Source organism: Oryza sativa, chromosome 4 (assembly GCF_034140825.1).
Source record: "Oryza sativa Japonica Group chromosome 4, ASM3414082v1".
Classification (NCBI taxonomy): Eukaryota; Viridiplantae; Streptophyta; class Magnoliopsida; order Poales; family Poaceae; genus Oryza; species Oryza sativa.
Window position 1 is genome coordinate 15,912,501 of NC_089038.1, and position 130,000 is coordinate 16,042,500.

Consider the following 130,000-nt stretch of genomic DNA (forward strand, 5'->3'; position numbering starts at 1 on the left):
CGGTCGGTGCCCAAAGCAACGGATAGAAAATTACCTTTACTTAGCTTAGATAACTAAAACATGTAGAAAGTCCTCTCTAGCCTAGCTAGCTACCAATAGTTGTAGTCCTTGGATATAGTCTTAGCCTTAGGTAGATTAAACACGTTCCCTAAGTTTGATATCCTTTTGGGGTTACCCGAAGGTGAAGTGCTACAGCAGTATTTCATGCACTTGCAGATTTATCTCTGGTCGTAAGAAATACCAACAACCACCCACCATATGAAGAACACACTACCAGCCAATCAGAAGAGATCACAATGATTGGAGGCCCCACGTGTCAATCAAAACCGACTACAAATGAGTCAATCCATGGTGCAACATGTAGAGGGCCCTCCAGTCAGTATCCCAGCCGAAGGAGTGGCCGATAGGTGGGACTAGAGAGTTGACCAAACCTCTTTTGGCCCCCTCATCTTGGCCCTTCAGATGGCAACTTCTCATTCAATGCCAATAATGGTTAGGGGTGTTAACCAACCGACTTCACAATTGTCATAGGATGGTTATAAAAGAAGCTCGGTTCCCAGGAATGATGCTTCAGTAACACAATGGTTAATTCTTAAGCAGAATTTAACTCTTGCTGAGGCTACCTCATACATCCAAGCAGCATTTCCTACTTTTGAACCTTGAGGACAAGGTTCTTGCGAGGGAAGGGTATTGTCAGGAGCTGTGAACTGAAATGGAGTTCAGACTTAGGACTGAAGTTATAGATGGGAAGCAGAGGAAGCTTCAGCTGGGATAACGATTTGATGGGTACACTTATGAGGATCAGACGACTATCAACGATGGAGAGAAAAGCGAAGGAGATCAGGCGGAGGTCACTACACCAGGACAACTGTAGTGATTACCTGTTGTTATTTTCAGCTGAAATCATGCAGCTCATTGTTTCCATTATTTCTTCTTACTTTTACCTGTACAGCTGGATGTAATCGCCTGAATTGTAAGCTACATATTAAGGCCTTTGGCCCTAGGGAATGAATCAAGATCAAAACTACATTTCATTTTTTTTGGAGATTATGGTTACCACATATTCACTCGGCTGGGCTATCCAACTGGTTACAGGGGATAGATAATGTATATAGAATACGTACAAGACTAGGACTTGGGTATTATGTTTTCTTGTGTATCAAGAAATGACTTGTAATCCTAGTTTGTTAAGTTTGTGGATTAGATATAGGAAACTTAAACCGTAAGTGAATAAGTTTCTATCTTATAAGACTGCTCCTTCACCTATATAAGGAGGGCAGGACGCCCCTTAGGGGGTATTCACAACCCGATCGTCAGATCAATACCTCTCATTGAGAGGGTATAAATATGTCTAAATCATTGTCTCCGCATCCATCCACTTTTAGGTCTTGTGCGCTACCCCTTTTCATATTGCCGAATTCCAGTTTCTACAGTTGACGTGTCAGGTAGAGGCTGTGTTGAGTTTCCCATCGACAAGTGCGATGGAACTAATCTCAGGAGTCGTCGGCACCGTCTTCGCTCCAAGATCCAATTCAGCTGATGATGAGATCCGCCGGCTACTGCTGATGACGGCATCAAGATAGCCATCGCCTATAGGGGCAGATACACACATGCGGTGGTGGTTAATTTTTTTGAATCGCCCCAGCCAAGCTGATCGACGCACACGGCGTGTCACCGGCCATCACTCACGATCCAAGCCACGCCGCACTATTCGGGTTGGCAGTTCCAATTTAATTTTTATTAGATTGATTATTAATTTCTGACCGCTATTTGATTTCCTGGCATTTTGTTGTTGTTTTCCACATGCCGATTGAGATAACGAGACGTCCATCATCGACATCCACTACTCGTGTCTAGCCGTTGCTGAGAGCTCTTCTCTCTCTCCCTCCCATGCAGATGGTCGAACTGTTTTTATGCATAAAGTTTATATACCTAATGTTTCTATTTATTAAGTTTTCATATATAAAGTTTATATATATAACTTTATATATAGAGAGTTTTCATGTATAAAATTTTTAGGCAACGGCGAAGCCAGAATTTTAACACGAGGGGGCCAGCTTAACAAGTGATTATGATCATAAAAAATAGTGTAACAAATATACGTAAATTTTTAACTCTTTCCACAAGTAATAAATCATATTATTGTAAAAAACAACACATGATAATATAAAAGATGGATAGGTAGCATTACTTCATGCATTTATTTATTTTAGAGTAAATTTCACTTTGGGCCTGATTTTTTGGCCAAAGTTTCACCATGAACCAGGTCTAACTCTACCTTTTCAGTTAGCACCAAGTATGATTACCTTCTTATACAGTTTGGACCGGGTATCAATACTTTTGGGCCACCACGTTGGCTTGAGCTGGTGAACTCAGTTCAGGGCAGAGAGTTATCGAGGGAGACTAGCGCGCGGGAAAGGAAGAAGATAGTGTCGTGGAGGTGGAGGTGGAGGTGGAGGTGGACTTGCTCAACGCCTCGGCCTCCACCCTTGCCACCGGCGGCTCGTGGCCGCGTCTCCGGAGCGGCATGGCGTGGCGGCGGCGTGCTCTTTTCCGGCTCCGAATTGGCATGGCGGCGCGCTCTTCAGCTCCGGTGTAGTGCTGGCGGAATGAATCAATGTTTGTTTCTGAATGAGTGTGCAAGTAAGATGGAGCTGTCCATTTTGCCACTAAAAACAAGCAAAGAGGTTCCAAGTTCCATATGTACATGTACCTGATGGTGAGGCACAATGAATTATCGGTACAACATGGCACTTGTGATAATTTCCCTTCCCAGTGCCTTCTCTTTAGTGGTACTTATCTACAGTACACAGAGCTAATAAATCCTACTAGTCTAACTTGCTGAGGCTTTTGGCCTCCATTCTGCCGTGAGCTGAAGGAGCGGTGCGTGCACCCCGTTGCCGGCACCGCGGTCGAGCAGGAGAAGAGCATGCATGCCGCCGCCCTGCCGCGCCGGAGCCGAAGAAGAGCACGCGCGGCCGTTGCGCCATGCCTCGCCAGAGCCAGAGACGTGCACATGGCCGCCGCGTCATGCCACGCCGCAGCCGCATCATGCCGCTCCGCAGGCGCAGGAGTCACCACCAGTGGTGAGGGTGGAGACCGAGGCGTTGAGCAAGTCCGCCTCCACGGCACTATCTTCCTCTCCCATGTACTAGTTTCCATCGATAATTTCTCTTCCCTGAACTGAGTTCACTAGGCTCAGATCAAGTGGCCCGAAGTCTTAAAACCCGGTCCAAATTGCAAAAGAAGGTAATCATAATACCTGGTGTTAACTGAAAAGGTCGAGTTAGACATAGTTCATGGTGAAACTTTGGTCAATAAAACAGGTCCAAAGTGAAATTTACTCTAAATTTTAATTTAGCCATATGAGGACTAAGCAGAATGATTATAAGCAGAGATAATATCATCCAAGCTAAAAGTCTATCTGATAAATAATAAAAATAAACCTAGATCTTGTCAAAAGAAGCAACAAACTCCCTATCTTGCAAATATTAGTTAATATTATAGAAATTTAAAAATTGAAATGGATTGGTAAATTACACTACGGGAATTGAGGTTTAATTTATGATTGAACACTACACCATAATAAATTATACAGCTTAAATATTAGTCACCTAAGGACTTAAACTTGATTATTACTGATATGTAGCACGGAAAATGCTACGCATACGATTTTTATCTTCCAATTTTTGTACGATCAAACGTAACGGCGCGGACGGCAGGGGAACCTAACGCGAGCGCGCGGCGCACGCACACGCGGCAGGATCGCTTATGGGCCCGAAAGCCCAATTAACCTTTTGCAGCATCTGACATGAGATTATATCTATACTTTGAGATTATATTAGAATAATCTACCAGGTAGTATTTAATCTAACTAAATTTACTGTCTAATCTAAAGGGAATAGAAGATATTTTGGGCCTTCTACCTCATGACTAAAAGAGTGGAATGTTTGAAACAAGTTCTGCTTCATCACCATGTGACATCAATTAATGTGCTGAGCAGCACTATACTTTGGCTTTAAGTTTGTCTCTAGGAACTCTCTCTGTATCTAAACATATGCAAACCTTGTTTGACATTGGTTCATATATATATGAACTTTTTCTGCATCCAATTCTAATTTTGGCCATTAGAATCTACTTTCAACTATGGTTGATGCTATCCCTGTCCAAGGTGCAAGGAACATATATGTATGAGTAATTTGCTTCACCTGCCACATAATAAAGGAGCGCTAAGTACAATTACCATATAAGATATAATTAGGACGAAAATTGCTTAATATATAATTAGATAGAAAGAAGATTGCTTTGGTTGGCTATGCAAGCATGCCAACGAGAGAGCAGACCAGCGCATTAGAGCTTGGGCTTTGGATATGGACTCAACAGGGGAGGGATCCGTTTCATCGCTAAAAAACGTTAGGAGTAAGGAGAGAAACGTTTCATCGTATAAACGTCATACAAAAACAATCGTACGTATAACAGTGCTGTATGTAGCACACTAGCACTAGTAGTGTACAGGTGAAGGGAGATTCATTAATTAGTATTCATTCTGTCGTTGGGGGAGGCCAGGCCTCCTCCCTCCCCCCTTGGCTTCGCCCCTGTTTTCAGCCAACATAAATGCAAATAATCACATGGGCTTTTTCCCTAGTTTACACATGGGCCACAAGGTAGGAGGAAAGGGGAAGCAAGTGGGCTGGATTGGATTTAGTTTCTTAGCTTTGTGGTCCTCTCGTTGACCACGCTCTAGACTAAGCTAACTACTAATTTGACCCTCTTCTGTCAACTTTACTCATTTGATCTTTTTTTCAAAATTGAAGACACAGTCTGACCCTATTACGTTAAGGGTACGTAAATGTGTTAACTGGAGTATAAAATGTCCCTTCTGCCCTTACTCATTTTACCAAGCTTTTAGTTAGTTTGGCATAGTTACGTATGGTGAAATATTGAGAAAGAACAATGATAAATTTGTGCACTTATTTTAGGTTTCACCGATTTGTGACAAGTTTGACTTAAATTTATCATATTTTCGTGAAATTTGACCTAGGTTTGTTAGATTTTTTTTTGTCAAATTTGATTTCAGTTTGCAAAATGGACTTCAATTTGATAGATGTTTGACAAGGCTAACATATATGTGATGAAAATATGAATGAAAGTTTAACAAAATTTTTGGGCAGTATCCACCCAAAATACACCCACATTGAAGTTTAACCTATATTGAAGTTCCTCATTTGATATAAATTCCTACCAGAGCCAAAAATATTCCATGTTGATTAAACCATATATGTTTTGGTTACTTGCAATTCTATTGAACTTTGTCAAATTCTTGTGAACTGTGTAGATACTTCTCATGCTCTATGATCAAGATCATACACCCACATATATGCACATGCTAAACTCCTACACTGGGAGCTAGCAATTATCCATTCCATTTCCATACTACCACTAAAAATGAATTCTCCATGATTTTATGTGCTTTCTTCTCCTAAAAAGAAAATCATTTTTGAAAAAAAAAAAGGAAAGAGGGAAAGGCATGGTTATGAAAATAATAAAGTTATGCTCTCTCAAGTATGAGCATGATATTGGAAAAAAAAGAAAAAAAAGATAATAATGTAGCCATGCCCTCTCCTTATTAATAAAAAGAAGGATTTTTGGGAGAAGAAAGTAAGCACAAAGGAGAAGCGTTTTCTTTATTTTTCTTCACATTTCATTTCCACCATATATCACACACACACTTTGCACGATCTTGATCTTAAGTATGTTTAGTCATCTATTTTAGTCTAAGTTTTTGACTTAGTAATAAACGTGAATGCAAGTATGCCATGTTTGATCCCTACTGAGCTCCACATATCAAACCTTAGAGTAGGAATCTAAAAGGGCAAAAAGGTGAGGAATTCATATTGATACACTTGGAGAGACTGAGTGAATCATTTGAGGAACTTGGATTTCTTTTGTAAAATCATTTGAAAACTTCTGGAATAAAAGTTGAATAAAAATTGGGTGATTAGTGCTCTAATTGTTGTTCTATCTTTCAACCGCTCAAGGCAAGGAAAGGCAGTGTCTTGTGGGAATTAGGGGTAAGGGTAAGCCACCATGCCAAATATTATTTAATTTGAGAGAGAGTACATATACCTTGCACCTGTACATTTGAGATATACAGCATAGTAGCAATTCCTGATCAACAACCAAGTCTTTGTTTCCGTTCGTCCTTTACTTGGGACGAGCAAAGGTTCAAGCTTGGGGGGTTTTTGTTGATGGACGTTAGCGATCAGTTTCGACCGTCAATACTACCAAATTAGAGGAGAAATAGTTATGCTTGTAATGCATATTTGTGTTAGAATAATAATATTCCACTGGTAATAGGTTTACTGACCTTTTGCAGAGAATAACCACAGAGTGGAGGAGAATCGACATCAAATCAGACGATCAATCAATCGGACAATGTCGAGGATCAGACTTATGTATGAATGGGCCAAAAACTCAAAAATGACATAACCAATTGGGCCAAAATTCACAAGTCTACGGAGAGAAGCAATGGAGGAGACCGCCAGCCGAGGATGGGCTGGTTTGGCCCAGGCCATGGTTCGGCCGAACCCCCATCAGCGCCTTCCATCCTGTGGTTTTGCGTGGACATCCAGGATGCATCCTCAATGACAGTTGCAGGGCAGTTAGGAAATTTCCAACTGCCACAACCGTCATTAGCAGCTATAAAAGGAGCTCCTCTCATTCCATTTTCCACACACTTCAAGCAAGAGCTTTCTCATATTCTCTCAAGTTTAGTTTAGTAGTATCAAGCTAGTGGAGTAGGAATATAATAGAAATCGGAGTCCAGAAGTCTTCGGAAGAGTTTGGGTATGGCTCTAGCAGCTCTCCTTTCTTCTTTTGTAAGACTTGTATTTTATTTAGAATATTCTTCTTTATACAATTATGGTATTGAAATACTTTCCGAGTATATGAATGCCAACTTTACTTTATGTTTAAATTATACTGATTATACTGCTAGCTTATCTGGGAGATGCATAGGTACGGGTATAATGTTTGCTATTGCAATTACTCTATGTCATGACGATGATATTAGAGTAGTATCTGGTAGTTTAGTCCTGGTGTCTAGATTACTAGGTATCATTATTTGGGGTTATATGCTACGGATGAGAGGTGGGTCGTTGATGGTGACAGCTCAGTATGGGTATTCCTTCACGCATATATATAGTCCTAAGTTAATTTCTTAGGGAGGGTACTCCTCCGTATTTAGCCCCGGTTGTATGGTCATGACGGGCTGTCGTAAGGAACTCGACAGTCAGGGGTGGCTTCTTGAAGTACCATGAGGGCATCAGAAAGAGGGTATTAGCTAGTTAATTATATAACTAGGATGAATGTATAATATGTATACTAGAAGTATAGGAATAGATTCTTTTCTATTTTCTTTCCACTTAGCTTAGATAGTTTAATATGAGAATGAGTAGTTCTATGCTTGTGTGTCATCCTACCCTTTGGATTATATTAATCCCTACTTAGACTATGATTATTACAAGCAACATATAAATTATTAGCACGGTTCTCTCTACTATAATCTTCCTACGGGATTAAACAAATACGATACTCTTGCAATACTCTCGAGTGAAATGCTACAATGGTATATCCGTGCGCTTACGGATAAACTCTGTAACCATAATATACCAGGAGTATTTCTGCGCCATTGCTGGGAATTATATTTCTAGTAATGTCGTTAAGAAATACCAACAGTGGCAAGTTCACACCACCGTACAGCCAGCCGGCACTAGCCGTAGCATATATAGCAGGTTTGTCTCCTCCCTATAATCAGTACCAGTAGATAGGCAAGATCTGCTATTCTCCTAAGGAGAGGAGCCAGGATGGTCGATGGTCCTGTGAAAGCATATACCCCAATTTGCTGATGAAACCTTTTCTTTCAGGTGTTGTGCAAAGAGAAGAAGCGTGTTCGAGGTTGCTCTCGCTGCCACTCAGATGATTTGCCATTTATATGCATCTCAGATATGTTGTCTCTACTTTTCCCCTTTATAAGACAATGACAATATTTTTGGTACATGTTGATATAGAAAACTCAATTTGTTGTATATTTTACTTCCTAAGGTTGTGTTTTCACCATCGTTGACATTTTCATGGTATTTTTTCCCTTAATCATAATGCTAACCTGTGTACTCCTGACCTCAAGGTGAGCACGAAAATCCCCTTTTGTTGTATACACTATATACCAGTTTGTATGCAGATTTCAGACTTTCAGTCTAGGATTTGTATATCATTTTGAAAAGATAAGCATAATCGATCACTTGATAATTATTTTGCTTTTATTACTGATTTTTTATTCACCTAGCTCTAGCTCTACCTCTAACAACCTAACTGTTTCTATAACTCTGTATATTGCTAAACATTTAGTGTAAGCCCAGCTTTCCATATGCATCGATTTGGGAAAAAAAAAAAGTAAACCTTGTGCTCACTTAGGATCTACAAAGATTTATATGTTGATATTATTTTCAGCTAAAAATTATCTCTAGCTAGCCTTGGCTTATTGATTGCTTTTGAAACATATTACCTCCAATACTTAAATATCTAAGCTGTTATGTGTGACCACTGCTTTATGACGAATGCTACAATTAATATGTATGTGGTCTTCCTTGCCCATATACTGTTATGTCATTAAAGGTGATTGTTCTTGCTCTTATGCTGCAGTTTTTGTTTGCATGTCTAAACTCTAAAGGATGGTTATAGACTTCAGATTATTGTTCTACGAAGTAGGCAAATACTTATTGTTAGCTCAAGCCCAGTTTATCTACAATGGTGATCACTGGGTCCCTTTTTTGAATGAGAGTGTAGGTCAGTACCCTTTTTACATCCAAGGTTACAAATCTGAAATACAGTTGCATATTCTAGAACAGGATTAGATGAGATTGTTGCCTTACAGCCCTGGTGGTCTGTATTTGAATAGCCAAGTGGTTTATGTCTTTGCCGGATCAAATATATGATTTATATTCTTTTTTTCCTTTCCCGCTAGAATGCAAATTAGAAATGACATGCTTCTTTGTTACCTTCTCCTATAATCATGTTCAGCTGATTTGCTGCCCTCCTCCCTTTTCCCCTTCTACTTCGAAACTCATGCTCTCATCGACTAGCAATGAAGACAAACAATTGGCCTATGCTTAAGGGGTAATCATATATTATCATCACCATGCTGGTTTTTTTAGCTGAAAAATCTGTAACAAGCTCCATAGCTCATTGAATCATATTATGATAACTACAATAGTCCAGCAGTGTGTCTGTAAGTCAATACATAATCCCAAGGTATGCTGCATCTAGCTAGAAATCGATGTATTTAGTTTGAATATGGTCAGAGCTTTAACGGACTAACGGACTAATATAGGTGTACTTCTTTACTAAATCAATTCAAGCTCTAAAATAATTTTACATATTTTCTTCTGCTATCATATTGTTTTCTATATATGATCCTAATCTTAAAAATGGTGCTACTGATTCTATAGCATGGTTTTCTTTCAATGACAGGATAAGAGACATCGAAGTCACCCCAACAGATCAATGCCATTCATTTTTACCGTTAGATCAATGACTTCATTACCCCACAGGTACTTTTATTCTTATAAATTGGTATGCTCAGTTTATCAGTAAGTATTAAACGTGGTCACATATATTATTCCTTTTCTTTTGAAAAAAAAACATTCAATATAAATTTGTCTTCTACACATGATTCGCCATAATTAAGCACATTTGTATTCTTTTGCATCAATGATGCTTCTCCACATGATGTATTAGTTCTAAACTTATTATCGAAATTTCATGCCGCTAACGAAAAGTTGAAAAGCATGAACATGGAGTATATTGATCAACTTATTTTGCTGTTGAGATAATGTGATGGGTTCTGAGCTAAATCATAAACCAGGTAACAAGATAAAGTTAATAGACTATTGATCATCGATATTAACTCATTTTCTTAGTTTATTTTAATTTTCTCAAGACATGATCTGAATATGTTGCAATGAAGATGGTCATACTTTTCTCAGCTATGCCTTATGAATGGCATACATACAGGGCTAAAATTGTCATCCGGCATGGTCTCTGATTCATGTTTACCAAGATTTTTGGGAATTTGGATATAGTTTACCTCTTTAGGAATGCATATAGTAGAGTCATATGTTTCAATAATTAGTGATTAGTCAAATGCATACTTTTCTCAACTATTATAATCATCAAAGTTGTCTGAGGACCCATAAATGTTCTTTTTTTCTACCTTATATTGGTTATATTATGCACTTCTACTACATCCAGTTTTACTTCTTGGTTCCCCTTCTTCGTATAGATGATACCAATAGATGTATTTTATTTAGTTTCCTTGTGTTCTGGGACTGACATCATTCTTTGTTGGTAATTAGGTACCCAAAAGCAGCACAAATAATGGATAGTAAAGATTGCAGAACAAATTAAGGATCGGATGTACAGACAGTTTTACCAAGTGTTTAGAGAACTAGCGTTAACATGCCATCAGATTCCATATATGTGGAGATATGCATGTATGAAAGTTCATCTAATAGATGGTTTGTTGTTGGCGTGCCCATTAAGTGCAATCTGTGGGGTTATGCCCGTATAGAGATCTACTAGCTAATAGATGTTTTCTAATTATTACAAGGCCTCATTGTACATTAACTTGATCTTTTAGCGCATTATGTTATTACAATTTGAACAAAATTTGGTTTGCTCAGTACCGAAATATGTGTGATTATAGATATTCGTGACAAAAAATACTAGCTGGCTATCAAATATAGTTAGTCTCTTATGCACGCGCGCAGCATAGCTCGTGATTATTGCTAGTTAGATTTAATTATTGCTAGTTAGCTTTTAAATCGCTATGTACAAGTTTATAAAAGTTTTACATATAAATTATCATTATCTAAAAAAATATAAATTATTTTTTTCCTTAATATGCTGTACGGCATATTATCAGAGTATATTCAAAAGATGGGGGCCTGATATCATTCCTAGAACCTCCCAAAAGCACATTCAGCCATAGTATTTTCTCACCAGTCACCACATCATTACATTACATTACACTACACACTCGGGTACATTGTGTAGCGTACAATGTTTCCTTTTCAGTTCTCTCGAGTGGTCAGAGAACACCATCTAAACACCCCTACCCTTTTTCCCTCTTTGGTGAAAAGAATTTAAATCAAATGAATTTCCACTAGAGTCCGTGTCATACACCGGAGTTAGAATATTAGATAGCTGTACACCATTGTTACCAGCAACACAGCCAAATGCTTCTGCCAATGAAACCTCCATCCTGAGGAGATGTTGTGAGCGTCAACAGTGTATGTTGCCCCTGTCTGTTCATCCTTAATTTTAATGCTAGAGGAACCTGCAAAGAGCGGACAAGCCAATTATGACACACAAGTTAGGTACTTCATCCATCCCAGAATATGTTTGTAGCTAAAAGTTGCATATTCCATCCCATGACTAAGATGTTCAGAACTTGGAGCACGCAATGCGTGCAACATGCAAAGCTCTTTTACTGAACAACGCTTAGTATAACATGGTTCCAGCGTCCCATTTTCCTTATGAAGTGAAACTCAATCCAACTTTGGTGCCATATATTTTCGGATTGTCAAGACATTAGCAAGAACAATAGACTAAACATGTAAAGTACTATGGAATGAACTCATAACAATCAAATTTGAATGTGTTAAACTTACAGTTGTACTCAGTCCAGCCAATGACTTGATTTTCCAGGTCATAGACAACTAACTTATTTGAAAGGACCAGATCTGGAAAAAAAACAGGTAATAGCACGAACATCATATATATAACAGTTCTAAAAAAACATCAGATATATAACATTGAGTAAAGGATTTGCATGTGCTGAGCAAGACAAACCTCCCAAAAGCACCATACCCTTCCCATCCTTTGATTGTAATCCACCATTTTGGAATCCAACACAATATAAGTTATCCTGCTTAAATACAAAAAAAAAAATCACAAATCTAAGTGTCATGAACATATATCTGTGAACCTGCATATTATGATGTTATATACAGAACATAACAACTACTACAAGACTGAATGCAACGGTATAGTATCATTTCAAACTATAGTACTCCATTAAATTCAAATTAACTATCATGATCGTTGATTGGAACAATTAGACTTTGAACCTCATCATGTTAGTGCATATTTCGACTTAAGTGATTCATATTGTCTCGATATGGCGACTGATCTATCCCAATCACTTAGTTTAAATATACATCGACATAATGATTATATGCTGTTGACATCCACAGCCGATCGAGTAGATTTAGCTTTATTTTATTTATTCAAGGCAGCCGATCGATCCCAATATGACATCATCAATATAAACTTCAACCAACGAGCCGATCAGATCGTGGAATATATAATTCATGGCTCTTGGATATGTAGCTCCAGCACTCTTCAAGCCGAAGGTCATCACAACTGTTGGTATTTCTTAACGACATTACTGGAAATATAATTCCCAGCAATGGCACAGAAATACTTTTGGTATATTATGGTTACAGAGTTCATCCGCAAGCGCACGGATATACTATTGTATCATTTCACCCGAGAGTATTCCAAGGGTATCGTATTTATTTTATCCCGTGGGAAGATCATGTAGAGAGAACTTGACTAATAATTTATATATTACTTGTGATAATCATATTCTAAGCAGGGGTTAAGATAATCCAAGGGTAAAGTGACACACAAGCATTAACTTCTCATTCTCATGATATATCATCTAAGCTAAGTGGAAAGAAAAGAGAAAGAAAATCTATTCCTATACTTCTAGTATACATAGTATAATACCTATACTAATCGGGCACTTTTTTCGAGCTCTCACGTTAACCAGAAAGATCTAGCCATTGATCAAATAGATCGTATTGTTGCAACAGTTGATCATTGAAGCCAATGAGCGTGTAATTTTATGGGCCACTTAAAAGCCCGTCTACTATGTGCCATGGTATCCCATCGTTTGTTGTAACTGATCTGTTCACCAGTCATGGGGACGGAACGTAGATGGAGAACATGATCGAGTAGATTGATCTGATGGAGAACACGAGCAGATCGATCTATCTTTGCCTCCGCGATGGAAGACGCTCCAGTTAATTAATCATCATCGCCATGGATTTTATCACAACTATAACGTGATTCTCGCCAGCAGCCCTTCAATCAATCTTTCTACAATTCTATTTGAACGTACGACAGGTAAACAGTGTCATGTTTATTTTATTGACCTAATTAGCCTTCCTTTATATATTCATCTTTTGTCTTAGAACAAGGTCCTCAACAAATCTACCTTCGCCGCTATTTGCGTCTATCAGAAGTGCATGTGCATGCATGTAAACGGTGCTTCTGCAGAACCTAAGGACATGGCCATGCAACCATAAAAAAGCAGATTATGGATCGGAGCGCACTGACAGGGTGATCATGCATAGAAGGTTTCTTAAAGAAAGAGATGATCACGGAAGGGTACGTGGACAGATCAAGTTTGTAAAATTAAATCAGAAGTTGACGTTAATCTCCATCAGCTTATCAGTTTAATTAATTAGCAAGCTAATCAGGTTCGCGGCTCTTCTTCGTTTGTTAATTAAAACAGGCTTCTCCCTATTTCATGCATGCATTAGTATAAGTTAGCTCATTAATTACTTCTTTCTCTTTTGTAACTACACATGGATTATATATATATCCATCACCCATTGACTATAGTGCGTCCTGTATGTTTGATGGTAAATAAAAATGGTACGTCAATTTCTATAATAGAACATGCAAGTAACAATTATTTATTCGATAAATGTTAAAATAGGTTTTATCTCTTATTTGAAGAGATATATACTTCCATATATATCATTTGAGACCTACCTCTCTTTAGGATATTGTTACCGATACTAATCTAACAAGTGGGAGTAGTACCGAAAATTCACAAGTTATTTATTCTCAAGAGATATCTACCCTCTTGACTGTCAATCAGATGTATACACATATTGCTCTATACTTTCAAAGCACTAGAGAAGTCTTGATGTCATCGATATGATGGTACACTTTTGTACTAATTGATTCAACGGATTTATTTTCAACCTCACTTAGCGAAGATGTATATATACTTCTTCAAGGATGTGAGTAAGCTAAGTTATAAACAACATTTGATAACTTTAACGATTCAAAAAAAAAATTGATATATACTTAATATCTCGGATTAGAAGAAAAAAACTTGGTAATTATTATGTCGAGGTTTACATGTACACAACTAGGTTGAAATATATATTTTTATTGTTTGACGAACATGCATACTATGCTCCAAGCAGTGATAAATAGTGTAGGAATTGAATTAATTCGTTTTTCATTAATCATAGTTCCATTAGAAAGATTATCAAAGATGCAGTCATAGTAAATCCATTTTAAGAAAAAGAACATTTAACTATCACTACACTGGTCAAAGTCACCTGTGACGGGCCCAAACCCTCACCTTTGACGGTTTTGGGCTTGGTCAGTGATCAGTGGTCACTGGTAAGTCCAGTCACCTTTGACGGGTGGCCGGCCGTCAGTGGTGACATCCACCTCTGACGGGCAAGTTAATAGAAGGCCATCAGAGGTGTTGTTCTAAGCTAGACTAGGGCTTATTAGGACCCGTCACAGGTGTCTCATCTCTGACGAGCCCCTAAATAAAGGCCCGTCAGAGGTGATGATCTCCGGTATATAGTAGCCGTCACAGGGTGACCCACCTGTGACAGGCCCGAAAGTAAAGGCCCGTCACAGGTGGGTCACCTGTGACGGTCCGACGTTTGCGAGTCCGTCAGAGGTGAGGTTACCTGTGACGGATGTTTCTTCCGAACCGTCACTGATGAGTTAATTCCAGAAAAAAAATAAATGCTAAATATTGGCTAGCCTCAGGAATTGCTAGCCATGCCCTCTGAAAAACAGAAACATCACAGGTGCCAGTCACCCCCCCCTCCATATCACATATTCCCCAACTGCCCAACATCACAGATGCATCACATATCACAGATCCATCACAAAGCAACAATTTACAACATCACATATGCAACAATTTAATTTATTATAGCACACAATTCATACCCCATGAAAGTCCTCAAATGATTACCAAAATTTCTTGTATTCTGTTCGTTGTGAACCTCCACAACCTGTCAATAAGGGAAAAAAAAGGAGAAAACAGATGAATAGTACAACGTAAATTGTAGTTGATCAAATGTGATGACAATTTAGTAAAGTACCATAAATATTGCACATATGAAAGTAAATTACATTGCACTCTATAAAAACATAATTTTTTACATCGCCAAAAATTATAAAAACATCTTTTTTACATCACAATAAATTATCTAGCCAAGTTCATGAGTCTATTTGGCATGAAAACGTCCTTTCTTGTTCATTATTTCTGCAAGAATAAAGGCGCACACTTCGCCTCTGATAGCGGGGGGGTTGATGGGTGAGATCTTGAAGCCAGCTCTACCTTTCTGTTTAATAAATAAGAGGTTAATTAGCACGTTTTGAATAGCAATGTAGATATTGAAATGAGCTTATTCGCCATTAGCAACAACCTCAGGGTCGAAATCTTTCACCTCTCTTAGAAGTGTTGACATGTTGTGGCACACGTGGAAACCACATTGGTCTCCGATCTGTTGTGCGCATGCAAACTTGGTGTCATGATAAAGTTCGTTCTTGCCCTCCTTGTGCCTACCACCCTTTTCCACATATGGGCCCCAAGCCATATTTAAGGCCTTGGTGATTTCACTGAAATCATAATCTTTGGACTTATTGGAGTTAAGGTAGGTAACCCTACTCCACTTAGGTATGATGACTAGGAGAATCCAATGTCGCCTGCGCAGTGGTTATGTAGCGTTAGTACTAAGAACCTTAACTTCAAAAACAATATACACGAAGGGTATTGTCCTCTTACTCTTGGTTGTGTGCGCACATGATGTACTCCTTGTCTTGATGGGCCCATAAACACCGGTTGACATAGTCAACCACCTCAGTGAAGCTCTGTCGTAAATTAACCTCATTCACCATGGATGGATCAAGGAACCTAACCTGATTACCATGGCGACGACTCTCGATCCAACACAACCTTAAAATATTTACGTATTAGAACTAATTTAATTAGGAGATATAGTCCAGTCATATCACAAGTATAGAAGGTATGCACTTACAAGGAGTAGCATTTTAGAAGACCAGTGTCCAACTTCCGGATCCTGAAAAGGTCGAAGAGGTCATCAAAGCCTATAGTTATATAGGCAGGCGACGATAGGAACGGCTGGTGGTCGTGATGTCCAACTATGGATGACTCCCTCATTTTCCGCTTGGCATTGCTTAGCTCCATGTATTGCTTATGTAGATCTCGGCAAGCAATACCCATCACAGCTAACACATTGTCCTCCACCAATGGCATGCCTAGCTCAAATTGGGCTGGCGCCCTCACGACCTTCCCCGATTTGCTCACCGGCATCGACGTCGCAGCCTTGCCCCTTTTTGGCTCCGGCGCCAACTCCCCGACCTTCCCCTTGCCGCGTTGACGCTTCTGGCCCTTGACAAGTGGTGGGGAGCTATCGGCCTTTCTTGTGGTCTTTATTGGAGCCAAGCTTTGAGCTATATCTGCCAAGTCCATATCAGCTCCACCGGGAGAATGAGGTACTGACAATGCCGGTCCACGGGGAGCCTCAATTGATAGCTTAGACTTGGGAGGTGTAAGCTCCGTCGGTCGACTTGGACGAGGAGTCATCTTCACAACTATGTCTTCTTTGGGCCATTGTATGAACGTCTTGCACGCATCGCCCAAAGTCATGATTTCATCATTTGGGGGCACGGGCAGCGGATAGCCTGACCAGGTGTCCTTTACTGTATCGATGGACACCTTGGCATACCTAGCTAGCAGGTCTGCGCCGTGGACCTTGTCTATAACCGAGGGCTTGAAAGCCATGCCCTCAGCGACTTCAGGAGCGAAAGTTGGGTGGACTCTCGCTAGTAGGACACACTGTGCTGCGCCCTGCATTAGGTGAAAGTTTGAATTTAATATTGGAATGTGTAAATGTCTTTTATTAGATATGGATCGGATAACAACAATTACCTCGATGTGGTCCACTGCAGCTAGTGGTGCGATCGGGAGACCAGGGGCCGGCACCTCTGTGGATGCACAACTACTCCTATGCTGTGACGGACTCGCGTCGTATTGTACACGAGGAGTTGGTTGCACAGCAGGTGTTGTGACTCGGGGTATATTCATGTCGGCGAGGACCTTGTTAACCCTTTCTTCCACCCTTGCATTCATGCTAGCTTCTAGTTCTTGAATGACCTCAACCTTAAGTTCGGCCTTCAAACGAGCGTCCCTCTCTTCCTTGGAGACTTTCCGTTTCCTGTATTGGGAGCTGTACTGAGGGAGTCCATGCTTCCAGGGCACATCGCTACCAATTCCCCGAGTTCGGCCAGGATGTTCTTTGGTTCCGAGCGCCTTTGTGAGGATGTCATCTTCGCGCCTCTTCGGCACGGACTCAACCTCGCTTTGTGAAGCTTGTTCAGCAACCAAGCCCAACTAGAAAAGAAGATAGTCGTTTATACGAACTTGTACTTTATACGAACGGAAATTAGTTAGGTTAAGTAGTGAACTCACTAGTTCCTGATAGACGACGGCATCACTTTTGTTCTCAAATGTGACAGAGCCGTCCGGGTTGACCTTACCCCTTGCCCGCGCCCAGTTGCGAGCTCTTTGTTCAGGGATGTCTGAAAACGGGGCAGGGACATTCACTGCTGCAGCGGCTGCATCTTCTTGGGCCCATATTGCCTCCTTGCCGATGTACCCTGCGGTGCCCAGCCGATGCGGGTGCTCATTCCGCTGTTGCAGTACGCGATGTGCCTCGCTTGATTCCCTAAACTCTTGGGTGGTCTTGAGAGAGCAGAATTCCTCCCACACCGCTTCGGTTATTTGAGGGTATTCATCGAACGGCGTATGATTGCCGGGCGGGTTGACAAACTCGGTGAAGAGCTTCGACTTCCAATTCTTCCAAGCTTTGCCCATCTTTTGGAATGCCTTCCGCTTGAGCCTATCCTTTGCTTTGGCTGGAAATGTGAACCATTTCTCCATTGCCATCCAAGCTCGCTCTTTCTCGGCTTCTGTGACCTTCCCGATATTTTTATGGAGGATCCCGAAGTTCTCACGTGCCGCTAGCCCGCAGCAGTTAGACCATCTTCCAATGACAGTCCTGGGCGCCGTGGGCCTACCACTAGCGTCAACCTCTCTTATAACTTGCACTGTGGTCGGCCATTGTCGCGTCCCAAAACGACTCTAAAATACATCCTCAAAATTATGCCGAGAATAATTAAAATTCATGTGAAAGCCTCCAACAATTAAAATGTGCAAATTTAAAAGTCAAATAAGGCTTGGAGAATTTTTGTATATTTCCTAAAAGCCTAAAATGCGTAAATAAATTTTAGTGGAATTTTCAGAGCACAAATAATAATGGAGAAGAAATAAACAAAGTTAAAAAGGTTTTATAAAAAAGAAAAACCCTAAAAGAAGTCTTTTCCCCCCCCTTTTCCCTTCTTGGGCCGGCTCGGCCCAACTCCCTCCCTCTCTCTTCTCTCCCCCGCGGCCCATCGGCCCCCTCCCCGCGCGCGCGCCGCTGACGGGCGGGCCCGCCCGCCACCCTCGCTGACGGGTGGGGCCCACCCGTCATCCCCTTCCTCGCGCCGCAGCCGCCGCCGCGCCCGTGCCCTAGCGCCGCCGCCGCCGCGGATTCCGCCGCATCCCGCCGTCCCCGCGCGCCATAAAGAGGGGGGAATCACTCCCCGTGATTCCCTCTCTCTTTTCCCCCTCTTTCCCCTCTCTCTCTCCCTCGGATTCGTCCGAAATCGCGCCCGCAATCTTCGCCGGCGTCATCAATGGCGGCCGAGATCTCCGCGGCCGGTTTCCTTCCTCCCCGGCCGCCCTCTCTCCCTCCCGGCGCTATAAAATCGATCCCCGAGCTCCGCTCCTCCGTTTCCGCCACTCGCCGCTCGCTCTCCCCGTCGGATTCGCGCTCGCGCCGTCGTCCTCTCTCTCCGCCGTCGCCGCCGAGCTCCGGTTCGCCGCCGTCGTCGCCCCGGACCTCCTCCCGTCTCGGCGTCACCTCCTTCGGCTTCGCCGCGTCCCCGTCAACCTCGTCCGCTCCTCCGTTTCGCCCGCCGACCGTCGGAGCGCCGCCGTCCTCGTCGACCCGAGCCGCGCCGCCGTCTTCCTCCGCTCCGGCCGTCGTTTCCGCCGCCTTCGTCGTCCCGGGGTGAGCCGTGGACCGCTCCGCTCGCTTCCCCGTTCCCTCCTCTCTCTCGGGTGCCGCTCCGCCGCGCCGTTGGTCGCCGGCGGTGACCATCGGGGCGCGGGTGCGCCGCCTCCCGTCGGCCGTGCCGGCGAGGCCGCCTTCGGGCGCGCCCCGCGGCTGCCAGGTGGGCCCGGCCGTCAGCCGCCCGCGCCCGCGGGTGCGGCTGACGCGTGGGACCCACGGCGCCGGCCGGCGTCAGCCGCGTGCGCCCGGTCCACCGTGGACCGTGGGGCTGACGCGTGGGCCCCACTCCCGTGGACCCGGTCCGCGCGCCCCCTCTCCCGGCTGATGCAATAAATGGATTTTTAATTAAAATTTAAATGAAGAAATTCGCAAATATCCATTTAAAGAGCATATAAACTTCAAATGGCCATAACTTGGCCATTTGAACTCGGAATTGGACCGTTCAAGTCTCTAATTTTTCCTTAAGAAGTCGAGAACCCACTTTTGTGCTTTATTTTTGCTGTTATATGGAGTTATTTAGAGTAAAAGCCTTTTCTTTTCCGTTGGTCGTGTAGACGCTGCAGCTTCGGAGGATCCGCTCTTCGTGGAAGTTGAAGCCGACGTTTGGGAAAGCGAGCAAGGCAAGTCACATCATCCTTGAGCATATTGAATCCCAGTTTATAACATTATTTTAATTTTAACTTAATGCATTATCGCTTTATTTAAATTCCCGCGTTACCACTGTTTTATTTAGCCATGCCTATTTACCTTTGTTATGACCATATTATTATTGTTATTGTTATTATTACCTTGTCCACCCTAGATTAAACAAAACCTCAACTAGTGGACACCCTACTCATGGCACCACTAGTTTAATTTTAGGTAGATGCTTCGCAAGTTAATTAGGTAACATTAGGTGGTTTTACAACTTTAGACTTTGGGAAATATTCATATCACCTGGATACTCTGGAATGGTCTGGTTATTGTGGAATTGGCTTCACACCGCTCCTTCTATTCAAAATCCCCAAAATGGTTTTAGGCTGGGCTCGGGGTGCATGGTTTTGATAGTAGCACCTCGGCCATATAAGGACCGGTCTTCGGGCCTCTGTTGCAAAGCACTACCGTACTTCCACATGTCTAGTGGGTAAGGCTTAGTTTGTGGCTCAGTCTGGTTATAAACAAAAGTACACGGATGGAGGTGGATGAAGTCGGGGGTCGATGGACATTCTCCAGGGCAAATGAAGGCTACACGAGCTGCGGCCCGGTAGTCGAGATGTCATGGCACAGGGCCGGTGTCCTGCTGCTAGGGGCTCAGTCCTGCCTGCCTGTCCCGGGGGTTCCGGCCGTAGGTGGGATTGGGTCGGTACTCTTGTCTATGGCTAGGATGGGTTGGAAACTATGTCACGTCTTCCGTCTGTATACCGTGGTGGTATGTGGCACGTGGGTGCACGTGAGGAAGATGTGTCTTGTGGGTAAAGATGTACACCTCTGATCAGAGTATAATCTATTCGAATAGCCGCGCCCTCGGTTATGGGCAAGCCGAGCAATGTACCCAAGTTAGTGTTTCAATTCTTAAAACCTGCTTATCAACTAAAATGTGGAATGGTTGGCCTGGGTTGGCTTGGGACGAGCTGGGACCCAGGGTCGGGTTGCCAGTTCGGTCCGAATCATCATAGGCCTTGGGTTAAGGCAGGTTCGTGTGGGTTCACGGCCTTGATTAATAACATTGTATAGTTATAGAATCGCGTTTACAAAATAGCTTTGAGCAACTAAATGTCTTTAAATGCTGTTTACTGCAACCCTAACCCTCTACAGTATGATTCCCTTGTACTCCCTTGCATTTATTCTGCACTTGCGGGTGTGTCTTGTTGAGTACGGTGGTTGTACTCAGTCTTGCTCAATTTTTCCCAACCCCAGAAGAGGAGTTCCTTGAAGATGAAGGCTTTGGTGTCTAGCTCGTGCCTGCCGTCAAGCGCCTGTGGTTGTCACCCTAGTCTTCCGCTGTTTCTCGTTTGTCTTTGTGTGCCGGGCCTTCGCTGCCCATGTAATAAGTTAACTATTTACGCTTCCGCTTGTTAAACTCTGAATTGTATCAACTTTTGGTGTACCTTGCCTCCTGGGACAAGGATTAATGCACGCACGTCAGGAACGCCCGTTGGGTTATTTCCGGTCGTGACAAGTTGGTATCAGAGCCCCCTTGACCCTAGGACGAGCCTTAGATCCCAAGCCTTAGCAGTATTTTCGAAATAAAAATCTCTTGTATTTGTGAAAATCCTCTAGTCTCTCTCTGTCTTGCTGCTTCATTTATCGCCCAAAATCTGATCTCTAAAATGTTGTTTTTCTTTTTGTTTTGTTTGTAGATGGCCGGCAGCGTCACCCGTCGTGGTTTGGACATGACTGGCTTCGTCTTGGAGCTGCGAGGCATGTGCGTGGTCTTGGGGTATCCACATGGAGTGGATTACCAGGCCAGGCCACTCCCGGAGCAGGAGGGTGAGGATGCAGAGCCCCACGCTGGTTGGGAGGTCACTGCAGTGATCCTCTCCGGCTCTCCCGAGCGGACCTCGCTGGCAGTCACCGCGGGTGGAGATTCCTTCCCCGCCGCTTGTCAGAACGCCGCTCTCCTCGCCATCGGCACTCTTCACCAGCACTACCCGGACGAGTTGCAGCACTCGCCCTACCGCTACCACCCTCGTCGCGGAGGAGCCCGCGACTACGCCACCTTCCGGGATGCTAGCTCGGAGGATGACGCTACCATCGTGCACCTGGCGCGCATGGTGGAGGCGTACGACGCGGCTCGTATCGATTTCCATCAGATGGTGCGCCGCGGGATGGTCGAGAACAACATGAAGATCCTGGAGCTGCGTCAGGAGAACCTGCAGCTCAAGAAGGACCTAGATGCGGTGGAGGCGCAGCTGCATCAGCTCAAGATCGCTCAGGGAGAGGACTGCCGTCCCAAGCGTCTGCCGCAGCCAGAAGATCACCGCCCGCAAGAGCACCTCCAGGCCCGAGCTTGTTCGTCAGTCCCTGGCGTGGACCTGCTTCGTCGAGACCCCTCGTGCCGAGCCTGCGCCCGTGGTTCCCCAGGAGGGGGAAACCTCCGGCGTTGGTAGCACGGAGGATGCGCTGTTGCTCACCTTCCGCCCTGGCCCGTCGCAGCGGTAGACGAGCAGTTAGTAGGCTTGCGTGTGTGTTCTTTCTCGTTTGTCTTCTTGTTGGAGTCGTGTGGGGCATGGTTATGCCGGTTGTGGTATAACTGTGTCGGAGCCTGTCTTTATTTTATTTGCCTAAGCAACTTGAACTTTAATGAACTCATTTAATATCAGTAATAAATTCAAGAATTATAGTAGTCGTGGGTGGTTAGTTTTAATTGTTAGCTCTCTCTGTTTGCTGGTTCTGTGTGGGGTTTTCAGATGGTGACGACCAGGAGAAATGTTAACACCGGTGATGGCAATCAACCTGAAGGCAGCAACCCCAACCACCAGGGCAACCCACCTCCACCTCCTCCTCCGCCTCCACCACCACCACCAGATACCAATGCCATTCTCACCCAAATCCTCGCTCAGCAGGCCAACATGATGACTGCTTTCCTCCACCACCTCCAAAATCCGCCACAACAGAATGCTCCACCACCACCTCCACAACACTCTAAACTCGCCGAATTCCTCCGCATCCGCCCACCTACCTTCTCGAGCTCCAACAACCCCGTGGATGCGTTGGATTGGTTGCATGCCGTGGGGAAAAAGCTAGACACGGTGCAGTGCAGCGATGAGGAGAAAGTCATCTTCGCCGCCCACCAGCTGCAGGGGCCCGCATCTCTATGGTGGGACCACTTCCAGGCTACGCAGCCAGAGGGGCAACCTATCACCTGGGCTCGCTTCACCGCCGCTTTCCGGAGAACCCATGTGCCCGCCGGAGTCGTGGCCCTCAAGAAGAGGGAGTTCCGGGAGTTGAAGCAAGGCAACCGCTCCGTGATGGAGTATTTGCACGAGTTCAACAACCTGGCCCGTTACGCTCCGGAGGATGTGCGGGAAGATGAGGAGAAGCAAGAGAAGTTCTTGGCGGGAATGGACCCTGAGCTGTCCGTCCGTCTAGTCTCCGGGGACTATCCGGATTTCCAACGTCTGGTGGACAAGAGCATCCGCTTGGAAGCCAAGCACAAGGAACTGGAGTCGCACAAGCGCCGCTTGGCGAATTTCCGCAATCAACAGGGTGCTAACCAGCGGGTTCGCTACACCAATCCCTACCCAGGGGGATCCTCTTCGCAGCAGCAGCAGCAACAACCTCGCTCCGCGCCTCGACCTCAATTCGTGGTGCGCGTCCCACAGCCGCAGCAGCAGCAGAATCAACAAGGGACTCGTGTGCCCCGTCCTCCTACGCCAGCCGTGCAGCCTGGTCAAGGCCGCAGGGACGCTCAAGGTCAGCAGCGTCTGTGCTTCAACTGCTTCGAGCCCGGGCATTTTGCGGATAAATGCCCAAAGCCGAGGCGTCAGCAAGGCCAAGCGCCTCCTCGCTCCAACAACGGTGGGAAGGATGTCACTCGGGGTCGTGTGAACCATGTGACGGCCGAGGACGTGCTGACAACTCCAGACGTCATCGTTGGTACGTTCCTCATCCATTCCGTCCCTGCTACCACTTTGTTCGACTCTGGAGCTTCCCACTCGTTTATATCTGTGCCATTCGTGGGGAGAAATCAGTTGGGGGTAGAAAGGCTTAGAAACCCTCTGCTAATCACCACCCCTGGAGGGGTTATGACAGCAAAGTATTATAGCCCTGCCGTCCCTATAGAAATTCAGGGGATTCCTTTTCCCTCGGATCTGATTCTGCTAGACACCAAGAACTTGGATGTGATCCTTGGGATGAATTGGTTGGCTCAATTCCAAGGAGTAGTGGATTGCGCGAGACGCACTGTCACCCTGTACCGAGGGCCGGAACAACCGGTTGTCTTCTTTGCACCCCCAACCTCTGTTAGAAGTTCAGAACTGCATCAGATAGGACTGTCAGAAATCCCCATAGTCGGAGAGTTCGGAGACGTGTTTCCGGAAGAACTACCTGGTATGCCGCCCAAGCGAGAGATTGAGTTCCGGATAGATCTTGCTCCAGGAACCACTCCTCTGTACAAGCGACCCTACCGCATGGCAGCAAATGAACTGGCCGAAGTAAAGAAATAGTTGGAAGAGTTGAAAGAAAAAGGGTATATACGTCCGAGTACTTCCCCATGGGGTGCTCCTGTGATTTTTGTGGAGAAGAAAGACAAGACGAAGAGGATGTGCGTTGACTACAGAGCTCTCAATGAAGTCACCATCAAGAACAAATATCCTCTTCCCCGGATCGATGATCTGTTCGATCAACTTAAAGGTGCCACTGTATTCTCCAAGATCGATCTTCGTTCCGGATATCACCAATTACGTATTCGGGAAGAAGATATTCCGAAGACCGCATTCACCACGCGATACGGGCTGTATGAATTCACGGTGATGTCATTCGGTCTAACCAATGCACCTGCCTTCTTCATGAACTTAATGAACAAAGTGTTCATGGAATACTTGGACAAGTTTGTTGTGGTTTTCATTGATGACATTCTGATATACTCACAATCTGAGGAAGACCATCAGCACCATCTCCGTCTGGTGTTGGGAAAGTTGCGGGAACATCAATTGTATGCCAAGCTTAGCAAGTGTGAGTTCTGGTTGTCCGAAGTCAAATTCTTAGGGCATGTGATATCTGCTGAAGGAGTTGCTGTGGACCCCGAAACAGTGACCGCCGTCACCGATTGGAAGCAACCCAAGACAGTCACTCAAATTCGCAGTTTCTTAGGTTTGGCAGGATACTACCGGAGATTCATCGAGAATTTCTCCAAAATCGCTCGGCCCATGACACAATTGTTGAAGAAAGAAGAGAAATTTGTGTGGAGCCCGCAATGCGAGAAGGCATTCCAAACTCTCAAAGAAAAGCTGGTTTCCTCGCCAGTGTTAATCTTGCCGGATACTCGCAAGGATTTCATGGTGTACTGTGATGCTTCGCGCCAAGGATTGGGGTGCGTGCTCATGCAGGATGGTCATGTGGTGGCCTATGCCTCACGCCAGCTACGGCCCCATGAAGGCAACTACCCTACCCATGATTTGGAGTTAGCAGCGGTGGTTCATGCTCTAAAAATCTGGCGGCACTATCTCATTGGGAATCGCTGTGAAATATATACTGATCATAAGAGTTTGAAATACATCTTCACCCAGTCAGATCTGAATCTTCGGCAAAGGAGATGGTTAGAACTCATCAAGGATTATGATGTGGGAATTCACTATCATCCTGGTAAGGCCAACGTGGTTGCCGACGCTCTAAGCCGGAAAAGCCATTGCAACACTCTTAACGCCCGAGGCATTCCACCCGAACTTAATCAACAGATGGAAGCCCTGAACCTAAGCATAGTGGGTCGTGGATTCTTAGCTGCGTTGGAAGCCAAGCCCACCTTGCTCGATCAAATCCGCGAGGCTCAGAAGAATGATCCGGACATGCATGGACTCCTCAAGAATATGAAACAGGGTAAAGCTGCTGGTTTCACAGAAGATGAACACGGAACCTTATGGAACGGAAATCGGGTATGCGTCCCAGATAACAGAGAACTTAAACAGCTGATACTCTAGGAAGCTCACGAAAGTCCCTATTCCATTCACCCGGGCAGTACGAAGATGTACTTAGACTTGAAGGAGAAATACTGGTGGGTTAGCATGAAGCGGGAAATTGCAGAGTTTGTGGCCCTATGTGATGTGTGCCAGCGTGTCAAGGCAGAGCACCAACGACCGGCCGGACTTCTCCAACCTCTCCAAGTACCAGAATGGAAATGGGATGAAATTGGGATGGATTTCATCACCGGACTTCCAAAAACCCAAGGTGGATATGATTCTATATGGGTAGTTGTGGATCGATTAACCAAGGTAGCTCGATTTATTCCTGTGAAGACCACCTATGGAGGGAACAAACTAGCCGAGCTCTACTTCGCTAGGATCGTGAGTCTCCATGGCGTTCCCAAGAAAATCGTGTCTGACAGGGGAAGCCAATTCACCTCTCATTTCTGGAAGAAACTCCAAGAAGAGTTGGGAACCCGGCTGAATTTCAGCACCGCGTATCACCCGCAGACAGATGGACAGACCGAGCGTCTAAATCAGATCCTCGAAGATATGCTTCGCGCATGTGTCCTAGATTTCGGGAAGACTTGGGATAAGAGTCTCCCCTATGCCGAGTTCTCCTACAATAACAGCTATCAAGCCAGCATACAAATGGCACCCTATGAAGCGTTGTACGGGCGCAAATGCCGGACACCGCTATTGTGGGACCAAGTTGGGGAAAGTCAAGTGTTCGGGACTGATATCCTGAGAGAAGCTGAAGCTAAAGTCAGAATCATTCGGGATAATCTAAAGGTGGCACAGTCCCGGCAGAAAAGTTATGCGGATAACCGTCGCCGTGACCTGGAATTCGCAGTGGGTGATTTTGTATATCTTCGGGTCACGCCATTGCGAGGTGTACATAGGTTTCAGACAAAGGGGAAGCTCGCACCTCGGTATGTGGGTCCTTTCCGCATCATTGCTCGGCGTGGAGAAGTCGCTTACCAGCTGGAGCTGCCCGCCTCCTTGGGCAACGTGCATGATGTGTTTCATGTGTCTCAACTCAAGAAATGTCTTCGAGTGCCATCCGAGCAGGCCGACTCAGAGCAAATTGAAGTTCGCGAAGATTTGACCTACGTGGAGAGGCCAATGAAAATCCTGGACACCATGGAGCGCAGGACCAGGAACCGGGTAATCCGTTTTTGCTAGGTCCAGTGGAGCAACCACTCCGAAGAAGAAGCTACCTGGGAGCGTGAAGACGAGCTGAAGGCAGCCCATCCCGATCTCTTCGCCAGTCCTTCCGAATCTCGGGGTCGAGATTCCGTTTAAGGGAGGTAGGTTTGTCGCGTCCCAAAACGACTCTAAAATACATCCTCAAAATTATGCCGAGAATAATTAAAATTCATGTGAAAGCCTCCAACAATTAAAATGTGCAAATTTAAAAGTCAAATAAGGCTTGGAGAATTTTTGTATATTTCCTAAAAGCCTAAAATGCGTAAATAAATTTTAGTGGAATTTTCAGAGCACAAATAATAATGGAGAAGAAATAAACAAAGTTAAAAAGGTTTTATAAAAAAAGAAAAACCCTAAAAGAAGTCTTTTCCCCCCCCTTTTCCCTTCTTGGGCCGGCTCGGCCCAACTCCCTCCCTCTCTCTTCTCTCCCCGCGGCCTATCGGCCCCCTCCCCGCGCGCGCGCCGCTGACGGGCGGGCCCGCCCGCCACCCTCGCTGACGGGTGGGGCCCACCCGTCATCCCCTTCCTCGCGCCGCAGCCGCCGCCGCGCCCGTGCCCTAGCGCCGCCGCCGCCGCGGATTCCGCCGCATCCCGCCGTCCCCGCGCGCCATAAAGAGGGGGAAATCGCTCCCCGTGATTCCCTCTCTCTTTTCCCCCTCTTTCCCCTCTCTCTCTCCCTCGGATTCGTCCGAAATCGCGCCCGCAATCTTCGCCGGCGTCATCAATGGCGGCCGAGATCTCCGCGGCCGGTTTCCTTCCTCCCCGGCCGCCCTCTCTCCCTCCCGGCGCTATAAAATCGATCACCGAGCTCCGCTCCTCCGTTTCCGCCACTCGCCGCTCGCTCTCCCCGTCGGATTCGCGCTCGCGCCGTCGCCCTCTCTCTCCGCCGTCGCCGCCGAGCTCCGGTTCGCCGCCGTCGTCGCCCCGGACCTCCTCCCGTCTCGGCGTCACCTCCTTCGGCTTCGCCGCGTCCCCGTCAACCTCGTCCGCTCCTCCGTTTCGCCCTCCGACCGTCGGAGCGCCGCCGTCCTCGTCGACCCGAGCCGCGCCGCCGTCTTCCTCCGCTCCGGCCGTCGTTTCCGCCGCCTTCGTCGTCCCGGGGTGAGCCGTGGACTGCTCCGCTCGCTTCCCCCTTCCCTCCTCTCTCTCGGGTGCCGCTCCGCCGCGCCGTTGGTCGCCGGCGGTGACCATCGGGGCGCGGGTGCGCCGCCTCCCGTCGGCCGTGCCGGCGAGGCCGCCTTCGGGCGCGCCCCGCGGCTGCCAGGTGGGCCCGGCCGTCAGCCGCCCGCGCCCGCGGGTGCGGCTGACGCGTGGGACCCACGGCGCCGGCCGGCGTCAGCCGCGTGCGCCCGGTCCACCGTGGACCATGGGGCTGACGCGTGGGCCCCACTCCCGTGGACCCGGTCCGCGCGCCTCCTCTCCCGGCTGACGCAATAAATGGATTTTTAATTAAAATTTAAATGAAGAAATTCGCAAATATCCATTTAAAGAGCATATAAACTTCAAATGGCCATAACTTGGCCATTTGAACTCGGAATTGGACCATTCAAGTCTCTAATTTTTCCTTAAGAAGTCGAGAACCCACTTTTGTGCTTTATTTTTGCTGTTATATGGAGTTATTTAGAGTAAAAGCCTTTTCTTTTCCGTTGGTCGTGTAGACGCTGCAGCTTCGGAGGATCCGCTCTTCGTGGAAGTTGAAGCCGACGTTTGGGAAAGCGAGCAAGGCAAGTCACATCATCCTTGAGCATATTGAATCCCAGTTTATAACATTATTTTAATTTTAACTTAATGCATTATCGCTTTATTTAAATTCCCGCGTTACCACTGTTTTATTTAGCCATGCCTATTTACCTTTGTTATGACCATATTATTATTGTTATTGTTATTATTACCTTGTCCACCCTAGATTAAACAAAACCTCAACTAGTGGACACCCTACTCATGGCACCAATAGTTTAATTTTAGGTAGATGCTTCGCAAGTTAATTAGGTAACATTAGGTGGTTTTACAACTTTAGACTTTGGGAAATATTCATATCACCTGGATACTCTGGAATGGTCTGGTTATTGTGGAATTGGCTTCACACCGCTCCTTCTATTCAAAATCCCCAAAATGGTTTTAGGCTGGGCTCGGGGTGCATGGTTTTGATAGTAGCACCTCGGCCATATAAGGACCGGTCTTCGGGCCTCTGTTGCAAAGCACTACCGTACTTCCACATGTCTAGTGGGTAAGGCTTAGTTTGTGGCTCAGTCTGGTTATAAACAAAAGTACACGGATGGAGGTGGATGAAGTCGGGGGTCGATGGACATTCTCCAGGGCAAATGAAGGCTACACGAGCTGCGGCCCGGTAGTCGAGATGTCATGGCACAGGGCCGGTGTCCTGCTGCTAGGGGCTCAGTCCTGCCTGCCTGTCCCGGGGGTTCCGGCCGTAGGTGGGATTGGGTCGGTACTCTTGTCTATGGCTAGGATGGGTTGGAAACTATGTCACGTCTTCCGTCTGTATACCGTGGTGGTATGTGGCACGTGGGTGCACGTGAGGAAGATGTGTCTTGTGGGTAAAGATGTACACCTCTGATCAGAGTATAATCTATTCGAATAGCCGCGCCCTCGGTTATGGGCAAGCCGAGCAATGTACCCAAGTTAGTGTTTCAATTCTTAAAACCTGCTTATCAACTAAAATGTGGAATGGTTGGCCTGGGTTGGCTTGGGACGAGCTGGGACCCAGGGTCGGGTTGCCAGTTCGGTCCGAATCATCATAGGCCTTGGATTAAGGCAGGTTCGTGTGGGTTCACGGCCTTGATTAATAACATTGTATAGTTCTAGAATCGCGTTTACAAAATAGCTTTGAGCAACTAAATGTCTTTAAATGCTGTTTACTGCAACCCTAACCCTCTACAGTATGATTCCCTTGTACTCCCTTGCATTTATTCTGCACTTGCGGGTGTGTCTTGTTGAGTACGGTGGTTGTACTCAGTCTTGCTCAATTTTTCCCAACCCCAGAAGAGGAGTTCCTTGAAGATGAAGGCTTTGGTGTCTAGCTCGTGCCTGCCGTCAAGCGCCTGTGGTCGTCGCCCTAGTCTTCCGCTGTTTCTCGTTTGTCTTTGTGTGCCGGGCCTTCGCTGCCCATGTAATAAGTTAACTATTTACGCTTCCGCTTGTTAAACTCTGAATTGTATCAACTTTTGGTGTACCTTGCCTCCTGGGACAAGGATTAATGCACGCACGTCAGGAACGCCCGTTGGGTTATTTCCGGTCGTGACAGCCATATATTTTGTGACCAGGGATTTCTACTAGACCTACTTGCACTTGTCCCGCCCGACATCGACGTATGTTGTTCCTGCGGCAATTCTGCAGCACAAACAGAAGGCAATATTTGCTAAGGGGTGCTAGCTAAAATTTATGTGGTCATGTGGTGAAAATTTATCCTATAAATTACCATGAATTTCGGGTTGTTGGACCGCCGTTGTCGCGGGATGACCTTCGGCAACTGCCTCTGTGGCCGGGTTTGCTTCTTCCTGGATCCTCGCAGGTGTTGGGGAGGGCGGGTTTGCGCCGGGCGTTGACATGGTTTAACTTTCGCGAAAAAGATTATAAATTTCGTACCATTAGACTAAATAGCATTAGATCCAATGTAATACGGGGTATACTATGAAAGATATGGCCTCAGTTTTGCTGAGAAATATGCATCAATTACAATCATTTGCATGAAGGGATAAAAAGAGGAAATCATAACATCAAAAGAGCAAGTGCAGAAAATCTGTTCTTATGCATAAAAAAAGAACAAGTGTAGAGGTATATAACCACTGAATCAATCATGCAAATTTAAAAAACAGCAACAGCAAGGGTACAGAATTTGCATGATTGACATAAAACAGCAGCAGGAGGAGTATATATGCCACAGGGGTAGCAACAACAGGGGCAAATTAACTAAAACAACATGTCTAGATATACTCCTCTTATCAATCCAGAAGAAAAGAGCAAGTGCAGAAAATCTGTTCTTATGCATAAAAAAAGAGCAAGTGCACAAAATCTGTTCTTATGCATAAAAAAAGAACAAGTGTAGAGGTATATAACCACTCAATCAATCATGCAAATTTAAAAAACAGCAGCAGCAAGGGTACAGAATTTGCATGATTGACATAAAACAGCAGCAGGAGGAGTATATATGCCACAGGGGTAGCAACAGCAGGGGCAAATTAACTAAAACAACATGTCTAGATATACTCCTCTTATCAATCCAGAAGAAAAGAGCAAGTGCAGAAAATCTGTTCTTATGCATAAAAAAAGAGCAAGTGCACAAAATCTGTTCTTATGCATAAAAAAAGAACAAGTGTAGAGGTATATAACCACTCAATCAATCATGCAAATTTAAAAAACAGCAGCAGCAAGGGTACAGAATTTGCATGATTGACATAAAACAGCAGCAGGAGGAGTATATATGCCACAGGGGTAGCAACAGCAGGGGCAAATTAACTAAAACAACATGTCTAGATATACTCCTCTTATCAATCCAGAAGAAAAGAGCAAGTGCAGAAAATCTGTTCTTATGCATAAAAAAAGAGCAAGTGCACAAAATCTGTTCTTATGCATAAAAAAAGAACAAGTGTAGAGGTATATAACCACTCTACACTGGCCATTTAATAAGGAACAAGTGAACAAGTGTAGGGGCAAAAAAATGAACAAGTGTAGATAATCTGTTCTTATTGAGCAATTCATCACTGGCCATTTAATAAGGAACACATTGGGCAGCAGCAGCAAGGGTATATAAATCATCAAAGAATGACAGAAAACAAAATGCATGGAGAACTTTGGTGTCTAGGTCGGTTCCGTCCATGGACTACACTGACCTATCCTTTTTCAGCTAAATGTAAACATGATCCACAAAATTCAATAGGTCTAGCAACATATATAGCAGTACACACTCCATGAATGGTTATATGTCCAAATGGCACTTAAATCCACATTCAAGTTGTACTTAACTAACAGTTGCAACCATAGGCAGCAGCATGGGCAAACATAGACAGCAAGGGCAAACATAGACAGCAACAGTTGCACTTAAATCCACATTCAAGATTCACTGCACCAAAATCAAGTATATAAAATCTAGCCCCTACATTCATCCAAAACATCCACAGACAACAAATCACATTTAATTCATCTATACAGCAGCACCAATAATCGAAACAACAAATCACATTTCATTCATCTAAACAATGCAATTCATCCATCGAAAAAAAGGAGGAATGGGGCAGGGTGGCGGCATACTTGGAGAAGCGGCGTACTTGGAGACGGCGGCGCAGGCCGTAGTCGTCCTGGATCCTGGTGGCGGCGGCGGAGAGGCAGTGGCGAAGAGGTCGAGGCGGTCGGCGGTGGTTGGGGATCCCGGCGTCGGGGAGGTCGGGGTCGGGGAGGTCGGGGAAGTCGATGGACGGATGGCGGAGAGGACGACCGGCGGCGAGGGCAGCGGTGGAGGCGGCGGCGGAGAGGGCGGAGATGGCGGCAGAGAGGGCAGCGGAGATGGCGGCGGAGAGGGAGGAGGAGAGGTTGAGGCGGCGACGGTGGAGATGGTGGTGGAGAGGACGGCGGAGATGGCGGCAGAGAGGGCAGCGGAGATGGCGGCGGAGAGGGCGGAGGAGAGGTTGAGGCGGCGACGGTGGAGATGGCGGTGGAGAGGACGGCGGCGGTCGAGAGAGTGAGTGAGGAGGCGGCGGTGGAGAGGGAGGCGGTGAGGGCGGCGGAGAGGGCGGAGATGGCGGCAGAGAGGGCGGCGGCGAGGAGGGCGGTGGAGAGGGCGGTGGCAAGGAGGGTGGTGGAGAGGTCGAGGCGGCGGCGAGGAGGGCGGTGGAGAGGTCGAGGCGGCGGCGAGGAGGGTGGATGATCTGGATCGAGAGAGAGAGAGGCGAGGCGGCGGTCGAGAGAGTGAGTGAGTGAGAGTGGGTGCCGGATCTGGATCGATCTAGAAGATGTCCAACCCTAGGTCAACCCTAGTCAAACTCACCTGTGACGGGCGCCAACTATGTGGCCGTCACAGGTGGCCTCACCTGTGACGGGCGCCAACCGTGGAGCCATCACAGGTAAGGCCACCTGTGACGGGCCCAACACTCTGGGCCGTCACAGGTGAGGTCACCTGTGACGGCCCTACTGATAGAGCCCGTCACAGGTGAGTTTGCTTAGAGAAATTTTATTTTATTTTATTTCACTTAGTTCTTTTATTTTCCTTAACATATTTTCACATACACTACATATTTTTTTATACTTAATTATTTTATTTCACTAACAGTAGTAATTGCACTTCATTATTATACTACTTTAATTATTTTATTTCCAATGCTTATACTTGCTTAATTATTTTATTTCACTTCTAGTGGGTGCTTCACTTATTTATTTTATTTGACTATTTCATAAGCAATATACTATTGATCATTGCGAACATATTAGAGTCATACAGATAATAGACATGTAGACATAAACTACGTACATAAATTACAAAAATAATCCTTCCTCATGGTTGACACGTGCATATTGAACTTCATCTTCTTCTTCCTCCTCTTCTAGAGGTATTTCTTGACCTATGCCGTGGACGTGCTGGTTGTAATCATCCTCGTCTGCAATGTTGTCCAATCCAACAATTCTCCTTTTCCCTTCACGAACAACATGTAGTTTCTTGTTACACGGGTCAACTATGTAGAACACTTGAACAACTTGTTTGGCGAGAACGAACGGTTCATCCCTGTACGCGTTGTTAGCCAAGTTGACAGTGGTGAAACCTTCATTGTCAACTTTTACATTGCGAAGATCGACCCATCGACAACGAAACAACGGGACTTTGAACTTCAAGTAATCTAGCTCCAATATTTGCTCAACTTTACCATAGTATTGATCACGACGACCACCGTCACTAGCAGCCTCGATGCGTAACCCACTGTTCTGCACTGTGCATTTGCTGTCTTGCTTTACCGTGTGAAAGGTGTATCCATTTATGTCATATCCTTGCCAAGTGGTGGTACTCCATTCAGGACCCTGTGACAACCACTGAAGTGTTTCACTAGACAAGTTCTGCAACCTGGCAATTCGGTTCTTCAGCCACTCGTTGAAAGAAGACATGTGCTTATTCCTGACCCAACTCTCTGATCGGCCTGGGTTCTCCTGTCTGATAACTGCAAGGTGTTCGTCAACGTACGGCACCACCTCAGTCATATGCTGTAGTACCGTGAAATGAGCTTTATCGTACACCTTCCGATCCAACCTAATAGTCTTTCTTCCAACAGTACCAACACCGTCAAGCCTCCCTTCGTGATGAGATCGTGGTAATCCAATTGAAGATGTTTCTGACATGTAGTCCACACAAAATTCGATGGCCTCTTCGGTGGTGTAACTCTCGATGATACTCCCCTCGGGGTGTGAACGGTTCCGTACATAACCCTTAAGGATCCCCAGGTACCTTTCGCAAGGATACATCTGCGTCATGAATGCTGGACCACAGCACTTTGTTTGCCTCACAAGGTGCACCGGAAGATGTTCCATTATGTCAAAGAAAGTTGGAGGAAAGTACATCTCAAGATGACATAGGGTTCTCACAAGTTCTGCCTGTAGTTCATCTAGTCCCTCGGGATCAATGATCTTCTGGCCGATTGCATGGAAGAAGGAACACAACCGCTGGATCGTGTGTCGCACCTTAGGAGGCAAAATATTCCTTATTGCAACGGGCAACAGCTGTGTGATAAGAACGTGGCAATCATGCGACTTCATTCCAACCAACTTAAGATCTTGCAGTGAAACGAGCCTACTGATTCTTGATGAGTAACCAGATGGAACCTTTATACCACTCAAACATGTTAGCAAATCAATCTTCTCTTCTTTCGAGAGAGTGTAGCAGGCTGGAGGAAGGTAAACCCTGCCAGATTCCGTGGTTATGGGATGTAGCTCCGACCGAACACCCATATCTTCCAGATCTCGTCGGGCGTTGAGACCATCCTTTGTAGTACCTGGGTTAAGCAGTAATCCCATTAAACTCTCGCATACATTCTTCTCGACATGCATCAAATCTATGCAGTGGCGAACTTCAAGATCCTTCCAGTATGGTAGTCTCCAAAATATTGACTTCTTTTTCCACATGCTCCTCTCTTTTGTCTTTTGTTTTTCTACATGCTCCTCTGTTTTTTCCTTCGATGTGCTCTTCTCTTTTCGCTTTCCAACTTTCCTCTTTTTTCCAAACTCGTTGGTTATTCCCATCACTAAGTTGTGCACCTCTGTCCCTGTTAGCTCTGTCAGGGGTCCGGGTGTACCTCTGTGTCCATTGAAATTCTTTCTCATATTCCTATACGGGTGATACCTTGGGAGAAATCTCCTGTGACCCATGTAGACCGTCTTGTGTGAATGCTTCAACCATTTGCTTCTTGTTTCCTCCATACACTCCGAACACGCCCATTTCCCTTTCACAGTTTGGCCAGAAAGGTTGCCAAGGGCCGGATTATCGTTGATGGTACAAAACAGCATCGCATGGAGGTTGTTGTGCATTTGCGTCCCATGTTCGTGTGCCCTCATTCCATAGCCTTTCGAAGTCATCGATTATCGGTTCAAGGAACACATCGATATCGTTGCCAGGTTGTCTCGGTCCTTGAATGAGCATGGCAAGCATAATGTACTTTCTTTTGAAACACAACCAGGGAGGAAGGTTATAGTTAACAAGCAGAACTGGCCATGTACTGTGACGACTGCTCAAATCACCAAAAGGATTAATGCCGTCCGTACACATTGCGAAACGCATGTTTCTTGGGTCATTTGAGAATTCCTGGTAAATCCTATCATTGTCCTCCACTGTACTGAATCTGCTGGGTGCCTCAGCATAGTATCGACTTTCCGTTCTTCGGCATGCCAGCACACAAGCTTAGCTTGTTCCTTGTTCGCAAACATTCTCTTCATGCGCTCCGCAATTGGGAGATACCACACCACCTTTGCTGGGCCTCCCCTCTTTGACTTACTTCCTTCACCTTCACTCTTTGCTCGTTTGTATCTTGATGCCCCACAGATAGGGCAGACATCCAAGTCAGCGTATTCCTTGTAATACAAAATGCAGTCGTTCGGACATGCATGAATTCTTCTGACCTCCGGGCCCAACGGACATAATACTTGCTTCGCTTCATATGTCGTCTGAGGTAAATTGTTCCCCTCTGGCAACAGATCCTTTAACAGCTCAAGGAGTTCTGTAAAATTCTTGTCCGACCAGCCATTACTAGCCTTAAGCTTCATGAGTTCCAACACGCATGACAACTTGCTGTGCTTCGACTTGCATCCATCATACAACGGCATCTGGCAATCTTCCACCAACTTACTAAACTTCTCATAATCTCTGTCGTTGTCCTCTGCGTCTTCAATGTCATGCAACATTGTAGATAGACATTGAGTGTCCAAATCTATGGTCTCTCCACCTAAAGGAGAAGGTACGAACATGCCTTCTCGAGTTGCGGCGGTGTTCTCTACATCCTGATCCAACACTTCTTCAGCTGCGACATCAGGCGCCTCTTGCTCTCCATGCTTTGTCCAGCAGGTATATTTCTTCATGAATCCATTCATTATCAAATGAGCATGCACTTCATCCTTGTCTTCGATCATCTGTTCATTCTTACAGTCCCTACATGGGCACAACATGTGCATGCTCATCCTACTTTTTCTGTCATTATCCGCAAATGTGACAAATTCAGTGACCCCTTCTCTATACTCGGTAGACGAACGATGCGCATAGTACATCCATCTACGATCCATCTGAAATCAACAACATACGAAGAAAAATAAATGATGATCGATATGTTGAGAATGAATGGAGAATAATGTGTTTTTTACCTTGAATTTTAGCAAAAAATCGCCCCCCTTGCCCTCCCAACTGATTTGTGAACAGTACAATGGTCGGGATGGAAAGCAGTTGGCAGTTTGGGGGTATTTATAGACCCAACACACCTCAAACGGGTTAGATAAAAAAAGCCCGTGAAAGGTATTGCTCATACCTTTGACGGGCTTCTGTTCAACGGCCCGTCACTGGTATCCCCTCACCTGCGACGGGCCAGAAATGAAAGCCGTCACAGGTGGCGGCCCATCACCTCTGACGGCTTCTAATGTATCGGCCCGTCACAGGTGAGGGGATACCAGTGACAGGTTGGAAGCAAAACTCGTCACTGGTATACCTCTGACGGGTTTTCCTTTCGGCCCGTCACAGGTGAGGGGATACCTGTGACGGTCCGCGGCCGGATGGCTCACCGGTGACGTTATCCCGTCTGACCCGTCAGAGGTAATGGTCACTAGTGACCAAATCGTTTGCCCGTCATAGGTATCCCGTCAGAGGTGTGAGGATCTGGCGTAGTGTATCATATTCAACTCATGTATAATTATTGCTACCGCTTCACATTGTTTAAATGTACTCTTGATATCTATTCGCTCTATTGTGTCATTCAATTATCTCTCGCTCCAATCGATTTCATTCACTTTACTCCACATGGAATACAACTTGATATTTAATAACTATGAATATAGGAATCATTAAATCATGAAAAAGCTTAACTCCAAACCAAGTTTATTTCTGTACTTATTAATTCAAAATTGCTAAATTATTTTATACCAAATGCTTACAAGAGACAGCAAAAACAGTTTAAATCTATATTTCTAATCACTGGTGGAGAAACCAATCTTTGGTCGGTCGGCCGAAATCCACAATAGTCCCGATTCCACTAAAAACCGGGACTAAAGATGATCTTTAGTCCTGGTTGGTGGCTACAGTGGGCATATTTGATCTTTAGTCCCGGTTGGCACCAACCGGGACTAAAGATGATCTTTAGTCTCGGTTCTAAACCTGTTAGTCCTTGTCAGGCCCCCAACTTTACTCCCGGTTGGTGTTATAAACCTGGACTAAAGATCTAGAAGATTTTTAATCCCAGTTGGTATTACCAACCGGGACTAAAATTCAACGCTTAATATATAATCCTTCTTCCCTATCCTCTCCTCCACAACCGCCTCACACTTATCCTCTCAGATCGATCTCCCTCTTCTCCCTCTCAGATCGATCTCCCTCTCCTCCTCCCCCTCCGCCTCCTCCCCTTCCTCCTCCCCCTCCGCCTCCTCCCCTTCCTCCTCCCATCCCCGGCCCTCTCCTCCCCGTCCTCCCTTCCCATCGCTCAGATCGATCTCCCTCTCCTCCTCACCTCCTCCCTCTCAGATCGATCTCTCTCCTCCTCCCCCTCCACCTCCTCCCCTTCCCATCCCATCCCCGGCCCTATCCTCCCCCTCCTCCCTTCCCACGTGGGAGGTGGCCGGCTGGGCCGCGCACGGGCCCAGTGGCGAGCGGCGGCAGGCAGCAGCCGCTGCCGGCATCTTTTTTTTTTTTACAATTTGTGATTCACTAAGATGTATAATTTTGTGATTTGTTGCATGATCTGAGATGTATAATCTATGATGTATTTGGTTTGTGTGTAATTTTTTTAAGATTTGTGATGTATTTGATTTGTGTGTATAAGTAACTTAAGATTTGTGATGTGAATGTTTTGGGATGTTACTTTGATTTGAGGTGAACGTCATATAATCTCTCTCATTATAATCTAGCTCCTCAACATCGCGCAACATTGCTTACAAAACATCTTGATCGACATCAACCATTTCACTGCTCAACGGAGAAGTTACGAACAAGTCAGCTTCATCTTTTTCCTGGTTTTGTGCACCACTACTCGCTGTATCTATAGTATTCTTGCTCTCCATGCTTCATGCAACATGTGTACCCCTTCATGAATTCTCAACGTATCATATGAGAGTGTATATCTAGTTAGCTATCAAACTCCTTCCCATTTATGCAATTTGTACATGGACAAGTCATGCAATCGTTCCTTCTTTTCCTCTCCTCCTCTGCGACGTTTATAAAATTTGAAACACCACTTCTATACTCCTTGATATGTCGATCGGTTTCGTACATCTAACTTCGATCCATGGCTGCAAAAGTGCATATATATTAGATATAAAATTTTTTTACGATATGCATTACAAAATTTGTAGGGATGGTTTATTTTTTCAGTACCTAATAGACATTTTCTAAATTTGTAAGGATGATTTAGAAAAAAAAAAGAGTCAAAATTCGTCAGCCCACCATAAATGTGAACAGTACACGAAGTAGTTATGACATATATAGTGCATAATATCGTTAACGGTCAATAAATTAGAGACATGGAATGAATTATGCCCTGAAGAGGTCCATCGAGGACAGCGGAAACCAAATACTAAGTCCCAAGACCTCAGTTCCGGCCACCGCTGAATCGAAGCTTTGGGATGTGTTTGGTGAACCCGTTCTTGGTGATTTTGGATGCGAAATAAGGGCATGTGCTGAGCAGGCGACCGTGCAGCACGCCAGTACAGGCTAGAAAGACTGAGAGATGATTTTTTTTTAAGAGAAGGCTATATGCCCTTTCACATTACATCAAGATGATACAATTATATTCAGAACACTTTCGATTCGTGCATACCGAAGATGCACACAGTCTAAGAGAGATATAGGGAGATGAAATTATAGAGACCTTTGATGCTTTGCGGATGGTGTAAGGGAGAGGTAGGAGACATTAGGCGTCGATGGATTCCATGGGAACCGGCTCCTCTGACTAAATGCTCCAACGTCATAGACGAACAATAACCTGAGTCACGCACTACAGTGCAAAACTGTTCCTCCGACATAGTATTGTAGCACTTAATCTCGTATACATAGTATACATACATTCTAGTTATCTGATACACTAGCTAATATCCTCTATCCGATGCCCTCCTGGTACTTCGAGAAGCCACCCCTGATTGCCGAGTTCCTTACGACAGCCCGTCATGACAATACAACCGGGGCTAAATACGGAGGAATACCCTCCCCAGAAAATTAACTTGGGATCATATACAGGCACGGAGGAATACCCGTACTGAGCTGTCACCATCAGCGGCCCACCTCTCATCCGCAGCATATAACCCTAAATAATGATATCCCGTAATCTAGACACCACGTCTAAACTACCAGATACTACTCTAATATCATCGTCATGACATAGAGTAATTGCATAAGCAAAAATTATACCCGCACCAAAGCATCTCCCAGATAAGTTAGCCGTATATCCAGTATAACATGAACATAATGTAAAGTAGGCATTCATATACTCGAAAAGTATTTCAATACCACAAATGTCTACAGAAGAGTATTCTAAAAAAAGTACAAAGCTTACAAAAGAGGAAAGGAAAGCTACTAGAGCGATACCCGAACTCTTCCGAAGGCTTCCGGACTCCTGATTTCTACTCTATTCCTATTCCACCAGCTAGATACTACTAAACTAAACTTGAGAGAAATGAGAGAGCTCTTGCTTGATGTGTCTGAGTGAAGTGAGAAGAGGAGCTCCTTTTATAGCTGAGTTATGACGGTTGTGACGGTTGGAATGGTCGGTAATACCCTCCAACCTTCATTGGGGCTTCATCTCAACCGTCCAGCCAAAACATGGATCCAACGAAGGCGAGGGAGGTTCGGCCGAACCATGGGTCGGCCCAACCAACCCAGCTTTCAGCTGGCGGCCTCCTCCATTGCTCCTTTATGTAGACTTGTGATTTTTGGCTCAAATCATCGTGTCAATTCTGAGTTCTTGGCCCATTCATACATATGTCTAATTCTCGACATTGTCCGATTGATTTATCGTCTGTGTTGATGTCGATTCTCGTCGACTTTAGTGTTATTCTCTGCAAAAGGTTAATTAGTATACCTAACACTAGTGGAATATTATTGTTCTAACATATTTATGCATTGCAAGCATCACTAGTTCTCCACTATTTTGGTCAAACTAGTATCAGGATCATAGCAACTCTTATTTACTATGTCATATATCGCAACAACCTAGACTTAGATTGGCAAGTGCAGCCCATTTACCTCAAGTTCTCAGATAATTGTTGGCTACTTATATTTAACCTTTGAGAGAGCACTTACCATGAACCCATATATAAGAGATATAAAACAGAGCAACTATTCATCATTTCAACGAAGAGAACTAGCTTGTCTTACCTAGCATGACCCAAACCTATCCTATCTTTTTGGTATTTTCTATTTTGCAAATTTTTATATTGTTTTCAAGTTTTATAAGATGCAATTTGAAAGCAAATATGCAATTGGAAAGGGAAATATCCAATGTGATACAAGTTATCTCAGTGGGGGGAGAGACATCTCTCCCCCCAAGCTTGGCTTTCGCTCAGGGTCCTTGATAAGAATTGAACCCCTGAAAGCGGAAGTACGCTTGAAGGTCATCGTGCTGTTGCTGCATCATGTTGTTGAAGTTGGCGAATTGAGCATCAGCAGTCTGTTGCCATTCTTGCATTTGAGCCATGTATTCTGTGAGGTCGTACTAGATCTCCCTCGTCTGCATGTCAAGGGTGTTGGTATTTCTTATGACCACAGATAAATCCGCAAGCGCACGGAATACCGCTGTAGCACTTCACCTTCGGGTGACCCGTAAAGGATATCGAACTTAGGGAACGTGTGTAATCTACCTAAGGCTAAGACTATCCAAGGACAACAACTGATGATAGGTAGGCTAGGTTAGACAGGACTTTCTATGTGTTTTAATTATCTACGCTAAGCAAATGTAATTTCCTATCTGTTGCTTCGGGCACCGACCCCTGCAGGTCTAACAGCGTGGTTCCGGCTATAGCTCTATGATGTATCCAAACATGGAGGATTAATGGGACGGGATTCAGGCCTATCACCACCTGCTACCTACCTTTGACAAATCCGTGGGATACACAACAAACAAAGGTAATATCTAACCTAGACACCACGCCTAAGTTATTAATTACTGTTGGTATTTCTTACGAACACAGATAAATCCGCAAGCGCGCGCGCACGGAATACCGCTGTAGCACTTCACCTTCGGGTGACTCCTAAAGGATATCGAAGTCAGGGAACGTGTGTAATCTACCTAAGGCTAAGATTATCCAAGGACAACAACAGATGATAGGTAGGCTAGGCTAGAGAAGACTTTCTATGTGTTTTAATTATCTACGCTAAGTAAAGATAATTTCCTATGTATTGCTTCGGGCACCGACCCCTGCTGGTCTGCCAACGTGGTTCCGGCTATAGCTCTATGATGTATCCGAACGTGGAGGATACTTGGACGGGATTCAGGGCTGTCACCACCTGCCGTCCATCTCTGACAAATCCGTGGGATACACAACAAACAAATGTAATCTTTAACCTAGACACCACGTCTAAGTTATTAATTACTACTCTAATACTTGTACAAGAACTTCCTTCTTTATCTAGAGTCCTATTACTAGAGCACTTAGTACGAATACTAAACAATGAACCCGCAAAGATGGAAATCTATATCGCTTAGACAAAGTAATTAAATAACAAAAAAAAAGGAACACGAATGCTTACTTTATAGAAGAAGTTCTCCGAACCAGGAGCAGAGTGTACCGACAGCTCCGGTACTCCTCCAGAATTACCCATATGAAGCTACACTTATCGAGGTAGAAGTCGGATGAGCGCCAAACTTCCGGGCACTCCTCCAGAGCTTCCCCTCACTCTCTACCTTATTCTAATGTACAAAAGATACAATAGAGCCTCTTGTAATTTAGCTCAAAGTTGTGTGTTGTGAAGTGTGAAGGAGAGCTCTATTTATAGCCTCCATATGACGGTTACATGTATGGGAAATGACCAAAATGCCCTCAACCATCATTGGGAAGGAATCAGCAGCGTACACGTGGAAGGCCAGGATTAAAGGAGCTTGTGGTGGTTCGGCCGAACCACCTGGTTTGGCCGAACCCTGGGCCCCACATCCTGGCCTCTGCTTTGGCTGGGACAATGACTGGTGGGCCCTGATGGCGGTTATGGCAGTTATGACCCGTTCCCGGGCGGTTTCACCTGATTTGTGGGCCCTCCAATCTGTGTGCTCGCGTCTGATTGGTCGGAGGTGTGTTTCCTCGCATGTCGGGTGTGTTTTCTCATTAAAATACGTGCATACACATATTTCACCAACACTAGTGGAATTGATTAGTAATAATCCCTACCACTAAGTTGGATACCATGTTTTGTTTCATTATATGTAGGTATTGACGGTCAAATATTATGATTTAATGACCGTCAACAACACCCCTACACTTAACATTTGCTCATCCCGAGTGAAGGCTATGGACTCTACAACAGGGTTACGACTTCCTTACTAATAATCATGCAAACAAATTATTCAAAGCCATACCTGTACCAGTTGTCGCGTCCCAAATCGACCCTAAAATACATCCTCTAAATTATACCTAGAATAATTAAAATGCTTGTGAAAGCCTTCAAAAATTAAAATGTGCAAAGTTAAAAGTCAAATAGGGCTTGGAGGATTTTTGTATATTTCCTAAAAGCCTAAAATGTGTAAATTAATTTTAGTGGAATTTTCAAAGCACAAATAATAATTATTAAGAAATAAACAAAGTTAAAAAGGTTTTATAAAAAGAAAACCCTAAAATCCCTACTTCTCTCTAATGGGCCGAATTCGGCCCATCTCCCGCCCCCTCTCTCCTCTCCCCCCGGCCCACTCGGCCCTCCCCGCGCACGCGCCGCTGACGGGCGGGCCCGCCCGCCACCCTCGCTGACGGGTGGGGCCCACCTGTCATCTCCTTCCTCTCGCCGCCCCGCCCGCGCCAAGCGCCGCCGCCGCCGCCGATTCCGCCGCATCCCGCCGTCCCCGCGTGCATTAAAGTGGGGGGGATTATTCCCCGGGATCCCCTCCCTCTTTCCCCCCATTTTTCCCTCTTTCTCTCGCGTTCAAACGGGCGGATTTGCCCCCGCAAATCTCGCCGGCACCATTGATGGCGGCCGGACCTCCCGCACCTATTCCTTCCCCGCTGGCCGCCCTCTCCCCCTTCCAACCCTATATAAACCCTCCCCGCGCTTCTCCCGTCCGTTTCCGCCTCTCGCCGCCCTTCCTCCCCGCCGGATTCGAGCTCGCGCCGTCGCTCTCTCTCTCCGCCGTCGCCGCCGAGCTCCGGTCTGCCACCGTCGTCGCCTCAGACCACCTCCCACCTCGGCGCCGCCTCCTTCGGCTTCGCCGCATCCTCGCCGACCTCGTCCACCCCTCTGTTTCGCTCGCGACCGCCGGAGCGCCGCCGACCCCGTCGACCCGAGCCGCGCCACCGCCTTCCTCCGCTCCGGCCGCCTCCTCCGTCGCCGCCGTTGCCTCGGGGTGAGCCGTGGACCGCCGCTTCATTTCCCCCTTTCCCTCCCCTCTCTCGGCCACCGCTCCGCCGTGCCTATGGCCACTGCCTGCGACCATAGGGGCGCGGACGCGCCGCCTCCCGCAGGCCGTGCCGACGTGGCCGCCTCCGGGCGCGCCTAGCGGCTGCCGCGTGGGGCCCGGCCGTCAGCCGCCCGCGCCCTCGGGTGCGGCTGACGCGTGGGGCCCACGGCGCCGGTCGGTGTGAGCCGGGTGCACCCGGTCCACCGTGGACCGTGAGACTGCTGCGTGGGTCCCACTCCCGTGGACCCGGTCCGCGCGCCCTCTCTCCCGGCTGACGCAATAATTCCATTTTAAATTAAAAATTTAAATGAAGAAATTCGTAAATATTCATTTAAAGAGCATATAAACTTCAAATGGCCATAACTTGGCCATTTGAACTCGGAATTGGACTGTTCAAGTCTCTAATTTTTCCTTAAGAAGTCAAGAACCCATTTTTGTGCTTTGTTCATGCTTGTTATATGGAGTTTATTAGAGTAAAAGCCCTTTTCTTTTCCGTTGGTCGTGTAGACGCTGCAGCTTCGGAAGATCCGCTCTTCGTGGAGGTTGAAGCCAACGTTTAGGAAAGCGAGCAAGGCAAGTCACATCATTCTTTGAACATATTGGATCCCACTTTGTGAAATTACTTTGATTTAAATTATTGCATTATCGCTTTACTTAAATTCCCGCGTTATCACTGTTTTATTTAGCCATGCCTATTTACCTTTGTTATGACCTTATTATTGTTGTTATTGTTATTATTACCTTGTTCACCCTAGAAAAAACAAAACCCCAACTAGTGGGCACTCTATTCATGGTTCCACTAGTATGAAGTTAGGTAGATGCTTCGCTGATTAATTAGGCAACATTAGGTGGTTTTATAACTCTAGACTTTGGGAATATTCATATCACTTGTACCTTATGGAATGGTTGATTTATTGTGGAACTGGATGCACACCTCCCCCTCTATTCAAAACTCTCAAAATGGTTTTAGGCTGGGCTTGGGGTGCATGGTTTTGATAGTAGCACCTCGGCCACATAAGGACCGGTCTTCGGGCCTCGGTTGCAAAGAACTACCGTACTTCCACATGTCTAGTGGGTAAGGCTTAGTTTGTGGCTCAGTCTGGTTATAAACAAAAGTACACGGATGGAGATGGACGAAGTCGGGGGTCGATGGACATCTCTAGGACAAATGAAGGCTACACGAGCTGCGGCCCGGTAGTCGAGATGTCGTGGCACAGGGCCGGTGTCCTGCTGTTAGGGGCTCAGTCCTGCCTACCTGTCCCGGAGGTTCCGGCCGTAGGTGGGGTTGGGTTGGTACTCTTGTCTATGACTAGGATGGGTTGGAAACTATGTCATGTCTTCCGTCCATATGCCGTGGTGGTATGTGGCACGTGGTTGCACCTGAGGAAGACGTGTCCTGTGGGTAAAGATGTACACCTCTGATCAGAGTAAAACCTATTCGAATAGCCGCGCCCTCGGTTATGGGCAAGCCTAGCAATGTACCCAAGTTAGTGTTTTAAAGTCTTAAAACCTGCTTAACAACTAAAATGTGGAATGGTTGGCCTGGGTTGGCTTGAGACGAGCTGGGACCCAGGGTCGGGTTGCCAGTTCGGTCTGAATCATCGTAGGCCTTGGGTTAAGGCAGGTTCGTGTGGGTTCACGGCCTTGTTTAATAATATTAAATAGTCCTAGGATCGTGTTTTAAACTTAGCTTTGAGCAATTAAGAGTCTTTTAAATGCTGTTTATTGCAAAACCTAACCCCTATACTATAACTCCATTGTACTCCTTTGCATTTATGCTGCACTTGTGGGTGTGTCTTGTTGAGTACGGTGATTGTACTCAGTCTTGCTCAATTTTTCCCAAACCCAGAAGAGGAGCCCCTAGATGATGAATGCTTTGGTGTCTAGCTCGTGCCTGCCGTCAAGCGCCTGTGGTCATCGCCTTAGTCTTCCGCTGTTTTTCGTTGTCTTTGAGTGTGCTGGGCCGTCGCTGCCCATGTAATAATTAACTATTTACGCTTCCGCTTGTTAAACTCTGAATTGTATCAACTTTTGGTGTACCTTGCCTCCTGGGACAAGGAATAATACACGCACGTAAGGAACGCCCGTTGGGTTATTTCCGGTCGTGACACCTGTGGTCTTTGTAGTGTCTACCATGTGATCCTGAGCAATTGAGAAATTGAACAATCTTGACTTAAGTCAGCCTAACTTTTCATGAAGAACAACGTGGGGTTTTTTCCAGTAACACAAAATTACAACTTTGCTTTACTCCACCAATGATTCTCTCAATCACTCAAAGTGTATGATTCCTCACAAAGGCATATGATTGTGCCTTTTCTTTTCCTACCACCTAATAAGGCATATGTGGAGCTCAGGGTATGAAAAAGAGTAGAGCATTACTTGCACCACATATATTGCAAAGTCAAATAATGGATCCGCGGAAATAGAAGACATACTTTCTGGTTAAGAATGTGCATGTGTATGTGTATGGTGAATTTGTGAAAGGAAAATAAGAATAACTCCTTTTGTATACCTCCTCTCCATTTATTTATTTTTTTGAAAATTTCGGAGAGTACATGGCTATCTTTTTTTCCCTTTTTTTCTTTTTTTTCTCATCATCATGCTCCATACTTGTATGAGCACTTTTTTTTTATTTCTTTTTGCTTAGCCATGCATCTCTCACTCTTTTTTTTTAAAGAACTTTGGAAGAAGAGGCATAAATTTCATGGAGTATTTATTTTGTGGAATGTGGATGAAATGAATGATAAATGAGGAATGCTAACTTCCTGTGTAGAAGTCAAGCATTGGTGGGTGTATGTGGAGTGTATGTGATCTTGACCATAAAGTATGAAAAGCATATCACTAGGGTCACAAAACTTGACAACGCTCAATGTATTGACAAGCAGCGTATCTAGCAAGCTAATCATGAACGATCAACCTATGGCTCTAGTGGGAATAAAAATATCAATGAGGTATTTAACATCATTGTATATTTTTTCTTTTTATAAAATTCCCAAGTGTGCAACATGAAGAGCAGGATTTCTATCATCAGACTATATCTCATTCATCAATTACCTAGATAACATGGGGTCCCTATTGGATATGTCACCTCAAGCAACAAGTAATGAGTTAAGAATAAGAGGCATGCATGTTATTTTCAAGGAGACCATGAACTCTTATTGTACAATCCCTAGCTTGAGTTTAATTATCTTTGATATTTTAGAATTGATAATCAAATTAAACACAAGATAGAATGGATGTCCAAAGGAAAAATCGTGCAAACCTGCGCTCTTTATAAAACAGAGGACGATTCATGGTAGAGGTGGTTCAGCCGAACTGGAGGTTTGGCTGACCCCTCATTGATTCTGACTGCATCAATTTTCCTTGTATAGTTCATCATGGCTCATCACTTCTGGGGTGATCTTGCTTTGGTTACTGTTAACAACCAAATTTGCTAATCTGAGTATCGGATATGAAGATTAGATCGAAGCGGAATCCAAGACAAATATCGTTGTGGAAACGGAGCAAGAATCGGCTAAGTCCGAATCGGCTGCGACCTTAATCGACAAAGTTCGAGTCGGACTAGGTTAGCCGATCAAGCCAATTCCGACAATATGATTTGTCGCGACCGAGAAAATTGCCTTTTCCCGAAAGCTAGTGTATTAATCCCCGTCCCAGGAAAAGCCGGGGTACACCAAACAAACATGATACAAAAGGCACATCTTTATTATATCGATAATATTTACATTATTACAAAGGCACTTCAGGCCTGACAAACAAAAATAAACAGCAGCGGACTAGCGGGCCTACGGCTCCATCTTCATAGGCGCTCAACTGGGGTATAAGCCAGGACTCCACCTAAGACTTCTTCTCTAAAGCTTCTCTTACTGAAGGGGGGGAAAGATAGAGCAAGAATGAGTACAACCACTGTACTCAGCAAATCACACCGGGAGATGCATGATTAATGCAAGGGGGTACAAGGAGCTAATAATAGGGGTTAAATTTTGCAGTAAATAGGATTTAAAAGTCACTTAGTTACCCAAAGCCATTTTAAAAAGACGATCCTAGAGCTACACAGTATTATAAATCAAGGCCGTGAACCCGCACGAACCTGCCTTAACCCAAGGCCTACGATGATTCAGACCGAACTGGCAACCCGACCCTGGGTCCCAGCTCGTCCCAAGCCAACCCAGGCCAACCATTCCACATTTTAGTTGTTAAACAGGTTTTAAGAATTTAAAACACTAACTTGGGTACATTGCTAGGCTTGCCCATAACCGAGGGCGCGTCTATTCGAATAGGTTTTACTCTGATCAGAGGTGTACATCTTTACCCACAAGACACGTCTTCCTCACGTGCAACCACGTGCCGCATACCACCACGGCATATGGACGGAAGACATGACATAGTTTCCAACCCATCCTAGCCATAGACAAGAGTACTGACCCAACCCCACCTACGGCCGGAACCTCCGGGACAGGTAGGTAGGACTGAGCCCCTAGCAGCAGGACACCAGCCCTGTGCCATGACATCTCAACTACCAGGCCGCAGCTCGTGTAGCCTTGATTTGTCCTAGAGATGTCCATCGACCCCCGACTTCGTCCATCTCCATCCGTGTACTTTTGTTTATAACCAGACTGAGCCACAAACTAAGCCTTACCCACTAGACATGTGGAAGTATGGTAGTGCTTTGTTACAGAGGCCCGAAGACCGGTCCTTATGTGGCCGAGGTGCTACTAACAAAACCATGCACCCCGAGCCCAGACTAAAACCATTTTGGGGGTTTTGAATAGAGGGGGAGGTGTGCATCCAATTCCACAATAATCCAACCATTCCATAATGTCCAAGTGAGATGAATATTCCCAAAGTCTAGAGTTATAAAACCACATAATGTTGCCTAATTAATCAGCGAAGCATTTACCTAAATTCATACTAGTGGAACCATGAATAGAGTACCCACTAATTGGGGTTTTATTTATTCTAGGGTGAACAAGGTAATAATAACAATAGCAATAATAATGTCATAACAAAGGTAAATAAGCATGGCTAAATAAAACAGTGATAACGCGGGAATTTAAATAAAGCGATAATGCATTAATTTAAATCAAAATAATTTTATAAACTGGGATTCAATATGCTCAAGGATGATGTGACTTGCCTTGCTCAGAGAGAACGGCCTTCCGAACCTTCGGCAACGACTGCAAACCACGCTTCAGGAACCTCCGGAACGACAGAAGCTATGCGAAGCACACAAGCAAAGCTACAAGCCTATAAAGAAGCAATAACAATACATAAAAAGAAAGCACACGGTTCTTTAGGTTATAACAAACATTAAGAGAGTTGAACGGGTCAATTCGGAGCTCGTATGACCAAGACATGGTCATCCGAAGTTTAATGCTGTTACATGGAGATTTGCGGATTATTATAATTATGTTTTGCAACTATAAAACATGTGTAAGCGCTAACGTGGAAAAGATAGGAAGGCTGCGCTTGTGGACATGCAGACCCCACATGTCAACCTAAAGGACCGCGGTAGACCGAGTACACAGAGACGGTCCACGGGTCGATGGAAGCGGACCCCGTGTGTCAACCGAGGCGAGTGGCCAACAAGCAGACTCCACTAGACACCACACGGGCTGCACACGTGGAAACCACGTGGCTATCGTGCGGGCACACTAACACGGTCACCACACGCACCCACGAACGATTACCGACACCGGTACACGGGTACCGGGGTCGACAACCGCAAACGGGCACGGGGCAACACCGAAAGGACGAGGACGGGGCAGCGAGAGGAGGGACCCTTACCACCACGCGACGAGGCGAGGGAACGACAACGACGAACGGGCGCGGCGGAGGCGGCCGGGAACGACGGAGACGAACGGCGAGGGGACGACTTCGGCGGCAATCCTTGGACGAAGGCGAGATGCGGCCGGCGCAACGCTTGACGATGCGGAGCCGAGGACGAAGACGACGACGGGGCTGCAGCGGCTCGCTTGACGAACGCGGACGACGGACGAGAATGGCTCGACGGAGGGACGAACGCCACGACGACCGGGAACGACGAGAGGACGACGATGACGACGACCGGGGCCGGCGAGGAGGCGACGAGGGCAGCCGGCAGCAGCTGCACGGAGATGAGGACGGCGTGGAACACGCCGCTGCGATGACGATGACGGTGGCGGCGCAGCGAGACGACGAGCCGGGCGACCGACGGGACGTCGACGACGAGAACGAACGGAGACGACGATGATGGACCGCGGAGGGGTTTGGATGGAGGGGAAGTGATGCCGAGGACGACCTTGCCGCTGCGATGCCGGAAGGGAAGACGACGACGTCGACCGGTGCACTAGCGAGGAACAGTAGCCGGCCGGGTGAGGGGATGTACTGGATGCCGGCGAGGACTCCGTTCCGGCGAGATTTGGGCAAGGAGAAGGTGAGGACAGGGGAGTGGACAACGTCACAGTGCCGAGGTAGGTGGTGGCGACGTCGGCCGGCGCACGGGAGACGCGGCAGAGGCTGCCGGAGGTGGAACAGTGGTGTTGCCGCCACTGTAGCCGGCGGGGGCGTGTCTCCGGTGATTTCCCCACGAATCAGAGGCGGCGCCGGGGAAGAGGATGCACCTACGAGGCCGAGAGAGAAGACGGTGCGGCCGGACGGCACTCAGGCGAGGAGGGAGAGGCGGCTGGATGCCGGCCGGCGCCGGAGAGAGAGAAGGAGAAGGCGGGGAGAGGTGGTGTGGCCACGGGAAGACGCGGGAGGAGGCTAAAACGATAGAACGCAAAGAGTTGGTTCCATTTTATAGGGGAGGAGAGGGAGCCGGCCACGGGAGGAGCGGGGAACGGCGGCGGAGTTTGTGGCCGGCGGCCATGGAAGGTGGCCGGGGTTGGCGCGTCCGTTCCCGGCGATTGGGGGCACGAATCAAGGGGGAATTAAGGGGGAAAGAGAGAGGAGGGAAAGGGGATTAATTCCCCCTAATCAATTTTGGAATCCAATGCTTAAATTGCGCGGATTCGAAGGAGGAACGAACTAGGGTTTTCACGGGAGGGAGAAGAGGCCGAGCGGGAGGAGGAAGACGCGCCTGGCAGGCGGGTCCCACGTGGGGCGCGCGTCGTCAGTGCGCGCACGTGCGCGGCACGGGAGGGGAGCAGCTCGGCCAGGGGGCGCCACGGCTTGGGCCGGGTGGCTGGGCCGAGAGGGAAGGAGGGAGAAGAGGGGCGGCCCGAGGGAGAGAGGGGAGGAAAAAAGAGAGGGAGGAGAGAGGGACTTCGGCCGCGGGCCGAGAGGGAGAGTGGAGAAACCTTGGGCCAGACTTGGCCCAAAGGGAAGGAGAGAGTTATTTTTAGATTTTCTTTTTAGTAAACTTTGATAATCGTTTTTGTTGCTTAATAAATATTTCCGGTGCTTTGAAAATTCAAGTAAAATTTGAGGGCTCCTTTTAGACCAAGGAGAATTTAACAAAAATTCTCCGGGCCACATTCGAATTTTTCTTGTACGTATTTTAGTGTTTGCCAATTTCTTTTCGAATTTTAATTAATTCTATTATTCCTTTTAGAAAATAATTTTTATTTTGGGATGAATTTATCAGGACGTGACATGATTCGATACACATTGTTGGATTAAGTTAATGTGCTTTATATGGATTGCCACACACGGATTGAGTCATGGAAAGACAATTGTATCGATTAGTTAGGATATTTGATGTAATTTCCTTAGAGATAAGTTTAGGCAAAAGTCTGCCGCAAAGACTTATGGTATATTATAGTTTGTTAGAGATAAGAGTCGTGTCCGACATGGACATATTTTGTAATATCAGGTATAAATAGACCCCGAGCCCCATGTAATAAACACACAATCAATACAATCTCGGCTAATCGCCACCCTTTTACTTTCGTTTTGTTTCGACGAGTTCTTGCCTTCGGATTAAGTTGCATCAGTTTCGATCTTCAACTAGAGGTAAAACTTGTTATGGCAGCTTGTGTTCTCAAGATTAGTGCTTCTATCATTATGATACTCTAATCTTGTTTATGTAAGTTGTCGAGTTATCATATATTTTATATAATCTTTGACAATATTATTATTTAACCTTCAACCGGCTAACATCTATTGTTAGAAGATAGCCAATTAAGTTAAATATCAACGTTGGCTTAGATTATATAGGGTATCTACCATCCTATGAAACAATCAATGGCTTGATTATATAGATATTGTCTTTCTTTTCATACTTATGGCTGCATCAGTTGTTTGATCTTATAAGTCGTGATTAGAACTCCAATCTCTTGCATGTTTTTGGTTGCCGATTAGGGTTTCATCGGAGTTTCAGCCGATCTTACCTGATTTAGCCTTATATTTTATGTGCTTAATTGATATGATAGATCTGCCCTTTATGTTGAGATCTTACTGTTTTTAGGTATATTAAGCTTATTGTTTGATATATTTTGCTTGCTTTAATATCTTAATATAGAGTGGTATCGGAGTATTAGCCAATACGTGCTAGATCTACCTTATCGGCTATGCTATAGACGTCTATAATCTTCTTGGTAATATATATTTTGATCTAAGTGATTTCTATTGTCTCGGCAAAGCGTCTGATCTATCCCAATCACTTGATTTAAATATATACCGACACCAAGATTGTATACTGTTAATATCTACAGCCGATCGAGTAGATTTAGTTCTTTATTATTTATTCATGATTACCGATCGATGCATATATGACATCGGCTCAAAGATAAATGATATGTCATCGGCTATTAGCCGATCGGCTATCGTTTATGGATTTAACCACGGTTTCCTTGTCTTTATTTCTTGTTGATTGCAGGATCAAATCAACTGGCACGCTCATAGATCTAAAAGCAAGTTTTCCTGGACCTGCACTGGAGTTAAGCAGATCTCCCAGGCCTCGTGTTTTTCGCATCAACACGCTTTTGGCACGCCTAGTGGGTCTTGATTCGAAGTCAGAGATGGCACCAGAAAAAAAATCCTCACCGTCGACAGGTAAGTCCACAGATCTTCAAAACAAGCCTCCATATCCAACTGGGGTTGATGTTCATGAAGGAAACATTATTCCAATTAGTCTGGACAAATTGTCGGCTGAACATAGGCAGGAGCTTGAACAAATGATGAGCAGTGTGAAGGACAACTTCATGAATTCATTCGATGAAACCCGTCAAGGAACAGTTGTCCAGAAATACAAACTGAAAGTAGTTGCTACCGATGAAGCCAGTTCAAGCACAACCCAAGAAGATAAAGGCATTGCTGGTGAATCAGGTGACAAAGGTGGTGGTTTTCAGGAGGGAATGGTCGAAGATCTTGGTCCGAATGGCAATGGATTACAACCGCAGTTCAACAATTTCCAGGACCGGATCGACTACGTGGTGCAACATGCTTTGATCAACCAATCAGGAGTCTTGGTGAATACCTTAACTAACATGGTAAAATCAGGGGTTGATGGCAAAATAGCTGAGCATCAAGTTACAGGGCCAGTATATTTGCCAGGTGGTGTTTTTCCAAATTACAGACCTTTGGTTACAGGCAACCAACAGGGTTCTTCTAGCGCACCACCAACACAGTCGATGGCACCAGCTGCGGCTTCTGCTCCAGCTGCACAGGTTGCACCATCATTGGCACCGGGACAAATAACCAATCCTAGGCTGTTGACCAGAGAACAGCCACAGCATGGTGGACAAAACATCAATCGGCTAACCCAGGAGAAGGTGGCTGCTATGTTCTATCCAAATCAACCAACTGCCGATCTAGCGCTGCCGAACCAGCATACGTCAGCAGCAAACCTTGCTAAATGCATCGGCTAGGATGAGGACACCTGATAATCAGCTAAGGCAGCATGTTGCAAATCGAGTTATCCCTGAGCACTTGGTTCATAATGTGCAGCCAGATCAGTCAGTGATACCTCAAGTTATACCTGAACATTTGGTGCGTAACATCCAGCTGAATACTCAGAACTACAAACGGGGTCACTTAAATTATCATTACCAGCCTCCTTCACCTCATGTGCATCAAAGGGGGTCACCTCAACCTCAGTTTGCTCCCCAGTTTAATCAGTTTGAGCCAATATCACAGCAAACACAAGGGGAACCTCAGCAGAGACAGTGGGCCGATATGATTGCAGATGTGATGAGGGAGCAATTTGGGTTTAAGCCGAAGGATACTGGGAACTTGTATCGGCATCCATATCCTGAGTGGTTTGAGAGAATTCCATTACCTGCCCGATACAAGGTGCCAGACTTCTCAAAATTTTCAGGGCAATATAACGTTTCTACCTATGAGCATATCAGCCGATTCTTAGCTCAGTGTGGTGAAGCATCGGCTGTTGACGCCTTGAGAGTTAGGCTGTTTCCTTATCCTTGTCCGGATCGGCTTTTACTTGGTTTTCTTCTCTACCATACAATTCTATCCATGGTTGGGCCGATTTGGAGAAACAGTTTCATAGCTATTTTTACAGTGGAGTTCACGAGATGAAACTGTCCGATATGACAGCCATTCGACACAGGCATGATGAATCTGTACAGGATTATATCCAGAGGTTTAGATAGACAAGGAATAGGTGCTACAGCTTGGCTTTAACAGATTCCCAGTTAGCCGATTTGGCTTTTCAGGGTTTGATAGCTTCGATTAAAGAGAAGTTTTCATCCCAGGAGTTTGAGAGCTTATCTCATCTTGCGCAAAAAGTGACTCTACATGAGCAAAGATTTGCCGAAGCTAAGAAGAACTTTAAAAAGATCAACCATGTGTATCCTTACATGTATGGTTCTGATGATGAAGATGATGATTCCAAAGTGGCAGCAGCCGAATGGGTCAGAAGCAAGAAGGTGGTACAATGCCAATGGATCAAGAATTCTAGGAAAGAAGAAAAATATGACTTTGATATCACCAAGGCTGACAAAATTTTCGATTTGTTACTTCGGGAGAAGCAGATTCAACTACCTGCTGGTCATATAATTCCATTAGCTAAAGAGCTAGGAAAAAGGAGGTATTGCAAATGGCACAATTCTGGTTCTCATTCTACTAATGATTGCAAAGTTTTCAGACAGCAAATCCAGGTGGCCATTAAAGGAGGAAAAATCAAATTCGATGATTCCAAGAAGCCGATGAAGGTTGATGGTAATCCTTTCCCTGTCAATATGGTGCATACATCTGGGAGGATAGCCAATGCAGGGAGGAACCAAAATTTTCAGATGAATTCAGCTAGAATTATCAACAAATACCAGAGAAAGTATGACAAGCAACAGGAGAGGTATTGTGAAGAAGATGATGATGGTTTTGATCCACATTGGGACTGCGAGTTTTTCCGATTTTGCTGGAATGAGGGTATGGGATTGCCATCTATCGAAAATTGTCCTGGATGCAGTGATGTTGCAGAAAGTTCAAGCCGATCGTATAATAGAAACAATCGGCTGAGGCAAACAAGAGTTCCTGTTCATCAAAGATTGGGCCCAGTAAACCGAGAATATAATCAAGGAGATGATGAGGATAGAAAGGCTCAATGGTGTCCTTCTGGTATCTTCACAAAGAATCAGAAGAGAAGGGTTCAAAAATTGAGGAACAGAGAGCGTTTTGATGAGGTAGAGCAAGAGATCAAATATCGGCTGAAGAGGACAAAGCCGAGGCAAGAGTGACGTGTTAAGAATCAAGCTGCCATAGCCGATGAAGTCAAATCCGATGAGGCAAAAGGATTGGCTAAAGGGAAGAGTGTTGTGACTGCATCGGTAAACATGGTTTTTACATTGCCTACGGAATTTGGAGCCAAACAAGCCGATGTTGATGAAGTCGAGGAAGTTTCGGCTAAGTTGGTTTTGTCACCAGAGCAAGAAGTTTTTGAGAAGCCAGAGGGGACAGAGAATCGGCATCTCAAACCATTGTACATTAACAGTTATATCAATGGGAAGCCGATGTCTAAGATGATGGTTGATGGTGGGGCTGCCGTAAATTTGATGCCATGCGCTACATTCAGGAAGTTGGGTAGAAATTCAGAGGATCTCATCAAGACAAACATGGTTCTCAAAGACTTTGGCGGCAATCCATCGGAAACAAAAGGAGTTTTGAATGTGGAACTAACAGTCGGCAGCAAAACTATCCCTACAACATTTTTTGTCATCGATGGGAAGGGTTCCTATAGCTTGTTTCTTGGAAGGGATTGGATTCATGCTAATTGTTTTATTCCTTCGACCATGCATCAATGTTTGATTCAATGGCAAGGCGACAGGATTGAAATTATGCCAGCCGACAGGTCAGTTAACGTTGCTAGTGCTGATTTAGCTCTTTGGGAGATGGATGGTATTGATTGCCTGTCTGGAAAAATTTGGGATGGAGATTTTCTAAATGTGTCCGATCGTGATATACAGCCAATTGAAGATGGAGAGCCCAAATTATTGTTTTGAGGGCGTCGTGGAGGGTTCAAACGTCTACACCAAGGACACGGTAGATGATCTCGATGACAAGCAAGGACAAGGTTTCATGTCGGCTGATGATTTGGAGGAAATTGATATAGGTCCAGGAGATAGACCAAGGCTGACATTCATCAGCAATAACTTATCTTCCGAATTTATAACCAAGTTGATAGAGCTCTTGAAAAAATACTGAGATTGCTTTGCTTGGGAATATTATGAGATGCCAGGACTCAGCCGATCAATTGTTGAACATCGGCTCCCTATCAAACCGGGGGTTAGACCATACCAGCAGCCGCCGAGGAGATGCAAAGCCGATATGCTTGAAGCTGTCAAGGCTGAGGTCAAATGTTTATATGATGCTGGTTTTATTCGTCCGTGCCGATATGCTGAATGGGTTTCCAATATAGTTCCAGTTATCAAGAAAAATGGCAAAGTCAGGGTGTGCATTGATTTTCGAGATCTCAACAAAGCTACCCCAAAGGATGAATACCCAATGCCGGTTGCCGATCAGCTGGTCGATGCTGCCTCAGGACATAAGATATTGAGTTTTACGGATGGTAATGCTGGCTACAATCAAATCTTTATGGCAGAAGAAGATATTCATAAAACAGCTTTTAGATGTCCTGGTGCAATCAGCTTGTTTGAGTGGGTTGTGATGACTTTTGCTTGAAAAGTGCTGGAGCTACATATCGACGGCCTATGAATTATATATACCATGATCTAATCGGCTGGTTGGTTGAAGTTTATATTGATGATGTGGTTGTTAAGTCAAAGGAAATAGATGGCCATATAGCCGATTTGAGGAAGGTTTTCGAGAAAACTAGAAAATATGGCTTGAAGATGAACCCGACAAAGTGTGCTTTTGGTGTATCAGCTGGCCAGTTTTTGGGATTTCTTATTTATGAAAGGGGGATTGAGGTGATTCAAAGGAGTATTAAAGCAATTAAGAAGATCCAGCCTCCAGATGACAAGAAGAAGCTGCAGGAGTTGATCGGCAAGATAAATTTTATCAGGAGGTTTATCTCTAATTTATCTGGAAGATTGGAACCGTTTACACCTTTATTGAGATTGAGAGCCGATCGACAATTCACTTGGGGGGTAGAGCAACAGAAAGCTTTGGATAATATAAAGGAATATCTTAGTTCCCCTCCAGTTTTGATTCCTCCACAAAAGAGGATATCTTTCAGATTATACCTGTCAGCTGGTGAGAAGTCAATTGGCTCGGTATTGATTCAGGAGCTTGAGGGCAAAGAGAGGGCTGTATTTTATTTAAGCTGAAGGCTCTTGGATGCAGAAACAAGGTATTCTCCTGTGGAAAAGTTGTGCTCGTGTTTGTATTTCTCTTGCACCAAGTTAAGGCATTATCTATTGTCCAACGAATGCACTGTGATATGTAAAGCCGATGTGGTCAAATACATGCTATCGGCTCCAATTTTGAAAGGAAGGGATGGTAAATGGATATTTGCTTTAACAGAGTTTGATCTTCGGTATGATTCACCGAAGGCGATTAAGGGACAAGCTATAGCCGATTTTATAGTGGATCATCGTCATGGCTCAATCGGCTCAGTTTACATTGTGCCTTGGACATTGTTCTTTGATGGGTCAGTGTGCACTCATGGTTGTGGTATAGGCTTGGTTATAATTCCTCCTCGGGAGGCAAGTTTCGTGTTTTCCTATACTATTAAACCTTATGCAACTAATAATCAGGCTGAGTACGAAGCGGTTCTCAAAGGGTTGCAATTACTCAAGGAAGTTGAAGCCGATGCTATCGAGATTATGGGCGATTTTTTGTTGGTGATTAGTCAATTGGCAGGAGAATATAAATGCAAGAATGATACATTGGTGATCTATAATGAGAAGTGCCGAAAGTTGATGGATGGGTTTCGGCTGGTGACTTTAAAACATGTATCTCGGGAGCAAAACGTTGAAGCTAATGATTTGGCTCAAGGAGCATTGGGGTACAAGCCGATGATGAAAGATGTTAAAGTAGAAGTTGCTACAATAACAGCCGATGATTGAAGGCATGATGTTTTTCGATATTTGCAGAATCCGTCTCAATCGGCTTCACGAAAGTTGTGTTATAAAGCTTTGAAATATACCTTGCTGGATGATGAATTGTATTATCGGACAATTGATGGAGTGTTGCTTAAATGTTTGAGTGTTGATCAAGCCAAGGTTGCAATAGGCGAGGTACATGAAGGAATTTGTGGGACTCATCAATCGGCTCATAAGATGAAGTGGTTGCTCAGACGTCCAGGGTATTTTTGGCCGACAATGTTGAAAGATTGTTTTAAATATTACAAGGGTTGTGAAGATTGTCAAAAGTTTGGAGCAATTCGAAGGGCACCAGCATCGGTTATGAATCCTATCATCAAACCTTGGCCATTCAGAGGTTGGGGAATTGACATGATCGGGATGATTAATCCACCTTCGAGTAAGGGACATAAGTTTATATTGGTAGCAACCGATTACTTTAGCAAGTGGGTGGAATCGATTCCTTTGAAGAAAGTTGATTGGGGGGATGCTATACAATTTGTCCAAGAGCATATTATTTATCGATTTGGTATTCCTCAGACCATTACAACCGATCAAGGCTCGATTTTTGTGTCCGATGAGTTTGTTCAATTTGCCGATAGCATGGGTATCAAATTGTTGAATTCTTCATCATATTATGCGCAAGTTAATGGGCAAGCCAAGGCATCCAACAAGAGTTTGATTAAATTGATTAAGAGGAAGATTTCTGATTATCCTCGGCAATGGCATACTAGACTGGCCGAAGCATTGTGGTCCTATCGGATGACTTGTCATGGATCAATTCAAGTTCCTCCTTATAAGCTAGTTTATGGACATGAAGCAGTTTTACCATGGGAGATTAGAATCAGCTCGAGAAGAACAGACTTACAAAATGAATTGACAGCCAGCGAATATTATAATCTCATGCCCGATGAGAGGGAGGATGTGGTTCAGTCACGATTGCGAGCTCTTGCAAAAGTTACCAAGGATAAGGAGAGGGTTGCTCGACATTATAACAAGAAAGTAGTGCCCAAGTCTTTTTCTGAGGGAGAGCTTGTTTGGAAGTTAATCTTGCCGGTAGGAACTCGTGATAATAAATTCGGCAAGTGGTCACCAAATTGGGAAGGACCGTTTCAAATCCACAAGGTTGTGTCTAAAGGAGCTTATATGTTGCAAGGACTTGATGGAGAAGTTTATGGATGAGCACTTAATGGAAAGTATTAAAAGAAATATTACCCTAGTGTATGGGTTAACTGATGATCGGCTGAGTCTGCCGATGCGTGTAAAGCCGATGTGTGTTTGCATCGCCTTGAGATGGCCGATATAGTTATATCGCCCTTAGTGGTTTTTGTTTTTTCATAATCGGTTGTGTTCTGCTGATGTATGATGGCCTATATGTAACATATCGCCCTTAGTCTGAATTATAATTTTATCAATGCCTTCGTCATTGCAAAATTAGGGTGGCACATATATACAAAAATTGAGAATTTTTGAGCAAGTTATATTAATCGGCACAAAGGATCATCAAGACAATTAAGTAAAGTGTTAAAGTTTCTTAGCTGATTACACAAATGGATACAAAAGTTACTAAGTCCCTATTACAGTCGATCAGTTATGCAGATAAATAATGTTGGATGGCCGATATTGCCTTTTGCCTGATTTCTTCGATTTCTTCGATGGCGTGAGCAACTTGAGCATTGGTTCAAGTAATAACTTTAAGGGACTTGGTCAAATCAGCTACGTTCTTGATAGCTGATCTTAACTTCGATTTTTGTTCTTCAATTGCCCTCGGGAGATCGGCTAACTTCTGTTCTTCCATAGCAAGCTTAGCATTGCATTCTTCAAGGCGAGCTAAGAGCTCAATCTTCTCAGATTTTAGTTGGTCAATGGTAGATTTGATTGGCTCTTTGGCAAGATGATCCAGCTTGATTTTTTCAGCATGTACAAGCTGCCGATTGGCTTGGATTGTTGCCTCTATGTCTTTCTTCTCTCGCCGATCAGCTAGTCTTTGTCTTGCTTTCTCTAGCTTGAGTTGATGTTGTTCAAGGTATATAGCTGGGGTAAGGACGTTTGATAGGTCATATGGGATTGAGGTTTGGATTGTTTTGAATCTTGCCCGAATAGAACCGCAGTCGGTCACCAAGCTGTCTAATGATGCCTCTAGACGATGACAAATGTCTTCGAGACTTCTTCTAACATCTTCATATAGAGGAGCTAGGGATCTGCTGGTGGTGTCTTCTTCCACCTCGTCGAAGTAGTCCTTGATGTCAAAAGAGAATAGATCGGCTAAGACCTATAAAGATGAAAGTTGGAAAAGGGTTAACACTGAAGCATGTTGTACAGCCGATTTGGGGTTTTTGAAAAAAGAAAGATTTACTGGGATAGCAGGAGCGGCTGGTTGTTGTTCTTCTTCAATATGATGGCTGCCCATGACCATTGGAGTACGGCCGCTTGACATCGGCTGCACAGGGGGTGAAGGAGGAGGAGTAGGCTAAAAAGACAAATGTAAATTAGCATCGGTTATGATTAAATTTTAAAAGATTCTTCAGAAGGAGTCTTACCGATGGAACTGGTTTAGATGATGCTTTTGCTGATGTCTTCTTTGAAGCGATTTTCTTCTTCTACAAATACAAGTTCAATGAATGATCGGCTATATGGAAATTTTTTAAGAGCTTGTCAGGATAAGTTACCCTTGTAAAGTGAGTTGGAGCTGCAGGAGTTGGAGGCGTCTTTTTAGGTGGAGCCGATGGTGTTTTTTCTCCTAGGTCACTTAGCTCGGCTGCAGCTTGATCAACATCTTCTCCAATTTCCTCTTCATCCAGGGCTTGTTCGATAGATGGATCTAAGGTAGGCAAATCATCGGTTGGCTTGGACTTCTTCTTCTTGGCTTTTTTCTGTGGAGCTAGAGCTGATGGGTCAGTAGCCGATACCTTGGTATTTCTCTTCTTGCCAGCATCGGCCGGTTCTCTTATTAGCCCTTGGAGTAGACTTGAGGTCTTGGGGGCATGGTAGCCGATGATTGGGGTTGATGGTCCACCTCTGTCTGGTATGAGGCCTAGAGCATATTCTATGTCCTTGTCCCTATTGCTTTTACGAGGAGGAGAAGATTCTGTTGTCTGCAAGATAGAAGAAGAAGTTAGTCAAGGTACCAATCGGCTGACGGTTATTTTAGCAGAATTGACAAAGTAAAGATTTACCTGAGGGATGACATCCGGAAATAGGTCTGTCATATACATGGAAGCTGGTTGATGGAATAGATGTAGTTTCCATTCACTCCACCATCTATCAAAGGCCCTACTCCTAAAACTTGCTAGCTCTATGTTCTCAATGCTGCCCAAGGGAGGTCTTGAGATGTTGAGCAGCCGATCCATCATCAAGCTTGAAGAAATATCTCCTCTACATTGTGTCTTATCGGCAAAGTACAAGCCGATTGGGAGTTGGCCCATTCCAAATTGCCTGGCCGAGCTTATCGGATGGTAGAACTCATAAGAAACCTGAATATTTCTCCCTTGATGGATACTAACAGGAAGAATGCAGGGGCTAATGGTGGCAGCGAAGATTTCTCTAGACTTTTGATATTTCTCATGGTTGATGTCTTCAAATCTGAACTCTGCCAGCAGATCTAAATCCGTCGAGTCTGCATATGGAAACCAAACTCGGGCATTCTTCTGAAATCCATCATAGAAACTGAAGAACCAGTCCTTCAGAAACTCAGCCGATAACTTTGCTCCAGCATTGGCTGGTGTGGATGCATACTCCCCATAGGACATACACCTGCAGTGGGTACGCTCTTCTCCATCATTGTCTGTGATCGGCTCTAATCTAGGGAATTCAACAACTGTCACAGCTGGCCGATTGATAGCTTTCATGGCTACCAAGTTTAACCAAGTCTGCAGTAGCCACCGTGGTCCACCTGCACCGACGACTGAGCCGACAGCTATCTTAGCTGATGCGTTGTTCAGCATCTGATACAAGTAGCCGAGGAGGATTTTGCCTAAAGGAAATTGCCTTTTTGTCTCTAGGGCTTCGGCTAAGAACTGCCAGTTGGTTGTGGGGCCACAACTTCATCCGCAGAATAAGAATTTTTCTAGCCACATTAGCAGAAAGGCTATATGCTCTCGGGAGGTGATAGGCCCTTTGCCCATATACGCTGCAATGTAACCCGACCAGTCTCCAATGCTCTTGCTTTTGAATTCAAAGGTATTCTTCGTGTTTAAGCTTATTGGGTTGGCTGATGAAGTCACATCTAAGCCAATGATCATGGTGACATCTAGCAGAGTTGGTATCATTGGCCCTTGGATGAAGAGGAAAGCATTGAGAGTATTGGACCAAAAATAGGCTGCAGCGGCCATCAGTGGCTCATCCTTAGCCGAATTAGCTAGAGTAAGGGCAAGTGCCTGGCCGATTCCAATTTCGTCCCAGTGAGCCTGCTTGCTAGCCGATACTCGCTTGTACCACACAGGCCAACTTTTCTCGGGATTGCTTTTCTCAAGTGAAGGCCAGGATTTGAAGGTGTTTTTCAAGTGATTTAGGTTCGGGTTGGCCAGTCTAAAAGGGATCATATTGGTCTCAGCACTAATGAACTCATAGGGGTCGAGACTGCCAATCGGACCGAGAAAATACTGGTGATCGTGAAACAAACTGGGGACTGCAACCAGAATGGAAAGATGCTACAAATCCAAAAGGAATAGAGAAGAAGAAAACAAGATAAGATGAAGAAAAACTGATCTATTGCATGGGAAAAAGGGATCTAGCCGATGGGCACATACCTCTGCGTACTCGGCCGATGGCACGGCAGATGGGTTGGCGGAAGTCGACATCGCCGCGGGCGGAAACTTGGTCGGAGAGGAGATCGCCTGGAAATCGCCTTGCGCGCCGAGCGGATCGCCGAAGAGAGAGAAGGAGGAGTTTGCTTCAGCAGTGAAAATGGAGGAAACGGTGTGAAGTTTCTCAGAGTTGACGGTTAGTATTTAAAGCGCTGGAGTAACGGTAAAAAAACGACAAGTGCGATATTCTCTTGGAGACAATATATGGCAAATCCGAAACATTACCAAATATTCCGGACTTGGGGGGCATGTGTTAACAACCAAATTTGCTAATCTGAGTATCGGATATGAAGATTAGATCGAAGCGGAATCCAAGACAAATATCGTTCTGGAAACAGAGCAAGAATCGGCTGCGACCTTAATCGACAGAGTTCGAGTCGGACTAGGTTAGCCGATCAAGCCGATTCTGACAATATGATTCGATACACGTTGTCGGATTAAGTTAATGTGCTTCATATGGATTGCCACACACGGATTGAGTCCTGGAAAGGCAATTGTATCTATTAGTTAGGATATTTCATGTAATTTCCTTAGAGATAAGTTTGGGCAAAAGTCTACCGCAAAGACTTATGGTATATTAGAGTTTGTTAGAGATAAGAGTCGTGTCCGACATGGACATATTTTGTAATCTCGGGTATAAATAGACCCCGAGCCCCATGTAATAAACGAACACACAATCAATGCAATCTCGGCGAATCGCCACCCTTTAACTTTCATTTGGTTTCGACGAGTTCTTGCCTTCAGATTGAGTTGCATCGGTTTCGATCTTCAACTAGAGGTAAAAGTTATTATGGCAGCTTGTGTTCTCGATATTAGTGCTTCCATCATTATGATACTCTAATCTTGTTTATGTAAGTTGTCGAGTTATCATATATTTTATATAATCTTTGACAATATTATTATTTAACCTTCAACCGGCTAATATCTATCGTTAGAAGATAGCCGATTAAGTTAAATATCAATGTTGGCTTAGATTATATAGGGTATCTACCATCCTATGAAACAATCAATGGCTTGATTATCTAGATATTGTATTTCTTTTCATACTTTTGGCTGCATCAGTTGTCTGATCTTATAAGTCGTGATTAGAACTTCAATCTCTAGCCTGTTTTTGGTTGCCGATTAGGGTTTCATCGGAGTTTCAGCCGATCTTACCAGATTTAGCCTTATATTTTATGTGCTTAATTGATATGATAGATCTGCCCTTTATGTTGAGATCTTACTGCTTTTAGGTATATTAAGCTTCTTGTTTGATATATTTTGCTTGCTTTAATATCTTAATATAGAGTGGTATCGGAGTATTAGCCAATACATGCTAGATTTACCTGATCGGCTATGCTATAGATGTCTATAATCTTCTTGTTAATATATATTTCGATCTAAGAGATTTATACTGTCTCGGCTTGGCGTCCGATCTATCCCAATCACTTGATTTAAATATATACCGACACCAAGATTGTATACTGTTAATATCTATAGCTGATCGAGTAGATTTAGTTCTTTATTATTTATTCATGATTTCCGATCGATGCATATATGACATCGGCTCAAAGATAAATGATATGTCATCGGCTATTAGCCGATCGGCTATCGTTTATGGATTTAACCACGGTTTCCTTGTCTTTATTTCTTCTTGATTGCAGGATCAAATCAATTGGCACGCTCATAGGTCCAAAAGCAAGATTTCCTAGACCTGCATTGGAGTTAAGCAGATCTTCCAGGCCACGTGTTTTTCGCACCAACAGTTACGACGTTGATGTGCAAGATCACCCCCACACTTGTCGTTGTTCCTGGGACTCTTCATTTGACACTAAAAGAAAAAGAAAGACGAGAGTGAAGACCAAGGAGCCAACTTTATTTTATTTTATTTTATTTTTTCTTTTTGTTTTATGGCAACAATGGATATGGTGGGTATCCTGGTGGGTATCCTGGTGTGACGGTCGTTATCGATCAGTTTCGACCGTCAATACTACCAAAATAGAAGAGAACTAGTGATGCTTGCAATGCAAAAGTATGTTAGAGTAATAATTTTCCACCAGTATTAGGTTTACTAACCTTTTGCAGAGAATGACAATAAAGTGGAGGAGAATCGACATCAAATTAGATGATAAATCAATCGGACGATGTCGAGAACCGGACTTATGAATAGATGGGCAAAGAACTCAGAACTGACAAGATGAATTGGGCCAAAATTCACAAGTCTACGGAGTGGAGCAATAGAGGAGGCCACCAACCGAAATTGGGCTGGATTGGGCCAACCCCAGGTTCGGCCGAACCTGACCAATCCTGGCGCAGTTGGATCCAGGTTTTGGCCTGGACGTCCAGGATTGCATCCCAATGACGGTTGGAGGGCACTTCGGACAAGTGTCCTTCCACAACCGTCATAACTACCTCTATATAAGGAGCTCACTCTCTTCACTTCACACACACCTCAAGCAATAGCTCTCTCATTCCTCTCAAGCTTAGTTTAGTAATATCTAGCTGTTGGAATAGGAATAGAGTAGAAATCAGGAGTCCGGAAGTCTTCGGAAGAGTTCGGGTATGGCTCTAGCAGCTTTCCTTTTCTCTTTTGTAAGCCTAGTACTTTTATTAGAATACTCTTCTAAATACATTTATGGTATTGAAATACTTTCCGAGTATATGAGTACCTACTTTACATTATGCTGTTGTTATACTGAATATACGGCTAGCTTATCTGGGAGATGCTTTGGTGCAGGTATAATGTTTGCTTATGCAATTACTCTATGTCATGATGATGATATTAGAGTAGTATCTGGTAGTTTAGATGTGGTGTCTAGATTACGGGATATCATTATTAGGGGTTATATATTGCGGATGAGAGGTGGGCCGCTTATGGTGACAGATCAGTACGGGTATTCCTCCACGCCTATATATAATCCTAAGTTAATTTCCTGGGGTGGGTACTCCTCCGTATTTAGCCCCTGATGTATGGTTATAACGGGCTGTCTTAAGGAACTCGGCAGTCAGGGGTGGCTTCTCGAAGTACCAGGAGGGCATCGGAAAGAGGGTATTAGCTAGTATATCAGCTAACTAGGATGTATGTATACTATGTATATTAGAAGTATAGGAATAGATTATCTTTCTCTTTTCTTTCCACCTAGCATAGATAATATATTATGAGAATGAGTAGTTAAAGCTTGTGTGTCACTCTATCCTTGGATTATCTGAACCCCTGCTTAGAATATGATTATCACAAGCAATATATAAATTATTAGTCAAGTCTTCTCTACATTATCTTCCCACTGGATAAAATAAATACGATACCCTTGGAATACTCTCAGGTGAAATGCTACAATGGTATATCCGTACGCTTGCGGATGAACTCTGTAACCATAATATACCATAAGTATTTCTGCGCCATTGTTGGGAATTATATTTCTAGTAATATCGTTAAGAAATACCAACAAGCATTTCTGGCACCGTTGCCGGGGAAGATTCATAATAGAGATTACTTGAACTAATACTTTATATTTGCCTCTGTATAATCATTTTCCTTTGCAGGCTAACCTTGGTTGTTTTCACTTTTGTTGTGAAAACAGGGTAGTGCATGACTGGTTTCAAATTGCCGAAGAACTTCAAAGAAAATCCAGAAGCTTTCCTCCGGAGCATCAGACCGCGAGTCGTTGCTCCACAGAAAACTCTACCGACAGAGAAACCAGCCGTATCAGCACCACCAATCTTCAAGACTATCATTAGCAAGACTCTCGGCGAGTTCACTGCTCCCTCTGCTGACAATGTGGCCATTGGGCCGTAGATCAACATGGGAGACATGAATTTCGACTTGAATTCCAGCCTCATCACGATGGCGTAGGCTAGCCCGTTCTGTGGCAAGCCTAATGAGGATGCCAATGCTCATCTGCAACAATTCCTAGAGATATGTAGCACGTACACCATCAAGGGCGTCAGTCCCGACGCCGTCAGGCTGCGACTGTTTCTGTTCTCCCTCCTCGGGAGAGCTAAGCAGTGGTTCTATGCCAACCGTGCTGCTATCAACACCTGGGATAAATGCTCTACGGCATTCCTCTCGAAGTTCTTCCCGATGGGCAAAACCAACGCCCTTCGTGGACGAATTTCTAGTTTCCAGCAGACAAGGGACGAGTCTATTCCGGAAGCATGGGAACGACTGCAGGAGTACGTGGCCGCCTGTCCTCTTCATGGGATGGACGACTGGCTGATTCTGCTGAATTTCTATAATGGACTCACCCTGATGTCCCGCGATCACCTGGACACGGCAGCTGGAGGAGCATTCTTCTCTAAAACTGTTCAAGGAGCTGTTGATCTTATAGAGAAGATGGTCTCAAATATGGGTTGGAGCGAGGAACGACTCCAGACCCATCAGCAAGGCATGCACATCGTCAAGGAGACGGAACTGCTTGCTGCCAAGCTGGACCTCCTCATAAAGCGGCTGGATGACCACGAGAAACAGCCACAAGGCACCGTCAAGGCCTTGGACTATCACATCACGTGTGAGGTCTGCAGCAACACGAGCCATTCTGGGAATGACTGCCCGGAAACCCGTGAGGAGGCGATGTACATGGGCAACAACAACAACGGGTATCGTCCACAAGGAGGTCAGCGGTGGAACCAACCACGCCCATATTATCAAGGAGGTAACAATAACGGTAACTTCTCTAACCAATCCTCCTTGAAGGATCTTGTTTTTGCGCAAGCTAAAACCACTGACGCGCTAAGCAAAAAGCTTGCTGCCAATGATAACATCCTAGAGAACATAAATGTCAAGCTAGATGGCTTTGCTTCCACATTCCAAAACCAACTCAGCTTCAATAAAATGATAGAAACCCACTTAGCTCAGTTGGCATCTTTAGTCCCTGCAAATGAATCTAGGAGGGTTCTGGGGCAACCCGACTCCTCTGTTGAAAATGTTAGGGTGATCATAACGAGGGGAGGTAAGTCCACTCGTGATCCGCCATATCCTAACCCTGCAGGAACTGATGGGATATCAAAAGAAGCACCATCTATTGACTCGGCTGACAAGGAAGTTCAGCCAGAAAAGACAGTGCCGCAGTAGTACTGCGACACAAGGTTGTTGCCATTCCCTCAACGGAGTAGGAAACCGTCAGTGAACGAGCAATTCGCTCGTTTTGTTGAAGTAATCCAAAAGATCCACATCAACGTGCCGTTGTTGGACGCCATGCAAGTGCCAACATAAGCTCGTTATTTCAAGAACATACTCAACAAAAAGAGACCGCTCCCAACAACGGAGGTGGTCAAGCTGACAAAATAATGCAGCAACGTGATACTCCACAAGCTCCCGGGAAATAAGAAGGATCCGGGGTGTCCCACGATCACCTGCTCGATCGGGGCATAGCAGTTCGATCAGGCCTTGTGCGACCATGGAGCCAGTGGTAGCGTCATGCCAAAAGACGTTTTCGACAAGCTCAACTTCACGGTGTTGGCAACAACACCGATGCACCTACAACTGGCTGATTCGTCAGTCCGTTACCCGGCAGGGATAGCGGAGGATGTGCCAGTCAAGATACGGGATTTCTTCATCCTGGTTGATTTCCTGGTGCTGGACATGGAGACGGGAAAGGAGACGCCGCTCATCCTGGGGCGTACGTTCCTTAGCACTGCGGGAGCCAACTTTATTTTATTTTATTTTATTTTTTCTTTTTGTTTTATGGCAACAATGGATATGGTGGGTATCCTGGTGGGTATCCTGGTGTGACGGTCGTTATCGATCAGTTTCGACCGTCAATACTACCAAAATAGGAGAGAACTAGTGATACTTGCAATCCATAAGTATGTTAGAGTAATAATTTTCTACCAGTATTAGGTTTACTAACCTTTTGCAGAGAATGACAATAAAGTGGAGGAGAATCGACATCAACTTAGATGATAAATCAATCGAACGATGTCGAGAACCAGACTTATGAATAGATGGGCCAAGAACTCAGAACTGACACAATGAATTGTGCCAAAATTCACAAGTCTATGGAGTGGAGCAATAGAGGAGGACACCAGCCGAAATTGGGCTGGATTGGGCCATCCCTAGGTTCGGCCGAACCTGGACCAATCCTGGCGCCGTTGGATCCAGGTTTTGACCTGGACGTCCAGGATTGCATCCCAATGACGGTTGGAGGGCACTTTGGACAATTCCCCTTCCACAACTGTCATAACTACCTCTATATAAGGAGCTCACTCTCTTCACTTCACACACACCTCAAGCAATAGCTCTCTCATTTCTCTCAAGCTTAGTTTAGTAGTATCTAGCTGGTGGAATAGGAATAAAGTAGAAATCAGGAGTCCGGAAGTCTTCAGAAGAGTTCGGGTACGGCTCTAGTAGCTTTCCTTTTCTCTTTTGTAAGCCTTGTACTTTTATTAGAATACTCTTCTAAATATATTTATGGTATTGAAATACTTTCCGAGTATATGAGTACCTACTTTACATTATGTTCTTGTTGTACAGAATATACGGCTAGCTTATCTGGGAGGTGCTTTGGTGCAGGTATAATGTTTCCTTATGCAATTACTCTATGTCATGACGATGATATTAGAGTAGTATCTGGTAGTTTTGATGTGGTGTCTAGCCCCGGTTGTATGGTCATAACGGGCTGTCTTAAGGAACTCGGCAGTCAGGGGTGGCTTCTCGAAGTACCAGGAGGGCATCGGAAAGAGGGTATTAGCTAGTATATCAGCTAACTAGGATATATGTATACTATGTATATTAGAAGTATAGGAATAGATTATCTTTCTCTTTTCTTTCCACCTAGCTTGGATAATATATTATGAGAATGAGTAGTTAAAGCTTGTGTGTCACTCTACCCTTGGATTATCTTAACCCCTACTTAGAATATGATTATCACAAGCAATATATAAATTATTAGTCAAGTCTTCTCTACATGATCTTCCCACGGGATAAAATAAATACGACGGAAATGCTACAACGGTATATCCGTGCGCTTGCGGATGAACTCTGTAACCATAATATACCATAAGTATTTCTGCACCATTGCTGGGAATTATATTTCTAGTAATGTCGTTAAGAAATACCAACACCTGGCAAGATGGAGACATGAGATGAGGATTCGCATGGTGTATGATATTCTTACCAGATTGGTCTTACCAAGATTTGAACCGAATGCAAGAATGCAACAAGTTTTGCATTTGTTCTACTTGGTTCCCTGTGCATCTCTTTTCTCATGGATAAGGAGCGTGTTATAACTATTTGAAGTTATTGTACACTGCTCCTTGATTGTCTTTTTATTTCCTGAAAAAGGTTAGTGGACAACAAATACTTGAGGGACTACAAAGATTTGAAAAGATTTCATCATCGCCTCAAGATTAATTGTTCACATCCACGCTAAAACGAAATTGGATTCAAAACTTAAGAAGCGTGGATCCCAGAAGTTGCCAACATTTTATTTTATTTTCGAGAGACAGTCCTTTTATTCTGAAAATATTTTTTTTCAAATTTTTAATATTCAGCAAGTTTTCGTTTAAGTGTAACTCATACAAGGCTGAGGTAAATTTGCTTGAACATGTTAAAGGAGCAATTAGTAATATACGCACCGTGGACCTTTATAGGTGATATGTTTCTCCTTTGCATGTTACCAATTGATTTGTTCCCGGCCCTGACCTACCTCCATTGTGAATTGAACTTGAGGACTCACCCGTCAATGTGAAAATTTTCCTGCAGGGGTTAGTCCACGGAAGATATATATCCAATGTCTATGAACATATTAACTATGAAATTCATTAGTCAAACTAAACACCATGTCTAATTTGATTAAAGTAGACTAGTTTAACCTAAGCACCATGCTTAATTTAAAAAGTCTATGGGTGTCTTGCGAAAACACCCAAACCAGAGCATATGCAAATAGACATAAGAAACATAACCATGTATACTCAAGTCTCATTCAAATAGAGATAAGTAAGAGTAAAAGATGTGGTGAATTTTTTTCTGTCCTTCGCATACCTGAGTGTACTTACTGCCAGCATGATGTATATTTTGAAATCTATGGGGCAGTGGCATGGTCACATATGATTGTCTATTTCTCCTCCATCTCCACGCAGATTGTATCGGAGGACGACGCTTTGACCATGCTAACTCTGGCAAGCAACTTGGTCACGCTCACACCTCAGGTGCAAGAACCTTGTGCCTTGAAGGCGTGATCCATTGGCAAAATGATGTAGAGACGTAGGATAGCTCTCTTTTTGGGCAAATATGCAGGTGCCAACTGGAGTGGCAGCAAACGCTTAGAAAAGAAGAGGGCAACTCCTCTTACTTAATTGCGCGTAGGTGCTGCGGGAGCGAGAAGTTGTGCATGAGCTTGAAGGCGGGACTAGGTGTAGCCAGGCAGCACGATTGCTACTAGCGAGTTGTATAGCCATATTTTAAAGACACGCACCTAATGTGGTCATTGATCCAAATGTAGCCCATCAGCTCTCTTGCTCTTTTCTTCTCCTCCTATTTTTTTTCTTTTCTTCTATCTCTCTTTTGTCCTCTTTTTTTTTCTTTTTTTTTCTTTTTTTAGCAAGCTAGGACTAACACCTACTTCAAACCAAGATGGCCTTAGTGGATGGAACTCGTCATGAAAAGCTCGTCGACCTTCCCCCCACACTTGGACTTTTGTGTCACAAGACATCAAAACCAAGTGTGTGATGTCGGATTATCCTATAGAGTGTGTTTCAATACCAAGGATCACCAAAGTGTACAGTTGATATAGCTACCGTGTCCTTAGGCATCGCATGACCCTCGTTCTTAATCTCAACCTACAATGGTTAGCGACCAAGAATACCCGAAGGTGCATATTATCCTAAAAACTGGTTCTTCCTTTTATTGGGAAGAAAGCTTACCATGATAATCCGGGGTATCTCCCGCCAGTGCTTTGTTTATGCTCACAAGCTCGACCATGGAGACATCGCTTTGCAAGATTAGTGCCACAAACAAATACGAGATTTGCAGTATTTTTGATAAATGTAAGCATCCACAACCATCCTTATAAACATGCTAGAAATGAGGACTGGAAGGTGGTTTTGGTCCTCACACAGGGAAGTTGTACTAATCGAACAGGACTCTAGGGATTCCTTATGTGAGCATGAATCCAAAGGGATTTTGCAATAGAAACTTTTATGCTCATATGTGGAATGTTTTCTCTCATCCTCCAGAGTCAATGTCTCAAGCTTGCCCGTGGCCTGAAGGTTCTTGTTCTCAACAGATGGATCGTGCAAGAATCGGGTTGTTTCTTGGTGATAAACAAGAACAACATTATGAGGGCCAGAGGGACAAGGCTTAGGCTTGATCGAGGGTGATGACGGTCGTTCAGTTTCATGAAGATGGATAATAGGTTCAGAAGAAACGGACAAAGATACAAACAATATCACCTCCTCGAACGGCTCATGGTTGGGACGAGCCTTCTTTTTTGCTGGAATAATTCAGGGTGTTCTCATAATCATCATAAAGATCACCCCTGAATTGGAATGGAATTTCCGAAGGATGAATTTCTTCTTCCTCAGGCTCCAGCATTTGGAATGAGGATTCGGCAGTTGAGTCGGGTTCCGACTCCACGTGCAGAGGTTCCTCATCGATAATCTCGACCTCCGAGACGGCTTCACTTCGATCTCTAAGATCAGATATAAGAGTTCTCTTCCTTCGGCGGTTGTCTTGTGGGCAAATGATCCTTCGGCAGAAATATCGAGATTTTCGGCAGACTCCATGTCTAACCCGTATTGAAAATGTTGTAACAATACATGATCGGGTAAAGACAAGTCTGGGCCAGACTGAGTTAATAATGAGAACCTAGCCCAGGCTGCACTGAGAGATTCCTTCTCGTTCTATCAGAAAGAAAGGATGTCTAATCGAAGATTAATTACACGGGTTGATGGAAAGAAGGCAAGGCAAAATTTGCACTTTAGCTCCTCTCATTCACCATGGAATTTCTTGACAGACAGAGTGTACCATTGCTTCACTTCATCTCTAAGTGAAAAAGGAAACAACTTCCACTTTAGAGTTTCATGCGTCATGCCTACGATGGATAGGCATGAACACACTAGCTCAAAGTCCCGAAGATGGAGGTATAGGTCTTCACTAATACCACAAGAGAAGGTTTGCTCTCGAATCATGGCTATAAAGCCAGGACCGATTTCGTAGCCATCCGAAAGGGTTGGTTTTGAAGAACAGGATGGCTCACAAAGATCAGCCCGAGGAGCAGAAAGGTTTTGAATTGTGGGTTGCTCCATCAAGGAAAGGAATAAAAGAAGAAGAAATAAAAATAAACATACGAGGATGACCTAGACTCGGATAAATTAGCAACCGTTCCCCGGCAACGGCGCCAGAAATGCTTGTTGGTATTTCTTTCGACCACAGATAAATCCGCAAGCGCACAGCGTACCGCAGTAGCACTTCACCTTCGGGTAACCCCTATAGGATATCGAATTCAGGGAACGTGTGTAATTTACCTAAGGCTAAGACTATCCAAGGGCAACAACTAATGATATGTAGGCTAGGCTAGAGAGGACTTTCTATGTGTTTTAATTATCTACGCTAAGCAAAGGTAATTTCCTATTTGTTGCTTCGGGCACCGACCCCTGCTGGTCTGGAAGCGTAGTTCTGGCTATAGCTCTATGATGTATTCGAACGTGGAGGATTACTGGGACGGGATTCAAGGCTGTCACCACATGCCGCCTACCTCTAACAAATCCGTGGGATGCACAACAAACGAAGGTAATCTCTAACCGAGACACCACGCCTAAGTTATTAATTACTACTCTAATACTCGCGCAGGAACTTCCTTTTTTATCCCGAGTCCTAGTACTAGAGCACTTAGTATATATACTAAACAATGAACCCGCAAAGATGGAAATATATCATACTCAGACTAAATGATTAAATAACATAAGAAAGGAACACAGATGCTTACTTTATAGAAGAAGTCCTCCGAACCTGGAGCAGAGTGTACCGACAGCTCCGGTACTCCTCTAGAATTCCTCCTACGAAGCTACACTCGTCTAGGTAGAAGTCGGATGAGCGCCAAACTTCCGGGCACTCCTCCAGAGCTTCCCCTCACTCTCTACCTTATTCAAACCATTGCCGTATCATATATTTCACAGGAGCAATTTTGATCTTTCTAACCATGCAAACATGATAATCAATTCATCCCCCCTAATGGGTCTAAGATCACCTCTAGGAAACAAAGTCATAGCAATCCATTTGTGCATGAGCCTAAGTGTAGGATTATGGATATCATTCGTCCTAGGTTTCTTGCAAATTGGAGCACCAGAAATATCTTCCCATAACCTATTTTTCTCGAACCTAGAAATTTCTTTCTAGAGATTGATTTTACAGGAATCGTAAAAACCAAGAAGTGTGCTTAAGCCTTTCCATATAAGTGTATACTTCTTATGGAAAAAGCGAAAGGAAATTCCATCTTCTGTTTCTTTCAAAGTGCACAGAAATTGCATAGTAAGCAAACAAGAACCAGGCTCATCTACCACAACAAATCTCTGCCAACCAACAGCTTTCCAAATAGCACAAAATTCAACATCTATACCTATCTTTTTCAGCAGCTCCGGTGAGTAGTCTCGTGTGTGAGCATACTCCCGGTCGCTCAGCATGTAGTAGGTTTGTCTCTCCCGATCACCGACAATGTCGAGGTTGGTGTCGTTCAGGAGTCGTCACGGAGCTTCGGTGTCTTCCATCGAGACATCAACTAATGAACGAGTGCTAGACTCGTCATGATGACTTGATGAAGAATCGGACCCCTAGAATAAACGAGACAATCGCCTCCTCATTCTGGACAATGGAGCACGAACGGACTAACTCGGTAGGGGTTAGAAATGACAAGAGTTGCACCCACCGGTTAGTTTCACCAAAGCAACTTGTATATATGCAACTAAGTGTTTTGAATTTGGGGGAAACTATCAAAGCTTGAATGAACTTGAGCGCAAACTTTGGAGAGGGAATGAAAATGTGTTGAAATGGGGTGGATTTCCCTCTCTCGGCCGGTTGGCTCTTATAGGGTACCCACAACGGTCAGAAATAACATGTGAGACCCACTAGCCATTACCTTGCCAAAAGTGGCAGGTAACCGTTGCCTGGCCGGTTCGGCCGAACCTCTGGTGGGCCAACCGGCCCCACTTTCGGCCGTTGGATTCTAATGGTCAGTGTGATCGTGGCACAGTAAATTTTTGTTGAAAATTTTATTTTGGTTTGCTCTGAAAAAAATTCATTTGAAGAATTTCCTCAAAATTCAAAAATCCTAAATGCAATTTTGAAATTCAAACATGTGTTGATGCAAAAATTCAAATTGTTGAACATAAATATGCGGATACATACCAATTTACCTGTTGACAAAGGTCGCGTCATTTTAAGTCCGACGTGCAAGACTGTACCTCCTTCTGATTTAGCTCACGGATTTTCCTCCCATCTCCGGAGGTGATGGAGCGGGCGTCTTTGGCTTCTCCCTCCACACCTTATTTCGCTTTCGTGCGGACGGCGGCTTCCTCGGAGCCGACTGCTCTAGCTTCTTGGCCGGTATGGGTGGTTTTACCGGCGTCCTCCAATAACGGTTCCTGGGCATCGTTGTTTCCTTCTCCAGAAAATTCTGCATGAATCTCACCAGGCTGTCCATCTTGGGTGGCTCCACTTCGACCATTTGAATATTCTGTGGGTTCGGCCCGTCCTCGGATGAAACTCAAACTTTTTTCCTTCCCGTTGATGTCGAAACGGATACTCCCCATTCCCACGTCAATGTTGGCTCCCGCGGTGCTAAGGAACGGACGCCCCAAGATGAGCGGCGTCTCCTTCCCCATGTCCATATCCAGCACCACGAAATCAACCGGGATGAAGAAATCCCGTATCTTGACTGGCACATCTTCCGCTATCCCTGTCGGGTAATGGACTGACAAATCAGCCAGTTGGAGGCACATCAGTGTTGGTGTCAGCACCGTGAAGTTGAGCTTGTCGGGGACGTCTTTTGGCATGACGCTGATACTGGCTCCGAGGTCGCAAAAGGCCTGGTCGAACTGTTGTGCCCCGATCGAGCAGGTGATCGTAGGACACCCCGGATCTTTCTTCTTCTCCGGGAGCTTGTGGAGTATCACGCTGCTACATTGTTCTGTCAGCTTAACCACCTCCATTGTTGGGAGCAGTCTCTTGTTGTTGAGCATGTCCTTGAGATAACGAGCATATGTTGGCACTTGCATAGCGTCCAACAACGGTACGTTGATGTGGATCTTCTGGATTACTTCAGCAAAACGAGCGAATTGCTCGTCCACTGATGGTTTCCTACTCCGTTGATGAAACGACAGCAACCATGTGTCGCAGTACTCCTGCGGCACTATCTTTTCTAGCTGAACCTCTTTGTCAGCCGAGTCACTAGATGGCACTTCTTTTGCAATTCCGTTAGTTCCTGCAGGGTTAGGATACGGCGGATCACGAGTGGACTTACCTCCCCTCGTTGTGATCGCCTTAACATTCTCAACGTGATCGCCTTAACATTCTCACGAGTGGACTTACCAGTTTCATTTGCAGGGACTAAGGATGCAAACTGAGCTAGCTGGGTTTCTAACATTTTATTAAATCTCAGCTGATTTTGGAAAGCAGAAGCGAAGCCATCTAGCTTAACATTTATGTTCTCTAGGATCTTGTCATTTGTAGCGAGCTTTTTGCTTAAAGCATCAATAGTTTTGGCTTGCGCAAAAACAAGATCCTTCAAGGAGGGCTGGTTAGAGAAGTTACCATTGTTGTTGCCTCCTTCATAATATGGTGTTAACGACCAAATTTGGTAACTTCAGTATCGGAGATGAAGGGCCGATCGAAGCGGAATCCAAGACGAAGATCGTTGCAGAAACAGAGCAAGAATCGGCTGCAATCCAAATCGGCTACGGTCAGGATCGACAGAGTTAGAGTCAGACGGGGCTAGTCGATACAGCCGATTCCGACAATACGATTCGGTGTACGTCATCGGGTTGAGTTAATGTGCTTCATGGTGATTGCCGCACAAGGATAGAGTCCTGAGAAGGCAATTGTATCTACTAGTTAGGATATTCTATGTAATTTCCTTAGAGATATGTTTGGGCAAAAGTCTGCCGCAAAGACTTATGGTATCTTAGAGTTTGTTAGAGATAATAGTCGTGTCCGGTATGGACGTATCTTGTAATTCTCGGGTATAAATAGACCCCGAGCCCTATATAATCAAGCTAACACACGTTCAATACAATCTCGGCGCATCGCCACCCTTTTTGCTTTAGTTTTATTTCGACGAGTTCTTACTTTCGGGTTGGGCTGCATCGGTTTCGATCTTCAACAAGAGGTAAAGCTTGTTATGACGATTTGTGTTCTCGAGATTAGTGCTTCCATCTTCATGATACTCTAATCTTGTTTATGTAATTCGTCGAGTTATCATATATCTCACGTAATCGTTGATAGTATCGTCATGTAACCTATAATCGGCTAATATCTGTTAATAGAAGATAGCCGATTAGGTTATATAGCGACGTTGACTTAGATTACGTGACATATCTACCACTCTATGAAACATCCAGCGGCTTGATTGTCTAGATATTGTTCTTCTTTTCATACTTAATACTGCATCAGTTGAGTTTGATCTATTAAGTCATGTTTAGAACTTCAATCTCTAGCCTGCTTTCTGGTTGCCGATTAGGGTAGCATCGGAGTTTCAGCCGATCTTATCTGATGTAACTACTTTTATTTTATATGCTTGATTGATATGTTAAATCTGCCCTTCATATTAAGATCTTATTGCTGTTAAGTATATTAGGCTTATGATTGATATATTCTGCTTGTTTTAATATCTTAATATAGAGTGGTATCGGAGTATTAGCCGATACATGCTAAATCTATCTGATCGGCTATGCTATGAATATATATAATCTCATTATTAATATATATCTCAATTTAAGTGATTTATACTGTCTCGGTAAGGTGACCCATCTATCCCAATCACTTGATTTAAGTATATATCGATATAAGGATTGTATATCATTAATATCTACAGCCGATCGAGTAGATTTAGTTCTGAATTGTTTATTAAACACTTGCCGATCGATGTACATATGACATCGGCTTAATATAAATCATATGTCATCGGCACCTAGCCGATCAGCTATCATTTATAGATTTAACTACGGTTTTCTTGTCTTTATTTCTTGTTGATTGCAGGATCAAATCAACTGGCACGCTCATACATCCGAAGGCGAGTTTTGGACCTGCACTGGAGTTAAGCAGATTTCCCAGGCCTCATGTTTTCTGTCAACATATGGGCATGGCTGGTTCCACCCCTGACCTCGTTGTGGACAGTACCCGTTGTTGTTGCCCATGTACATCGCCTCACGGGTATCCAGGCAATCATTTCCAGAATGACCCGTGTTGCCGCAGACCTCACACGTGACGTGTGAGTCCAAGACCTTGACAGTCCCTTGTGGCTTTTTGTCGTGGTCGTCCAATCGCTTCATGAGGAGGTCCAGCTGTTAACAGTGAAATTTGGTAAAGCCCGAAGTTATCATCGGCTTAGAGTCAATATCGGCTTTAGAGTACTGGAATCAGCCGATTGGAGGAAACAACCGATGGGAGTCGTCAAATCGCCAGCAACCGTGTTTTCGATGGAGTCGGATCAACTAAAGGGAATTTATCCAGAAGAGTCCGAGTTCAAGGAGGATGCGGCGTGGCAAGTTATCTATTAATTAGGAATAGTTTGTTAGTTCCTTTTATCTTTAGGAAAGTGTGTTTAGTGTCTGATAAGGACTTTATGTTTTCCTTTTATCTTTAGGAAAGTTTCTTTCTTGTCCGACAAGGACTTGTATCAACCCATGGGTACAAATATGTACACCCGGGGTCTATGTAATCTATCAATCTCGATCAATACAATTCGGCGCATCACCACCTTTTACCTTTTCAACTTTATTTTATCGTCCGGCGGGACTTGGCACCCGACGTGGGGCTGCATCGGTGTTCAATCTCCGGCGAAGGGGTAAGTCCAATGTACCATCGGCCCAGGCAAATGTATCGTTTACGTCGGCGTCGTTCAAGGCTGCATCATTACATTCGACCTCTTGGATTGCTCTGGTTTGGATGATATATTTGCCTACCTATTTATCATATGTCTCTGTTAATCTAGTCTTAGCATATCAATTTAGCTCTATTGGCTGCTTCTCGTTTTAGGGTTTATGCTGGTATCGGCTAAATCGTGTTGCTAGATTAGATTAGCTTAGACATCTTCCCCCCTGAAAACTCAGTCAACGACTTGATTGTCTAGATATTATGTTTCTTTTCATACTTAGTGTTGCATCAGTTAAATTTCATCTACTAAGTCATGTTTAGAACCATAATCCTTAGCCTGCTTTTGACTGTCAATAAGGGTTTCATCGGGGTTTCAGCTGATCAGGTATCTATATGTTGCATCGGCTTACAAGGATTGCATATACATATAAGTTGGATTTAGCCGATGACAACAAAGGTTTCATTATTTAATCTTGTGGATTTTATGACATCGGACCTTCAGCCGATGTATGCTTTAACCTTCAGATCAATGCTTATTCTATCATATCATTATTAGCCGACTGGTTTCTACTGGATTATATTGTTTAATTATATTGATTATCATCAGCCGATTGCCTTTATATCATTATCTACTTTGGACATATAGCTGATTGCTTAAACCCTATCGCTATCGGCTGGTATCGGCATCGGCTGGAACTACTCCATCAGCTTGTCAGCCGATCGGCTGTTTGATCTATTATTTGCATATCTTGTCAGTTGCAGGATCAAACTGACTGGCACACTCGCATCTCACTATCCTTTGGACCTGCACTATAGCTAAGCAGATCTCCCAGGCCACTGTGTGTTTTTTGCATCAACACGAGCTTGGCAGTAAGCAGTTCCGTCTCCTTGACGGTATGCATGCCTCACTGACGGGTCTGAAGTCGTTCCTCGCTCCAATACATATTGGAAACCATCTTCTCTATTAGATCAACGGCTCCTTGAACCGTTTTAGAGAAGAAGGCCCCTCTAGCTGCCGCGTCCAGGTGATCGTGGGACATCGGGGTGAGTCCATTATAAAAGTTCTGCAGGATCAGCCAGTCATCCATCCCATGATGAGGACAGGCGGCCATGTACTCCTGCAGTCGTTCCCATGCTTCCGGAATAGATTCGTCCCTTGTCTGCTGGAAACTGGAAATCCTCCCACGAAGGGCATTGGTTTTGCCCATTGTAAAGAAATTCGAGAGGAATGCCATAGAGCATTTGTCCTAGGTGTTGACAGCAGCACGATTGGCATAGAACCACTACTTCGCTCTCCTGAGGAGGGAGAACGGGAACAGCCATACCCTGACGGCGTCTGGACTGACGCCCTTTTATGGTGTACGTGCTACAGATCTCCAGGAACTGTTGCAGATGAGCATTGGCATCCTCATTAGGCTTGCCACAGAACAGGCTAGCCTACGACATCGTGATGAGGCTGAACTCCAAGTCGAAATCCACATCTCCCATGTTGATCTGCGGCCCAATGGCCACATTCTCAGCAGAGGGAGCAGCGAACTCGCGAAGAGTCTTGTTAGCCATAGTCTTGAAGGTCGGTGGCGCTGGTACGGCTGGTTTCTCTGTCGGTAGAGTTTTCTACGGAACAACGACTCGCGGCCTGACGCTACGGAAGAAAGCTTATGGATTTTCGTTGAAGTATTCCGCCCAGTTGAAACCAGTCACGCACTACCCTGTTTTCACAACAAAAGTGAAAATAACCAAGGTTAGCCTACAAAGGAAAATGATTATACAAAGGTAAATATAAAGTATTAGTTCAGGTAATCTCTATTATGAATCTTCCTCAGCAACGGCGCCAGAAATGCTTGTTGGTATTTCTTAACGATATTACTAGAAATATAATTCCCAGCAATGGCGCAGAAATACTTCTGGTATATTATGGTGACAGAGTTCATCCGCAAGCGCACGGATATACCATTGTAGCATTGCACCCGAGAGTATTCCAAGGGTATCGTATTTATTTTATCCCGTGGGAAGATCATGTAGAGATAACTTGACTAGTAATTTATATATTACTTGTGATAATCATATTCTAAGTAGGGGTTAAGATAATCCAAGGGTAGAGTAACACACAAGCATTAACTTCTTATTCTCATGATATATCATCTAAGCTAGGTGGAAAGAAAAGAGAAAGATAACCTATTCCTATACTTCTAATATACATAGTATACAGACATTCTAGTTATCTGATATACTAGCTAATACCCTCTATCCGATGTCCTCCTGATACTTCGAGAAGCCACCCCTGATTGCCAAGTTCCTTACGACAGCCCGTCATGACCATACAACTGGGGCTAAATACGGAGGAATACCCTCCCCATGAAATTAACTTAGGATCATATACAGGCGCGGAGGAATACCCGTACTGAGCTGTCACCATCAGCGGCCCACCTCTCATCCGCAGCATATAACCCCAAATAATGATATCTCGTAATCTAGACACCACATCTAAACTACCAGATACTACTTTAATATCATCGTCATGACATAGAGTAATTGCATAAGCAAACATTATACCCGCACCAAAGCATCTCCCAGATAAGCTAGCCTTATATTCAGTATAACATGAACAAAATGTAAAGTAGGCATTCATATACTCGGAAAGTATTTCAATACCATAAATGTATATAGAAGAGTATTCTAATAAAAGTACAAAGCTTACAAAAGAGGAAAGGAAAGCTACCAGAGCCATACCCGAACTCTTCCGAAGGCTTCCGGACTCCTGATTTCTACTATATTCCTATTCCACCAGCTATATACTACTAAACCAAACTTGAGAAAAATGAGAGAGCTCTTGCTTGATGTGTGTGAGTGAAGTGAGAAGAGGAGCTCATTTTATAGCTGAACTATGACGGTTGTGACGGTTGGAATGGTCGGTAATACCCTCCAACCGTCATTGGGGCTTCATCTCAACCATCCAGCCAAAACCAGGATCAAACGGCGACGAGGGAGGTTCGGCCGAACCATGGGTCGGCCCAACCAGCCCACCTTTCGGCTGGCGGCCTCCTTCGTTGCTCCTTTATGTAGACTTGTGAATTTTGGCCCAATTCATCGTGTCAATTCGGAGTTCTTGGCCCATTCATACATAAGTCTGATCCTCGACATCGTCCGACTGATTTATCATCTATGTTGATGTCGATTCTCCTCCACTTTAGTGTTATTCTCTACTAAAGGTTAGCATACCTAATACTAGTGGAATATTATTATTCTAACACATTTATGCGTTGCAAGCATCACTAGTTCTCCTCTATTTTGGTAATATTGACGGTCGAAACTGGTTGATAATGACAGTCAACAATAACCCACTCATATAAACCGATTGCACCAGGACACCTGAAAGCAGTCTTATGAATATCTTCCTCGGCCATAAAAATCTGATTGTCATCCATGAAACTTATAATCTTATGTCCTGAAGCAGCATCAACCAATTGATCGGCAACTGGCATTGGGTACTCATCCTTAGGGGTAGCCTTGTTTAAATCTCGAAAATCAATACACACCCTAAGTTTGCCATTCTTCTTAATAACTGGAACTATATTAGAAACCCACTCAGCATATCGGCATAGCCGAATAAAACCAGTATCATACAAACGAGTAATCTCAGCCTTGATAGCATCATGCATATCGGCTTTGCACCTCCTTGGTGGTTGTTGATGCGGTTTAAACCCTGGTTTGATAGAAAGCCGATATTCAACAATCGATCGGCTGAGCCCTGGCATTTCATAATATTCCCAAGCAAAGCAATCTCTATATTCTTTTAATAGCTCTATCAGCTTGGTTCAACTCTGCAGATAAATTCTTACTGATAAATGTCAGCCTCGGCCTATCTCCTGGACCAATATCAACTTCTTCCAAATCATCAGCCGACATAAAATCCCGTCCTTGCTTGTCATCAAGATCATCTACCGTGTCCTTGGTGTAGACATTTGAACCCTCCACGACGCCCTCAAAGTAATAATTCGGGCTCTCCATCTTCAATTGGTTGTATATCACAATCGGACACTTTTAGAAAAATTCCATCCCAAATCTTTCCAGACAAACAATCAATACCATCCATATCCCAAAGAGCTAAATTGGCACTGGTAACATTAACTGACCTATCGGCTGGCACGATCTCAATCTTGTCACCTTGCCATTGAATCAAGCACTGATGCATGGTCGAAGGAACACAACAATTCGCATGAATCCAATCCCTTCCAAGCAACAGGCTGTAGGACCCCTTCCCATCGATGACAAAAAACATGGTAGGAACAGTTTTGCTACCGATTGTCAACTCTACATTCAAAACTCCCTTGGTTTCAGATGGATTGCCACCAAAATCTTTGAGAATCATGTTTGTCTTGATGAGATCATCTGATTTCCTACCCAACTTCCTGAAAGTAGTATATGGCATCAAGTTTACAGCAGCCCCACCATCGACTCACATCTTGGACATCGGCTTGCCATTAACATATCCATTAAGATACAATGGTTTTATGTGCCGATTTTATGTCCCTTCTGGTTTCTCAAAAACTGCTTGATCTGGTGACAAAATCAACCTAGCAGAGGCCTCTTCAACATCATCAACATCGGCTTCTTTGGCTTCAAACTCTGCAGGTAGCATAAAAATCATATTTACCGATGTAGATGTAACGGCTTTTCCTTTAAGCAGCCTCTTGGCCTTATCGGCTTCAGCTTCATCGGCTGTCGTAACTGTGCTCTTAACACGCCACTCTTGTCTAGGCTTTGCCTTATATTATTTTTGAAAAGGTCAATTAGGCCTAGAGGGGGGTGAATAGGCTAATTTAAAAACTTAAGTAAAGCGAAAGCAGTAATTTTCGGAACTAGGCTGGGAATTTTTGAAACTTCCGAAAGGATTTTCGGAACTTCCGTTAATGCACAGAGCAGCGCACACAAAAAGAAGTATCTAGATCTAGAAGTCTACCACATGTAAACAAAGGCACATACAGCAACTAGACCAATAGCGGCACAAGCAAGCAAAGTTAGAGGAGAGGGATAAAGAGATATCACCAAGGTGAAGCTTGCAAACTTGTTCCCGGAGTTCAAATCCTTGAGGGGATTCTACTCTCCGTTGAGGAGCTCACTAAGAGCCGGGTCTTAGCTAACCCTTTCGTCAAGAGGTTGCACTAAGCACTCCTTTCACTAAGAGGTATCTCTTCCCTTGCGGAGGCGAGATCCGGCCTTCACAAACTTCTCCCGGCCAACCACAAGTAGATCGGTGGCTCGGGAGTGACACTTAGCCGTCTAGGAGTCCTCAACCTCCAAGAGTAAAAGATGATGCAAAGAACTCCCGGAGATGATGCAAGTGCTCACAAATCTTCACAAAGACCACAAGGAGCATCCACACAAACTCGAATCCACACTCTCACACACACACCAAATCCGAATCAAACACAGGTGGAGAGATGAATCGAGGAAGCAAGGCTCAAATGAACTAGAGAGAGAGAGCAAGCCAAGGGCACAAATAATTGGAATGGAACCAGCAGCCCTCACAAGTGAGGCGAGGTGGGTATTTATACCCACAGCACAAATCTGCCCGTTGGAGTGCAATAAATGCAATTTTCGGAACTTCCGAAACAATTTTCGGAACTTCCGAAAATTCCAGATCTGAGAAATAATCGAAGTCAACGCATTTTTCGGAACTTCCGAAAAACATTTTCGGAACTTCCAAAAATTTCCAGAACGCTTCTGTGTATTTTCGGAACTTCCGAAAATTTCCAGAACGCTCCAAAAGAGAAATGCTTGAAAGGAAAAATGATTTTGAGCACACGCATCACTCCTTACATGTCTATGCATCATCCCCCATAATAGTATGGCTTTTCTACGACACAATGCGAGGAAAAAGATACAATATACCATTTGATCATTGCCGCGTTACATCGCGATGTCGCATTCACGGGATATGCATTGTATTGCAACACATTGAGGACATAACAACCTTCACATTTGCTTGAATGAAAATGTTAGTCCTCTCTAATCGCATTGTAATCAATCATGAAAATCATTAGGGGCCTAGATGCACTTTCAATTTTCATGTTAGAAAATTTTGAACTCAAATTTGAACCATGGTGTTTGAAATTGCAAATTCGAATACGGTTGAATTCCATGTGCTAGAATTATTTATGTTTGAATTATTATGGTGTTAAACTGTATTTAAACATAAATTATATAATAAAATAAAAGAGAAAAAGAAATAGGAGCTAAGATATGAGGGCTACTGCTAGAGTTGATGACATATTTAGTGTCCTAAAGAATTGGGGGCAGCCCCCATTTGACTTTTAGAGGCTCTATTGTAGGGGCTACTACTCGAGATGCTCTAAGAAATCTTATTGTTGGTGCATGTATAAATCCGTGAAGCATTAAATGTTTGTAGTAAGCATAATTGTTGGATCCAATACTTGTTGGCACTACGATCTGATGCACAAAAGGAGTCATGTATCACGACTCCACTACCACAGATTTTGTGCTAGCCCCCTATACAAAGCTGCTGTTCATAATTACAAAGTATTTATCAGCGTATAGCATGTGTACATTTAACCATTGGATAAATGAAATGAAGCTCTGGTGCATGCACACCTGGCGAGATACATCGAATGGACTCCAGCCAATCGACAAAACACAGTAATGTTCAATCCCGTAGGAAAACTAGAGCAGGAGAATTCCATATGAAAATTCATTATTGTTTCATATCAAGACAGATATAGTGGAATTATATCTTTTATGAAAATCAAATACAGAACTTATCAGGAAAGGAATTGGAATCATAATAATTGGGTGAAAATAGAGTTAACGTTGTGTTAGAAAAGTAGATAGTTTGACACCTTTGTAACCAACAACAGAACCAGGGGCATCTGCCATTGAATTCTCCATCCCGAAGAATGGTAACCCCCTTGAACAGTGTATATTGCCCCCGTCTTTTCGTCCTTAATTTTAACGCTAGAGGAACCTAGAAACGAAGAAACAAGCCAATTGCACATAAATTAAATTAGTTTAGATACTATTTCCTCCAACCCATAATATAACATGTGCGTGCAATTTAAGATTCAATTTTTAAAACATTTAACTAACAATCAATATAACATGAATTAAATTTTATTTGTTGAAAATAATATCATTCAATTGACATTTGAATTTAGGTTATATTTTTATTGGTATAAACCTTATACAATATGAGAAATTATAAGCTACTCCCTCCATTCCAAAATATAAGGCACAATCACCCTTAATTTAAAGACCAAGAAATAATTATTATCATCTTGTAGTTTGGATCATCCTAATAAATACTAATGCATGCATCCAATAGGATTAGATAACATGAGAGTGGATGATTTAAAAAAGTAATAATTTAATGGAGAAGATGTCATAATTAATTGCATGCTTGCATGTATACCTTATATTATAGAATATCTAAGAAAAGTGGTTGTGCCTTATATTATAGAATGGAGGGAGTAAAAATTAATTATGGAGACCGTGCCGAGTTTGATCATGTCTTATATTATATAAGCTAAAATATAGATAAGTGACACACTAGTAAATATTAGGAAAGAAATACGAGCCTATGTAAATGACGGTAAATGTATTATCCCCCTCCCGCTCAACTTTCCAGCCGTGCATGCCTTCACTCTTTTGTATGGCCACTAATCCTTATCTCCTAGGATTGGAGTGCGAACAGCGGAGAGTAGTTGACGGACAGCGGCGGCAGCGGTTCCAGTGACTACAGCTTTGGTGGTGGCATTGGTGATTGCGATGGCAGCAGCTAGTTACATGTGCTAATGCTGATGAGATAATCACATTTTGTGAAAGGGCATGTCATGTTTTGTGTGAAGAACAAGTGATTTAATTATGAGCAAATCACGGCAGATTAAATCAATTTCTTAGGAGATAAGGAACAATCTATAGGAAAACTATAAAATCTTAAGTTTCCCAAAACCTAGGAAATTAAAACAAAATATAAGATGTGAATGGTTGCGTTTGAGGGTCTCTAGTTGGGCTTGGCAGCTAGAGATAAAATCAAATCGAAGAAAAATGGGCACTGATTTTACCTTGCATTAGAATTGGACTAGTTAGGAACTTCCGATGTTCAAATTGGAATTTCACATTGAGCTCTTGATGATCCCAAAAGTCAGAAGTTTCGACAAGTTCCATTCAGAACTTCCGGTTTTTCTTCATATTATTAATTAAATGTTGTATTTCTGCACTATTTTCTTCTTCCAACCCAACAAGAAATTAGAACTAGGTGGAAGTGCACCTGCAATTTTTTTTATCAGAGACAAATTCTGATTTTGCCCTGCTATTTCTTCAAATTACTAACCAGGCCAACTGCTATACCTGTGTCATCACCACTGAGCTCCAGTTCGCACCAATATGCCCAAGAGATTTCTCATCTGAATATGATTATTGGAGCGCTGTTGGTCGTGCCTAAAAATTGGGAGAGGGTTTTGGTACTTGTTAGAGAGCTTTGTCTTTGACTTATGTTATAGAGTAAATCTCACTTAACCATGAATATTATTATGATCTAAGTTGTACAAAATCACACGATTTTTGTCATGTAACACGTAACTTTAGATACTCTGGCCATAAAGTTTCAGAAAACCATGGTATTGATCATTTTGACTTTGATCAACCACACTTTTGAGTTCTACAATCACATCTTAATTAACTTTATGAGTGTTTTATCCATTATAAATTTTATATGCATGTATGTAAAGCTTTTTTAAATATGAATATAGGAGTATATAAAAATGGTTAACGGTGCGGTTTTCTAAAATTTTAGAACTATAATTTTTGAAGTTATATGTCATGTATTAAGATTCTTATGGTTTTGTGTAACTTGGACCATATATAATAGATGGGGTTTTACGAAATTTAACTTTAGGAACATGTTTATAGGACTCTTGGAGATGCTCTTATTAGGAATCTTAGTAGCTTTTCTAATAGGTAGGAATCTTAGTAGCTTTTCTAACAGGACTTAAAGAGTAAATATCGGAACAACGGAGGCAGTGTTGCTAAGTAAAAGTGTCAAGCTAATAATGTCTTCCCTTGCCTTTGGTCGTGAATTGTGCTCAATTCACTCCCCTATCAGTCCGCGGTTTCGTTTTGCATGACGAACCGTATCCGTTTTAGTTCGTGGGACCGTTTCTGTTCTTTTCCTAAAATGGCACCGCATTGAATTTCCTTTTCAGGAAAGTCCTAGTCTCCCCTTGTTTCCTTTTCCCCTCCCCCTCCCCCCCTCAGCCGTGCACCTCCCCCTCCTCCCGTGCACGCGCTACCCTCCCCATTTGCCGAGTCCGATTCCCTCCCCTCCTCCCAATCCTACTCCCCCTAGGACTCCACCTCTTCTAATCTAGTCCTCCCCTATATAAGTGATCCCTCCCTTGTTTTTTTTTCCTTTTCCAACTCAATAGCCTAGCCAGAGGTGGGTGTGCTGGTTAGGGGTAGTTATATGGAGGGTTTTGTGATGTGAACATCACTCCTTCGGATACATAGAACAATCCTCCAAAACCATCTCTTTCCGGGTGCCTGCCCCACCAGTGAGCAAGCGACTAGCTGCGTCCGGAGTTTCTACAGCGCCAAAACCACCTCCCCCACGACCAGCAGAGTCAGGTAAAAGTTCTTTGCAGGTACTTGCCAAGACTGCCTCATCCATCGCCTCGATGGGACGCATTCAGTGCCACCGTTGCTAGGGGTTTGAGCATGTGCAGAAAGATTGCCCTAGTCAACGGGCATAGGTTGCTATAGAAGATGGCTACGTCACCACCTCCGACCTTGAAGATGATGGGGAAGAGGAGGAAGAAGAAGTTGAGGATGAGGGTAGTGATGTCTTTGGTCATGATGACACAACGGCCTACACGACCATCATTGTATAGCAGGTGCTCAGCACGCAGGTACAGCAACCTGAGAGGTTGCAACGCCATAATTTGTTTCAGATTTTCTTCGTCATCAACAAACGTCGTGCACGTGTGATCATTGATGGAGATAGCTGCAACAATTTGGTGAGTGATGATTTGGTCGAGAAGCTTGGTTTGACCACACGCACACATCCACATCCTTACCATATTTAGTAGTTAAACGATTCCGGAAGAGCAAAGGTAACACAGGTTTGTAGGGTTTCGTTTTCCATTGAGACATATGCAGATTCTATTGATTGTGATGTGGTTCCTATGCAAGCTTGTTGACTTTTGTTGGGTCATCCTTGGGAACATGATAATGATGCTACACACCATGGTAGGAGTAATAAATACACTTTTGTGCATAATGGAAAGAAAATTACTTTGCTACCTTTGACCCCTGCTGAAATTGCAAAGAGGGATGTACTTGGAACAAATTTATGATCAATGGTGGATTTGTATATAGAGCTAACCGTCTATGCATTCCAGTTGGTTCCGTTCGCCTTTTCTTGGTATAGGAAGCGCATGGAGGAGGGTTGACGGGACATTTTGGAGCTAAGAAGACGGAAGATGTTTTGGCCTTGTATTTCTTTTGGCCAAAGATGAGGAGAGATGTTGAGAGGTTCGTGGCACGTTGCACCACTTGTCAGAAAGCTAAGTCTCGATTTAATCCACATGGTTTGTATATACCTCTTCCTATACATTCTATTCCTTGGGCAGATATTTCTATGAACTTTGTTTTGGGATTGCCTAGGACTAAGAGGGGTAGGGATAGCATTTTTGTTGTGGTGGATCGTTTTTCTAAGATGGCACATTTCATACCATGTCATAAAAGTGATGATGCTATTCATATTGCTGATCTGTTTTTTCATGAGATTGTTCGCTTGCATTGTATGACTTCTATTATTGTTTCAGATCGCGATGCAAAATTCTTAAGTCATTTTTGGCACACACACACTATGGAACAAGTTGGGTACAAAGCTATTGTTTTCTACAATAAGTCACCTACAAACAGATGGACAAACGTAGGTAGTCAACCATACTTTGGGTACCCTGTTAAGGGCTATTTTGAAGAAACATTTGAAGATGTGAGAAGAATGTTTGCCTCATGTGGAGTTTTCATACAATCGGGCAAGACATTCTACTACCAAGGTAAGTCCTTTTCAGGTAGTATATGGTTTCAACCCTCGTGCTCCTATTGATATCTTGCCTTTACCTACTAGTGAGAAGGTTCACAATGATGCTAAGGCACGTGTTGCATTTATTTTGAAAATGCATGAGACAACTAAGCACAATATTGAAAAGATGACTGAAAAGTATAGAATTGATAATAGTAAAGGTAGGCAAGAAATGAAGCTTGAACCAGGTGATTTAGTTTGGTTGCACTTGAGAAAGGATAGATTTCCAGAATTGAGAAAGTCTAAGTTGATGCCTCGCGTGGATGGTCCTTTCAAAATTGTTGAGAAGATTAATGATAATGCATATAAACGTGAGTTGCCTCCCGAGTTTAGGGTTAGTCCCACGTTTAACATTTCAGATTTGAAGCCATACTTGGGGAGAAGAACATGAGCTTGAGTGGAGGATGACTCCAATTCAGGAGGGGGAAGATGATGCGGACATCACTCCTTCAACAATCCTTCAATGGTCATTCAAGGACCGATAACAAGAGCTCGCGCGCGACGATTGAATTTAGAGATGAGCTCGTACCTATGTTCTTCTTGGTACAAATTTGAGAATAGATTGCTATCTAATCATTATATTGTGATTAGGAACAATGGAGGGGACAAGGAGACACTTAGAGAAGGACTTAGAATCATCGAGGATCATCAAGGTGGAGGCCCAAACCAAGTCAACCTCTAGTGCAACTCGGAGTCCAGGACCAGTCTGCACTAAAACGGGCGACCAGGTCGCATACGCGCTTGGATTGGGGCGTTCTTTACATGTATGGAAAAGGTAAGAAGATAACCTTTCCAATGGATTTGGTCCCATGTCCAAATTCTTTCCGAGTCAATAGGAATCGATCGAACAAGTTGGCATCCAGAATCTGTTCCGATGCTGCATCACCGTATTTGGGCCTTTGGGCAATGTATCGTGTTGGAGCCCATTAGGGTTGCGCCAAGGGTTTGTTGCACGACCCAAACTCTATATATCAGTACCGGCCGTCATCTTTATGGTTTGGGTTTTGCTTAGATTATTCTGTCGAGAACAATTTCGCCACTAGATCGGTTTGTAAGACCCCAACTTGTGAGCTTAATCATTCATTTGCAATTTTGGTTGTATTCTATCTTGTTTCTTATTTGTGTTCTTCGATTGGCAACCAGGGATTAGCATTCTCGGCTGTGACGGTCGTTAGCGATCAGTTTCGACCGTCAATATTACCAAAATAGAGGAGAACTAGTTATGCTTGCAATGCATATTTGTGTTAGAATAATAATATTCCACTAGTGTTTGGATCACTTACCTTTTGCAGAGAATAATCATAAAGTGGAGGAGAATCGACATCAAATTAGACGACAAATCAATCGGATGATGTCGAGAATCAGACTTATGTATGAATTGGCCAAGAACTCAGAATTGACACGATGAATTGGGCCAAAATTCACAAGTCTAAAGTGAGCAACAGAAGAGGAGGCCGCCAGCCGAAATTGGGCTGGATTTTGCCGTCCCCTAGTTCGGCCAAACTAGCCATGCAGCCGCTGGATGCAAGGTCTTTGATTGACGGCTGGGATTGATCCCCAATGACGGTTGGAGGGTATTACTGACCTTTCCAACCGTCATAGCCGTCATTACCTGTCTATTTAAGGAGCTCACTCTCTACATTTCAACACACTCTCTCATATTCTCTCAAGTTTAGTTTAGTGTTCTTAAGCTAGTGAAGTAGGAATAAAATAAAAATCGGAGTCCGGAAGAGTTCGGGTATGGCTCTAGTAGCTCTCCTTTCGTCTTTTGTAAGCTTTGTACTTTATATAGAATACTCTTCTTTATACATTTCTGGTATTGGAATACTTTCCGAGTATATGAATGCCAACTTTACATTATGTTCATCTTATATTGATTATACTGCATAGTTAACGGGTATAACGTTTGCCTATGCAATTACTCTATGTCATGACGATGATATTAGAGTAGTATGTGGTAGTTTTGGCGTGGTGTCTAGATTATGGGATATCACTATTTGGGGTTATATGCTGCGGATGAGAGGTGGGCCGCTGATGGTGACAGCTCAGTACGGGTATTCCTCCACGCGTGTATATAGTCCTATGTTAATTTCCTAGGGAGGGTACTCCTCCGTATTTACCCCGGTTATATGGTCATGACAGGCTGTCGTAAGGAAAATCGACAGTCAGGGGTGGCGTTTTGAAGTACCAGGAGGGCATCAGAAAGAGGGTATTAGCTAGTTAATCGTATAACTAGAATGTATGCATACTATGTATACTGGAAGTATAGGAATAGATTCTTTTCTATTTTCTTTCCACTTAGCTTAGATATTTTAGTATGAGAATGAGTAGCTCCATGCTTATGTGTCACTCTACCCTTTGATTTATCTTAACCCCTATTTAGACTATGATTATTACAAGTAACATATAAATTATTAGTATGGTTCTCTCTACTATGATCTTCCCATGGAATTAAACAAATACAATACCCTTGGAATACTCTCGGGTGAAAAGCTACAATGGTATATCCGTGCACTTGCGGATGAACCCTGTAACCATAATATATCAGGAGTATTTCTGCGCCATTGCTGGGAATTATATTTCTAGTAATATCGTTAAGAAATACCAACATCGGCGAGGTCATCCGCATTTCGACACGGGTGATAACTAGAGGAGACGTGGTGCTGCGATTGCGGGGCTCAAGAGCGTGTTCGTTCAAGAAGCTAGATCGATTTGTGTTGGTTCTCTCCCGAAATCGTTGTTTATCAAAACATTTCGGAAGATCGGCAACCCTAGTCCACATCATTTTGTCATGATTTCCCCCTTTGTAGTATTGTGGCGGTACTTCGGGGCATGGTTTCATGTGCGGAATCGTGTCTTGTGGGTAAAGTTGTAGACCTCTGATCAGAGTAAAACTATTCAAATTGCCGTGCCCGTGGTTATTGTGCGGTCAACCAGCTCACAATAGATAGCGATGATTCGGGTTGTCGAATATCTGGGCGCGACAAGTTGATATCAGAGCTGATCTTGACCGTAGGACAAACCAAACGGAAAACACATAGAGCCCTCTGAAATTCTCTTCTTCCCCTGGAAATCTCTTATTCCCACATTTTGAAGTGGTCCAGTGAGTCTAAATATATGAGTCTGTTTTCTTTTGAGTTTCTGAGTTTCGTCAAAAAATATATATTTTTTCTTTGTGCCTTTTTGATTTTCAAAGAAAATGTGTTTTCGGCTATTTTTTAAAAAAAACATTTCGGCAAAAAAAATGTTTCGGTTAAAAAAAGGGGGATTTTTCAGCGGAAAAAAAAGAGAGGTTTTGGTATTTTTTTAAAAAAAGAGTTTTGGTATTTAAAAAAATTTGGCTGAAAATAGTATTTTAAAAAATATATTTATATATTGCTTTAGTCTTTTGATTTCAGTTTAGTGCTTTTTCTTCCTTTTTGCTTCTAGTTTTAATGCCAGCATCTCATTTCTGATTGGAGTCAGCTTTGTTCCTTCTATCTTCTCTTTAGATGGCTGATTTCCCCCCTATTCACCGTGCTGAGCTCGCAAATATGACATTGGTTGCCGGCTACATTGAAGCTTCAGAGTACACAGTTATTGAGCCCCTCAGTGGAGAGTTGCTGCATAGAGTTCGCTTGGAAGTTCATGGTAGTTTGGGCACCCCTCTGGTTAATATGGTGGTTGAGACTTCTAGAGGAACAATAGAGCATGCTTGCCAGGAAGCCGTATATTTGGTGATGACCAGGATTTGAGAGAAGTTTGTTTTCATCTTCGATGGAATTGCTTACCGTTATCATCCAAGCTGTTCAGCAGGAGGCATTGCTAGTACTTTCAGTTCAGCTTCAAGTGAGAATGATACTACTTTTGGTCGCATGAGGACTGTGATGAGAGCGCTTGACAAGATGCACCAGGATCTTCACCGAGCCTCAGAGACGTTGAACGACAAGAAGCTTATTCAAATAGCTCGTTTGCAAGATGAGGTTGATCGTCTCAAGGTCGAGAGCGCAATGCTCCAAGGTCGTCCAGCACCAAGAAGAGCCAAAATCCGGACAATGTCGAGGAAGAGGTCTACAGCTCCCATTCGCATGCAGTTGGCGTCCCGCCCCAGTCGATGTCCTAGCCGTCGATCCCGTTCCCGTCCCAGTTCGCGCGTCTTCGCAGTTGCCGATGCTCTCCGCCGCCAAAGCCGCAACAGTTAGTGATGCAGTGAAGTGGATCGTGTCAATCTCTAGTAGCAGCAGTTCGAGTGGTGATGAAGAAGACGATGTCGTCTCTGCCGATCATAGGAGCTGTTCCAAGCATTAGGCTTGCTACCCTAGTTTACCGTTTTGTTTACTCATTGCTTGGTAGATTTTTGTGTTTAGGTGTGTTTGCTTGTGGGGTTTAGTTGATAGTCGATACCATGTGCCTATGGTATGACGTTCTACTTAAGGATTTTTTAGTGTGTTTTAAACCAGAGCAGAACAATTACAGTTGAACAATAAATAAAAAAGTAATGAGGTTCCCTAGTAACTGTTTTTCTCCTTCCCTATTTCTCTTCTCGTCTTCTGCTTCAGATGGTGAACACAAGGACTACCCGTTCTGGAAACAATGTCAATGAGGAACAGCTGTTAGGAAATGGTTCAGGAGATATATCAGAGAATCCTCCGCTTGCCTAGACAATAGCAAGACAGACTCAGATAATGACAACCATGATAAATCAGATGCAACAACAGTATCATCAGATGATGCAACATATGATGCAGCAACAGTAGCAGAACCAGCAGCACAATGGTCCCCCTCAGTCCAAGTTGCCAAAGTTTTGATGTGTCCGTCCGCTGACTTTCTCGAGCACAAGTAACCCAATGGAGGCTTACGATTGGTTGTACGCCATTGAGAAGAAACTTAATCTACTTAAGTGCACTGATCAGGAGAAGGTTGCGTTTGCCACACATCAGTTGCAAGGTCTAGCTTTAGCTTGGTGGGATAATTAAATGATTACCTATTCAGCCGGAATAGAAGTTACTTGGATGAGTTTTGTCGTGTTTTCAGGAAAGCCCAGGTTCCCGATGGAATTGTTGCATAGAAGAAGCGAGAGTTTAGGTCTCTACATCAAGGAAACATGACTGTTACTGAGTATCTGCATGAGTTTAATCGTCTAGCACGTTATGCCCCTGAGGATGTGCGAACCGATGCTGAGAGATGGGAAAAGTTCTTGGCAGGTTTGTATGATGAGTTGACTAACGAGTTGATTTCTAGAGATTATGCTGATTTTCAGAGAATTGTGGACAAAGCCATTCGTCAGGAAGACTAGCGTAACAAAATGGATCGCAAGAGGAAAGCTATACAGTTCAGGAGTCAGCAAGATGGACAATAGAAGCTCCGCTACGGTCCTTGACAGCACAATGGTCCAACTACTATGATTGTCAACACAATGGTCCAACTACTATGATTGTTCGACAGCACAGGCCGTATCAGCCAGGAAATTTCAGCCAAGGCAATAGTGGAAATCAGAACAACCGTAATCCCGTTCCGCGCCCGCCAATGGAACAGTCTCAAGCTTCGCAGCCCCAACAGCCGAAGGAGTTAGGAGGAAAGCCCCTCACATGTTTCAACTGCGGAGATCCCGGACATTTTGCAGGTAAGTGTCCTAAACGAAAGCGCAATGGACCCAAGATTGTTCAAGCTCGTGTTAATCACGTGTCTACGGAAGAAGCTCAAGCAGCGCTGGAAGTGGTTTTGGGTACGTTCCCTGCGAACTCAATTCCTGCTATAGTTTTTTTTTTTCTGGTGCTACGTATTCATTTATATCCAAGAGATTTGTTGGGGTACACGGGTTAAGAAAAGTGGAACTTAGTTCTCCCATGAAAGTTAATACACCGGGAAATAGCTCAACATTAGTTAGTTTTTGTCCCTCTACGATGATAGAAATCCAAGTGTCACCTTTTCTAGCCAATCTTATCCTTGTGGAGTGCAAAGACCTAGATGTCATACTGGGAATGGATTGGTTGACAAAACACAACGGAGTCATTGATTGTGCAAGCCGCACAGTTACGTTAGTTAATGGAAAAGGAGAAGTGGTAGTGATGCAGTCTCCATTAACTCAGAAGAAAGGAGTAAGTTTGAATCAAGTGGAAAGTGAACACCAGGAATAAAGTGATCAAGTTTTGTAGAGTTCAGTGGAGCCATCATTCGGAAGATGAAGCAACTTGGGAGAGAGAAGATGAGTTGAAAGCCATCCATCCCCATCTCTTCGCCAGTTCTTCCGAATCTCGAGGATGATATTCTGTTTAAGGGGGTAGGTTTGTCACACCCTGAGTTTTACCTTCCCTTAGGTTCCAAATCACTAATAAATGGCTTCAAGAATTTGCTTTGGTTAATCAGGAGAAAAACCCAATTAACAATGCATTTAGTAATCGGAATTGTCAGGGAAATTTTTTTTTCAAATTCTCTTTGCTCTGAAAATCACTAACAGGACCTAAAGAGTAAATATTAGAACAATGGAGGCAGTGTTGCTAAGTAAAAGTGTCAAGCTAATAATTTCTTCCTTTGCTTTTGCTCGTGAATTGTGCCCAATTCACACCCCTCTCGGTCTGCGGTTTCGTTTTGCATGACGAACAATATCCGTTTCCGTTCTTTTCCTAAAATGGCACTGCATTGCTTTTCCTTTTCGGGAAAGTCCCAGTCTCCCCTTGTTTCCTTTTTCCTTCCCACTTTCCCCCTCAACCGTACGCCTCCCCCTCCTCCCGTGCGCGCGCCGCCCTCCCCCTTTGCCGACTCCGATTCCCTCCCCTCCTCTCAATCCTACTCCCCCTAGGACTCCACATTTCCTAATTTAGTCCTCCCCTATATAAGTGATCCCTCCCCTTTTTTTTCCCTTTTGCAACTCAATAGCCTAGCCGCCGCCGTCGCCCTCGCGTCACCGGTGATCCATTTTCCCTCTTAATTGAATTGTTTGAACCCAATGTCAATTATATCCCTGTCTAACATAACCCGTTGTGTCCTCTCTAGCACCGCCTCCATCATCAATCTCGTGCTTGCCGCCGGACCGCCGCCATCGTCGTCGTGCTCCCTCGCTGGTTTTGCTCTCCGGTAAGGTTTTCCCCCTGTTTTAGGGTTAGTTTTTCCCCTTGTTTTTGTTGGTTTGAATCGTGCCGCTAAACCCTAGCCGCCGCTGTGCCGCTCCGTCTAGCTGAGCTACCACCGTGCCGAGCCGCCATGCCGCGCCGCCACAGCCATGTTGCCCCACCTAGACGCCTTGCCGAGCCGCGTCGCTGCCGTGCCGAGCAGCGCCGCCGTCATGATGAGCCGCCGCCTTGTCGTGCCGAGCCGCTTGCCGCCGTTGTGTCATGATTGCGCTTTGCTAGAACCTAGCCGTTGTTTTGTCCCGTTCCTCAGTAGTTGAGTTGTCTAGCCGTAGGTGCAACCCTAGGTTCCTACCGGCTTATTGTTTGCCGTACCAAGGCTTTACCGTGAATCCTGTCTAGCCCGCCGGTTTAGCCGCAGCCGTTGTTGAGTCGTTCGCTCGTTCGTTCGAACAAGGTGCTCCCGTGGTTCGTTCATTCGTCCGTGTTGAGTTGTCCTTTAGTTTAGAGCCGTTCAGAGCCGTCAGTTTCGGTTGATCATTTCGATGATCCCCTGTCACGTAGAATCAACTCGTTGAGTCGGTATCTCGTGAGGCTCGCTAGCCAGTCAATCTATCCTTTGATCTTATTTTGTTTTGGACATTAATCTCTGTCAAATGATTAAGTTTTTTCTGTTATTAGTAATAACACAGAGCATCTTGTAAAATTGATAATTAAATAATCTGAGCTCCGTTTTAACACATTCAAATTGTAGTAAATTCGCTAAAATATCAAGAATTCAATAAAATTGGTTTCTTTTGCTGTTTCAGTAGCTTTTTAGCTTGTACTTACTGTGTGCCTTGTTTGTCGTTTAGACTCCAGCAGTTCCGACGCTCCAGTTTATTTTGAAGTGGTCACTGAGGTCCCGTCAGCTCAAGAGCAAGGCAAGTCATATGAATATCATTGATCATATTGAGCCTATTTACAAAACCCCTGCTTTTCTCTTAAATTTGCATTATTTTATTATGCCATGTGGGATGGAATTTACCAGTACTCAGCCTATGTTTACCCTGATTCATTGATAGCCTAGGATAATAATTTGACTAGATGATTGGTCTAGGGATGCTTAGCCATGCTTGGATCAACTAGCTCACAATAAGATTCACTGTAATACAGTCCTTAATTTTTATGCTGATATTGTGCCATTTTGGCATATGGTTAATTAATTATATATGCTTTATTGGTGGGTCGTGGGTACATGCATGATTCATTTGGTGGTCGTGCCCATGACAATTAAGGACCGGTTCAAGGGAATCCCTGGAAGATATGCTTGTACTAACCACAAGCCAGATGGGCTCCAGGCTAAATCTTAAGTTTTATATTTTCTAGCTAGCACACCATTGGCGAGGGTAGGCGTGATGGAGTATGGATGGGCTGGGGGGGGTCTACGCTGCTTCCGGATTTACCAAGGCATGAGCGGGGACTGCCCATCGCCTTATGGGGATAGGGGTGAAACCGGAGGTGGGTGTACTGGTTAGTGGTGGTTATATGGAGGATTTTGTCACGATTTATCCCTTTGCAGTATCGTGGCGGTACTTGGGGGCATGGTTTCATGTGCGGAATTGTGTCTTGTGGGTAAAGTTGTACACCTCTGATCAGAGTAAAACAATTCTAATAGCCGTGCCCGCGGTTATTGGGCGGTCATCTAGCTCACCGTGATTAATCTCACCTTAATAATTTGACTTCTTGAACTGGTGTAGTTCAGGTGGTTTTGGGTTGGGCCTATCGCAACGTGGTTTAGCATTGGACAGTGATGATGTTAATACTTCTTAATTATCTATTGTTTTACTATTTTCAACTTATGATTTATAAATGCTGCTTTTAATGCAAAATATCCTATGAGCCAATCCTGTGATTAACCTTGCATCATACCTTCTCCATGGTATGACTTGTCGAGCATGGTGGTTGTACTTAGTCTTGCTTTATTTTTCCCAATCCCCCAGAAGCAGAGATATTTTGCATTAAAAGCAAAATATGAAGATTAGGCGTGTGCCAGACGTCAAGATTTTGCCTGTGGAGTATGGAGGAAGCTTCGCTTCGCTGAGAAGATTAAGTTTAGTTGGTCTTTCGTTTTTCCGCTGCTTTTTTGAGTTTATTTTGTATTTTTGTAAGACGTGGAACTGCATCAAATTGTCACCTGTGTACTCTGGTTGATGCATGGACAGAGGTTAAATGCACATATAGCCGGTGATTTGGGTTGTCGAATCTATGGGCGTGACAAAATCCATTTTCACAAACATACCTATTAAGAGACACACCTTAAAAAATAGGTATATTTTCGCTGATGGTCCAATTAAGAGGCCTGCCTGCAAGTTTTCACACCCAGCCGGTTCATACTTCCTTTATGATTTACTCCCCCGTCCATCACCTCTCCTCCCGAATCTCCTCTCTGTACTCCTCCCCTCCCCTTTCCTCTCCCTACCTCATTTGGCTCCTCTCAGCTCTACCGATGATGGGAGCGTGCAAGCAAGCGCCAACCGGTGGTGGCACTGTCCTCAGGAGCGGCAGGAAGGGGCGACAATGACTAGGGCGATAGTGACGGAGGCAGCGGCCTCAAGGCAGCGGATTAGGCGGCACCACCCTTGGCCGCGGGAGAGGTGGATCCATCACCACCAGGCAGCCCCGCTATGGGATCCGCCTCTGCCGACAACACGATGGGCGGTGACAACAACTGTGCGGCTACGGTAACTACGATGATAGTGAAAGCCTCAAGGGGAGCGGATCCACTGGTCCCAATCTCGGGAGCGACGCTGGTGAAGGAAAGGCAAGGGGTGGCCGTGGAGGTGCAGGATCGACCGCCCGGCCCTGCGACGGGTGGATCTATACAGGGTGGTGAAGGAGTGCTGAGGAGAGGCGGCAATAACTTCCGGTGCAACGACAATGACATTGGACTGCGCTGGCGACAACGACAGTGGGAATGGGAGCACGGGTTTCTGGGTTTTTGATTTTCTGGACTTTTTTTTTTTGCAGATGGATGGCATTATGCAAAAAATCTGTTTTCGTACACGGTTCAGCTACCTGTTTGGGAAAATACCGATTTTCACAGACACCTCGGGGCATGTGGGCCTCATAGTCGTTTACAAATTTATGTTTTGACCGCTTGTAAAGATGGTTTATGTATGAGAGAACATGACTTGTAAAACCATAGATGAGACTATAGCACAAAGTCACTTCCTCTATAAAATTTTGCATTTCAACCCTTAACTATTTGACCATTTTAGTCCCTTTATTAACTAAAAATGTTCAAATTTTACACTACAAACCTTATGGCACTAAGTACTATCATACATGTACCATTTCCTTACCCATGCCCCACTGGCCATTGTCAAAAGCATCACATTTTCGTCACCCTCATCTATCTCCCTCACACAATTACTCTGCTCACCGCACATTGGACACCGATCCCAAATCGCCTACACACTAACACCATCACCATCCCCATTTCCTCCAAAGCACAAGCAACATTGTTGTCCCTTATTAGTGATATGCTCTAGAGGCAATCATTGAGATGATTGTTTCACATACTTTGTCTAGAATTATAATGAAGTGTTCCTTGAGATAGATGACTTACTATTGATCAATGAATATGTGACTTATTCGTGATACTCTTCATCTAATATGCTACTATTTCTAAATCCTCCTTGATTGTATATCATAGGTGGTATCATGATTCTCAACAAGCATATTGGCTAACTTTAGGTTGTCAAATGCTACTGCACGTAACTAGATTGCTATAAAGGAAGTATCTAGGTCTGTTATGATACATGTAGTGAGTGTACACGAACCTATTGGGTCACACATTTAATGTATTGAAATGACTTGATTGGATAGGGATCTAGGTAAGCGTCCTAATGGTCCTTGGAGGTCCAATTAGAAGTTCTATTCATTCAAGGGCGACGGTTGAGGGGGTAAATGAGACATGCAAGTACATGAACCATCATGATAAACCCTAGCCGCCCCTGCACTCACGAGCCAAACACTAGCTGTAGGTAGACGTGTCTGCACACAACGTTCCACCCATAGACGTGTGGATAGCAGTAGTCCGCCCATGTTGTGGCATTGATTAGCGAGTGAGTGCGAGGAGAAAACATTCATGCGAGGAGGATACGATCAAGTTGCTAGGATTGACTACTTCAAATATGTTGTCCCAAGTTTGTCAAACCAGTTTGCTGTGCTCCAAATCTTGTACCGCTGCTCAGCATCTCATGGTTCCTGTTTTATATGGTAAGAAATTTTCTTTTAAACTATCATAGCCTAACCATAACCCTGCATACTCATCTACCCTCACACGTCTGGACCGTCGTTGTCCTCCTCTACTCCCAAATCACCATCGCCACTTCCGCCTCCAACTACTTCCATTCACTGTGAATGCTGCCATCCTCATTTACTTTAAAGCTTTGAGTCATCACTCTTCACCAATCACCACCACCTCCCCACTTCCACCGTCCCCTCCCACGATTGAAGGGCTTGTGGTAACACGGATGACGGATCGTGAGCAGCCCTCCATGGAGTTTGTGCAGTGGGCTGATGAGCTCTGTGGCGCCGAGGGCTGCTCGGCTGAAGGACGATGTTGATGGCACATATCAGACGATAAGCTTGCAGTGGTGTGTCACGCTTGACAGCTGTGGCACATATATGGCAAAGAGATCGGCCGATAAGCCTTATATCAATGCAGATGCAAAAACTTGCCCAGCAATGGTGCAGATATGGTGTCAACGTGAGCAGCTGCGTGTCTGAGGTACCGATCCAACAACGAGACAAACACCTGGAGATGCTTGCCCTCACTGAGCTCTCCCCATGCCGTTTCCTCTGCGGTGTGGAGCATCGTTTTATTCTCCAAAGGAATGTGCCTCAGTGAGTGTACCCTGACACTACTACAAGCCACTGCTTCCACCTCCCCTCTCCTCCATGATAGGATGCCTCCTACATGGACTTGTGAGGCCATTCGCCAACATAGTGCATTGTAAATTAATATATATAATTTGAGTGGTTTAAAAGTTATGACCAGAATAATAAGTAAACATAGTTTTGCTTGTTTGTCGGAATTCAGGTTTTCGGGCTTTCAGATTTTATATTGAGCATTCTAGAGGTAATTTTTTCATTCTAGAGGTAATATGTTTCGAACTTGATTTGTTCTTTAAGTTTGAAGGGTTCTAGTACCGCTGATAAGACTTTGGGCTATTACCATCTTTAAGGTAATTGTGTCATGAAGTTGTTTTATGCGTGATCATTCAGCAGTTTTACTCTATTCAATTCACTATATCTATTTTATGTTTTTAATCGGTCTAACTATTTTATAATCCATATGTGCATCATTATTATTATTGTTGCATGCTATTAATCCTCTTATATGTCCATCTTTTCAAGTTCATGATGTTATTCTCCTTAAATAAATTAAGTGCCACTTATAGTCATGGAAGTGTATCTTCGGTTCTTTATTTATGTTCGTGTTGCTAGGCACTGGTACTGTTTACTTGACTTGAACGCTAAATGCTAAGATGCAAATCAAGATTGTCCACAATAAAAACTAGGACGGAAACTACTATATCATGAACTTCCGTCTTTTTCCATTGAAGGAAAAATGTTTCAGATAAACGAAATTAAATTGTCTGTTGTTATAAAGGAAATAAGAATATTTTTATTTGTAGGTCATTGTGCGTATGTTTCAAAATACTGAATTATCCTTGCTTTTTTTTTGATTTTGCAAGTTATTGAATACTTCTACATATAATTTTGTAAATTTTTAGAAATTGAAAATGCTTGTCATATTTAGGTTTGGAATTTGTTGTTTGACCTTTTATCCATATGAAAGAGACTCTATTTTGATTAATTAAGAGTGGACTTATTAGAACTATAGGATTGCCACCCAAGGAATCTAAACAATCCCTTTTAATAAACTCTAGACATACATTGGTTTTCTCTTTGTTATTTGGTGGCGACCAAAGGCAAGGAAGCCCGAATTCGGCGTGCCAATGCTCATGTATCAGCGTGTGGAGGTCGCCCTTTCTTTCTGGGCACCCCTTCTTTTCTTGCTCCACATGCTTTCCTTATTTGAAATGTTTGTACAGCTAAAGTTTATACAATCAAAGTTTATACACCCAAAGTCTATACACATAAAGTTTATACACCAAATTTTAAATGTCTGACAAATGGATTCAAATATCTCATACCGAATTTAGCTTCATTGAATGTTTATACACATAGATTTTATGTGTATAAAGTTTATACACATGAATATGTCTGAGCAGATTTTTTCTTCTTTTGTTAGTATTTTTTTTCTTTTCTAAACATATATTAAATTCTTTCTTGAAAACCATATGAGAAGGGGGGCGAAGCCGCGCGTTGGGATGGGGGGAGCACGTCCGTGCACGGTTGATCACATGTTAGATCCCCATTAAAGCATGCCTCCAAGAAAATATGGGCAACCGTCGTTGTGAATGGGTATGCAGCCTAGTATTTACACTTTTATGCATGGTAGCACCTACTAGCTCATGGGTTCAACTCTGGTGTGAATTTTCAGAGTTGGTTTAAGAAAAGGTCATTCGCTGGCCCCTTGAACCGACCTACAAATAGTGGGCGGCCATTGTGTACGTGATTGGGGCCTCAATGCACGGGTTAAGGCCTCAACCATGTGGCATGGGTTATAATTACTTACCGCCGTCGCAAGCAGCAGTCCAAGAACACGCCGGGTGCACCATCAAGTTTCCTTTTAGTGTGTCATATCCCTAGTTGGTAATTTCCTATTAATTAGGTTATAATTTGATGTACTATTGGACAATAAAGAAGGAATAAGCAGAAACTATCTCCTTCCTTGCACGTTGTTCACAGCATGATGATTCCTTGTCCTCACTCACGGCTGGTGCCTCAGCATCCTAGGGCACTAGGGACTAAGCCTCCTATTGGACGCTCGTACAACATTCGCAACCTCATGCACCACCTAAATTCTATCCATAATATATTGGTATCAGAGCACTCTTTCGCCACCACCATCTCGATGTTAACAATTGAAGGCATGGTACCCCTCTTCGCCAAGATGGATGAAGTCCTGGGTTAGTTGTCCACCATCATCTACATACAGGACAACCATGAGCTCCACTTTCACAAAAGATGGATGAAGTCCGGGGGCATCTATCCACCATTAACCGAATACTGGAGAGCCACGATCTCCACCTTCCAAACATCGACAAGCATGGCTCAGGTGTTGCTCTCCACCTTCCAAACATCGACAAGCATGGCTCAGGTAGCAGTACAGGAGAGGAGTCTCTTGTTCCAAACATGGATCAGAGCACCAGTGGTAGTGGTGTTCTGCGGTCAACAAGTCAGAGTTCCTGGACTTCGACAGCCAAGCAGGAACCACTATCGTTGTTAAAGATATGTGAGCAGTTCCTCCATGGGCACAAGGTCATGGAGGAGGACATTCTATGGCTGGCTTCTTACCATATGATTGGCAATGCTCAATGTTGGAACATACACTTCGAGGAAGAGGAGGGCGAACCATCCTGGCCACACTTCTCAGAAAGGGGTGCGCCACAGTTTCACTTCGGACTAACAGCAACAAATCTTCATCATTGGTCTTGGTGATCCCCTAAGTTATGAGTATTGACATCCGTCATCAAAAGCTAGACAATCTGGGGGAGACAACCACCAACTGCACACGTCGTGACTAAGGGCACGTCAGCGACTTCATCAGCGTCATGATCGTTGACCAAACTAACATTGTCGGCTGCCAGTGCAATTGCGGTGGACAGCCAAGCTGTGACCGGGGAATCAGCAGCACGGTGGCAGCGACCACTGTCGTGAACCCCCCTCCCACCTCCCTCCGAACTAAATCCGTATTTTTAGCTATAGTTCGTCTATTTTCACCATATGTACACTCTCGTCCTTCAAATCCCAGGCACCTACATAAGCCTAAACTCAGTCCAAAGCAGAGTAAAGAAGCAAGTGGTGACCCTCCCCCCCCCCTCCCCCCATTTTGGTCTATCTTCGGATGGGAAAAGCATGCTGCTCGAGATTCGATTGCCACACCACAATCCTTGGTGGATTCTGGTTAGGTTCATTGCTTCCTATTCACGAAGGCCAAGGCTCGTCTCGGGGTGCATGTGCAGCACATGCGCTAGAGCATGTCCATCAACGTTGCAAACCAAGAAGGTTGGCATGAGTGGCCAAGTCCAAATGAACAACCAGGGGAGGATAAGGCATACCTGATATTTTAGTGTTAGGCTCGACGGGGCCCACCATATACCAAGTCTTGTACGGAATCAAGCCTCATATACGGAAGGTATTCCGAATAAGGAAAGAGAAGCAAAGTCCTACTTGGACACTAGAAGGACTAGTCGGATTGTATCCAAACTTGTCTTCCTAGTTCTATTTAGACAAGGGGCACCCAAGGATATAAATACACCCCCAAAAAGGCTTATTTGGATGTAACTCCACCCCAAAAAGGGATGGACTGTGGAGGATAATCAAAGGGATAAACAAAGTTTTTTCTCTTTCCTTTCCCTTCTCACACTGGCCTGGCGCCTCGGATTCCTAGAGTGCTAGGGCCTTGGCCACTAGTTTGACAATTATACAACCTTCGCAACCTCGTTCACCTCCTAAATTGTAGCCGTAACACTATCCTTGCCATGGCTAGAACAGCCAAGATGCAGGGGCATAGCTAGTTCAGCATCCAATTCATACTCCTTACTCCTAGCCAATGACTTTATTCTGTGCCTCCATCTACAAGCCTCCATGCATCCTTCCTATTGGGCTGAGGCCCTCGCTACCGCCACATGCCTCCTCAACCGCTGGTGTTAGAACAGAATATAACAATTTATCGATAAAATTTGAACAAGTTGAAACTTACAGTTGTGCTCTGTCCAGCCAATGGCTTGCTTTTCCATGTCATAGACGACCACCTTATTTGAGATGACCATGTCTGAAAAAAAACAGGGCAATGGCTCTAGCATAAAAAAAAATATGAAAAAGGAATTTTCTTTTGGAGAGCAATATATGCAAACCTCCCAAAATGATCATATCCTTGTATCCATGTATTCCAGCATCTTGGAATCCAAAGCAATACTGGTTACCCTGCTCCAAACAAGTCTAAGTGTGATGAACATATATCTATAGACTTGCACTATAAAATATTAAACAAAAGCATGTATACCAAACAGAGTAGCATGCATGACTGAAACAACTAACTGTCAGTTGATTGAGAATCTCAGAATGGGACTCTTCACGTACGAAACAAGAACTAAAATTTGACAGCTGAAGGTGAAACTCAAAACCGTACAGTTACTTTTGGAGATATCATCGTCTATTTAATGTATATAGATTATTTCTTATCTCTCTTGTAACTAATTAAACAATTCTCTACATTATAATGCCAATGACGATGAGCCTAAGTTACTCTGTCAGTACAAAGAAGAAAAAAAGTATGACACGAAGTACATATATATTCAATTTAGCGAATGTTTGTTAATGGGTACCCATTATATGACTAGCACATATATCTATGTAGCGCATGATGTGGCCCGCAATATGTATGGGATAAAATCCATGGTTGGACTTTGAACTATTTTGGCTTCATATAATTGTTTCATGTTTCATTTTTGTGATGTCTTGATAAATTCATCCCAAATTAAAGATCACATTCTAAAATGAATAATAGAAATAATTAAAAGCTATAATAGTTTGAGAAAAGTTCAAGAACATGTTCAAGAAAAGTTTGAATGTGGCTTAGAGTATGTTTCTTAAATTCTCCATGCTCTAAAATGTCACCTCAGTTTTTCCTTGATTTTTTCAGAGCATCCTAAAATATGCAGCAAAACAAATTTCAGAGTTTATGAAAATAAAAAACCTAAAAACAAGTATGTCCTCTCTTTGGGCCGATTATAGCCAAAGTCCGCTTCCTGTCCTCCTCCGTTGGCTCATGAGCAAAGTCCCCTCCTTCTCCCGGGTCTACCTTGCTCGGCCTAGGTGGGCACGGCTCAGCCAGCCCAGGAAGTCGTTGCGTCGTCGTCTTCCACCTCCAACCCGCCAATTCAGTTCCCCTCTCCCTAGCTAGCACTAGCACTGCCACCGAGGTTGATCCGCCTCCCCAGACGTCTCTCCTCCAAATTGATTGCAAAAATCATTTCCCTACTTTCATCTCTCCAATTCTGTCATATTTTCCCCCCTATTAATTTGGCTTTATATCGCAGATTTGAAACCTCCCAATTCATAGTCGCTGTTAATGGCCTGTGGCTCCTCTCACGACCGTTCCCCTCCTTCCTCTCCCAGCCTATAAAATGGCGCTGTCTTCCTCCCTTCGATCCATTTTCACAGCCACCTCGAGCTCTCTTGCTCTCCTGCCATCTCGACTGCACCGGCGAGCTCCTGCCACCCTTTCCCGTAGACCCACCCAAGCCACGTATGGAAGACCTCGGCGCCGCCACCCCTGGCCACGCATTAACCTCCTATAGCTCAGCAACCCCACCATTTTGCCTGGAGATCGCTGGAAGTTCATCCTTGCTAGTGATCAGAGAAGAACGCCGTCTTCTTCCTCCTTCGGCAGTCCCTCCAGCCTTGCCAGAGCACCACCCCACTGCGTTAACTTGTCTACCTTCAATGTCGGTCTTCGATTCCCTCATCGTCCTCTTCCTCAACCGTGCCTTCTCATCAAGTGAAGACCATCGGAACGCACCCCCGCCATCAACCCGAATGACGTCACCACTATCTTCCTCTGGCCGCTGTCCCCTCCTCGTCCAAGTGCTTCCCGACGTCACCACTCACCACCGCCTCCCTCAAGTCTGCAGCACCAATCCCTCCATTGTCCCCTCGTCGTTGACCAGTTGCCGTCGTCACTGCTCAAGCTCGCCATTGTCTTCCTCACCAACAATTCCCTCCTCGCTATTTTGGATGTCGCCATGTTTGTGGTGAGAATCCGGTTTCCGCTCTTTCCCTCCTATTTTCCTTGCCTTAGGTGACTACCAGTCATGTGCCGCAGTCACCAGTTGTCGTCTCCATCCGCGTGTAGCTGCATTTTTTTGACGTAAAGTGTAGCTGCGTTTAGACGCACGTGACTGCTTGTTTGGCATCATGTGGGATCCACTCTTCAGTCTTTTCTTTGAGGCTTACATGTAGGTGCTCTATTCCCGTGCATCGTCTCGGTGAACCTGATCCACGGTGAACTAGCCGTCTGACCCGTTGGTCCTGGCTGTTAGTCGCTCGATCCTTTCTCTCCTCGAGCGATGTTGTGTTACACATAATTTATGGGAACAATAATAATTAAACAATTCAGAAATCTTCATTTAAACTACAGTTAAATTTTGGATTGTCTTCTCTTGGCCAAATGAGCTCCAAATTGACCAGTTGAACTTTTGTTATAACTTAAATTACCCATGTATGTTGTTTTTATGTCTTGTTATCATTTCTCTCTTAGAGTTGTGGCTTTGTTTTGGGTCACCTATAGTTGTTGTCATTTTGGAGATTCCAGTCGTGCAGTTCATGTTCGTTGCTGAAGTCTCGGAAGTTTGTTCCGTTGAGCAAGGGAAGTCACGCTCTCCTTATTGAATCCCAATTTACGGAAAGTATTTTAATTTAAATTTTTGCATTCGCTTTACTAAATTTATCGCGTTATAACTGTTTTACTTAGCCTTTCCTATATTCTTTGTTATGGCCTTATTTATTGAATATTGAGTAATTACCTTTGACAACCCTAGAAAACCAAAACTATCTAGTGAGAACTCTATGTGCGGTGTTTACTAGAGATTTTAGGATTATGCTTAACAATGCCCTAACATAAACATATAGTTATTTTCTAATGATCTGGACTTTGGGAATAACCATATAATCTTGATTAATGGTGGATTAGAGGCTTGTTAGCCTGGACATGTTGGACTTCTTTTCATAATTCTCAAACTTGTTTTAGGTTGGGCTCAATGTGCTTGGTTCTGTTAGTCGCACCTTGGCCATCATATATAAGGATTGGTCCCCGGGCCTATGTTACAATGCATATTCCTTACAACCACATGTCTAGTGGGCAAGGCTTAACTCATAGCTTAATATGGTCAGAAACAAAAGGACATGGATGATCAGAATATCATCTATTCGAATAGCCAAGCCCTCGGTTATGGGCAAGCCTAGCAATGTTCCCAAGTTAGAGATTTTATTTAGTTAAACTGGAATGATTGGAACTGCAATTTGATGGCCTGGGTTAACGCAAGTACGTGCAAGTGTGCAGCTTGACTAAAAAAATTGACTAGATTAGGATCATGCTTTGAAATGTGTTTTAAAACTAAACTATTTAAAAATGGGTTTTAAGCAAAAGTCAACATGTATCATTATTGCTTGTACCCATTTGCATTATGTGTGCATTTCTTGGTGTGGCTTGCTAAGTATGGTGGTTGTACTCATTCTTAATCTTTTATCCTCTAATCGGAGAAGCTTTGAAGAAGTCTTAAGTGGAGTCCTAGCTTATAGCACTGTTGAGCGCTTGTGAAGATGGAGTCATAGGTCCTCTAGTCCGCTGTTGTTTTTCTTTTGTTGATAGGCCTAATGTGCCTATGTAATAATATAAATATCATCGTGATAATTAATAAAGATGTGTCTTTTGTATCAAGTCTGTTGTGGTGTCCCCGGATTTTCCTACGACGGGGATTAATACACTAGCATTCGGAAAAGGTATTTTCTGGCCGTGACAAGTTTGAAGTGTTAAGTTGTCAGAAGTAATAAGACAAGGCAATACCAATTTGTGAACAAATTTTTATACCAACTTTGGTAGAGCATGGGGGTGAAATGTCATGTTACCTCATATTCAAGAAGGTAATCATATGGATACACGTCCAGGGTAAGATCATTCTCAAAATGGAAAGTTATCTTTGGAAATTTATCATCAACACTGCACAAGAAAACAACAACATAGTTAGAATAATCACAAAGTAAAATGGAATAATTATATTCTACCATCTGAAGACTAAGTTGCATATAATATACCCCATCCCTCAGAACTATGGAGCAGTCTAAGTAATCCGAAAAGAAATAGGAAATCCTCTAAATAAACCCTTACTGCACTTTTGACATATGTTTTGCTGCTGTAGCAGATGAAATAGCAGTTTATGTGTCTTTTACCGAGTAAATAGTATAATGAAAACAATTTCCACTACTGCTTCTCCATCGTACCTTATATTTTGTCTGAAACTCATATAGAAAAGCAAAAGTTTCTTTTATTTTTATTTTTACTCTAAGGTTTTGGTAATTTGGGCAACTTCACCCATTTAGAGTATTATTCAAGACTTAAAATTGTCCATAACAAAGCTTCGGTTTGAGTAGGCAGCGTTCTTTATTAGGTTATGACCCAATGGGAATTGTTAGAGAATTACTGGTTTTCCTCACAATCAACAAATGTATAGGGTACTTGGGTATTAAAACAAGGGTAATGTTAGCGGAGTACCAACAAATTGGGGTTATTTGATGGATAAAGCGGAATTCAGAGGCATTGAAAAGATTGAATTAGAACTCAATATGAATCCTATGAATCTTCTGGTATTTAGTCCATTGGTGAATGTAATGTCTCTGCACTATAGCTAGATTTTGTGTTATAGAGTATACCTTCCAAGAAAATGAAAACATTGAAAATTATACATAGCACCCATGGTTATGTCCGGATGCTTGGCAAATACCTGCAATTGGTTGAGAGTTATATGTAAACGTAATTGCAAACAATTCTACCACTAGAAAAGAATAGCAGTACTTTTGCCATACCGCAAGTATTAGTTCTGAATATATAATCTCTGGAAGGTACACCAAGGTTGAACCGCTATCAATGAATGTACCCTTTGTTTTGGTCGTTCCAAAAATATTGGCAGGAAGCTGAAGTGTTGTGCCAGCAACATTGATCGACTTGAGGTTCACAAGGTGATATACCTCACTATGTGATAGAATCGTGAATTGATGTGAGTTAGTGTGCGTGGTGTGTGAGTGGGCTCAAAAGTTCCAAATGCCTTGTTGCTTTTAATTTTCAGAAGATGCAGATAAACATGATAAGTATTTCTATAAAAAACTATGCATATTCCCTCAAATTTGTAAATCCATGCTTTGGGTCCAGTGATTATTATACAGATTCAAAATGGATACAATAGCATTAGTTTGGTGGAAACGAGAATAGAACCAAACAAGGTTGGTTATGGTCTTTGTGTTGGAACCACGAGTCTGGATTACACGCAGAAAGACATGTATTCTCAAAAGGTTACAACATGTAAGAAGGCATACGTGCACTACAATACAAATTGATATTATATGCATATATCCCTACTTGTCATAAACCTAACATCCAACAGGGACTGGTGGAGAGCCAAGATCATGTACTAAAGTATATAAATAGCTTTTTTAAAAATTATAGTTTAAGGTTCTAGCGATTCCAGCCTAAGAGCACCCTTCAGTCCATGTTGAAGACAGCCAACATAAATTTTCACATAGCTATGTGCATTCAAAACTTTGAAACATTGTGCCTAATAAGAACACTCAAGAACAACAACACATACATTTTTTTCACAACGTTTGTACCAGAGATGTACCACTTGACACAGTTCATGTTTAAGTGGATAAATGCATCTTATTTTAGGGGGGTTGATAAATGCTTCTTAAACAAGTATACCGGAAGATGCTATAACCAGGGTAAAAATATATGTATTTAAAGTAGAGCCAAATTAAATTGTGACCATAAAAGAAACATAATAAAGTGCATGGTTAACTCACTTATTCTTTACTATAGGTGTTGTTTTTACTTTTGGCTCCACCACTTCTCCTATAGCGAAAATTCCACCTCCATTTGTGGAATCAAGGCAATGAGAAAATATTTTCTTTGTCTTCCCTGCTGCAGCCAATTGTGATAGCGCAGTCTGATTAGAATTGCCAAAACCAATAATTCCATCAATCGCTACTGCTGAATTGTTTAAACTTCCAGATTGTTGTAAACCACACCTAGAAGCACAGGGGAGCCATTTCATCGAATTATTGTCACGGATTTTCTCCACGTCCCTAAAAATATGTTTGCTAAAAAATATTCTTCTACTGCATAGGTTAGATTACTTTCCAAGCCATTTGTTAAGATTGTTTCTCAAGTAGGTAATCCACAAAAATAAACTAGTAATAATTTGTTTCAAACATGGCCTTAGTGGGCCAACATATATAGCACACCTTCTTAGATAGCACAGCTATAATAAAACACAATTAATACAGCCTGCCCACCTTATGGAGAACAAGGCATAGAAAATATCAAAATATACCTATAACCGCCATAACCGGTTATTGTCATGTGATGAGTTCATCAGAGATTTACATGAAAAGCAAATAAAAATACTTACACAAAACCCATCACCGGCATCTACGCTAATTTCTAAACCAGCAGAGGCCAGCCGACACTAGTGATCTCGGCTATCACTACCGGTGGCCGAACCGACAGCGATGCTCAGGCTATCATAGTGAATTCACATAGATTTGGTAAATGCCCAACCCGGCTGGCATGAAATGGCATTAATAGTCAATAATTGTTGGCACTATGCATGGCAACCAGTAGTGATGGGTGGTAGTGATTAGCTCATGTGTGCTAGTGCAATAAAATACCATTCATATGAAAAAGAACTAGTGTGTTGTGTGATGCAACATCCAATGGTAGCCCCCCACAGGAGCATTAACTTATGCCATGTCTCTTCTGCTACTTCGCTGGATTATAGCCATGGATTTGCTCAACGCCTCTAAAATTGAACATTCTTCTATTGCATGTATACTTATTGGACCACTTGTTCTAAGCTATCTGTTGAATATATTTCTGAAAATATTTTGTCTATCCATATAATCAAAGCAGATAATCCATGAAAAAAATACAGTCAATAATCAATTTCAAGCAGGTCCTAAGTGGGCAAACTTATATAGCATGGCTTCTCAAAAAGAATATCTACAATAAAAGACAATCAATACAGCATACCCACCTTATAGACAATAGTGAACAAAAAATATATGTATGGTTTAATTGTTGCCATGTGATGCAGTAAAATAATGCTTCAGATTTAATAAAACAATACCAGTACGGAAACTCCGATCACCATCGATTCATAACTAATGCATCACTATCAGTTTTTGAACTAGATGAGGTCATCCAGCAGTGGTGGCCTCACCTATCACTACCAGTTGCTGAACCGACAGAGATGCTAGGTCTATCATAGCCCATACACATGGGTTGGTAGGGAAAAAAATATCCAAGCCAGCATGAACCGGCATTATATATAGTTAATCACTGCTAGCCTATAGCAACCGTTAGACCGGCAGTGATTGCCTACTGTGTACTTGTGCAATGGAATGCCTTTGGTATGAAAAGGAACATTGTAAGTGCCATCAGCATGCAAGTGCTCGACTCTATAAAATGCCATCAACATGCAGCCACTCGACTCTATGAAATGCCATCAACAAATATGACTCAAATTTGGAAGGAATCCAAATTTGAAAAGATTGGAGTTTGATTTGTAAAGCGATAAGTTGTATACTTGTTCGGGTAGGTTTTCTATGAGATTAGAACTACTTATCCAAGTTGAATTCGTGGCTTTGTGCAGCCACTTCAAGGTATAAATAAAAGAGGGGTTGAGCCTCTTGGTACCATTCTGTGAGATAACAGTTTTGAAAAAAAAAAGGGTTTAGCCTAAATTTTGAGTATAGTCAAAAGTTGAGAAATGAGTGTTATTGTTACACTTTGTGAGCACAATTAGAAACAATAAAGTTGATTTACTTCTAAAGAGTTCTTTGATTTGTATTTTACTTTGTTTCGGTAGTTAGACTGGTAGCATCCTTGAGGTCTGACCGGCGGCGGCACAGTGGTCACACAGGTGACTTCTAGATGGTTGGACCAGCAGTGTCAGGCAAAGGGAGAAGCAAGGCTATTGGACCGGCGACTCTACACCGGTCAGACCGACAGCATCAGAGCGGTCAGACCGGTGCACACCAGACTTCATCGTGGACTCTGTAAGGTTAGAGGATTATTTTTATTCCATTTTGGTTTTTGGTGTTCGTACCATTCACAACTCTCTGGTAGATTTGGTTATTGTGTTTCGATTTTATAAATATGAGTTATATGTTATGCCATCATACATGTTATTTTTCTACCTTTTCTCCATTGCTGTGAACTAACCATTAAGGGGCCTTTGTTGTCCTCTAATGGAAAGTTCATTTCACCATAAACTGCAACAGGCACTCGCGAAAGTCTGTCGAGGGTTTAACAGAGTTATCAAAGGTGTTTTGGTCACTGTAAAAAATAAAAGAAGTCTGTCAAGGGTATATGTGTGTTCTCAATGATATTTTGGTCATTTTGTAAAAACTAGAGACAGAATTTGAGGTTAACCATGATGTGATGGTAAAAAAGAAAGAGTATTGCACGTATGGAAAACATATTGTTGAACTATTGCTTATCAATGGCATTTTACAATAGATCACTTCAGTTGTAAATCAATAAATTTCACATACGAATTGTAATACATTGATATGTCATGCTATGAGTGTATCTAGATTTTTTATAACTTCCATTTAGCAAAATCAAACAGTTGAGATGATTGTTAGTAAAAATTTAGTAAGAAAAACATAGTACGTGTAGCAGTGCTCTTTCTTTAATAACTCACCCAAATGTGACACTGGTGCTGGTTGGCTGAGTCTGCCCATTCCCATACAGTTGATGATAGTGCAGAAGATCAGTGAAAAGGATGCCCATTGTTAAGCCACCATCAGCGTACCCCGTGATGTACGGACAACGTAAGGTCATGTTGCATGGTGGTCGCGAAGTGCATATTGTATCGTCACATTTCACCTCTTTTGAACTTACTGAGCTCCTAGGGTCATAAAATGTCAGCTTTCTCTGCACACAAGCAAATACACGTACCCACGACAAAAACAAAAACATATTACAATCCAGAATTTCAACTTCTATAATGAATAAAAACCCTAAATTGCAAAAGAATTTTGCAAGCAAATTAAGGGACTGAAACTAAAGAAACACTACAAGGAAACCTACCAATATGTCGCTCTCGTGAGGGCATTGCTTGCAGGAGATGCCATTAACCCAAAATGCCTTACTACCGGTGTCCAACTGCACATAGTACTTCACGGCGGGTGTCCCGATCCCTATATCCGTGTAGTATAGCCTATGCCAAGATCCATTTTTTAACCCTAATAACCAAACCAACCAACCAAGCAAACACAGACATGACCAAATGCAGAGATGATTGAAGCATACCCAGTGCCGTATGGGATGTTGAAGCCACCAAGTGGGAGCTCTGCAGCCATAAGGTTACGGCGACGATGGCGGTTCTCATCATGGGTTTGTAATGCACCTATGTCGCTCCCCTTGTACACACCGTCCACGATATGGAATTTGCGGCGCACCTGGAATACCCCATTGGCCATGGTACCATGAGTAGAGGATGCTACCACCACTAGAGCCAAAATGATTGTTGATAACAACAAAGGAGCTGCCATCTCTTCAGCAAAGTACGTACTATCCCTTCCCTTTTTGTATTTTATGGAGTTTTAAATGGTAATTGTTGGTTCCTCATCTGGTCCTCATCTCTGGCAATGGGCTATTCTATGAGCTTCAATATGAATGGGTAGGGGCATGCTAGCAAAAGATGTGGGGAACCGTGAACAGGAAATAGCTAAAAGTGGAAGCAGTCACCAATTATTGCCGGGAGAGAGTACGAGGAAACTGGAAACTACATGGGTTTTTGCGGTTGAGAAAAATGCACGTGTGTTTTTTTCAGATAATGGATATAAATCTGGCCACTACACTGGTGAAGAAACCGTCTTTAGTCCCGGTTTGTAACCCATGTAGTCCCGGTTTTCCAACTGGGATCACCAATCCGGAACTAAATATCGCTATCTTTAGTCCGAGGTGAAAAAACCGGAAGTAAAGATCGATCTTTAGTCCGGGACTAAAGATCGCTCAACCACGTGGCCGGTTGAGCCATCTTTAGTCCCGGTTGGTAACACCAACCGGGACTAAAGATCGATTCTTTTTTTTTTATTTCCATGGCCATGTTGCTGCATTGTTGTTGGTATTTCTTAACGACATTACTAGAAATATAATTCCTAGCAATGGCGCAAAAATACTCTTGGTATATTATGGTTACAGAGTTTATCCGCAAGCACACAGATATATCATTGTAGCATTTCACCCGAGAGTATTCCAAGGGTATCGTATTTATTTAATCCCATGGAAAAATCATAGTAGAGAGAACCTGACTAATAATTTATATGTTACTTGTAATAATCATAGTCTATGCAGGGGTTAAGAAAATCCAAAGGGTAGAGTGACACACAAGCAAGGAGCTACTCATTCTCATACTAAAATATTTAAGCTAAGTGGGAAGAAAACAGAAAGAGAATCTATTCCTATACTTCAAATATACATAGTATATATACATCCTAGTTATCTGATATAGTAGCTAATACCCCCTATCCGATGCCCTCCTGGTACTTCGAGAAGCCACCCCTGACTGCCGAGTTCCTTACGACAGCCCGTCATGACCATACAACCGGGGCTAAATGCGGAGTAGTACCCTCCCCGGGAAATTAACTTAGGACTATATATACACGCGGAGGAATACCCGTACTGAGCTATCACTATCATCGGCCCACCTCTCATCCGCAGCATATAACCGTAAATAATAATATCCCGTAATCTAGACACCACGCCTAAACTACTAGATACTACTCTAATATCATCTTCATGACATAGAGTAATTGCATAACCAAACATTATACCCGTACCAACGCATCTCCCAGATAAGCTAGCAGTATATTCAATATAACACGAACATAATGTAAAATTCGCATTCATATACTCGGAAAGTATTTCAATACTGTCGACGTTTGATGTCACGACTACGGTATTTGCATAGTATGGGGATCATTGGTACTAGGATATATGCGAGATTGAGGTAAAAGAGATGGGGGCGAGGATTTTATACAGGTTCGGGCCCCTGAATTGTCAGGTAATAACCCTACTCCGGTTGGCTGAAGCCGGTCGTTGCTCTTATGCACCATAATCACACCAGTATAATATTTGAGGTAGCCTATCTAACTGTTGTCGACTTGGCGATCTGAAGTGCTGACTCGTAGTCGACAACAGGGTAGCCTTCCTCCTCGAATCCGCATCCGGCGAGATCAAAGACAGCGCTATGTCTCTCCTGACAGTATCCGTAGATACCGTAGGGGACTAGCCATGCTTATCTTTGAAGTCAATATCCGGCGTCTTGTCTTGGCGCATGTTGGCTTGTATGTTGATCTTGTGTCTTGATCTATTGTTCCGTGTCCTCTCCTCCTAGGGGGCCTTATATTTATACCCATAGGTGTCCCCATGTCCAAGTAGAACTAAGAAAACCAATATGGATACAATCCGAGTAGTCCTTGACGTTTACATGTAGAACTCTAGTTGTCTTTCCTTATCCGGAACTCCCTCCATATCCGAGGTCAGTTTCCATATAAGACATGGTATGTGGTGGGTCCTGCCGAGATTTAGTCAACTACTATTAGGTATGTGGTATCCACAACCCTGACAAATACCATAATTGTATAAATAAGAGTATTCTAATAAAAGTAAAAAACTTACAAAAGAGAAGAGAAGAGCTACTAGAGCCATACCCGAACTCTTCCGAAGGCTTCCGGACTCCGATTTCTACTTTATTCCTATTCCACTAGCTTAAGAACACTAAACTAACTTGAGAGAATACGAGAGAGCTCTTGCTTGAGGTGTATGTTGAAGTGAAGAGAGTGAGCTCATTTTATAGGCAGGTAATGACGATTATGACGGTTGGAATGGTCGGTAATACCCTCCAACCGACATTGGGGATCAATCCCAGCCGTCCATCAAACCCTGCATCCATCGGCACCATGGCAGGTTCGGCCAAACCATGGGCTGGGCCCACCTGGCCCAAACTCGGCAGGTGGCCTCCTGTTCTGTTGCTCATTGCAAACTTGTGAATTTTGGCCTAATTCATCGTGTCAATTCTGAGTTCTTGGCCAATTCATACAAGTCTGATTCTCGACATCGTCCGATTGATTTATCGTCTGATTCGATGTCGATTCTCTTCCACTTTATGATTATTCTCTGTAAAAGGTTAGTGAACCAAATACTAGTGGAATATTATTGTTCTAACATGGATATGCAATGCAAGCATAACTAGTTCTCCTCTATCTCAGTAATATTGACAGTCGAAACTGATCGCTAATGACCGTCAACAATAGTTTATATATATTATGCATATATATGTTTCAAAAAAAATGCTTCTATACTCCCAGGTGTACGTACTCCTACTCTCATCCACCGTTGATCCCAACCTGCATGATGAGTATCCCCATACCTGCTAACAGGCGCAGCATCACGAACCCGTTCCGGTTTTTGTGGAAAGAAATAATTTCCGTAATTGTTAATTATCCTGAATAAATGGACTCGTCCATACCGAACGGATCGCACAAATCCATCATTCCCGATATCAAAAGGAAATAGTAGAAAATAAAAACCCTAGTGTCCAGGCGGCGGCGCCGACGCCGACGACTAAATCTCATCGGCAGCGTTCCCATCCCTTGCGCAGGTGGGCGACATCTCGCCGCACTCTCCCATGACATTCCCTGGCGGACGGCGACGGTGTCACACCTCGATCTCCCTCGGCATTACTAGTTGATCAGAACAAGCAAACCTTCCTATTCCTCTGTTTCAAGGCGTTCAACACAGTACTTTGTTTGAATTTCCTCACTCCAAATTAATGGCGACCGTTCTACACGAAAATATTAAAATATTAGATCAACATCAATAAGAAAATATTTGACGCATCAATACATGTAATACGAGATGGAAAGCAGAGAGGCAGAAACTAGTAGTATATATATACCGTTATTTCTAGAGTATTAGGAGAGACCACTTGTTCTAGATTTATAGTATATACCATTTTTCTAAATTTGTAGTGTATACTGATTTTTTTTGTCGGAGTATATACTGTTCTTTTCTTTTTTTTTTTTGGGGGGGGATACATACTATTCTTTTTTTTTAAGTATGTTACTACTCTTTCGTTGTTAGAAAAGACAGTATGTGCCGCTCTATTGAAAAAATCTAGCATATCTATGGAAAATGCAGTATATACTTTTGTGTAACAAAGTTCAGTATATACCCGACCATAGAAAAATTCAGCATATTAGCACTCCATAGAAAAAAGCAGTACATACAGAGTCCAGTATATACTTCTGTAGAAAGAAAATCAGCATATATAGCTGGTAGGTGTCGCCGCTGCCTGCCTCAGAGCTGGAACTGCTGATGATCACACGACCACCACTGGGAGAAGCTGGCAGCCATCCTCCACTGCCACCTGCTGGACCCCTGTAGGCTGAAGCTGGCACGAAGGAGAGGGCGGATGCTGGAGCTGGCACGGGAGCAGGAGCTGGAGCTGGCGCCGGAGCTGCGGGAGGTGCTGGAGGTGGAGGTGGTGGCGGGTTCCTGGGCGCAAGCTGAATGCGCACTGGAGCTATGGTCGACTTCCTTGGCATGGTGCGGATGCGGGCTCCTCCTGGCGGTGAGCATCCGTGCAGCCTGGCTACCTCCTTCTTGAGGCGACCGTTCTCATCCTGCAACTCAGCGATCCTCACAAGCTTCTGGTCGTTGAGCCTCTTGGTTGCCTTGTGGAGCATGGCGTGCAGCTTGTCGTAGCCCTCCATCACCTCACTCATGTGGCCGAAGGTGACGTCGTTCTCTCCCCAAGCTGACTTGAAGGTGCTGGTGTTGGAGCTGGAACCGCGGCGAGGGTGGAAGCGGTAGGCGGTGGTGTTCAGGGTGCCGTCATGCCGCTCCCTCAAATGGGCCATCATCTTGAGGGAGGCCTCCTCACAAGCATGCTCAAATGTGCCCCCACAAGCTGTCACCTCCATGTTGTGCAGGTAGGAGTGTATGCCGTGAATCTCCAAGCGGACCTGACGTGGGAACTCGCCACTAAGAGGGTGGATGCTGGTGTACTGCAGCTCCCTTGGAAAACCAATCACAAACGCCATGCGGGACAACTCTGCAACGAAGTCTCCCATAGTCTGACCTTGGTGCTTTAGGGGACAGTCGGCCATCTATAGAAGACAAAGGATGGAGAATCAATGTATGATCAAATCCAATTATAAAATAAACAGTAAAGGACTGAAATAAAGTAAGCGAATAAGAGCAGAATTTTGTGCATAGATCATTTTTGCATGAGAGCGAATAAATAAGACTGACATACATTACAATAAGATAATGAGGAATTAGATACGTAATAATAATAACAATGATAATAAGAGCATAAATAACTTGCAACCCATGTTCCTTAGTGAAGACCTAATGCATACCTCCCATTAAATCCCGACTGACTGTCAAATAATTCTCAAATAATTTTACTAAAACCCTAGACTGACCTCATTTGAACAAATTTCAATTGAAGGAGCGATCAAGATTTTTCCCATGGACCCAAGGAACAAACCCAAATTTTTCCCGAAACAAATACAATTTGCAAAGAACATATGCAAATGAAAAGGCTTCAGGGGGCTCTTAGGGTTTCTATTTGGCTTGTCCTACGGCCAAGGTCGGCTCTGATACCAACTTGTCACGCCCAGAAATTCTCGAATAGAATTCCAAGCAGAATGTGCATTATAACCCCTGTCCAGGACCGGCCAAGGTACACAAACAACAAAGTTGACATACAGATCCACGTCTTACAAACATAATAAAAATCTTACATAAATAAAGCGGAAAATTAAAGATAACTGGAGCTAAGCCTTGACTTGGATTGCAGCGGGAACACCACTCCATAGGCATCCTCGACGGCACGGACGAAGCCTACTCCTCTGAGAAACCACCACTAACGCATACTCGAACTCTGAGGGTTGGGAGATAGAGCAAGACTGAGTACTACCCACTGTACTCAACAAGTCATACCGGAACGGAGGGTATGATGCAATATATAACCAAAGGAAGGCTAAAGGGGATCATTTGCATAAAGCTAGCATTTATAAACAGTAGTTGAAAATAGTAAAACAGTTGTAATAATTAATCAATATTAACCATCCATTGTCCAACGCTACACCGCATTGCAACAGGCCCAACCAACCACCTGAACTAATCAATTCCATTAGACTAAGCTAGGGTGAGACTAATCACGGTGAATCTGGTTGACCGCCCATAACCACGGGCACGGCTATTCGAATAGTTTTACTCTGATCAGAGATGGACAACTGTACCCAAAAGACACAGCCCCACGACATGTTTCCGTGCGCCGGCATGCCACCACAACATACCGGAAAGAGGCCGTGACAGGACCCTTCGCATAACCTCCTCTAACCAAACACACCACACCTCAGGTTTCACCCCCACTCCTCGCAAGGCATCGGGCAGTCCCCTCTCGTGCCTAGGTGAATCGGAAAGCCGCACAGGCTATCGCAGGGCCCATCCGAACTCCATCACGCTCACCCTTGCCTGGATGCGTCAGCTAGAGGAAAGCTACACTACAAGCCCAGCCGTTGCCCATGCTGGTTTGTGGTAAGTATGGTAAGTTTTTCCAGGACATCCCACGAACCGGTCCTTAATTTCCATGGGTGCGACCATCAAAACCATGCACCCACAGCGCACCATTTAGTATATTTTAGTTAACCAACACCAGAGCGGTGGTTATAGTCCAACACCAATCTAGAATCTGAAATCTATGCATTAATGTAGTTCCCCTATTATGTGCTAGTTGAGCTAAGCATGGCTAAGCAATCCCTAACCCAACATCTAATCATGTTATAACCCCAAGCTAACAAAGGAACAAGGTAACAAATAGTATGGCTGAGACAGTAGGTATTCATCCCATGGTATCATACTGATACGTCAGGTATATGTGCAACATTCGAATTTTGTTATTGGAGTAGAATAATAAATTGGCATGAAATAGATCGAAATGGATTTCATTCTCTTTTATTGTCCATCAGATGTATATGTGATTTACGAAACAAAATCACCAGCTGTATACTGATTTATGCAATCAGTATCCAGGTCTTAATGGAGATATTCATATAAATGGTAAGAAATGATATTCTGAAAGGTACCACTTTCATAGCTGTATCTATATCCATAAATACAATCTTTATACATGGTGATTCCTTTCAATTTTTGCCGCCCTACCAACTCAAGGCCGCCACTACAGGTGACAATAAATATCAGGGCCGGATGACTTTGTTCTTCTCATACGTTCTATCCTCTGGTTTTTGTCACCAACAAGAATTTCGGCTTTTCAGTTCCTACTGTTGAATCTTATCGGCGACGACGTTCAGGTATGTGCTCCATCTATCCATGTTTTTCTGATATGTGTTCAACGCTACTGGGGTACTACTCAATATATTCCTCTATTTATGTTCATGCAGACAGATCATATGGACAAGATGAACACTGCAGCTCGAAGCCAGGAGATCAAGCAGGGATTGTGGAAGTATAGCGACGAACGTTGTCGTTGGCACACTTTCAGTTCAGTCCAAGCAAATGTGCACTCTGCGTACATGCGATCAGATGAACTCAAGGTTGGTCAAGCACACACATCACAGGATTTTGCAAAGTATTGGATGCCCTCTGTCCTTGATAAAGGATGCACAGCACAGGAGTTTGAAAATGCTTGGGTGGCTTTTGTCAATCACTATGGCTTGCAAGATGAGAATGAATACCTCCAAAATGCGCAGAAAATAATAGATGATGAATCGGATCAAAACGATTCTTGGGTTTTTTTTTTTTCCAATTTTATTCATGCATCATGATCCGTACCTCTTTTTTTTTTCCGACCTCCAATATAATCATTTCCCTTGTTTGCTGATCACAGGAGACAGACGCAGATAAACTCACTGATGTCAAGATTAGAGTGGATCCTCCCAAGTTGCTCGTTCAGGCTCATGGGGATCAATCTGAAGATCAGGTGAATCCGGCGCCCCTGAAAGCGTGCAAGGATTGCAAGCCATCTGTCAATTAATAATTGTCAGGGTTATGGATACCACATACCTAATAGTAGTCGACTACATCTCGGCAGGACCCACCACATACCATGTCCTATACGAAAACAACCTGCGGATATAGGAGGAGTTCCGGATAAGGAAAGACAACCCGAGTTCTACATGGAAACGACAAGAACTACTTAGATTGTATCCATATTGGTTACCCTAATTCTACTTGGACAAGGAGACACCTATGAGTATAAATACAAGACCCCCTAGGAGGAGAGGGGACACGGACAACACAATCGACGACCACCACAATCAACACACCTACCACAATATACGGAACAACAGAAGCCACAGCATACAAGCCAACATACGCCAAGACAAGCCGCCGGATATCGACATCAGAGATACGCCTGGATCAACTCTATCCGGTACCTTCAGAGGCCGTCCGTAGGGATCTAGCACTGTCTCTGATTTCGTCGGGCGCGAGCTCGAGGAGCAAGGTTACCCTGTTGTCGACTACGAGTCAGACCTTCAAACCGCCATGTCGACAACAGTTAGATAGGCTACCCACATATAGTACTGGTGTGATTATGGTGAATAAAAGCAACTCCGGCTCCGGCCAACAGGATGTAGGGTTATTACCTGACAGTTCAGGGGCCCGAACCTGTATAAAAATCCTCGTCTCCATCTCTTTTACCTCAGTCTCGCGTATATCCTAGCACCGACGATCCCCATACTATGCAAATACCAGAATTGCGACATCAAACGTCGACAGTGGCGCGCCAGGTAGGGGGATTTTGGTGCTTCAGGATTTCGACGAGATGGGTTCAAGAGATGGATTCTCCGACAACATACTACTCGACAACTTCGGCTATAGGAGATCTAACCCGACCGGAGTATGTCCCTCGATGAGATCGAAATCATCATCATCAACAATTCGATCTCATAAGATCGACCAAGCTTCAGGAAATCGTCGCCGTGGAGAGTCAACCCAATGATGACGGCATGTGGGATCGGTTTGAGCTACTGATCAGGCCCTCCGCCCGCGACATCGGCTGGTGCGGCCAATCCAGGCCGAACTCGGCACCGTGTCCAACCCGTACACAGTCAGCATGATCCTGGTGATATATTAATCCACGTCCTAATCTACCGCATGCATGGAATCTCTACTAAGGACGCACGGCATGACAAACAAGGTAATTAGTAGATTAATTAATTTAATTGATCTACTAATTTCGTAGATATATCCGGCATATATCTACAAAGGTACGCAATATTCTATATGAATTTATCGTACCTATTCAGATCATACAGCATTGTCAGATCTACAATTTACTATGTTTACCTAGAGCATGTTTTTTATACAATATCTATCGCGTGAGTGTTTCCGACGTTAAACTGACTACGGTCTAACGCTGGGGCCTCACTTTGTTCTCTTCTGTATGAATCATGTTTGTTTACGGTTTACATAATGCCTGATATTTAATCTACTCATTATATCCTGATAATACTAGAAGATCCATGCAGTTTTTTGAGTACATACTCGATATTATCTGCTATATATCTTGCCTTCTAGAAAATATTTTTCAGGAACAACTGAGCACTCGATTAGGTTATGGTCGAGTACACTCCATTATCGAGAACATTCTCGACAAATGCGAAGTTATCGCACCCAACCTGCCAACGAAGACCGACGACCTATCTCATAGCACCGGCCATCGCTGGACTACTCGAGAAAAGGTTGTTAACGGATAATTCCTCGCGAACGCCGTCGGCTTGATCACCCGACATGATTGCGAACGGACATCCGGATATGCTGTAAGTTGGGTATGTGAGTCATGCTGGCCACATGATATGCACATGTAATAAACCAACTTTAGCGCCCCTATAGGTGATTAAAAGACTCCTACTCCTGGTTCTCGAACCAGTAAAACGTAGTGATCTCTCTCGCCTCACTTTAAGTGTTCAAGTTACAACTACTGCCTGCTCCTCGACCAGCGATGTAGCATTTCTCCCACTACTTCCACTTTAAGTGGTCGAGTTACGACTACTGCCTGGTCCTCGACCAGCGATGTAGCGTCTCTTCCACTACTTTCACTTTAAGTGGTCGAGTTACGACTACTGCCTGGTCCTCGACCAGCGATGTAGCGTTTCTCCCCCTACTTCCACTTTAAGTGGTCGAGTTACGACTACTGCATGGTCCTCGACCAGCGATGTAGCGTTTCTCCCACTACTTCCACTTTAAGTGGTCGAGTTACAACTACTTCCTGGTCCTCGACCAGCGATGTAGCGTTTCTCCCACTACTTCCACTTTAAGTGGTCGAGTTACAACTACTTCCTGGTCCTCGACCAGCGATGTAGCGTTTCTCCCACTACTTCCACTTCTAGTGGTCGAGTTATGACTACTTCCTGGTTCTCGACCAGCGGTGTAGCGATTCTCCCACTATTTCCACTTCTAGTGGTCGAGTTACGACTACTACCTGGTCCTCGACCAGCGGTGTAGCAATTCTCCTACTACCTCTACTTCAACAAAGTTGATATCAGGTACACACTATCGCCAAATGTTTTACCCAGAGATCCCTTACCATGACGACACCTAGCGTTGAAACCTATCCTACTGTCCCTTTACGCCGTCTTGACAAGGCCTCCGAGGAACTTAAGGGAACTTCGGCTGGGGACGCCCAGAGCCGATAAGGCCTTGTCGGATCCTGTAGAGACAAAAGACCATGTAAGATCTAGTCGTGTAAGAGTTCTCGCCGTGCGTATTAACCAAGTCGTGTAATCGGAAATTGAGTTTTCCAACTTCATGGCTGGGGGCTAGGATCAGTGCTTGTTCAACCAAGGCAGGTCAAAGGTCCAAGAGCCTTCTCCTCCGAGAACGATTCTCCGACGACAAGGCTGGGGGCTAGGGAGAGTATATAACTCTACAAACTGACTGATCGAAGTCGGTAAGAGGGAAGACGCTCATACACAAAACATTGGTTGATAAATTTAATTCATTTTCAATTTACCATATATATTATAACATGTCACCCTTTGGGCATTCGCTCGGGGGCTATTTCTATCTAATATTCTTTTCTGAGTATTGATTTCAGGAAAATCCTATTCGACATTGACGAAGGCTCCATGTCTCTATGGTTCTACACCAAGATCGACTAAGGCGAGTACGACCAATGTTGACAAGGTTCCGTCGCAGACTCTACGCCTTCTCGATCGCTCGAGAACGGTTGCTGGATCTCGACAAGGAATACGGAATGAAGAGATGGTGTACCCGCCGAGATAAAATTTCTTGACTTTAATCCAAATTCTCGATTACAGCAAGATGGGAGACTTAGTCGTACGCTATGTACTTTCTTGGTTGACGTCGGAGATTGACTCAAACAAACCCTTTAGGTGCCCGCACGAGGCTGACAAAGGAAGTCTAACATTATCTCTGAACTCACCGAGAACGGTCACTTGAGCTCGATAACAGTTACTCTATAGTGAGCGGTCGAGAATATGAATTTGTTCATTTGCATTGAAGTCGGGGGCTATTGTCAGGGTTATGGATACCACATACCTAATAGTAGTCGACTACATCTCGGCAGGACCCACCACATACCATGTCCTATACGGAAACAACCTGCGGATATAGGAGGAGTTCCGGATAAAGAAAGACAACCAGAGTTCTACATGGAAACGACAAGGACTACTCGGATTGTATCCATATTGGTTTCTCTAGTTCTACTTGGACAAGGGGACACCTATGGGTATAAATATATGGCCCCCTAGGAGGAGAGGGGACACGGACAACACAATCGACGACCACCACAATCAACACACCTACAACAATATACGGAACAACAGAAGCCACAGCATACAAGCCAACATACGCCAAGACAAGCCGCCGGATATCGACATCAGAGATACGCCTGGATCAACCCTATCCAGTACCTTCAGAGGCCGGCCGTAGGGATCTAACACTGTCTCTGATTTCGTCGGGCGCGAGCTCGAGGAGCAAGGTTACCCTGTTGTCGACTACGAGACAAATCTTCAGACCGCCATGTCGACAACAGTTAGATAGGCTACCTCACATATTGTACTGGTGTGATTATGGTGAATAAAAGTAACTCCGGCTCCGGCCAACAGGATGTAGGGTTATTACCTGACAGTTCAGGGGCCCGAATCTGTATAAAAATCCTCGTCTCCATCTCTTTTACCTCAGTCTCGCGTATATCCTAGCACCGACGATGCCCATACTATGCAAATACTAGAATTGTAAGATCAAACGTCGACAAGGTTGGTCAAGCACACACATCACAGGATTTTGCAAAGTATTGGATGCCCTCTGTCCTTGATAAAGGATGCACAGCACAGGAGTTTGAAAATGCTTGGGTGGCTTTTGTCAATCACTATGGCTTGCAAGATGAGAATGAATACCTCCAAAATGCGCAGAAAATAATAGATGATGAATCGGATCAAAACGATTCTTGGGTTTCTTTTTTCCAATTTTATTCATGCATCATGATCCGTACCTCTTTTTTTTCCGACCTCCAATATAATCATTTCCCTTGTTTGCTGATCACAGGAGACAGACGCAGATAAACTCACTGATGTCAAGATTAGAGTGGATCCTCCCAAGTTGCTCGTTCAGGCTCATGGGGATCAATCTGAAGATCAGGTGAATCCGGCGCCCCTGAAAGCGTGCAAGGATTGCAAGCCATCTGTCAATTAATAATCCAGTTTGGTCTTTTCTTTTAGAGTATCAAATATTGTAATAATTGCCACACGGCACCTAGTAGCTTCAAAAAACCATTTTGATATGAAGATATATATTTCCAATCAAATTAGTACAAGTCTTGTGCCCGATTTTCGTGCATGTTATCTAGTAATTATACAAACTATAATTGTCACAATACATCACATTAATTTATTTATTATGTACTCCATATGATTTGATCATTTAATTTGCCACTATTACCTGGCACGGGAACATATAAGTATACAGAAGTTTAGGTTCTTGGAGCATATCAAAATATAACATAGTACAACTAACTTTAGATCACATACACGTATTTATCACATACTACTTTCTTTCTAGCCAAATCTGGAGTATATTGTTTGTATGGATGGAATTTTTATCCTGTATATATATACTGACAATAAATAATATATTTGTCAAGTGTCCATCATATATTAAATCGATCAATTAGGCATTATCTACATCTATACCTAAGTTTATATCACTAACTTAATACATAATATATGACATATTTATTCATGTCTCAGGCTTCCTTCCTTTAATACTCACAAAAAAGGTATATTGGGGTAAAGGGATTTTTTCCGATCCTTTTCATACCCAATTTTTTTAGTATATGTTCAATATGTGTAGCTTAACCTCGGAAAGTGATCCGCTGTGCATATTTTGTGAATCAAATAGCTAAATTAACAGAGCTTTAATGTAATAATTGGGTACAGCTACATTACCATATAAATGAGCTGCGATATATAGTATCCATGTTTCCAAATAATTAGCTTCCATGTTTCCAAATACGAAGGACCAGTATTTAGTATTACACATACCTAGTTTGCATAAAAAAAAGTCAATTTCTCCATATACTTTGTTTCCATTTGTCACCATTATATAACCATTTATTCAAACCTCACCATGCATGCAATCACGCAAGTTTCCATACTTACAAGATATTATTTCCAATTTCATGGGTATTTAATGTTTTCATTTTTGAAATGTACACACACTTATGGATTCAAACCACACCGAGCAATCACGTAATTTTCCATTTACTTATTATCCATATACTTAGTTTCCAAAAACGAAGGATCAGTATATTGCACGTAACTTTCCATTTACTTAGTTTCCATATACTTACTTTCCAAACACGAAGGATTAGTATTTAGTATTACACATACCTAGTTCGCAGAAAAAAAAAAGTCAATTTATCCATATACTTAGTTTCCATTTTTCACCATTATATTACCATTTATTCAAACCTCACCGTTCAATCACGTAAGTTTCCGTACTTACAAGATATTGTTTCCAATTTTATGGGAATTTAATGTTTCCATTTTTGAAATGTACACGCAATTATGGAATGTTTCCATTTTTGAAATGTACGTGCAATGAACTAAGTTTCCTTATTTTAGATGTATTATTTCCAATTACACGGACATTTAATGTTTCCATTTTTGAAATGTGCATGCAATTATGGAAATTCTCTCATCCACAC

The 130,000-nt window shown here is 43.7% G+C and overlaps 2 protein-coding genes, 2 long non-coding RNA genes and 2 other non-coding genes across 7 annotated transcripts; 1 reads left to right on the top strand and 5 right to left on the bottom strand.

Moving 5' to 3' along the window:
* Window positions 1-10,985: 10,985 nt before the first annotated feature.
* Window positions 10,986-12,096, bottom strand: LOC136356369 (uncharacterized). Its single transcript, XR_010741111.1, has 3 exons — window positions 11,911-12,096; window positions 11,730-11,801; window positions 10,986-11,395 (listed from the first exon to the last, which is right to left on the bottom strand). It is a non-coding gene; the product is annotated as an uncharacterized lncRNA (long non-coding RNA).
* A 3,256-nt stretch (window positions 12,097-15,352) lies between these two features.
* Window positions 15,353-16,379, bottom strand: LOC136356340 (uncharacterized). Its single transcript, XR_010741071.1, has 3 exons — window positions 15,962-16,379; window positions 15,603-15,882; window positions 15,353-15,518 (listed from the first exon to the last, which is right to left on the bottom strand). It is a non-coding gene; the product is annotated as an uncharacterized lncRNA (long non-coding RNA).
* Window positions 16,380-49,518: 33,139 nt separating this feature from the next.
* LOC136356195 (uncharacterized) lies at window positions 49,519-62,026 on the bottom strand. Its single transcript, XM_066309785.1, has 6 exons — window positions 61,988-62,026; window positions 61,481-61,906; window positions 61,168-61,281; window positions 60,918-61,083; window positions 50,179-51,032; window positions 49,519-49,638 (listed from the first exon to the last, which is right to left on the bottom strand). Exons 1-6 carry the CDS (start codon window positions 62,024-62,026, stop codon window positions 49,534-49,536), a joined length of 1,704 nt encoding a protein of 567 aa, XP_066165882.1. The 3' UTR covers window positions 49,519-49,533.
* A 5,665-nt stretch (window positions 62,027-67,691) lies between these two features.
* Window positions 67,692-67,798, bottom strand: LOC112938860 (small nucleolar RNA R71). Its single transcript, XR_003242180.1, has one exon. It is a non-coding gene; the product is annotated as a small nucleolar RNA R71 (small nucleolar RNA).
* A 12,907-nt stretch (window positions 67,799-80,705) lies between these two features.
* On the top strand, window positions 80,706-80,812 carry LOC136356413 (small nucleolar RNA R71). The gene has a single exon (XR_010741200.1). It is a non-coding gene; the product is annotated as a small nucleolar RNA R71 (small nucleolar RNA).
* Window positions 80,813-85,983: 5,171 nt separating this feature from the next.
* LOC9270617 (aspartic proteinase 39) lies at window positions 85,984-116,371 on the bottom strand. Of its 2 annotated transcripts, none has more exons than XM_066310141.1 (12): window positions 116,041-116,371; window positions 115,819-115,948; window positions 115,430-115,662; window positions 112,524-112,748; window positions 111,531-111,696; window positions 111,378-111,448; window positions 110,577-110,667; window positions 106,805-106,874; window positions 106,651-106,722; window positions 86,477-86,601; window positions 86,232-86,300; window positions 85,984-86,139 (listed from the first exon to the last, which is right to left on the bottom strand). In XM_066310141.1, the coding sequence occupies exons 1-12, from the start codon at window positions 116,280-116,282 to the stop codon at window positions 86,122-86,124; spliced, it is 1,512 nt and encodes a 503-aa protein (XP_066166238.1). In that variant the 5' UTR covers window positions 116,283-116,371; the 3' UTR covers window positions 85,984-86,121. The 2 variants fall into 2 exon arrangements, 1 of the variants encoding a protein (XP_066166238.1); XR_010741110.1 differs by lacking the exons at window positions 85,984-86,139; window positions 86,232-86,300 and adding exons at window positions 87,698-87,903; window positions 87,984-88,073 and having other exon boundaries at window positions 86,315-86,601.
* Between the last annotated feature and the right edge of the window lie 13,629 nt (window positions 116,372-130,000).

Coding starts and splice junctions, on each gene's coding strand:
- LOC136356195 (XM_066309785.1), bottom strand. CDS start 62,026: ATGTATATGACAGACCTATTTCCGGATGTCATCCCTCAG. Junction 61,907..61,987: donor TTCCGGATGTCATCCCTCAG/GTAAATCTTTAC, acceptor TCTATCTTGCAG/ACAACAGAATCTTCTCCTCC. Junction 61,084..61,167: donor CAGCCGCTCCTGCTATCCCA/GTAAATCTTTCT, acceptor TCATCTTTATAG/GTCTTAGCCGATCTATTCTC.
- LOC9270617 (XM_066310141.1), bottom strand. CDS start 116,282: ATGGCAGCTCCTTTGTTGTTATCAACAATCATTTTGGCTCTAGTGGTG. Junction 115,949..116,040: donor AACATCCCATACGGCACTGG/GTATGCTTCAAT, acceptor ATCTTGGCATAG/GCTATACTACACGGATATAG. Junction 111,697..112,523: donor ACACCTATAGTAAAGAATAA/GTGAGTTAACCA, acceptor TCTATCACATAG/TGAGGTATATCACCTTGTGA.